The sequence below is a fragment of the Spodoptera frugiperda genome, chromosome 26 (genome assembly GCF_023101765.2).
Source record: "Spodoptera frugiperda isolate SF20-4 chromosome 26, AGI-APGP_CSIRO_Sfru_2.0, whole genome shotgun sequence".
NCBI classification, from domain to species: Eukaryota; Metazoa; Arthropoda; class Insecta; order Lepidoptera; family Noctuidae; genus Spodoptera; species Spodoptera frugiperda.
Genome location: NC_064237.1, coordinates 11,896,918 through 12,037,161, shown reverse-complemented (window position 1 = coordinate 12,037,161; position 140,244 = coordinate 11,896,918). Strand labels below are relative to the sequence as shown.

At 38.1% G+C, this 140,244-nt stretch overlaps 18 protein-coding genes and 1 non-coding gene across 26 annotated transcripts in view; 9 read left to right on the top strand and 10 right to left on the bottom strand.

Moving 5' to 3' along the window:
- LOC118264511 (diphthine methyltransferase) overlaps positions 1-4,650 on the bottom strand; it is a 7,443-nt gene extending 2,793 nt beyond the window's left edge. The window contains exons 1-2 of one of the 3 annotated variants that reach the window (XM_035577039.2): positions 4,410-4,635; positions 4,036-4,229 (exon numbers count right to left, since the gene is read on the bottom strand). In XM_035577039.2, the coding sequence (XP_035432932.2) occupies positions 4,036-4,223 (188 nt within the window). In that variant the 5' untranslated portion in view covers positions 4,224-4,229; positions 4,410-4,635. Of the gene's footprint in view, positions 1-4,035; positions 4,230-4,409 lie in introns of all 3 variants that reach the window. The other 2 variants (XM_035577038.2, XM_035577036.2) reach the window with 2 other exon arrangements.
- Positions 4,651-4,856: 206 nt separating this feature from the next.
- Positions 4,857-19,044, top strand: LOC118264379 (uncharacterized). The gene is made up of 14 exons (XM_050705151.1): positions 4,857-5,389; positions 7,121-7,274; positions 14,061-14,279; positions 14,861-14,966; positions 15,162-15,467; positions 15,540-15,679; positions 15,761-16,406; positions 16,485-16,605; positions 16,961-17,631; positions 17,711-17,857; positions 17,928-18,053; positions 18,144-18,415; positions 18,483-18,586; positions 18,905-19,044. The coding sequence occupies exons 1-14, from the start codon at positions 5,203-5,205 to the stop codon at positions 19,042-19,044; spliced, it is 3,339 nt and encodes a 1,112-aa protein (XP_050561108.1). The 5' UTR covers positions 4,857-5,202.
- Positions 19,045-26,551: 7,507 nt separating this feature from the next.
- LOC118264140 (RING finger protein unkempt) lies at positions 26,552-36,411 on the bottom strand. Of its 3 annotated transcripts, none has more exons than XM_035576541.2 (6): positions 36,078-36,411; positions 35,767-36,003; positions 34,343-34,626; positions 34,144-34,244; positions 33,035-33,272; positions 26,552-32,959 (listed from the first exon to the last, which is right to left on the bottom strand). In XM_035576541.2, the coding sequence occupies exons 1-6, from the start codon at positions 36,134-36,136 to the stop codon at positions 31,896-31,898; spliced, it is 1,983 nt and encodes a 660-aa protein (XP_035432434.1). In that variant the 5' UTR covers positions 36,137-36,411; the 3' UTR covers positions 26,552-31,895. The 3 variants fall into 3 exon arrangements, with proteins under 3 accessions (XP_035432434.1, XP_035432435.1, XP_050560833.1); XM_035576542.2 differs by having other exon boundaries at positions 35,767-35,976; positions 36,078-36,408; XM_050704876.1 differs by lacking the exons at positions 35,767-36,003; positions 36,078-36,411 and adding an exon at positions 35,375-35,720.
- A 1,256-nt stretch (positions 36,412-37,667) lies between these two features.
- Positions 37,668-38,887, top strand: LOC118264139 (histone H3.3A). Its single transcript, XM_035576540.2, has 3 exons — positions 37,668-37,836; positions 37,979-38,266; positions 38,353-38,887. Exons 2-3 carry the CDS (start codon positions 37,985-37,987, stop codon positions 38,479-38,481), a joined length of 411 nt encoding a protein of 136 aa, XP_035432433.1. The 5' UTR covers positions 37,668-37,836; positions 37,979-37,984; the 3' UTR covers positions 38,482-38,887.
- A 1,877-nt stretch (positions 38,888-40,764) lies between these two features.
- On the bottom strand, positions 40,765-41,616 carry LOC118264138 (uncharacterized). Its single transcript, XM_035576539.1, has 2 exons — positions 41,420-41,616; positions 40,765-41,323 (listed from the first exon to the last, which is right to left on the bottom strand). The coding sequence occupies exons 1-2, from the start codon at positions 41,446-41,448 to the stop codon at positions 40,936-40,938; spliced, it is 417 nt and encodes a 138-aa protein (XP_035432432.1). The 5' UTR covers positions 41,449-41,616; the 3' UTR covers positions 40,765-40,935.
- Positions 41,617-42,662: 1,046 nt separating this feature from the next.
- LOC118264137 (uncharacterized) lies at positions 42,663-49,086 on the bottom strand. Its single transcript, XM_035576538.2, has 4 exons — positions 48,809-49,086; positions 46,538-46,740; positions 45,776-46,038; positions 42,663-43,429 (listed from the first exon to the last, which is right to left on the bottom strand). Exons 1-4 carry the CDS (start codon positions 48,891-48,893, stop codon positions 43,348-43,350), a joined length of 633 nt encoding a protein of 210 aa, XP_035432431.2. The 5' UTR covers positions 48,894-49,086; the 3' UTR covers positions 42,663-43,347.
- A 917-nt stretch (positions 49,087-50,003) lies between these two features.
- On the top strand, positions 50,004-60,101 carry LOC118264136 (UPF0193 protein EVG1 homolog). The gene is made up of 5 exons (XM_035576536.2): positions 50,004-50,169; positions 55,421-55,604; positions 56,208-56,368; positions 57,654-57,881; positions 58,451-60,101. Exons 1-5 carry the CDS (start codon positions 50,046-50,048, stop codon positions 58,582-58,584), a joined length of 831 nt encoding a protein of 276 aa, XP_035432429.1. The 5' UTR covers positions 50,004-50,045; the 3' UTR covers positions 58,585-60,101.
- Positions 60,102-64,426: 4,325 nt separating this feature from the next.
- LOC118264133 (sorting nexin-8) lies at positions 64,427-73,989 on the top strand. 3 transcript variants are annotated; one of them, XM_050704893.1, is made up of 7 exons: positions 65,464-65,768; positions 66,365-66,578; positions 66,837-67,062; positions 69,509-69,614; positions 69,924-70,038; positions 70,112-70,328; positions 70,572-73,989. In XM_050704893.1, exons 2-7 carry the CDS (start codon positions 66,373-66,375, stop codon positions 70,701-70,703), a joined length of 1,002 nt encoding a protein of 333 aa, XP_050560850.1. In that variant the 5' UTR covers positions 65,464-65,768; positions 66,365-66,372; the 3' UTR covers positions 70,704-73,989. The 3 variants fall into 3 exon arrangements, with proteins under 3 accessions (XP_050560849.1, XP_050560848.1, XP_050560850.1); XM_050704892.1 differs by lacking the exon at positions 65,464-65,768 and adding an exon at positions 64,427-64,576 and having other exon boundaries at positions 69,924-70,328; XM_050704891.1 differs by having other exon boundaries at positions 65,462-65,768; positions 69,924-70,328.
- Positions 68,565-126,759, top strand: LOC118264207 (uncharacterized). The gene is made up of 5 exons (XM_035576647.2): positions 68,565-68,571; positions 124,556-124,642; positions 125,293-125,416; positions 126,179-126,205; positions 126,611-126,759. Exons 2-5 carry the CDS (start codon positions 124,561-124,563, stop codon positions 126,723-126,725), a joined length of 348 nt encoding a protein of 115 aa, XP_035432540.1. The 5' UTR covers positions 68,565-68,571; positions 124,556-124,560; the 3' UTR covers positions 126,726-126,759.
- LOC118264132 (sucrose-6-phosphate hydrolase) lies at positions 75,242-77,404 on the top strand. Its single transcript, XM_035576531.2, has one exon. The coding sequence runs from the start codon at positions 75,425-75,427 to the stop codon at positions 76,946-76,948; it is 1,524 nt and encodes a 507-aa protein (XP_035432424.1). The 5' UTR covers positions 75,242-75,424; the 3' UTR covers positions 76,949-77,404.
- Positions 83,101-97,011, top strand: LOC118264153 (glutaminyl-peptide cyclotransferase). Its single transcript, XM_035576568.2, has 5 exons — positions 83,101-83,368; positions 83,862-84,192; positions 85,478-85,710; positions 89,870-90,095; positions 92,623-97,011. The coding sequence occupies exons 1-5, from the start codon at positions 83,279-83,281 to the stop codon at positions 92,775-92,777; spliced, it is 1,035 nt and encodes a 344-aa protein (XP_035432461.2). The 5' UTR covers positions 83,101-83,278; the 3' UTR covers positions 92,778-97,011.
- Positions 99,616-106,198, bottom strand: LOC118264047 (uncharacterized). Its single transcript, XM_050704882.1, has 6 exons — positions 105,801-106,198; positions 105,128-105,283; positions 104,283-104,457; positions 101,964-102,160; positions 101,175-101,354; positions 99,616-100,724 (listed from the first exon to the last, which is right to left on the bottom strand). The coding sequence occupies exons 2-6, from the start codon at positions 105,260-105,262 to the stop codon at positions 99,684-99,686; spliced, it is 1,728 nt and encodes a 575-aa protein (XP_050560839.1). The 5' UTR covers positions 105,263-105,283; positions 105,801-106,198; the 3' UTR covers positions 99,616-99,683.
- On the top strand, positions 107,174-114,626 carry LOC126912496 (nucleoside-triphosphatase THEP1). 2 transcript variants are annotated; one of them, XM_050704904.1, is made up of 4 exons: positions 107,174-107,207; positions 113,439-113,695; positions 113,857-114,054; positions 114,314-114,626. In XM_050704904.1, exons 1-4 carry the CDS (start codon positions 107,189-107,191, stop codon positions 114,383-114,385), a joined length of 546 nt encoding a protein of 181 aa, XP_050560861.1. In that variant the 5' UTR covers positions 107,174-107,188; the 3' UTR covers positions 114,386-114,626. The 2 variants fall into 2 exon arrangements, with proteins under 2 accessions (XP_050560861.1, XP_050560860.1); XM_050704903.1 differs by lacking the exon at positions 107,174-107,207 and adding an exon at positions 113,174-113,362.
- Positions 107,328-112,789, bottom strand: LOC126912494 (probable enoyl-CoA hydratase, mitochondrial). The gene is made up of 6 exons (XM_050704900.1): positions 112,547-112,789; positions 111,041-111,217; positions 109,374-109,522; positions 108,842-109,046; positions 108,261-108,448; positions 107,328-107,539 (listed from the first exon to the last, which is right to left on the bottom strand). Exons 1-6 carry the CDS (start codon positions 112,635-112,637, stop codon positions 107,474-107,476), a joined length of 876 nt encoding a protein of 291 aa, XP_050560857.1. The 5' UTR covers positions 112,638-112,789; the 3' UTR covers positions 107,328-107,473.
- LOC126912493 (leucine-rich repeat and death domain-containing protein 1-like) lies at positions 114,380-117,589 on the bottom strand. The gene is made up of 3 exons (XM_050704886.1): positions 116,327-117,589; positions 116,027-116,130; positions 114,380-115,475 (listed from the first exon to the last, which is right to left on the bottom strand). Exons 1-3 carry the CDS (start codon positions 117,397-117,399, stop codon positions 115,219-115,221), a joined length of 1,434 nt encoding a protein of 477 aa, XP_050560843.1. The 5' UTR covers positions 117,400-117,589; the 3' UTR covers positions 114,380-115,218.
- Trnac-gca (transfer RNA cysteine (anticodon GCA)) lies at positions 118,199-118,270 on the bottom strand. Its single transcript has one exon. It is a non-coding gene; the product is annotated as a tRNA-Cys (tRNA).
- Positions 119,272-121,952, top strand: LOC126912495 (uncharacterized). The gene is made up of 4 exons (XM_050704902.1): positions 119,272-119,519; positions 119,965-120,083; positions 120,723-120,877; positions 121,734-121,952. Exons 1-4 carry the CDS (start codon positions 119,372-119,374, stop codon positions 121,903-121,905), a joined length of 594 nt encoding a protein of 197 aa, XP_050560859.1. The 5' UTR covers positions 119,272-119,371; the 3' UTR covers positions 121,906-121,952.
- A 750-nt stretch (positions 126,760-127,509) lies between the features above and the next one.
- LOC118264206 (uncharacterized) lies at positions 127,510-130,057 on the bottom strand. Its single transcript, XM_035576646.2, has 3 exons — positions 129,894-130,057; positions 128,470-128,738; positions 127,510-127,849 (listed from the first exon to the last, which is right to left on the bottom strand). Exons 1-3 carry the CDS (start codon positions 129,974-129,976, stop codon positions 127,584-127,586), a joined length of 618 nt encoding a protein of 205 aa, XP_035432539.1. The 5' UTR covers positions 129,977-130,057; the 3' UTR covers positions 127,510-127,583.
- Positions 130,058-131,226: 1,169 nt separating this feature from the next.
- Positions 131,227-133,033, bottom strand: LOC118264208 (uncharacterized). The gene is made up of 3 exons (XM_035576648.2): positions 132,872-133,033; positions 132,209-132,445; positions 131,227-131,410 (listed from the first exon to the last, which is right to left on the bottom strand). Exons 1-3 carry the CDS (start codon positions 132,951-132,953, stop codon positions 131,256-131,258), a joined length of 474 nt encoding a protein of 157 aa, XP_035432541.2. The 5' UTR covers positions 132,954-133,033; the 3' UTR covers positions 131,227-131,255.
- Between the last annotated feature and the right edge of the window lie 7,211 nt (positions 133,034-140,244).

Below are 140,244 nucleotides of genomic sequence, written 5' to 3'. Positions count from 1 at the left end.
TCCTCATAACTTGTTATATTTTAATGTTGTGATCTTGTAGGTACACAGGCACACAAATAATCACTGCTTGTATTCAAGATAATGTATAAAAAGAATTATTATAAGATGCACGTGCCTGCGCCGCGCGTCCAGTAAGGAATGCAGTGTCGTTAGAAGTAACATCTTTTCGACCACCTCTGTACAATCAAACACCTCGATATGTAAATATACTCTCATGACATAAACACTAGGAATCCATTAATTCAATCGGGGATATATTAAAATATAACTTTTCGTTTAGAAAACTTATAGATCTGCTTATGTTGCCTACGAGGGTATACAGTTAATTACGAATCGTATACTAAGTGATTTCATATTGTCGTTATCATTATAATAAGGATGATGACAATAGTATTCCAGTTACGTGAACCAGGTCAACCTATCATTCTGTCAATATGTTTTATGATATAAACTTGAAAAGTCAATGAAAAATATGATAAATATAGTGACGTCCACATCTATAACTAAATGACGTACTACGCAGCGTATTTTTTTATACATTGTCACCATTCCTATTATGTCTAATTTGTTTAAAATCGTTACAACGTTAGTCTATTTTTTACAACAAATAAATATGCATCACATTATATTTTATATGTTAGAATTTCGCGATGTCGAGACAATTCTATATCGTGAACCGATTATAATAAAGAACATAGGTAATACAAATTGAAGTAAATGACAGTCATGGAAAATATTACACAATTATACGAATTAAAATTAAATCAATGTACATAATTATATGTATTCGCATTTATCTGTAACTAATCATTTGAAAACAGAATTAATTATATGACCATTTCTCCTAAAAATGTATCCTAAGCAAATAAATTTAGACATAAATATAATTATGTAAAAATCAAGATAAATAATACAAAAATATCGTTTGAAATGGACTTTAAGGGTTACAATACAATAACATTTATTTACGTAAGTACATTATTTATTAGTGGTAACTTATTTTATAAGAGTTTAAAATCTACTTCGTAAATTCTTCTTACATCTATCTAGTCTAAGAAGTATACTTGACGGCAGTTGGACCGAAACACCTATAATTTGAATATGGACCGGTACAGACAAGCAAAGAGTTTACTATCCAAGTGTATAGTTTAAAATCGGTGGTACCTTTTGAGTATATTCGTTCTAATACCAATTTGCTACATTTATACTTGTGGACTTTATCTACCGTACATAAACGGTATTTTGTACAGTAACTCTTTGCAACTACAGTTCATTTTGATCGAAAAATTAACAATTGGACGCCGCCTGTACTAAAGTATTGAACTATTGTCGTTGAATGGTAGGCACTACAACTAAATATATACAACTTAACGTCTAACAAACGATAATGATCATAAATCAATGAGCATGTTTCCTTATAAACTATTATGAGGTCACAAATACACAGTGGACAGAGAACCATCAGTTCATCGTCATCGCCAAGTTCCATCTCAGCAACACTGATGTGTATACATGTCAAATATTTTGTTACTTTCTGTTCGGCTGTCCACTGATAGGCTTGATTTTGGGATATACAAATATGACTACAAATAACCAAGCCATTTGCGTAATATCAAGTTAATATCCTCAAAGAGTTAATAGTAACCATTTGTTTCATGTTTACTACACGCAATAGTCAAATATCAACTTTACCGTGCAATATTCTAGATTTGTAACTCTGGGGCGTGGCGCCACTGACGATTTATGGCAAAGATACTTGATATAACTTGAGCAGCATAATAAAAATAAAATGTTCTATGGACAGTAACAGACAATCATTTGTCACTACGCCAACCATATCACAGGCATCATCAAAAATTCCATCTCAGCGGCGCCACCTGTCCGGTATATTAATAAAAAGTATTCCAAAGTTGTGCCACACCACAGCTTAAATATACGACAATGATATTAAACATTTAAAATATTAATATTTTGTTTGTGTATGAGGTAGATGTTCACAATAAATGTTGCGATCACAGCCTGTTTTAATTCAGGACATATTATAACTGTTCATAAACCATTCTGACGCGTTAGCACTAAACTAGAATGGTTTGAAGAGGTAGCTGTTCTATCTGGGAACGTTTAGACAGTCCCATTACAAGTGCGGCTTTGTGTGAAAGCCTTACATTCCAACTACGTCTCCGAACCATTGGACTGACAACTACAGTGTTCTCAACTGCCAAAATTACAATTACCACTTATAGCTATAAAATCAAATTATTTTTAATAAAATTTTAGCTATATTTGTGTGCTTTAGTCATGCATGAAAACCAGAAGTAAGATTGTTTTGATGAGCAAAACAGATAATGTAGGTGTTGCTTAGTACCTTACTTCATTCTACATGCATGACAAGTATAAACATGCAGCCAGATTATCCAATTGTTCTTTGGAGTTTGTAACGGCCTTCGGTACTCAAAACAAAAATAGTGTAAAACCTCACCTGTATCTCTATATTTCCTGTTGCAAGTCTGTAGGAAGACTTCCAACAGGAATATACAGTAAAAATATATGCATATCTAAATATATTTTCCTGTATATGATATAAAAAAATAAAGAAGAAGAAAGATAATATTTAAAAATATATAAGAACATTTAAATACTGTATTGTTATAGGAAAATATTTTAGATTTCAAAGATATACAAAGAACTTTTATGGTATTGTAAAGATACAGCATCATCTTGATGTAGGTTCTGTGAGAATTTGTTCTTTGGTAGAAGAAAGATGTTACCACACCAGCTATTCTATTCAAAACCCAAGCACCTAAGGCCATTACATAAAAATCTTTACATCATTTGTAATAATGAATTCACAATTTTGTTGGGTATCACAAAATTTTAACTAAATTCTCTTATATTTATGTCTAAGTACCCTGAATTATATTTAATTCTAATAAATTAGATGTTTAAAATGTTCTGCTGAATTTAATACTTTTGTGAAATTCAGTTGATAATGTAATTTAATGAAATTATGTTTGCTAATGTACAAGAGACAACAAACAACACCTTATAGGAGAATAACTTAAGAGCCAAACACCGGGCGAACATTCTATATTGCTTAACTCACAATCATAAAGAGAACAATTGTTGTATTATTGCAATTTTCACATCAGATTTATAAATAGACAAACATACTGGATAAATAAAAAGTTTCAAACTCAGCAGTGTTCCTAAACAAGCAGAAAATGTTGTGAACCTTTTTACAATTTAAATCAATCTTTACTTTTCAACAAAATCTTTACTTGTTCGGTAACCATTTTATAACAAATATATTGCCAAACCTTTCAGTAAAACTAATAGGTACATGTATCAATATCATAATTACAGAATATCATTATAACATATTGAATCTGTTTGCATTTACAACCAATGTTATGAAATAGTTATCTAATGTCAAATCAACAATTCAATTTAACAGCTTCATTTTAATTGAAATAGGTAAATATTAATTAGTTTATTGTTATATTAATTAATATTTCAAACATTGGCCGCTAGTCAAATATAATGAATATTAAATAATAACATTCAAATTGTGATTGTAACAGTGACTTGCTCAACCTTCATATTGGAGCATAACTCCATGTTACACTCCATATATGCTGTATAACATGCACATATAAATACCATGCTATCATTTATTTAGAGGTGCTTTCAAACATTTTGTTCTTCGTGTAACTCTAATGTTTGTTTTGTTAAAAATCTCATCAATTATCATGTTCTACCATAACACAATCAACAATACCAAACATGTTGTACAATCTTTCTATTATCATATCATGCTTAACAAAGATTCAAGGTACACTAAAATTGACTGCGAAAATTGTTTCATAAACAAGCTATTGCCTTGCAGATCTCTCGGTTTCAATAAGACATTCCCTCACAAGGATTCTGGCGTGAATAATCCCACGTTTAAGACGTTCAGCAGAGCTTCGGCTACCTGAGTAACTGGGACGTACTTCCTTACCCATCTCCTCGATGACGGCGAGTAATTGAGCGTACTTCGACATGCCGTTGTCTTTATCCTTGCCGATAGAAGACGGAGAAGTCGCGGGCACGGTTGATATGGTTGCTTGGCTGTTACTGCTGTGGCTCAGCTCTTTGTGCATGTTCTTGCCGCTCATGGGGATGGCCGTGACAGTCACGTCACTTAATTTCGATTCTACAGCCTGAATATCCATCGCTTCCATCGTGCACTGAAAAAGTACGGATGACTATAGCAAAACAAAGGAAATCGAAATTATACATCAATGAAACGCAACTTACCTATCCTAAAACTAACATATATACATTTTCACGCAAAAACACGTTTAAACACAGACCGCGGGTGATAAGTGATAAATTCTACAATAAATTATGTGCTATGTAGGACATACCTAATCCGATCAACTTCAGGCTCTCCAAGAAAACGGACGTAATTAGGGTAAAAATATATATATTTTTAGCGGTTCTACTTAAATATTGAGGAATGTACTTTTTTTCTTTAATGCAAATGACTTTCACCAACGAAAAGCGTAATAAATGATTAAATTGTAAATAACAAACAAATCCACAAATTAGTTACCACATTGACAATATGGTATATTTTTTTTTTGTGAAAAACTTGGCTGTCATGGCGTATACATTTTATTCAGCCTATGTAAAATAATAATATTTTTAAATGTTTTTAAATAATAACAAAAATTAATTTGAATTAATGATGTGTGGAAATATAATTACATAATTATATAAAATTTTAGACAGTAAAATTTAATATGAAGCTACGTTTCGGTATACGCAAACACTCACAAGTTTATTTTATGATGCCTGCTTGTCTGTCACTTTTTTCGTAAATCGTATCGTATCAGACAGACACAATTTTAGAATAAAATATTGTCAACTCGGCTCGGTTGCGGCTGAGTCTGATATTTTATTTATTTAATTTCATCTGCAAAAATCTATTTATAAGTGATCATAACAAAATATAAGTCAGTATTAAGTTGCAAAGCCTATATAAAACGTATTAAGCATTTCTTATAGCAATCATGTGCAGTTTTAAATTGATTTAATTAATGTAAATAATAAAACAATAAGAGGTCGGTGCAAAGTGATTTCTCCGCCCACTGCGACCATTATGCGATTAGGGAGTCGGGAATCAAGTGTAGAGTGGATGCAGCGGGATATCTGAAAATGTCTGGAGACGGCGAACGGGCGTCGCGCCCGAACTCGCTGGTACTGGAGGCGCCGTCGCCGGAGCGCGAGCCGCTGCACTTCGACGTGCAGCTGGTCGGCGCTCCGCCTGAAGTCGAGCAGCTTGTCAACAACATCAAGCAAGTCGCCGAAGATTTCCTCTATCACTGGAAAACTTTCCCCATTGGTGAGAACTCTCTTTTTGTTTTTGGTTTGTCATGGTCCTATTGTGTGTCTGTGATTTGGAAATGAAAGAGTAATGTATTATAATTATGCTTAATAATTTAAAATTATATTACAGATAAGTTAAAATGTGTATTTCTAAATATTTTTTTAATAGGGCTTTTAATATTTTACTCAAAACTTAATGACTTAGTTCTTTAATTCGTTTTCAAACTGGAGTTTCTTTAAAGTGAGCACTTGTTATTGAATTCCTTCCTTCTGTTGGATGTCCTTGCTATCCAGTAAGAAAATCATCCAGTGACTATTCCCCCTTAGGCGAGGCAAGAGGAAGTGTCAGACTCTTATTGACTAAAAAAAAAAACACCCCTTTCCTGCTTTCAAGCTGGAGCCCCGGTAACCTGCTAGGCATTCTCCAGCTCTGGGTCGGATTTTGTAAGCCTGGAACTATCTTTAATTCTTTACATTCAATCACTACGGACTGATAACTTCCAATGTATAATGGCTTATAATTATGTTCAATTGAAAATAATTAAGTATTGAAGTTGTTGACAATGTTTCTTGCCCTCAAAAGCCCAGTCATTCTAAAAATAGAGTTTCCATGTTATTATGAAATTGTTCAGCGCAATTATTGCTCATACCGCCTCAATAAATGTTATATGCTTTTTAGAAATCTGCATTCTTCTGATATTTTCTTTTATCGGAATGCTGAGCACTTTAATGTTGGAGATAACAGCTTGTTCTTATTTATGTAGGTATTTCTGTTGTGGTGATTAGCTTTCATAACATTTATTTATGTATTAGATAGAATTTACAAATATTGATTGTAAAAATAAGGCCTCCATCAGCTGTGTGGTGACAGCACAGTAAACTACACCAACCCCTACTCTTAATGTGGGTGTCATATGACCTGACTTAGAGCCTACACAATACTAACTATAAGTACATTTAACATAGACTTGCAGCAACTTTCTTTCATAAACCAAACTGCCTGTACAATGTGGAGATTATTGCACGCAATCTCATGTAAAGAAGGCCCATACACTAGCAGGAGATGGTATTGATATTGATAAAAAGAAAAATAAACATTTCATTTATTTGCTAGTGAACTCATTTTACTATGTATAAGTACATTTTTAAAAACCTTATTCCTGCTTTGTATGTAAAACTTTGTTGACAAACAAATTATCGGACTCCAAGAACTGACGAAAAACATTGTGTTTTGGAGTTGAGATGTAATTGCTAGTCAAGGAGTTTTAACGTATAGTATAGGAGTTTGGTACTTGCGGACAGCAATAAAAAATAGATATCTTTTGTCAGAAATAATACAAGAAGGACTCAAGGATATTGATTGCACCCAGACATTACTGCCCACAGAGACATTACTGCATTACTGCCTACTGCTTACTATAACTTACAAATCTATGAATAAAATGTACCATAATTTTATTGTAACTTTCGTGAGACATACTAAATTAATTATTATGTTATCGGCTTACTCACGTAATGTGCTACTGGCAGTAGCAGCGCGACAATCGCCGTGTCGTGTGTCGCGGAATGCTGCTCATGAATATGAGCCTCTAGCATGGCTTGAAACTAGTCGAGTTCCTCGTCAAAACATTACGTGGGTAAGCCGATAACATAATAATTAAAATGTACCATTATGCAGAATAATTATTATAACGAGAGGTTGTGTGGATTGATAGTAATATATACTAATATAAAGTATGGTTTCCAGTGCTTCCACCATCTCGATTTACGGGTCCGGGTAATCGGCCGTCGGACATAATAATAGCGCCCCCGTGCGACGAGATCGACGCGGCCGCTTTAGATGCGGGCATCGAACCTCAGCCGCTGACTCCGAAGCAACTTCACTCCATTAGAGAGAAGGGGTGAGTCCTTTGCGTCTTCCATCTTGGTGCCTATCAGATATCAGAGAAATGAGTAAGTGCATATAACAACATCACGCCTTGTGCAGAGGTGCACGCATTAAGCCGGGTCCAGACGAGTGTAACGTGTAATGTAATCCACCGTGTAATGTAACACGAATTCTACGTGTGGACGGCAGTACGAGCATTACATGTAACGCTCGCGCGGCGCTCGCAGTTGATCCATCGGCTGTCGGTTTTTCGCGCGAACACAAAGACGCTCGCAGTGCTCGTTTGGACGGCGGCGTTCGTGACGGTTGTGTCGTATGTACGAGTAAAGTTTTTATATTGACCACTAATATGTTGAGATTTTAGTTCCACAAGTAAAGAAGATCTTCTTTTATACAAATTAGTTTTCCACCATCGACGCTTCCGACTTTTGCGGTCTTCAGTTAGTAAATACATGAAAATAAAAGCCGCACCAGTCTACCGACCTTCCTATTCGGCATGTTCGTAGCAACTGAGTGGAAACAGCTTTTGAAATATTTTCGCGTTCACAATTCGTTTTGAGTTCGTGTGCCGTCCACACTGTTGATGCTAAATTACACGTAATCTTACATTACACGTTACACTCGTCTGGACCCGGCTTTAGATGTATAAATGTAGTGTAGGTACAGTCAACACAGCTAACCATCTACTGCAGATTTACTCAGTCCAGAGATCGCCATATCTTCTGTAACCATTGGTCGGTTCAGTAGCCAACCAATGGATGAATCCTGTCTTTGTACTGAATCAATGTATATTTTCTTACCTGCAAAGTAAATAGCTGTGCTGGCTGCACGTACATACTGTTCACACGTACTACACGTTCTGATGGTATACGTAATTTTGAATACTCGAGATTCGGAAACCGACCTCGAGATCGCTTGCTCCGATAGTCACACTTCCACTACTCAATCAAAGTCTTTTAAGAAGAATCATCACTCCTTGACCATAAGAGTGCTTTTCCACCAGTGATGTATTATGTAGCTATGCTACAACGATGCTCGGGACGGCTCGGCCAAATACCAGCTGGATGCGCCCGAACACATTGAAAGGCGTGCCAAGAGGCTCATCAATGACGATGCGCTTGTGGAGGCCCGGCTTCAAAGCCTTGAACACAGGCGCAAGGTCGCAAGCCTTTCCGTTTTTTACCGGATACATTTCGGGGAGTGTGCGGGGGAATTGCACAACTTGATTCCCCCTAGTCCTTTTCATCATCGAACCACAAGACAATCGGCGAGGCGTCACCGCTTCATGGTAGATATCCCACCCACTCGCACGAAGCGCTTCGCTTCAAGCTTCCTTGTGCGAACTGCTAGGGAGTGGAACTCCTTGCCGGAGTCTGTGTTTCCTGATGGGTATAACTTGGGTGTCTTCAAGGCCCGAGTGAATAGGTTGCTTATGGGCAGACGTGCTCCACCGTAGGCCGTATCATCACTTACCATCAGGTGAGATAGCGGCCAAACGTCGACCCATTAAATGTAAAAAAAAAAAAAAAAAAAATGCTACTAGTTAAGCTGTGAAACTATGTAACCGTTTCCAATGATACTCAGTTATGTAGCTGTGCTATGAAGATGCGCAGCTCAAGTATGTAATGTATCGATAGTAGGGAAGCCATTCATAGCACTCATATTTCCCTTTAAAAATTATAGCTCAGCTGAGTGCGTTTCCATCAGTGCTAAACTATGTGTACCAATCAATATGATTGGTTGAAGCCAAACGCATCCACAGCAACGTAGCATAACACATCTCTGGTGGAGAAGAAACCTAAAGATGCAATTTCTTTTAGTCGCTTTCATTTGACACACAATCTGTGGTAATTATATAGACTATGGTACAATGAAGCTAACATTCCGACACGATTCGCGATACACTGAACATCATACACACACGTGGAATTACTAAGACGGTGCAATAATAGCTAAGCTTCTGCCCAAGATTAAAATTACCCAATATGTTATACCAAGCTATTATATTATATATCTCTGTACCAAATCAGCAATGAAGAAAAAAGAATCTGGTACAATATTGTTGATTTAGTTTAGCCGGTCTCGAGATTTGAACTTAACATAGAAATTAACATAACTTAGTAACAAAAACATGAATTTATATTTAAATTGATTGTAATGTGGGATAGCATTTGGTTAAGTGGCGCGCCGACTGGGAAACAAAAGAAAGAGTGAAGCGATCAGTCTGGTGGGAAGTGGGATACAAACGACACACTTGCCCCAAGCACACTGTATGCCACACTCAAATGATTGAGTGAAAACATTAATTGAGCTTGACGAGCAAAGGGCGAGCGGGGATCCAGTGAAGTCACATCTTATGCTACTATGGCTAATGGCGGTTAAACTTCCGGCCGACTACAACGGCACTATTTCGAGAAGTCCCCAAATAGAAGAGTTTACTTTTATTTCAATAAATTAGTGTCTTTATTCTTACCTTTTTATTCGAATATCAAATCTCGGGCTTCGGGTTCGAATGTGGTGCAGTTAGTCAATTAATGTTATTAATGATATGAGATTTATATTCGTCACACCCAGGATACCTCATTACAATAGGCTTAGTAGTAATTCAGTTTTTCCCACCCCTTCTGGTTACTTCGTGTCTGACTTGTTTAAACGCTCAAATATTTTCATATAACACTCAAATATAATGTTTTAGTCTAGAAAAACAACAACATTGATATCGTTTCAGATAAATACTCCCCTTTTCGCCGTAACATCTTATCGTCATTCACTACGCATTAATTGTTGAGCCCCGTGCTTGCAGCATTTTTTCTTAATTTTGCATTTTCTTCCTTGCATGATATGAGACAACGATCCGACCACATATTATGCCTGCTGTGGCAACCTATAATTAAGTCTACAGACTAGTTTAAGTTTTGTTGGTTGTCCTAAATAAATAAATAAAATAGCTGATATAGTTCACTAGACGAACGTATTTATATATCTCCAGTTATTTTGTGTATTAAAATGGAGATAGATTCAACAAAACCAAAGTCATGATAGTGAACAATCGCAGCCGTTGTGGACTCGCAAAGAAACCGGCTTTATCTATACTTTATTGACAGCACTGAATGTAAGTTGTTGTTAGCGATTCATCAGCCCGGTGCCCCACTAGTAAGTCGTCATGGATGGTCCGCACATGCGTCAGAACTTCGCAATAGTACACTCTGCATCATATTTATTTACCTGTGCCAAACGTAAGTTTATTTAAACAATGCCTGCATGTTTCACAACATAGTGATGTTAATCGTGACTACATTGTATTCCTTTAGCATACTTAAATAAAAATAAATTGCCAATATTTTGTACCACTGCGCCCAATTGGATGGCCTGATATGTTTTGTCGTATTCATTTTCGTCTTGACAAAGCTTGTGTGAAAGAATACCTGAGTGAAAGATAAAGCCTGGAAGCCCGCGAAGCAGTTCTGGAAATCTAGCGATCTAGTGAACATTTACTTTCCATCTTGGGGGCACATGTCACCTAAATACCCATTTTACGGGAAGGGATGATGGGAATGAACCAAGGGCAGGAATTCCGTACCATTGTCAATCTTATTTCTATTTGATTTTTGTCGCTACTTTAGCACGGCTGTACCATCCCGAGCTGCGGACAAAGTAAAAGGTTACCTGGGCTCCGGCTCAAAGCAGGATAAGGAACGGGTTGGTTTTTAGTCAGTAAGAGTCTGACACTCCCTCCCGCCTGACACTCCCTCCCGCCTCACCCATCACTTTTTTATTGATTTTGTAACCCAAAAATGGACTACAAACCCAAAAATAATAATACAATTTGAACTAGTAGTTCCGGAGATCGGCGCGTTTAAACAAACCCTTCAGCTTTATTTATAGTATAGATAATTTGCTGTTTCAGTTTTGGATTTTTTACTGTCATCTACGGATTCTGGAATGAAAAATGACTATGTGAAGAGCTCTGATCTATCATTTAACTAAATATTTCGTAATGACGTGTGTATATCTTGAACTACTGTTTTATAGTGACAGGGGCGTGACACAGAACACAGTGTACATTGTCAGGTCGCCCATTGAGTTAATACGGTTAATTATATCCATGTAATTGTATCCGCCGACGCCGTTTCATAGTATCACATTGCGATCCCGGCTTATAGTCGACAAGAGTGCAACGTGCTGCTCACTGTATAATTGTCCAGCTATAACTATTAACCAAACCGTAGTTATACACAAATCGTCACGCCTTTTATCCTCAATGGGGTAGACAGAGGCGCATTTTACGGCACGTAATGCCACTACAATGCACATCCACTTTTCACCATTTATATTGTAAGTCCCATGTAATAGGGGGTGAGTTAGGTAGTTATAGATACATAGTAAAATTAAAATATGGACCAAGTTTGTTGTGTAAAATACTAGCAAACTCCGTTTCGCCACCAATGATTTTGCCTGTTTTCCTGCTTTTCTCTTGATTTTTTTCTGAATTTTCTTTGCTATAAATCTCACGGACGGGCTCCGTGACCTTTCCAACGAATGCAAAACCGTGGAAATCGGTTTGTGGGTTCTGCAGTTCTAGCGTCAGGAAGGAAAAGACGACTTATTTTTATATTATAGACTAGCTACTCCCGCGCGGTTTCATTAACTGATCGGCTCCTATTGATTGTAGCGTCATGTGTCTCTAAAAATCACGTGAATTCCCATTCGCCATAGAAAATGAACAAACAAACAGATACACACATTCCCAATTATATTAATTCACACATTGTTATGTTATTATAATGTTTGTCCTTTCCTTGCACGGGACCGCAGGGTCCCGGACCTTTGGAAGGCGTGCGAGGGGCCGAAGCGAACTGCGAACAGAGGCCCGTTGAACAATTTTGATCTAAATGTAATGGGACATCAGCCGGCGATTATCCCTGTATGCACTATGGAAGTGCACCGAAGGACAATCCCCGGTTGATGTAGGACTATTTTGAGATATGGTAAAAAGAAATGATAGGGATATGGGTGTGGATGGCTATGAAATAGTTAACCGGTTAACTATGGGGTACTATGGCCCCTGCCCCTGACTTATTATAATTATTATGATTAGTACGAAGTATGATTAGTTTTAATCTGAACTCGAATAGAGCTGTACCTCGGTAACTTCACATCACATCCACAGCCTACAAGTGGTGCATTGATCACCACGCTTGCTCAATGCGGGTTGGCGATTTCAAACTAATAATAAGAAATCATAAGCCCAGGTTTCCTTACGATGTTTTCCTTCACCAGTCATTAATCCAGCAACGTAACTGAAACTTATTTGTGCGATAGCAACCAACGAGCCTATTATTTATGAACATGAACAGCTTCATATAGGGATAGGATGCGTCGACCTTTACCAATTAGACCGGGTGACAATGAACCGTAACCCATACTCCACGCTTATTTATAACTTATTAAAATCAGTCTGCCTAACCGTAAACAATGTTCCATTTTATCAAATAAACTGAGATCGATTAAAACGTTTGCATGTCTCTAGCGGACAGTATATTTTGTAACCATAAACTTTAAGTAAGCGTCCACAGGCCTGCATCGCACGCATTCCGTATGACGTCATCCGTACGCATCGCATGTAGGATTTGCCGATGATGCGGTCCGTACGATGCGGATCAGTGAACGCAGTTGTATGAGTTTCTATACAAGACAAACTAAAATCCGTTGCGTGCGATGCGTACGATGCAGACCTGTGGACGCTTAGCTTTTAAAGCCTTTTAGAACTAAACACCATTCCCTTAGAAAAAAGCGTAGGCTGCATACAATATTAGACTTAAAACTTTATAGTATAGATGCCATTTTCGCTTCCATTGGTAATTTGTTGTGTAACGGTCATTCTCATTATCTATACTATACTAATATTATAAAGCTGAAGAGTTTGTTTGTTTGATTGTTTGTTTGTTTGTTTGAACGCGCTAATCTCCGGAACTACTGGTCCGATTTGAATAATTCTTTTTGTGTTGTTTAGTGCATTTATCGAGGCAGTCTATAAGCTTTAAAACATCACGCTACGATCAATAATAGCCGAGTAGAGCGGGTAGAACCGCGCAGAAGTAGCTAGTAGTTGATATTTTTCTCATGAAGCTTGCACAAGGACAAAGTATTTAAGCTGAAGAAGTTAAACTCTAAGCAATTGGAATCGATACGTGAATGGGGGTATGTCGCCCTATCTATTTATTTATGTACCTATATGTAATATGTATTGTAATTTTGTGTATTTATTTTTTACCGTTGGCTCTTATTAGTGGACATAATTATGTTACTCGGAATATGTGAAGGCGTTGTTTAAACTTATTGAAAAGAAAAATAGGTCACTAAACACATTCAGTCAATAATTTTAGTACTGTACCTACGTTACATACTATAGTTTTTAAAAACTATTTTTAACCGACTTCAAAAAAGGAGGTTCTCAGTTTGACCTGTGTGTATGTCATTGCGTATGTATGTTTCTGCGCGATTATCTCGCGTTTGGCTGAACCGATTTTGATGCGGTTTTCAGCATACTATTATACATCTTAGTTAGTCTGCTTATTTTTTGGTTTAGCTCTTTATATATTTATTCAAGCTTTAGCCTATTTCTCGTCCTTTACGCTGAACACTACCTACCTATTAGATATGTGCCGTTTTGATTGTCTGTAAGACACTGAACTATTCTTTGTATTTACTGTAGACATTTCCAAACTTTTGTGGAAAAAAAATCTCGTGTTAGTAGCACAGGACTACAAGTGTAGACATTATGGGTGTCACTCCGCAGAGAGTTCGAGGTTCCGTCTCGCCACTTCCCGGGACAGACGCACGTGTGGCGCGTGGCGAGCTGGTTGCAGCGCGGGCGGGCGCGCGCGCGCGAGGACTTCTACCGGCACGTGGCGCGCGCGCTCGCGCTCATCGTCGTAGTGGCCCGCGACCGACTGCTCCGAGACAAGCCGTTCTCTGTCATCGCCGGCACCAAGTCTTTCCTCCAAGGCTTACACAGGTAAGCTACTACATCCACATTAACGCAACATTTTTACAGCACTTCCTCTCTATTACGGACCATCTACCCTCTCTGAACTTATAAGATTATAGAGGAATATTTGGAATTTAATCTCCCGCTATACATAGCGGTCATAGATTATTCCAAAACTTTCGACAGTCTCACCCATTCATCAATATTCACAGCACCAATATTCCACCCTACCTATATTAACTTGCTTCAGAACATATACCGTGAAAGTACCGCAGCAGTCAAATTACATAAACTCGGCCAATCCTTCCCTATTTCTAAGGGAGTCAAACAAAGTGACCCGCTCTCCGAAATTCTTCACCGCAACCCTTGAAGAGGTTTTCAAAAAGCCACACTGCCACAAACGCCGCGACAGGCCCAAAGGGAGATGGCGGGACGAACTCGACTTCAATGACAAGGATTGGCTGCAAAAAGTTTTACACAGAGATGAGTGTAAGGAGGGTAGGGAGGCCTTTACCCTGCAGTCGGACGATCCTGACTGAAAACTAAAACTTCTTACTTTCCTTACCGTCTACTGTAGGTATGCTGTACTCGTTTATGTGTTGTTACAGACTCCTAGACTTTGCTATTGGCATGCCATCGCTCGAAGCTCGAGACTTAGACAAGAAGATAAGAGAAGAAAGGTCGCGGTACTTAGTAGCAGAACTGATATGTAAGGTACGTAATACGACTTTTCTTGGCACATCTCGAATTTAGATTCTCTCTCAGAACTCTTTGAATTTATTAACTATGTACATGGGAAATGAGGAGTGTTATGTACCTATGACTCCCCAAAACAGAAAGTAGAGCCAGAGCTATAATTGGAAATAAGTGTAAGACGTGACAGTGAGTAGTGACCGAGTATGCGTGCAGCCGGAGCAGCAACAAGACATCGCGGCGCTGGCGGCGTGGGTGACGCGCGCCATGCGCCGCGCCGCGTGCGAGAAGAGCGACGGGCGCTCGCTGCCGCGCGGCGCGCCCGCCGTGCCGTGCGTGTACAGCACGCCGCAGCGCACGCACGTGGACCTGCGCCTGTACCGCCGCGACCTGCTGCGCCGCGCCGCCGCGCCGCTGCAGGCGCTGCTGGAGCGCGAGGCGCGCGGCTGGTTCCTGCACTTCCGCGAGCGCCGCGCCGCGCACCTCGCCAGCCAGAAGATGCCCATGAAGGACATCGAGGAGGTCAGCCTCGGCCCGTGCATTGCCGTGTCGGTGCTCGTTTGTGAGCGCCGAGTGTAACGTGCACGTGTGCAGGAGGTGAGCGAGGCGGCCATGCGCGAGTACGTGTCCCGCGTGTGCACCGCGGTCATGGCGAGCGAGGCGCTGGCCGCGCTGGGGCCCGACGTGCCGGCGCTGCTGGCCGCGCAGCTCAGGGCCTCCGCCATCGTCGCCAGGCAAGTCGCCCGATCTGTCGTTCACGTCGGCCGAAACCGACGACATATTGGTGACATCTCTTGTTTCTTAACTTCTCGCAGAGCCGAGGAAGACGTTCGGAGAAAGTTGGAAGCCGGGCTGGCGACCGCGGAAGCGCGCCTGCGCGCGTCGCACCCCATCCTGTCCCGGGCGGACGCGTGGCGCAAGGAGAAGCTGGCGGCGGCGGCGGCGCGGCTGAAGGACGAGCTGCGCTGGGCCAGCTCGGAGCAGGCGGCGGCGGCCATGGCGGCGGCGCGCCTGGCGCAGCACCGCTACTTCCTGCTGCGCGACCTGGCCTTCCTGCGCGAGCGCCAGCCGCTGCTGGCGGCCGAGCTGCGCGCGGCGGTGGGCGCGACGCGCACGTTCCGCTGGGCGCGGCGCACGTGGCGGCCGGCGCGCTGGCGCGTGGAGCGCCACTTCCGCGGGCGCCGCGAGCGCGTGCCCACGGTGCTGTGCACGCGCGCCACGTCCATCGTGACGCCGCGCTCCGACCCGTCGCAGCCCGTGTTCCTGCTGGCGCGCGACACCACGGCCTGCAGCAGCACGCGCTGGCCCGGCTGGCGCCTGCACAACCTGGCCATGCGCGCCTTCTGCTGGACCTGGAACGTCATGTTCGTGCTGGCCGTGCTCATCCCTTGGAGCTCGCCGATCTCGCTGCGCACGCTGCTCTGCGTCAAGCCCTTCGTGCCCGACTACGAGCTCTCCCAGGTACGGGGTGGAAGCGGCATGGCCTCACCGACACGTAGTATTGCCGGCGAGTATAACATCGCAACTTGTATGTACCAGGTGAACGGCACGCTGTTCCCGAAGCGCAGCAGTGAGACACAGACGATGTGGTCGCGGCTACTGAACCTGTGGCGTTACGTCTCCAAGGAGAGAACGAGGTTCGACACCGAGCCGGACTCTGGTAACTAGCAGCACATCACATACCTCCTTACATTACCAATCAATCACAACACGCTTAATACAACATACGAGTCGCGGTGGGAGGTGGCGTTAGCCCATTCCAAACGTTTTTAAATAATTGGGCAGCGAAGGACAGCGTTTTATTAAGGTGCTATGAAGTCGTAAAGATACGTCGGAATGACACCACGGCCTCGCAGAAAACCGATGTGACTACCCTTACATTCCTAACCCCCTAAAGGCCAGCAACGCACTTGTAATGCCTTTGGTGTTTCGGGTGTCCATGGGCGGTGGCGATGGTTTACATGAAATGATTCGTATGTCCGTTTGCCGGCTTATGGTATACAAACACTCCCCAGGGTTGCTGGGCGCGGGCCCGCGGCGCCTGGCGCACCGCGCGTGGACGTACGGCGTGCTGGGCGGCGGCGGCTCGCTGCTGCTGCTGCTGGCGCTGCCCGTGCTGGTGCTGGCCACGGCGCTGGCCGCCGCGCTGCTGGCGCTGCTGGCGCCGCTCTGGGTGCCGCCGCTGGCGCTGGCCGTGCACGTGGCCAACGCGCTCGTGTACGACATCGACTGCCCCGACCCCGAGCGCCTCAACCGCTGGGCGGGCGTGCTGCAGGCGGCGGCGTGGCGCTGCGGCGCGTGCGGCGCGCTGCAGGCCGGCGCCGCGCTGCTGGCCGCCGCCGCCTGCGTGCCGGGCGCCGCGCTGGCGCTGCTGGCGGCGGCGGCGGCCGCGGCGCTGCGCGGCGCCTGGGAGGCGGCGGCGTGGCGCGGGCTGCTGGCGCGGGGCGCGCGCGTGCCGCTGCACGACTCGGCCTACTGCCGCCGCGTGGCCGGCCCGGGGCTGAGCGCGCCGCCGCCCTACCAGGCGTCGCCGGGCCAGGCGCTGGCCGCCGTGTGCGCGCGCGCCGAGCTGGACGTGCTGGCGGAGCGCGTGGCCGACCTCGAGCGCGCCATCGAGCGCCCGCTGCGGGACTACGAGCACTTCGTGCACGCTTGCTTCGGGCCCTTCTCCGTGCAGATCGCTAAGGTTACGAGTGGATCGAAACGGAATCGTTTCTGAATTGGAGATACGATTATTCGTGCAACGAGAGTGTGTGTGCCCACAGACGGGGGCCTACCGGCAGCTGGAGAAGGAGTGCGCGGCGCTGGCGGCCACGCTGCACGAGGCGGCGGCGGCGCGGCGCCGGGACCTGGCCACGGGCCTGTCGGACGCGGCGCGCGCGCGCGTGCGCCTCACCGCGCACGACCTCAGGGTGTGTGTGTGTGCTGCACTGTCGCACTGTGTGTGTGTGAGTGTCTCGTGACGCAGTGCTCGTGTTGCAGTGCGCGCTGGCGGCCAGTGCGCAGGAGTTGGCGCGCATGTACGGCGCGCGCGGCGACGACTGGTGGGCCGCGCGGGGCCTGGACCGGGACGACTGGCACGCGCTCGCCGCCAACACGCTCGTCGAGGTAACGTATACCTCACTAGTGCGTGGCGCGCGTGTAACGTATACCTCGGGTGCCTTACCTAACAATGTACTAATACGTGTGCGCGGGCAGGCCTTCGACTCGGAGGTGGTGGTGGCGCTGGAGGCGGGCGCGGCGCGCCTGCAGCTGGAGCGGGGCGAGGCGGAGCGGGCGTGGGGGGCGCGCTGCGGGGGCGCGGGCGCGGCGGCGCCGCCCGACGTGGTGGGCGCGTGGCGCGACTGGTGCGGGGCGTGGCTGCCGCGGGTGCGCGCGCCGGTCCTGGAGGTGTCGGCCTTCAGTCCGCGGGCCACGCCCCACCCGCCGCTGCCGCCGCCCGCCGCCGTGGCGCTAGTGCTGCACAACCGGTACGTACTACCGTGGCTTGTCCATGAACGATAGTACAAATGTTATTAATTTTTATATAACTGACAGGGAGTCCGACAACCCGGTTCCTCTGGACTCGGAGCTGTGCGCTGAGATCTTAAGAAGTCTAGAAGATGCGCCCGATTGTGATGATAAAAGAGGAAATGATACAGGTGAGCACTATACGGTCGGCAACTATCTATTTTTCATTTACTTTTCTATCTGTGTACATGATGTTTCTGACAGTATGGAACGAATCAAACAGTGACTTAGAGAAGGTCATTTCCTAACTTTTTGATCTGGGAATAGAGGTCCGATTATTAATAGTTCAATAATTATGACTAACTTTAAGTAGCGTGTATTTTTATTAACCATAACCCTGACCAATATCTTTATTCTTGTTCATAATCCAAAACGTGTGTACGCGAAATCTTTTTAAGTACGTATAGTGCGTTGCCGGGTTGTCAGCGATGGTGTAATGTTGTGTACAGAGGAAGTGGAGCGCTACCGCGGCGGCGGCAGCTCGTCGTGCTCCAGCTCGGGCTCCCCCTCCCCCGCCCCGCCCTCGCCCCTGCCGCGGGGGGGCGACTCCTCACTGACATTATACACTACAGGATGGGCGATACATTGACTCACTGACATTATACACTACAGGATGGGCGATACATTGACTCACTGACATTATACACTACAGGATGGGCGATACATTCACTCACTGACATTATATACTACGGGATGGGCGATACATTGACTCACTGACATTATACACTACAGGATGGGCGATACATTGACTCAGCATTATCCCGGGTAACGTGGCCCGTGTGCGGGGTGGGCGATACATTCACTCACTGACATTATATACTACGGGATGGGCGATACATTGACTCACTGACATTATACACTACAGGATGGGCGATACATTGACTCACTGACATTATATACTACAGGATGGGCGATACATTGACTCACTGACATTATACACTACAGGATGGGCGATACATTGACTCACTGACATTATACACTACAGGATGGGCGATACATTGACTCACTGACATTGTACACAGGATGGGCGATACATTAACCCACTGACAGTGTACACTACAGGATGGGCGATACATTAACCCACTGACATTGTACACAGGATAGGCGATACATTGACTCACTGACATTGTACACTACAAGGCTGGCGATACATTGACTCACTGACATTATACACTACAGGATGGGCGATACATTGACTCACTGACATTGTACACTACAGGATGGGCGATACATTGACTCACTGACATTATATACTACAGGATGGGCGATATATTAACCCACTGACAGTGTACACTACAGGATGGGCGATACATTGACTCACTGACATTGTACACAGGATAGGCGATACATTGACTCACTGACATTGTACACAGGGTGGGCGATACATTAACCTACTGACATTGTACACTACAGGGTGGGCGCGTGTCGCTGGACGCTGACGGGGCGCGGGGTGCGCGCGGACCTGGCGTCGCCCGAGGACGTGTCCCTGGGCCCCGAGCGACACGGCACCTCCGTCTGACCGCTACCACACACAAACCTTTCGTTTTACATCTAACTACGTCATTCATTGATCAGGCCCCCATGCATTTTTTATTCATATTCATAATTTACTTGCCTATACAACATTTACAGCGTGTGTTATAAATAACCGCTTTTTCACGGCACAGGAGTCGAAGAGTCGCAGTAGGAAGTAGCATTTCTCATTAACTCAGTATTTAGCCAATCGCGAATAATATCAGGTGATTGATAAGCGCGGGCCATATCTCTCTCCACCAATACCTCTGTCGCCCGCGCCCTCGGAGTTACGTAACACTGTTGGCTTGTCTTCCAGTTATTTCTTTCACAATCATTAATATTTTTTATTTACATAAAGTTAGTGTGTCATTTTCATTTGATTCTACTGCCAAAACAAAAATTTATTGCGGGATAACATTGATGTGATCACGATGTAATGTTGATATCTCATAGATTTCTTTGTATGAGATTTATTTATTAAAGTTCATATCGCAGAAATCATCTCAGGTTAAATTCGTAATGAAAGCATTTGTTTTAATTGATTCCGTGAAAAAGTTACCAATCATAATATAATGATAATTGAAAAGAATAATTTAATTCTACACATCTTCTCCCTCTATTAATTGCAAATGACGGAATACCTCAACTAAAAAAAAAATATAACAGATTAACATTAATTTAAGAACATGACTGTAAGCTTTATCTAATTTAGGTCGTAATGTTTGGTAGATAGTAATTATTAAAGCTGTAGGTAAATAAGCGAAAACAACGATTCAGCTTGTGACGTGCGCTGCATAACGCTTACATGTCGCCGCGAGAACACGTCCAGATATAGTTATTTACAAGTTTAACGCACCAACTGCATTAGTGGGCAACCGCCATGTGTGCTGAACTACAATCTCTCGAGAGTACTACTATTTGGTAATCGTTCATAATATTGGGCTAAACTTGAAACCATTTAGACAATGTATGCTATTTATTTTCACTTTAAATACCAATATAGAACTGAAATATGGTTAAAGAATATATAAATTGGTATTGTAAAAATATCTATTTGAAATAGAATACGGATATTTAGAATTAGGCCGCCATAATACACATGGCTTAAAATACATTAAAGTTTGCCTTTTAGAGTAATGTTTTCTGAATTAGTCTTAATTGTACACAACGCTAGTGTGCGCATTACTCGTAGCGAGTAGGAGATCCATTCGACTGACAGCTATTTATTTACTTTACTCCTAAATTAAGTCTAATTTTTATCTATTTCAACATTACTTGCACTTGTTTCCCTCTAAAGGTCTTTCACATCACAAAAACGATTGATCCCAAAGTTTCAAGTTTCTATACCTAATGCCTTGTTCGCAGTAAGCTAGCATTTTAGTCGAGTAGCGAGTACGTAGTATCCCTCGCTTCGTTTTTGGGACAAAAGCGAGAGCGAGCTACTAAATACTCGCTACTCAACTAAAATGCTAGTAGTGCGAACAAGGCATAAGGCTTATAACAGAAATAATATAACTTCAGATCGACTGTCGTCAGAAAGGGGGTTAAAATCCAATTGGCGTATTATTTAAAAATGAAGGGGGCAAGCTTAAATAAATCCGTTTAACTAAAAATAAAGGTAAGTGACTCGTACGCATCGCACGCAACGGATTTTAGTTTGTCTTGTATAGAAACTCATACGACTGCGTCCACTGGTCATCGTCCGTCATCAGCAATGCCTCCATGCGATGTGTGCTGATGACATCATACGGAATACGAACAATGCGTGTGATGCGTACGATGCGGGCCTGTGGACGCTTACCTTAAATAAATCCGGTTAGCTAATAATAAAAAGATCGTAATATCACAATTGTTGCGGTATCATCAGTTGAAGAGAAATATAGCTTGCTTTCATTTCTATGTTACAAAATTACATTTTGTACTAACCTGTCACTGTCTTATTACATACAATACGTACACGTAGAATGCTCTCTAAATAGTAATGTATACTCAATATATAAAAGATTTTTGATCGCGTTTGTTCGTTTGTTTGTTTATTTATTTAATCTCCGAACTACTGGTCCCAATTCAATAATTATCGAGGAAGGTCACAGGCTATAAAACATCACGCTACAATCAAAAGGAGCTGACCAGAGCGGGTGAAACCGCGCTGGGGTCGCTAGTTTTATAATTTAAATAAAAATGTCGGCAACGACGTAATTTTGATATTAAGTGTTCGAGGCCTATTGTAAAATATCTTGAAGATATACGTTTGATCTGCAGGCCTGCGAGCTGTGTAGATATTTAGGCATAAGAAATCACTTGGCCTGTTACAATTGTGACGAAATGTCGTTTGCTCATAATCCAAAATGTGTAGGTAAGATGTTCTCACTAGTCGTTAAGATACCTATCTCACATTACGTTATACTTTACGTATGTATTATATGCACACTCTCATAGTACGTATTCTTTCTATTAAAAGTTATATTATAATAGAAGTGACACAAGATAGAATTGATTATAACTATACGAGTACCTAGTTTGTAGTATTGGATGTGTGTACGTATACAGAGTGACTGGTAATTAGTGAACGATATTCAAACACGTGATTGTACTCATGATTACAAACAACTTTCCCAAAGAAACTATCTTTGTATAATACTCTTTAGTATATTATTTTTATCATAACACTGAAACAACTAAATTTCGTGCACGCATGATCAGCTTAGCACGTTATCGGAAGACTATTAGGTGTTTTGGAATATTACGCTCGCGAGCTAATGAATGTTGTTTTGTTATTGTGATAAAAATGGGACTTATTATTATAACGTCACGTCTTTAATCCCCGAAGAGGTATGTAGAGGTACACCATTATGACATATAATGCCAATGTACACCCACATTTCACAATTTATGTTGTTATTCCCATGTAATAGGTGGTGTGCCTATTGCCATATACCGGGCACATTTCCAGACTGAGAATTTTTGAAAAACCGAAAAAAGCCCAGTAATATTTTGCCCGACCCGGGAATCGAACCCCAAGACTCCTTGCCCGGCAGCCGCACTTGCAACCATTCGGCCAACGAGGCAGTTACACAAAATATTTTTCATTAATGACCAGTCATCCTATATTCATACATTACATACAGGTTGAACTTAGAACCTCTTTTTAAGTCCATTAAAAACAATTATATGTAAAGTAGTGACAACATCCCCTTTTTATCGTTGGTGTAAGAAAGCACATCAATTCTATCTTGGTGTATTTCTATCGATACTCTGTTAAATAGTACCAGTATATAGTATAAGTTCATGACACGACTCTCTATGCTAACCTTTGGCAGCTAAATAAACTTTGAAAAAATATTCAAAAGTGGTGTTGTAAACTAGTTTGAACAAGCACGTCGGGAACAAAACTCTAGTAATGGATTGTAAGCTTTCAGATTTTTTTGTTTTATCATCGTATCCGTCCTTTGAATTAACCTTAGTTGCACTTACTACTCATTTTCGAAAATCTTATTTACTTACATAAATATTTCTTTAAATTCGAAGCGAATTTGAATGATTTAAACATTGTTTATTTTATAAAGAAAAATGCATTAGACTAGTTATAATAATAATTATTATTAAATACTTATACCAAAGTTCTCGCAATAATTTAGTGTAAAGTAACGCATTTTTATGTAAGAAGTTATGTAACTTCATGTAAGGGTCAGTTCACATTGGCACGCCACGTGACGCATTGGTATCCATAGATACCAGCAAATAAATGTGATTTTTCGTTTCTACACTTTATTACAATGTTATAAGATTTACTTTCAATTAACTTCTCGTCTGCCGCTATAAGACACACAATAGAAAGTAAATTGTGTCTCTTGTGTCCCACGGGTTATAGAAATTCACTACTTAGCTACAGATATACATAAGTGTCGGGATTACTACCCCACTATAAACTCTTTTGTGTTTGAGTTGTTGGCAATATGTACGTTTTATTTTTACTTTGTACTAAATAAGTAAGATGTGAACTGATCCACCAAGTAACTACCTAATACATAATTTGCGTTGGTACCACCCACCCATTGCATAAGTTATATTATTGATGCATTTCTAAGCTTTACTATGAATAATGTCAACGATTTATTGTTAAATTAAATTCATAAGTTCGTAAATTCTGTAAACAAATGTTGAAGCTTTTTATGACGGCCTGCGCACCGCAGGGTGAACCGACAAAGCAAAACGTGCCCACAATCAGTGTGCATTGCCGATAATAACCGATCTCTAACCAAATTCTTTTATAAAGATCGGTTTTTGGCATTGGTTGTAAATGTAGTTCTGTCAAAATCTGAGATCGAAACAAGATTTCGGATCAAGATCAGTCATTAATTGTCAACACTGAAATTAGTGTCGGTTTCTATTACAAAAGTGATTTCCACATGAGCCATTTATAATATACTTACTAAGTCCCTTTAAGCCTCGTATTCATTAGGCAACATTTGTTAAACACTATATTGTAATTTGTATAAACCAGCTTCTGTGCACGACTTTAAGGCTCAATAGAATTCCAAATTTAGATTTATTTTATAGAGTAGATTCATTTGTTTATTGATGGTTCAATTAACCTTAATAGCATTTTTTTTCAAAATCAAATGGTACATATATCTACATAATTTCGAATCTTTCACCGTTGTCCTTTTTTTTTTCTATGAATTATTATGTAAGCAGCAGAGAGCATCACCACCTCCTCGGTCTCGAGCGACGTTCTAGTCACGACTGACAAGTGTAGACAGCCATGTTCCCGAAACAGGTTAACTGTAAACACAATGATCAAATTCGTAAACAGTTTATCAACAAATGTGGACTAATGAATACTAGGTTTTACGCACTAGCGGTTGACGAGTTAGCTCGTGAGCACACAGCAACGGCACGGCTGCGGCATGCCGTTTTCCGCTTTGGAAAAGCTAACGGCGCGCACGCATTGACCACCCACCGGCTTTTTGTATTTGATGTTATGAAATATATCGTACGACATACGATTTTCTATTTAATTTTAAATGACAAGTTAATATATGGTGTGAAGGGAAGCCGTTACTGTGTGTCGTGGCCTTTAGGCGGTTCGTATTGCCTGAAGGGTATCGTGGTTGTATATTGGAAAAGCGGCAAAGAGGGTGCATAACCGCGCGAATGGCCGCTAGTGTGTAGGGCCAAGTCTGTATTTACCACGCTTTTTTGTTATACCTGTAATGAAAGCTTTTATTTTTAAAATCATACATTTTAACTTTTAATATATTAAACAAAGATAATTGCAATATTGTTGTTTTTCTTACCTTACTTTTAATATTAAGTAAGCACTAAGTTTTATTATATACACAAGCGGAGATCGCTTACGTTCCTTTCCAGTTGGAACTTTCAGAACTAAGCCCGAGCAGAGAATTCTGCTCGGGTATCTTCAATAATACTTTTTTTTTGTCTTTTATTTAAGGGGCTTTTATTTTAAGAACATGCCAGCCCCGTTGATTTCAATAATACTTAATAGTCTAGAAAAAGTCTAAAAGTACTAGATTACTAGACACCTGTAGGGCCTGCGCCCACTGCCGCAAAGGATTTTAATATTGAGTTATTTTTAATCTTAGCTCAATGAGTTTATAAGGGTTGGACCTCATCTGGCAGCACGGAATCGCCTTTTTCCGTCGCCCTTTCTCTTGCTGTCGAGCTGTTAGTACTGCCATTTGCTAGACTGAGACCGAGACGATCGGCATCACGGACAAAATGCAATGGTCGGCAGGGAGACTCCGGAACGCTGAAGCGCGCGATAGCGTGCTAACGCGTCCTTTCACCGCCGATCACTTGGTATCGTATGTTGTCATACTCTATCGTACAATCGCATCGTATCTTTTTATTATTTTGATTTTGCATTTCTTGCAAAATACAGGCTAGAATCACTGCTCTCTTCTCCGTGGTCCTATCCTTCTCGCGCTTGAAACTAAACTAAACGCGGCAGTACGCCACCCATGCTGCAGCATACTGCAGCACGTGGTAGCACAGGCGGAACAAATGCGATTCCGTACTGCCAGGTGAGATCCAACCCTAATTATGTTACTGTATTTGATACCACGATATCGCGACGTGCGGCATGACGCGACACGCCGTAGCATGCGACAGCGTCACATGTCTTGCTGTTTGATTCCACGACGTTCCGAGGCGCGCCCCACAGTAACCCGCGAGACGTATGGGTCACTTTGGGGTCGAGGAATTATGATTGCTAACTAGTTGAAAATAAGATTGAAACTTGTGGAGCGCTTCTTCCTATTTGTTTCTCTTCAGCTAGAAGTGCTTTAATACAAAATCCCAGTCAACCTTAACGTCACATTCAATTGTTCTCTGTGCGACACAACCAACGTATAGCCAATTTCGAATATGCGTGGAGCAAAACTGATGGATGCCAGAGTGGCTGGGCTCTCAGCAAGATGCCAGGGCATGGTGCGGGATGCCACTGCGTAATCTACCGTGGCACGCCGTCAGTGAGCGCCGAATTATCTTTTCTCTCGTTACATCCACACCTCGACAGTATATTATAGCTACATAGGACAATAAATAAAACTCGTATATTATTGAATGGAATTTTAAATTTATTAAACCTACCTATCTAGTAATATTCATAATCTTCACATCTCTGTTACACATTAATTTGTATCACATGGATTTGAAAATTATTTTGTTAAAATATCTACTATGATGATATTAGAAGCTATAATGCATATTTTTAATAAATAAAAAATAAACAATTTGATCTCCAGTATGTGAGTGTGAACGCATGTCTCAATTGGTTATCTACTACAACATACTATTTCTAATTTAACAATAAAAATTTGAAAGAATTTGTTGGGCCTACCTACCTAAAAATTAAATAAAATTAAAAATATGTATAATAATAAATATATAAGTAAAGAGTTGGATGCTGATATTTATTATGCATGTATAAAACCTTCAAAGCTTTTCTTTACACTGCATTGGTCCTTAAATTAAAAACAAAATGCAAACTGTAGTATTGATTAAATTAATTGCTAAAAACAATGAATAAACAATAACCACACCTCGGCCATCGGTCAGCGTCATCATGTCGGTATCGTGGGCTTGTGCGCCTGTCCTGCCCATCCGACAGGTGCAAGCTTCTTGTGACAATACAAACGACACTCATCTTACAACTTTCTAAATATCTTTCAAGTTATGTCAACTAAACATCCAAGGTACATAGGATTGACACCATAAAATATAGGAAATACAAAATTTCATCAACAAAATTACTCTCCATGTGATAAAGATTCTATATAAAAATAAATATCGTCTCTAATACACATCTAAATCTCAAATTATTAGCAAGCTAGACTATATTAACATTCTATGGCCACACAGAACATTTTGTTTCACGCTACTACTTTTTACGTTTCAGACACAATTGATCACGACATTTTAAAAACCCTTACATTCTATCAATAACTAATTCCAAAAGCAATGGTTGGTGTGTATAAATCCAAGGATCGGTACAAAGGTAAATTAATGGAGGCCATAAAATTGGATCTAACACACATGCCATGTTTAGTTTGGTAGAAGATTAACTGAAGCAACAACTGCACACATCTTCCTCTCAATACACAAAAACTATTGACAACATTTTTAGGGAACGTTGCGTCACAAGGAGTGTGCCACAGCTATTCAGTGGCTTACTTGGGAAAAGGTTGATAATGGCTTTTATGCGTTTACTAAAATGCAGGTTTGTAACCGCGATGTAAGGTGTCTCGAATGGACGTGGACAAATGGACATTAGGGTGCTCGAATCAATAACTACTTCAAAACTGGACCAGAACCTGGAAGCTGATGACTGCATTTGCTGATAAATGAGGAAAGGGGAAAAGTTTCTTGGGTCATAAATCATCATTCATACCTACTTAAAAATTTTAGTGTTCGTTGTTCAACAAACAGGCATGGCCCTGAGTAATACAGGTAATATTTAATATCATGACTGGCATGACATGAAGAACAAGACAATAGGAGTATCGAGGATAGGTTTCAGTGTTTTTAAATTGGAATTCCAATGCTCGTCTTTACTTTGGTGGGAGTAGATAACCCTCCGTACCCTATCGAGATCACTTCAATTTAGCCAGTCCATCGACAATCCTAATACCGCTTGCAAACAGAAACGCAATTCGTAGCTTGACGAGTAATAGTGTTTTCTTTTTTTATCAAGTAGCCTAACCATATGATAGCGTAAGATTGCATGAGACTTGGTTAAACCCATCAAGCGCTTCATTTAATTATGGATGCGCCCTCGGGGTCGCAGTCAGACAAGTGCAAATTATCAGAGTTGACAAAGCTAAAGATAACTTTCAACTATGTTGGACTGATAATGTTCATATTATTGATTAGCATCACTAACGGCCGATGGTAAAGCCAAATAACATTTTTATGTGCTTGCAAAAGTCCTGATCAATAGTTATTAACATGATTACTTGTTGTAATACATATATAAAAAAATAAAACCACTCCATGTGATAACAACGCATACAGGATATACATAGAGTATCAATCATCTATCTATCGCCAAAACCACAAGAAACACGCTGCGATAACAACTACAATGAAGAATATTACAAAATGTTTTCAGATCCAACTGAACAAAACGATTGCATACAAAGATTGTCGGCTAGGGTCCCTTGCACACTTTATACATTCCAAACATCTTATTTCATTATTCCAGTATACAAAATGTACCGTGTCGACATACTTATAAAAAGACAACCGAAACACAGCGACTGCGTTTAATGCTACTGTGTAAAGTAGGGCTCACTTGTAATACCACCGAGAAACGCACCCGCTGTGCTCGGCGCCATTCAACATCGTATATATCTGAATATTATAAAGGCGGCTGTGGTCATATTGCTTCTGGTTTACGATACAAAACGCTTCTACACACTTAAATCAATGTCCATTACAATTTGAAAACACTACTTAATTCTAAGTTATATAATCTAAGTTTAATTTGTTATATTACTATTACAATAATTATACCCATACAAAAAACATTAGTGTTATAAATATTTAGAGCTCGGACTGGAGATTATAGATTGTATTATTATACTCGAGCACCTCACGATGGTGCCAACACGATTTTACAACTTATTGCTTATATTTTTGTGCACTTTTCTTTTTTGTAAAACATCTTGGATTGTCTTTTCCATAGATTTGTCGTGGGATAATTGTCTAAAAATGTTAACGGTTTTATTTGTAGATATTTTTAAATGACGTAGCAAAATATATAAAATTAGTCTTTGTATAAAACATGTAATTAGTATTCAATTTACATTATGGTATATTTGAGGCACAAAATGCCAATTAAAATGTGATACTGACAATATTGAAATTAACTCTTTATGTCTATCTAATCAGCAACCAGTTCAATCTCAGGTTCAGTGCCTGAAAGGCCCATTCCATTTGCCAAACACCAATTTGAATCAATCACCTACTAATGCAGTACCATTGCCGTATGGAACATATTGTTTAAATATATAACAAGTAAAATAATATTCTTGAAGTAACATATTTTCCAATATAACATATTTGAATAAAATATATGCTTGTACATAATTTTTAGTTCAGTACAAAAGAAAACAAATTTATTATAAACATAATAAATTCCATCTAAGTATTCTATATAACTAACTATTCAACTATAAATGAGAATTTATTATACCATGCCTGAGAAAAGATTGTTAAACAATGTCAATAATATAATTTATTTACCCCAGTCCGTTTCTCTCGAACTCTGCAAACAATTTATATAGTATTTATATAATATTATTTATTAGATAATGAATATATAAAATTAAATGCGTTAGATGTGCTGTTAAGTGGCACATAACTAACCCATTGATTCATGATAAAACTTTATGATTTAAAAGACACATAACCAACCCATAAAATTTATCATTTCTGAAATCGAAAATTATGCCATGGATAAATTCAAACGAATATGTATTTATAATATCTAGATTATTCGGGAATGTTAACATAAAATAACGCTACGTGTTATAAATCTAAAACGCGGTCTCTAGGGGTGATACTTGCTTTCATTTAGTACAAAAATACATTCTGCCGGCAGACTAGTAGTGTCGATCGAGCCGGGCAGCCGTAACTCAGTCTGGCAGCGTTTAGCAAAAGGCCTCTCAGTTGTACTCTGGGCATTCCTGTACCTATTGAACCGTAGTTCAGTGCATTTTGCGCATATACTTATTAGGTACTCTCGGTCAGATAGGTCTTCGCTCTGTTCAATACAGATAAGCGAAATTATATATAACATTACAAAAACACTTATTATCCTTACAATTTTTTACCTAGAAACTTGAGGAAAGCAATAATATTTCTGCTATTAACTCTTCAATTTAAATGTCATGTTCTCTCTTTATTTGTTAGAGTTAGATCAAATGATGATTGCCAATATCAACGGTATTTGTTAGTGTCGGTCGCACCCATCATCGCTACTAGAGGTGGCAAGTACAACAAACGTCCAGTTAAAACTATGACAAATAACATTCTCAATACAATATGAAACAAAATGCAAATAGAAATCGATTATGATTTATATTATATAGTGTGCTTCTTCATAATATTAATATGAAAAAAGCAATTAACGTCGTCTACAAAAATATATTTTTCGGCTTCACAAATGGGGCAGCTAAGACAGCCAGGAGAGCTAGACAAATATGTAAAGCAATAGTTTCAGTTAGGAGAAGAGACGGCGCGCTTCACTGCCTTCGTACGTGGTTTATGTCTTAGCGCGCCTGCTCATCTACTCACAATCTCAATATTTTTATAGAAAACTTTTGGTCCTTAGATAGCTAGTTTATAGTGAAAATCATGCTATGTGATCACACGCCGAGGAAGCCAATACAAGCTACGCTCTTGATAACCACGTACACCATACCATTATTAATTAACCTAATTTGAATATGTAAAATGATTTGTAGATATCTGTATAAAACTAAATACTACATTATTTTAGTATTCTCAGACACTTACGAGCACTAGTACATTCATGGCCGTGCTTCCATCAATATCAATATACAATATTATAACTTACTATATAAATTGAGTCACAATGAGAATATCCAAATCGATACAAAATTTTCTTAACATCTAAGATAATTGGTGAAAGCATAACCACAAAGTTAAATTTTCAAGATAAAACCTCATAAATACCTATATTTTGTTTGTATGTTTACGAATATAAAAGCAACAGTCCACTAACACGAGAGGCTAATAAAAAATTGTTAACATCAAAGCATATACTATAACATTATGTTATAACTCTAGTATAATGTCACTTGAAAATATTCAATCTGTTTGTATAATTATCTGCAACTTTGGTGAGCTGGTGAACAAGACAAGTCAATGATGAGAAGGTATTTCATAGAGGTACCACAAAATTAAGTAATGATTTGGTAAAATACCGAATATTCGGCTAGTCTATGCTCCGGGCCGAAAGAGAATATCAGACAGACGTGAATGTACGCCTGTTGTCATATGATTGTGTGTGGATTTTAAAAATCGAAAAATAAAATCATCACATCTCACTATTAGTATTAAGGTAAGTAAAATTGAACTTACACAATATTTTAGAATAGTATGCATCTGATTTCCTTGATTTAGCACTCAGTACCTAGCTTCCGAATATTCATGGCATTTCTAGTATCAGGTTATAGCCATAATTTGATACCTGTATATGTGCGGTATAGATAACATTATACATTATGATTTGCAGGCAATCACAATTTACCGGTATTCAAGATGGAGCCTAGTATAGTAACCCTAGACTGAAAGATTATTATATTCTGAACAGATAACATAATCTTGATGAACATCTACTTGCAAATAGAAATCTGATGAAACGTATGGGCGCTACTGGTGGTGCTGCACCGGCGTCTGGCAGTAGGGACACTCCGCGGCCGTGGCGGCGCACGCCTCGCACAGCACGTAGTGGTTGCACGGCGCCAGCGTCACGCTGCGGGGCTGCTCCTCGCAGCCCATGCACTTCGTGGCCGTCTCCAGGTACAGCACCTTCTCGATGTCCTCCAGCTCGGCGCGCGCCTGCGCCTGCAGCGCCTTCAGCGCCGTCAGCGGCAGCCCGCGCAGCTCGCGCCGCGGGGCCAGCGCCGCGCGCGCCGCTTCCAACTCGCGGCGCAGCGCCAGGGCGGCGGCGCGCGCGTCGTCCCGCTGGCGCTCCGCCAGCGCCGCGGCGCGCGCCGCCTCGTCCGCCTCGCGCTGCCACGCCTCGCACGCCGAACGAGCCTGCGCCAAGCGCTCGTCCCAGCGCGCCACGGCTTGGCGCGAAGCCACCACTTCCTCGCGCAGGCGTGACAGCTCGCCCGGGGCCGACGGCGACGCAGCCGCGTACTCGAATGCGCCGCCGCCGCCGCCGAAACTGCCGGCCTTCATAGCGTGGGAATTGAATAGCCGCTCGGTTTCATTGGAATACCTCAGGAAGGACGGCAGCGGTGAGCCTGCGGGCGGTGGGCTGAAGCCGCGCAGTGTGGGTCGCGCTTGCGGAATGTTGACCGGCGCAGAACTCGCCAGTAGGCCTTCGCCGTCCGCCAGATCACGGTCGAGTGCAGCCACCAGATTTAACGGTTCGTCCAGATGCAAGTCGTCGAGTGCGTTGCCGACTACATCGTGCAATACGCCGGCGTCGAAAGGAGCGCGCGCGGGCCAAGCCGGCGGCGGAGCGGGCTTGTGGTCCTCGTGGCGCAGCACTCGGCCGGCCGAGCCGCCCGATGACGTGGACGCGCACTCGGAGCCGTCGCCGCTGCCGTTGCTGACAGGTGCCAGCGCCAAAGGCAGCGCAGGCGCAGGAGAGGCGGCTCGCTCCGCCTTCTTGTCGGGGGGCAGCGCTGAAGACAGCAACTCGGCCAAACTGGTGCCGCAGTCCAACGCTCCAGCTAGCTCGCGAGCCCCTAGCTCCTCGGCTGCAAATAACGATTGATGTAAGTACGGCTGGTCTTTGTCAGCCGGGTCCCGACTTGATGGGCAGTAATACTCACGCTCGACGTGCGCGAAGGCACAGAAGAGACCGCGCGGACAGTAGCCGGCTTGTTGCACGTCGTTGCACTTGGTAGACTTGTATATCTCAGGGTGGAACTGTTGCTCAGTGCGCGTGTGACAGTAGCCGCAAGCGTCGCCTGCCTCGCAGTTGCTGGGCTCGCCCCATTCTTCCCCGTGCTTCACATTAGGACATGGTGTGCTACGATATTTATACTTCCTTGGTGATCTGCGTTTATCCTAAAATGGGTTTATGTAAAAAATATTATAACCTATTACTTTTGTTATTGTTTATCTTATTTATATTATGTGAGCAGTTAGAGACGATAAGTTATTTTTAAATTGTACTATGCGATGGTTTGTCTCTGCCTTGTTCTCACATATACAGGGTGTTCCTGAAGTCCAACTCCAAATGGCACCAGGTGATTGGCGAGGTTCCAAAAAAAAATGTAAGTCATACAGTTTTTTAATTACCATGAATTAATATGTACTATCCACGAAAAAGTACACTCTGTGCCAGTTTTTTGTCTGTTGTTGCTACAAATCTGTATTTTGTTGTCTGTATTTTTGCTGAAGTTATCCTGAATAGTGCTCCAGTAATATGGAATGATCAACTCTAAGACAACTGCATTAGTTTGGAAAAGGATGTAATTTCTGACCTACTAACTATTCTGGATAATTTTTTCACAATGACACCTGTGCATTTTAACAAATAAAATTTCATCTTTTAAATAGTTTATCTTTTTTGCTAATTAATAATAAATAAAAGCACAGAATGTTCATGGTAATACCATTAGGTAGTTTCGATAATATTATTATAATTTCATATTTAAATAGAAAATTATGATTTTGGATATAAATTCTTATGTTATCAAAATATTGACCTGCAGGAAACCTCTCAATTACCTAATATAATTATGTCAATAGTAGATAACAGACAGCAGTATCTATCAGGTTTTGTTTGCTACTATTGGAAAAGCCAGACAAAAGGTTACCAAAAATATATTACTTATGTAGCAGTTGCTCTTTGTCGCTATTTTATTTAACACTAATGACTGCCAACTAACAGCCAATCAGAAAATCTTAATACAGTTTCTTATACAATACTTACTTTACTATTATGGTATTGTGGACAAGCATATCCTTGTCTGCATAGTCTAGGTGGTCTTTTACATGGTTCAGTTTTATAAGATGAAAGAACATAATTTGTATCTGAAATTAGAAATATGAGAGAATGATGTTAGACACGGAAAGTTCATACAACACACTTCACTGTAATACAACAGATTTCATTTTATGTATCTTAGTACCTTGCCACTTGGGATCCTCATTTTGAAGATTTCTTTCTCTATCTAAGGCGTTAGGCGCTGCTGCGTCAGCATCTGTGGAATCGGGGTTGTCGAGCGCTTGCAGCTCGCGCATGTCCAGTACGGGCGGGCGCAGATCGGGTGCGCCATGAGCGAACGCGCAGTGCGCACCATTCTTCGTGCACAAACCCCGAGCGTCCGTGTCATGCACACACATACATGTCTTATAGTACCGCAAGTGGTAACGTCTCTCTGTGTCTCCGGCAGTGCGATGAAGGTATGGACATCTGTGGTATTAAATATATAAAGATTAGCATATGAAATGATAGTTTTTCTACATATAGGTTACAATGTAACACTCTTAAATGTAATTTTTTTTATTATTTGATGAAGCTAAGAATGTTACATAGATAGCAGTACAGATAATGGCGATGGACTTTAGTTTGTCAGTTTTAAAAATAAAATCCCACTTTCTCAATGACTGGTGATGCAACCACCCAAGCAATTGTACTTTGTGAATGCTCTTCTCAATTCCCCAAGGAACATACATGTTATGGCTATTTATTGTCAGTACCCATCAAAAGACGTACAAATAATGATAACCTATATAGATAGTAATTCTCAACCAAAACTTAGGAAATCAGATTAGAGAAAGTGCTTTATTTGGCAGATGACCAAAATTGAAAGTTAAATAGCTAAGTTAAATAATTAACCTCTCAAGTATCTAAGACAACAATAGAAAACATATTGTGTCTTGCGTATATCTGCGTTCCGGCATACAAAGGGTTAATAATTAGTAAAAGTGTTACGAACGTTATTCAGATTATTCCATGTCAGTAAAAATTGTAATGCCCACAAGTTAAAAACAAACCTAAAACATTAATTTGATACTACTGATTACTTTATTTTTAGTAGCTTTATTTAGGGTGGGTACATACTCAATATTATCAAAAAAAATCAATAACTCAAAGTTGTGATACTAATTCATTTAATATTTGTAGTTAAATAAAAATACAATATGTATTGTAAACATACAAAATGCTGCTAGAGTTCACTTTTAGTGGCTGCCTGGTTGCATACGCCCATACGGCAATAACAATAACAAGAATGTAACACGTCTCTACTCACAAACACATAATATTATCTCTTTCAAATCAGAATGAACAATGGGCCAACCCCATTAAAACACAATGTCATGACAATCGTAACCACTTTCAGCGGTGACGTGGACTTAGAATTTAGTCGGATTATACTTGAGATAGCAGTAAACAAATATGAAACTAATAAGATTCCTGTAGCTGATTAACTATCCTGATTTTAAATTGTACAATTAAAGACAATAAGTCTCTAACAACTATTTCGTAGGATACCTACAATTAGAACAAAGAAGGAAAAGTATGCAACAAAACAAAGCAAAATGCACTCACTCGTCCCCATCCTCGCAGATGCCCGATGTCTCGTTGTATTTTGTACAGTAGTTATCAGCGCTATAGTTAAAAGTCCCATCTCTTTTTCTTACGGGCCTTCGTCGTCTTTGATTATTAAAATGCCAATGAAAACAAGTGAAAGGCCTATGTTGTGTACATTTATGTTGTAAGAAAGACGGACACTGCTCTACCCGAAACTCCTTTAGATATCTGGAACATGAAATTGGAAACTCAGAGCTAATACACTGTATTGAACTTCACATGAAACACTACCACTTGATTTATAACACAAATAAAAAACAAGTAATTACTTGTAATGATTTGGTTTTTCTGTTTGAGCAGCTAACAAAGGTTTAGATTCCGACGGCATTTTGGAAAATTATTGCGCCTCTCGCGTCGCGCAGGGCACGCTCACGACGACCAATTAAAATTCAATATACGATCACGTGATACATTTATTTTAGAAAGGGAAAAGGTAAATACTTTTATTCAATTCTTTTATCATAAAAATATTGAAAAAACTAAACAATTTAATTTTAAATGGCCTTGAACTTAAACAGGCGTTATCTTCAAGTCGAATTTAATTTCGGCATCAAAAAAATAGAACGCAATCAATTGACAACACTGTCAACTTAAATGTTTTCTACCTGACTCGCTCTCTTCAGTAAAATCTTTCTTTAGATAGACAAAGACAAAATATAGGACACAAAATATAATAATGATGTACAAAACGCAAATTTGACAATACAACTTTTCAACTTCGTATGAGTAGGAATAGGTATTTCACTAAAATGTTAAAATGTATGTATGTATTTTTTTTTAATTATCATTAATTAAATCACTTACAGTAATTCAAAGTTTTATGAAATACCTACGAAATAAAAACAACGTTTTATTTTGCTGAACTGATGGTAATAATTATTTCCCTTTTTTTTTTTCGGGTAAATTATTTTGTATAATATAATATTATGGTCGTTAAGTGCCCATGGTTGGTTTGAAACATTATTGAAACTATTAAATGGAAAAATGGAACAATTTTAACAATAATATATTTTGGATATCTTGACTTGGCTCACGAGGTTGTCGATATGTGGAATGTGAAATCGGCTATTATTGTACCGATAGTCGTGTCGGCCAATGGGTTGATCCCTAAAAGCCCCGACATCCATCTTAGGAGGCTGGCATTAGGCGGATGGATCAAGGGACTGATGCAGAAGGCAGTACTCCTCGAAACGGCACGTATTATGAGGAGGTTTCTGTCTCTGTAGTCCTAACCAGGCTGACCACCGGTAGCTTGGACCATGCTCCCGCTACTGTTCGGCTCCTATTTTTATATTTTTAAATGTTATTTTGTTTTTTGTATTTTATAAGTAATATTTAAAAATATCATCATCATCATCATCATCAGCCGAGAGACGTCCACTGCTGAACAAAGGGCTCCCCCTTAGTCCTCCACGTTGTTTAAAAATATAAATTAGAGTATTTTAAATAAACATATGGAATATATTTTGGAATCTACATACACATTTACAAATTATTTTAATCTGCACATATATAATTAAGTATAATGTATGATTTTGTTTTTGAGGTTTACTAAATTGGTTGATGTCTTTATGTCATAGTAGGGAAAACATTTTATTATTTCATCTTTATCACTTATAAAATAAACTTAATTCTGAAAACGCTAATCTAAATCTTTCACCAAACTAGAGTAAAAATAATCCTATCAAGGAATATAGTAGAATTTTGCTTTAACTCTATGGCAACATTCAAATAGCTGGTATTTTTTTATTTAAAAAATACCATTTTAAACAATGGCCACACACAACATTTGGACCAATCAGTGATAAGAGTTCGATTCAAGGAGCCAATAACTAAGCTTACATTACTAACCAATCCCAAGTTAGAATTCATCTAACGTTCGACCAATCAGGTAGTGGAAGCATTGGCGTCTGTTTCACCCGCCATTCCCTTCGACGCCATCTTGAGCATATGATCTTTGTTGTGTGTGCTTTCGCTGTTCCATTTTAATTAAAAGTTGTGGTTTATTCGTTAGAAGTGACTTAAAAGGTGTGTAGTTTTTTAGAAAAGAATACAATTAATCAGTGTGAACTATTAATGATTAATTTTTTGCACAATCAATTGCGATATGAGTGTTTGGAGAAATCCTGATGTGGTCATTGGTAATCTCACAGCGTTATCTTTATTTCAGTAAAAAATGGCACGTACTAAGCAGACTGCTCGTAAATCTACCGGAGGTAAAGCTCCTCGTAAACAGCTGGCTACAAAGGCGGCGCGTAAATCAGCCCCGAGTACTGGTGGTGTCAAGAAACCCCATCGTTACCGCCCTGGTACAGTGGCACTTCGTGAAATTCGTCGTTACCAGAAGTCTACGGAATTGCTTATTCGTAAGCTGCCTTTCCAACGTCTGGTGAGAGAAATCGCCCAAGATTTCAAAACTGATTTGCGTTTCCAGTCTGCAGCTATTGGAGCTCTACAGGTAAACAATGTTTCATGTTCCAAAACGATCACATTAACAATAAAATTAATTCAACCTTGATTTAAAACATAATATTTCCATTTCAGGAAGCCAGTGAGGCATACTTGGTGGGCTTGTTTGAAGACACCAACTTGTGTGCTATCCATGCCAAGCGTGTCACAATCATGCCTAAGGACATTCAGCTTGCCCGACGAATCCGTGGCGAGCGTGCTTAAATTAAAATTAGTGTACTAAATTATGGTAATTCAATAGATCTAAATTCCATAACAATTCTTAATGTCTTGTTTACTCTTTATTTACATTATATTCATCCATTGTAATAAATAAGGAAGAAGCAGAACTGAGTTTTTTTAATAAAATACATTTTTATTGTTTAAGTTACTTAAGTTTGTGTAGTTTTTTGTCATGTTTTAATTTTTCAACATATTGGCATTCGCAGTACTCCAGACAGGAGATACTTAATTATAAGTTTTCGTAATTAACACTTTAAAATCATAAGTAGATTAAATAGGTAATGCGAACCATGTGCAGTGTGAGTTATCTGTGTTTGGCATAATTAAGTTGCATCTTTCGATGTTTAATGAGAAAATTGGTGTTAAATAAATTTGATTAGGGTCAAAATTTTTTGTTTTATTTTCTAGAATTACTATCTACCTAATGACATCAGAACTGTATGACTCATTTCATGATATTGCACCATATTGCAATATCAAAAATATTTTCATAGAAAAATAGTAATATGAACAAATCTTGTCGCGTATACAGCTTCTTATAGAATTAAACTAACAAAAGTACAGTACAATCTGATCACTGATCTATGATAAGCAGTTATCACAATTATTTGACATCACTAAGGCTGGTATACCTATTGATTTTTGGCACTCAATATGTAATGAAACCATTATTTCAGATCTAAATAGGATGTTTATAAAACAATCATAATAAGTGTATAATAATGTGATTTTGCAATGCCTACCTATGACATTGATAAAGGTAGCTGGGAGCTACTGGGATGCAGGTCACCTATAAATTGGAAGTTATGAGGGATGCCTGTGTTCAGGCTGTAGAGTTCATACAGCTAGAATGATGATAAGTAGGTATTGTGATTTCAATACCTACCTAGCTCTAGCTATAATTACAGGAATGGTGATCAATCTTGTGAGTACTGCCATAAGTCAGTGACTAATATAGTACTACTAAGACTATATAAGACAGTGATAAATAACTAAATACCAGAGTTTAAAGAATAATTTTTGAGCATTTAAGTTGAATACAGTTCTATACACTATCTTTTTACTTGCTAGACCCATTTTACAAATAATTTTGTTTTATCTACTAATAGGTATTATAAATGCGAAAGTTTGTAAGGATGTTGTCAAATACACTAAAACTATTAAAATGGCTTAACCTATGGACATGTCCTCGGCCGATCCACGCCTCCATGACGGGACTTACCACCGCTATTATGGCATGCACCGCGCTGCGTTGCGCAAGTCTCGTCTTTCCCTCCGTCACGGTTTCGCAAGGTATTTCAGGACGTCATGCACCCAAAACTCGTGGCGGACATCTTTCACCCCAGGCAATAACACATAGGACTACTTTGTATCCCACGGGAATGCGGGTCTAACAGTTGGCAGAAGCTAGTTATTAAATTATGATTATTTCCTTAACCCGCCATTGGTGACCTATATGTCTATGAGACCGGGTAATTTAAAAACTAAGAATAATTTTTAAACTGTTTATCGAATTAGGATGCGATTTCGAGTAGCTGCCTTACTACACGCCCTCTACCATTAGTCCACCCCGCAACAGCAATGCGGGCGTTTTATTTTTATATCCTTTCTATGCCATTTTATCTCTTTTATTTTCTATTTGTATATTTATATCCTTCCAATGTCAATGTCCTATTTTATATCGTTTCTAATTCAAAATATCTATCTTAAAAATCTAATAATAATAAAAAAAATAATACATAAACCACAAAATCACGGTGCAGGTGACCAGAGTCACTGACTATGTAAGACAAATACACATCACCAGTGGCGGGTTAATATTTTTTTTTAATATGGACAGTTTTCTTCTATTATTTATTAATTATGATATAATTATCATTTATTAGGTACTAATTTAATTAATTAATGCAATGTGGTTGTTTGGACTGAATTTAATCATTCAAATTATACTACACCTGGATGACAAAAAAAATTGACTACTTTTTATCTGTGATTTAAAACACTTAGTAAACTTGAAATTTGTGCTATCCAAATTAATTTGTGTGTAATTACCATATTGCATTTTGATTTTCCTAACATTACCTGTGTCCTAACTTTACTTGTTGGATACATTGGATGCATAGAGGTGAAGATCGAGCTCAGTGGTATTGCATTGTAGAGGCTATGACCAGCAGTGAATGAAATGGCTGATGAAGAACTTTACTTGTAACTTAAGAGAGTATGGGAGGTGGGGTCCAGCTGATGATGAAATAATTAAACCATGGCTGATATTTCAGAATTGTTTATTTACCTAGTGGTCTATGTATAGAGCTTCCCTACACAATTAATTAGACACAAAACTACCTATGTTAAATAATAATTTATTGAAATGATAACTACATTTAAATAATCAAGTCAAGTACCATCTATGTAATTTTAATAATATTACAACTTCACTTACACAGCAACTTTGTTTTCTTTTTCTTCTAATTCTTTAAGTCTCCTTTCTATATCATCAACACTTTTGCCATGTTCCTTGTTGAATCTATATGATTGCAAAAGTTGTTCTTTTTCTAGACCCTTTATTCTGTCATAAAGTGTTTTATCAAATTCAAGATCTAAATCATTTTCTTCCCGTAGCACACAGAAGTATATTAAGAATACTGCAACACTACCGACTACAGAAAAAGGCTGGTACCACGGCATGTCTATATCTACCCTTTTAACTAAAGGTCTGGCTGACTTTCGTGAAGCTTGGCTAGTAGAAAATTTGATAGGCTCATTTTCGCTTGCTTCAACTTTATTACTGAATGATCTATTCGCCCTGAAGTTACGGCCGAAGTTTCTGCAAAGACAATTAAACGAACAGTAACTTAGTGTAAGTAGTTAATATTTTCTTGGCCGTTGAATTAGTCAATAATAACTACCAAGCAGCACATACCTTAAAAGCTTTGCCGTATTTCTATACATTGTAATAGAAATACACTTTTACATCATCTTATTTGTAAAATAATGTAATTTATACTCTGCCGTTTTCTAATAGGTTAGGTTATCAAAGTAAAATAAATTCGTAGTGTCATAATACTGTAGACCATTTTGACAAGTTTAACGTATGACATTGACAGTAGAGAGTGGTCAACTAGATAGACAACCATAAACAACACTTATTTTGCAGACTGGTCTTTAAAGGTAGAGTCTGGCCAACGAAAGCTGACCAAAAATAAAGGCGGCAAATTAAAAAAATCAAGAGCTGCTAACACTGACTATAGGCTGCTCAAACGGTCTTGATATTTTATTATTTAAGACTAATAATACGCCATATTTACACTGCCTTGTTGGTCTTGTGATCAAAAGACCTTGCTTAGCAGCAAGAAGTCCTGGGTTTGATTCCCGAGTCGGTTAAAGTGTTCTTAATATGGCAAGTGAATTCATATTAATTAATTATGCTCCATCGTAGTATAAGAATACAGCTACTGGATTCAATCACGTCACTTATAGGTTAGTTTCGGGAATTCTTCTCAGAGTTTTCACACTTACATCTTAAGATAATAAATACGACAAATAATGTAACAATATAATAAAAATAACTAGACTGTAAAATATTTGGTTATTGTACTCAGTCATACAATTCTAAACTATAATGAATAAAATGCAAGGAAAGCATGCTGGTCATTATACCATGTACCTATAAAACTTTTAAACGTGACTAGTGCTAATACTACTTAGTTTTATCCTATCCCAACATGTTTGACAGTGCTAAATTACTGCCATATCAAAAGTTTAGAAATTAACTTGTGGACAGCTTTCGTTGGCCAGACTCTAAATAATTAAGTAACACAAGTTGTAATATAAAACTTGAGCAAAAGGTCTAGGTAACATACTTTACACAGAATGTACTTGAGAAGTAACATTGCCATATTTTGTCAAGCTGTGTGTCACTCGTCGCCTGGATCAGCGGTTGGCAACCTTTAGGTGGGGTAGGGCCACAAAGATCATGATCAGGTATCAGCCCTATTAGGCTTGGTTCTGGTCGGGCGGCCAGCTACCGCTTGCTCGTCGCCCGGTGATCATCTCGCGATCCCCGACGCCCAGAATGTCTCACGCGCCCCGCCTCCTCCTTAGTTAGCATGACTGCTTCGCAGAAGGAGGAGACGGTATCCCAGTCTCCCTCGCTCCGAGCGTGGCTTGAACCAATGCCGGACGTGAAAGGTCACCATCGCCAACCACATACTTGAGTACAAGCCCATGCAGGGCAACGTATGCTCCACCGTGTCCTTCGGGTGGTGTTCGCAGTGCTAGCGAAGGTCCGCGGCTATTTTTTGTATGTTAGCTATCATATTTGTAGTTGTTATTTGTAGAATGGCCTGTGGAATGGCTCTCAAATAGTCAAATGCTCATCGTGAGACAAGAAACGTATTTATCAACGTCACGCCTTTTATCCCCAAAGTGGTAGGTAGAGTTGCACATTACGGTACGTAATGCTGCTATACAACGTACACCCACTTTACACGATGTAATACGGGGTGAGCCTATCTATTGCCATGTACTGGGCACTACTCCAGACTCCGTGCTACTACTGACAAATTTTGAAAAAACCATAAAAGCCTAGTAATTCTTTGCCCGGCCCGGAAATCAAACCCGAGACCCTTTGTCCGGCAGTCGCACTTGTGATCACTCGACCAATGAGGCAGTTATTTTTTCTATGATTCACAACTGAAATTCAGGTTTAAAAGTGTGTGTTATGCTATTATATTTACAAAGCATTCGCGGGCATCGCTTTGCCGACGGCTGGCCTAGACCGAAGTCGTGAACGGGCCGTAAGAATTGCGTAACTAATTTTATTTATCGGAGGAAGAACTTAATAGGTACCTAGTTGAGATGGTTCAATTCCGCACGATGCTCCATTGCGTTAGCAGCTACTTCCATCGAGTATTGTAGAGCATTTTTTATTCTGAAAAGATATTTTAAAACTATTTTATTTCGTAATGCTAATTTTTTTTTTATTATTCATTTACAATTAGGAATAATTAATATGCATGTATTTAGGTATACAATGCTTGTATACTAGTGTTAGTATGTACAATAAGGAACAATCAAACTTTAAAAAATAATTAGGAGTAGGTGTCTGTTTATGAATAGTATACGTTTTAACCAATAAATAAGTATGTACTTGTTATAGTGCATGTTATGCATAATGTAACCATAACACACAATTTTCTAACTTCTTTCTCTTTACTCACACAAATAATCTTTAGTTACTAATAAATAAAGCTGAAGACTTTGTTTGAACGTGCAAATCTCCAGAGTAGTTCTCTCTCTCTTTCTCTTATAAACAAACTCTTCACCATTATATAGAGTGACTGGTAATTAGTGAAGAATATTTTTTACACGTTTAAAATATTACGTGTTTAAATATCATTTACTAATTATGTGATTAAAGATTTATTTATTAATTACATTATAATATTTAATTAACGAATTTAAAATAAAAAGACGAGGGTGAATGCTCTTATAATAATACATGCAGAAATAGACAATAATGTTTCTTAATAACTCTAATGTCTGAAATTACGAAGTAAGTAAAGAAGGAGTTTAATTAATAAATGACACGTGGAATGTGGATTTGGCTATCGTTGTGCCGATAGTCGTGTCGGCCAACGGATTAATACCCAACAGCCTCGACAACCACCTTAGGAGGCTGGGGTTGGGCGGATGGATCAAGGGCTTGATGCAGAAACGGCACGTATTGTGAGGTTTCTGTCTCTGGAGCCCTAACCACCGGTAGCTTGGACCATGCTCCCGCTACCGGTCGGCTCCTATTTTTATATTTTTAAATATTATTTTATTTTGTATGTGTAGTATTTAAAAATGTAAATTTAGAGAATTTTAAATAAATATAGAGTTCATTATGTAAAGGAGGATGCCAGAGTTTCTGTGAAATCTGGTTCCACTTCTGCACTCATCGTCTTCTGTACACTACCAATAGTCCGGTCAATATACGATATTGAAATATCAAAAATTCCGACAGAGCTGAATTTTGGTACAGACCTTTATTTTACTATAAAGATTAAAATATTAAAAGCCCCATCTATCCCATATGTGCTTCAAAAGTTATTCGGGGTCAAAGGTCAAGATTTTAGGTTTTTTGAGTTTTCTCAAAAACCGTAAGTTTTTTGAAAAAATACCTCAGACCAAATTTGTAGATCTCAAAATTCTCTACAAAATGGTCCTTATAAGTTTTTCTATAAGTATTACCGTTTCTAAGATAGATTCGTGTGTCCCCACACACATTTTTCCACTTTGGAAGCGTCTAACTTTCAAACGATTGATTTTGACGAAAAGTGGTTTTAGAAACCTTAATGTCTTTTTTAAAGACCTATCCATAGACACCCATCACGGATATGTAAGCTGAAAAAAAATTTTTTTTAATCAGTTCCATGTATGGAGTGCCCCCTTTACTTTTTAAATTTATAAATTTTTATTCAAAATTCGAATAGCGGTTACCAAAATACACCATCTTACAAAGTTTCAACTATGTAGGCCCAACAGTTTCGTGGCCCAACAGGCTGTGACATACGGACGGACGGACGGACGGACGGACAGACATTTATTTCCGAAACTGTTGGGCCTACATAGTTGAAACTTTGTAAGATGGTGTATTTCGGTAACTGCTATTCGAATTTTGAATAAAAATTTATAAATTTAAAAAGTAAAGGGGGCACTCCATACATGAAACTGATTCAAAAACTTTTTTTTTTTCAGCTTATATATCCGTGATGGGTGTCTATGGATAGGTCTTTAAAAAAGACATTAAGGTTTCTAAAACCACTTTTCGTCAAAATCAATCGTTTGAAAGTTAGACGCTTCCAAAGTGGAAAAATGTGTGTGGGGACACACGAATCTATCTTAGAAACGGTAATACTTATAGAAAAACTTATAAGGACCATTTTGTAGAGAATTTTGAGATCTACAAATTTGGTCTGAGGTATTTTTCAAAAAACTTACGGTTTTTGAGAAAAACTCAAAAAACCTAAAATCTTGACCTTTGACCCCGAATAACTTTTGAAGCACATATGGGATAGATGGGGACTTTTAATATTTTAATCTTTATAGTAAAATAAAGGTCTGTACCAAAATTCAGCTCTGTCGGAATTTTTGTTCTTTCATTACTGTTTTCAGGTCTAAATTGACCGGACTACAAATTACCTATCCAATGATGTAACACACACAACTATTGGAAGGTGGAACCAAGATTTGCATCCTCCTTTATGTAGTACATTGCTAGATTCAGGATTACCTAATAAATTCTTCTCCTAGCTCTGGTTCTGATAACAAGTAGTTACGTTTCTCTTGTGCTTTTCTACGTCTTTCTAAAGCTTTTCTCAATTTGTCTGTATCAAGTAAACTTTTTTCTATATTTTTATGAGGTTTAATGTCTGGAAATATTTCTTTGTGTGAGGGTTTGATGAGCAATGGCCAAATGTCGCATTTGTTTGCAATATCCTCGATCCTCATAAGCAATTCTGAACGATTATTCCAAACAGACCAAACGCCATCATTCTGCAATAAAAATAGTACTTCTTAATTAATTTTAGGTTAAATAGGTTTATTTTACAACATTACGCTGCAATTATACATGCATGCCGACGAGCATGCATTAAAAAGGCTGACGACTGTTGATGAACCGAAAGAGGTGTGTAAAAATCGTAGCAATTGGCGTTCCATTGTCTCTGCCTACCCCCATGGGAGACAGGCGTGAGGTTATGTATGTGTGTGACCCAATGACTTGAAAAGAGACAAAGGTGTAAAAGTAGGTGTAGGTATACTGTAGGTATGGGTGAAGTTGTGGTGTGTGTGGGTGTGAGCGCGGGTGCAAGTGCCAGGTACCCAAATTTTGCCAGAAGTCATAATTTCACACGGACGAAGTCGCGGGCAATAGCTAGTTAAGAATAAAATAGATAGTAAACACTTGTGATTTTCGTAAGTAGTAAAGATGTTTAGCAAAATAATCACCTATGATTAAATTATTATAAATATGATAGTGTAGTCAAAAACTTACAGATATATTATGAAGTTCTTTTAATTCTTTAACATAATTATGTACTTCTGTAGTAAGCGCAGTAAGTCGCAATTTCTCCACAGCCACTTGATGAACAAGCTTATCGGTAGTGGTGATCAGGTACTGATATTCCTTGCACAATTTACCCAAGTGGGCCAAGCTGTCACGTATGCCTCGGTTGGTAGAAACTATCGCATTATTCACTGTTTAAATAATATTATATTATATGTACAGACATTTGCCAGATTAGAATGAAAACAATTCAGTTTATGGGTAGGTACCTACTCCGTGCTGTGAGCTGCGGACTACCTAGCGGGTTTACCGGGGCTCCGGCTCGAAAAGCAGGAGAAGGAACGGGGTGGTTTTTAGTCAGTAAGAGTCTGACACTCCCCTCGCCTCGCCCAAGGCGGGAGAAGTCATTGGATGATTTGAAAAAAAAAAGACTACTGCATAAAGTTTTAAAACTACATTTACTCTCAGCAAAGAAACATGTTTAAGACACCCACTTCTCGTCCATGGTGTATGAGTACAAAGCCTAAAAATTAACATTCGAAAGACCAAAAAACTGGTGTTGAAGAACCCTACACAGTTGCTGATTGGCACAGAGGCCGTGGCACGCGCTAACTCGGGAGCGTTATATCATAGACTGGAGCTATTTAAGAGGACATCACTTCAAGAATCGCCAAAACCCAAGTCACTTTCGCGCAGCTGAGACCTGTTTGGCAGTCACGGAAACTGACCGGATAAGCTCAAAATCTTCGGGTCCAACGTCAAATCAGTTCTGTTCTATGGGTGCGAAACGTGGAAGGTGACCAAGGACATCTGACGTCAACTTCAAGTGTTCGTTAATCTATGCCTGCGTCGCATTTTCGGAATATCAGTATATTCCGAAAATGCGACGTAGGCCAGTGCCCGAGACTACATCTAATGTAGAGCTTTAGGAAACTTGCTATGAAAGCCCGATTAACCGACAGATCCCCAAAAGGAAAAGAAAGCGTAGCCGTCCTTGGCAAACCTAGCGCCGCACCGTACTGGCAGAAGCGGTGAGAAGCGTGAAGACTCAAGACAGATCGCGATGGAGAACTTCAGTGGACACCCTCTGCCCCATCTAGAGGACACAGGACATTAAGGCAAGTAAGTCAAGCTTGGCAAAAAAGAGTTTGGAATAACTGAGGTCTCTAGTATTGCATCAACAACACAAGATGTTCATTTTATAGAAATCTTTAAAAAACGCCTACTACGTAACGTTCTGTTGACACAGAATGTTCTCGTGGTGCTATATTGCCAAAAACATCGATTTTTGGTTCCAGCTGTCATCCCATCAGACCTCTTGTCAAACTGTAGGTTTTTTTAAAGGAGAAAAATCAACCATTTAGGTGAGGCGAGAGGTAGTGTCTGACTCTTACTAACTAAAAACCACGCCGTTCCTACTCCTTCTTTTCAAGCCGGAGCCCCGGTAAACCCGCTAGGTAATCCACAGCTCCGGGTAGTCTGCAGCTCCGGAAGCTGTAGGTATGCATGTTTATTTGTAGGCATTTCCAATCTATCTGCTCCGCTACGATAGGCTTCGCTACGGTAATATATTTTGACCTTTACGTGGGAACAACGTACCGCCAACTATATTATTATGAAGATCAATGCCGGTAACATTACAAATAATTTTATATTTATGGCATAAAACTCATTTACATTCATCCCAAGCCCAACATTATTTGGCATTATTTGGTATGGCCACGGCCATTACATTTCACAATAGATACAGCCACATTAGCACACACGTAATTATAATATTTCCCTTTTAAAAGCACAGTGCCGTCACATTTATTTATTAGTACTAGTGGTCGCCTAGTGGCCGAAATTCGACCATATATGATTTAATTTACAATACCACTTAACGTACGTTGAAGGATAATTTTTATTTAACTCAAACTCTTTTATAAAACTCTTTTCATATGAGACGTGAGAATATCATCGCAATGTCTATCGATTTTGACGTTTTGTCAAATACGATCAGATACTATGCATGTGTGTGTAATGTTTTATTTATTGATTTAGTACTTTATAAGCATTATTTTTGAAAAATATTAGCGCTATGCACTTCTCCTACACATAAACTATAAGTGTACCAAATTTTATGCTCCTACGTCCGCGCAATTTTCGTAAAAAGAATTACAAAGTTTTTGCTTCACGTATTAATATATAGATTATCTACCTATTGTAAAAATACGAACTATTTAACTGTGTTATAAATTAGTAACTGTTCAGACTTACATTCACGCTTTTCCCGTAATTTAATTTCATTATCTTGTTCATGCATTTTAATTCTTTGAATTTGTTTCTCCACAGATGACTCCATTTTAATTTCAGTAGGTACAATCACCTACGGTACGTATGAAATTATGCGTAAATAAAGTTTGTAGGAGTTATATTCTCTTTGAAAGTTTGTTTATTTTTAAAAAAGTCGCGCTAAATTATTGTTTTATAATTATAATTTCTATTGTGTGAAATACGGGCTTTTTATCTCACCCATATGTGGCATGACAACACTATAATTTTTATGTCATGTTAAAATAACAAATAATATATAATAATAAATGATAAAAACATTGAATTGTGCAATGGGGTCGGTAAAAAAAAACGGTAGAATCTAGCAAAATGTATTTTTGTCCAATCATAGGTAGCTGTCAAAAAATCCAGCTAGATAATTCCCTTTTGGCCGAAGAACAAGAGGTAAACGCAAGCGCCATCTGGGGAGCAAAAATATAGAAAGTGAAATAAAGTATATAAAAAGTGTTGCAACCCGCATAGTTTTGGTTTTTCATGTGTGTTTATGCGCATACTTCATGCAATAATATGACTGTGGGTAATTTGAATGCATATTCTTTTTTTTAAAGAACATTTTTGCTCAAATTAATTTAAAAACATTTTTGCATTAGCAACACACCAACTTATTGTCCGTAGAATACGAGATAGACTAGATTTAATTTTATTTTTGGGAATAAATAGGCTATTCGCTTTTTTTACCGGTTACCATCCATAGGGTTTTGGGTTACCAAAAAGAAAAGGGTAGGAAGTGGTATAGATCATATATTTATATTATATTATATACAGTTAATCGTTAATCTATTATCAATAATTATATTATCATCTATCCTTAATAGTGGTGGTAAAAATTCATAGAGAAATTGCATCGTTGCCTTCCTTCAACTACGCGTGCACAGAGTGTTTCTTTTACGTATCGATTTAAAATGTTGAGTGAATATTTTAATATTAAAAAAAAAAAAATTGTTTTGTTTTTGAATGGTAATATTTTTTTTGCATGTATGGATTCTATACTATTGCGGGTTAAGAGGAACGTCTTCTGTTAGTTAACATACAGTATAGTATATATCCCCATACTCTTTGGTGGTTACCAAAGAGTATAATAAGTATAGGTGGTTACCCTGGAAACGTTATAAACGTCGATTGGAAAGAGTTCAAAGTTTTTTTACAATAAGAAAACTTTATAATGTTAAACCCTGATGGGAACGGTTATGTGCATATTACTTGGCCAAGCAAAAATATCCCACATGGAGGAATTTTTCACACTCGCGTGGCGGAACCAACGGACGGTCAGCAGGAGTTGCTTAGGGGTACGAGCATTTGGTTTTTTATATTTTTTTTTTCTTTTTGAGTTTCTTCATTTTAGCTTTATGAAACTCTTTGATTATAAATACATATAATAATATCTTAATGAGGCATCACCATACAAATGAGAACAAAAATGGAGTTTTAAAATTTCTTGTTTATGTGCGTGCGGTTTGTAGCAGTGTAAAATGATACCAGCTATATCGAAAATTATACCAACACATTTATATCTCTCATAAATATTTGATACAATATGTACTAGACCACTTTTTAATAGAGAAAAAAATTGTAACAGTGTCTTTCAATTTGTTTTTAAAATATTTTGTTGGACACGGCCGACGGCGTTGATATTCATATTTTTTATATAGATTCTAAGCAATTTATTTTCCACATGACAACAATAATTAAATATTCACGTTAAGACATTATTAACAATTATTACTATAAAACCAATAATGTAAATATTATTGTAACTTTCCACCAAAAAAATATAACTAACTAAATCGATTTAATAATTTCAAAATAACCTTCGAAAATCGAAACGAACCTTCTCCTTTACTTAAGTTGATTATAAAAAAATAGTACTTACATTAAAACGTATGTAAGTATCATCCAATAATAAAATTATTATTTTATTTTTTAATTTTTATTCATAAGATTATCTTGAGAAAACGGAAAATTGAAAAAAAAATCATTTGGGCAACACTCGTAAAATATGACGACAATATTGGTTAGATAAAAACTCCCACTACTAGTTTAGAAGCCACATGTACCTAAGCATAATTTTAAATTCATATAGACCAGTGTCGAAACCTCAAATAAAGGTTTATTATATATCACATACGTATAAAAAGGGAAATTAAACTTTTTTCCATAGGACTTGTAGTTTCGCCGAAAATTGCGATAAACCGATTTTTTCTCTTAAACCCCCCCTCCTCACTTCCCGCACTCGGATGGAGTGGAATTTATGTTTTCTTCAATTTTTAGCATATTCTCTTCCATTTCCCATAGGTTTCATTCTACTATTTTTTTTTGGTTTAAATGTTATCGACCCTAGCTTAATACTTTGACGTAGGACTTTATAACGTCGTAAGTATACTGTGCACTAAAGTAAAATAAATCATACATCATTGGTTTAAGGTTTATAATTCCAGATGTAAGATATGCGACTAAAGCTGATTTTGACTAAAATTGAAATGACTAATCAAAATATTTACTTATAGGTTCCCATAGTAATTTTGTTGGATGCCACTTCCCCTAGTTTTAAATGACTAGTAAATTCCGCTACCCGGTCATAGATGGCGGTGTTGTCAGTGTTAGCAATTATACATTTTATTTTGTTATTAATAAGGGTGATAATTTAACGCTACTTGTATATATGTCTGGAATTGTAAAAAAGGTGTGCAATAAACTTTATATTATTATGTCTGTTCTTAACATAATCACGGGACCACAGGGTCCCGGACCTTTGGAAGGCGTACGAGGGGCCGAAGCCAACTCACAGAGGCTCGTTGAACAAATTTAATCTAAATGTAATGGGACATCAGCCGGCGATTATCCCTGTATGCACTATGGAAATACACCAAAGGACAATCCCCGGTTGATGCAGGACTATTGTGAGATATGGTAGAAGGAAATGATAGGGTTATGGGTGTGGGTAGCTGTGGAATAGTTAACCGGTTAACTATGGGGACTATGGCCCCTGCCGCCTGCCCCTGACCAATATTGAAAAATACGGATAAACAGGCAGGGGGTGACTCGCAAACTCAATAGTGGGCCCCCAAAGGAAACGGCCGCTAGCATGTAGCGACAAGGGAAGCAACATCCGTTGAGCTGCTTGAGGAAGGGGAGGCATCCCACGGCTATCAGAGCAATCCCGGAAGTACGGTCAAGACCCCTACCAGCATCTTACTGGGATACGTCCTTCCCCCAAGTGGAGCTGAAGGCAACTCCACTCTTGCGAATCTCCACTCAAACCAGCCGATTAAGGCAAGAGTGAGGTAGGAGAGGCCACTCCGGATAGTCACGAGTACCAACCGGAGTTAAAAAGTAGGGTCTCTCCCGGGAGTTTATTATTATGTCTGTTCTTAACATAATCACGGGGCCACAGGGTCCCGGACCTTTGGAAGGCGTACGAGGGGCCGAAGCCAACTCGCAGAGGCCCGTTGAACAATTTTAATCTAAATGTAATGGGACATCAGCCGGCGATTATCCCTGTATGCACTATGGAAGTACACCAAAGGACAATCCCCGGTTGATGCAGGACTATTGTGAGATATGGTAAAAGGAAATGATAGGGATATGGGTGTGGGTGGCTGTGGAATAGTTAACCGGTTAACTATGGGGACTATGGCCCCTGCCCCTGACCAATATTGAAAAATACGGATAAACAGGCAGGGGGTGACTCGCAAACTCAATAGTGGGCCCCCGGAAACGGCCGCTAGCATGTAGCGACAAGGGAAGCAACATCCGTTGAGCTGCTTGAGGAAGGGGAGGCATCCCACGGCTATCAGAGCAATCCCGGAAGTACGGTCAAGACCCCTACCAGCATCTTACTGGGATACGTCCTTCCCCCAAGTGGAGCTGAAGGCAACTCCACTCTTGCGAATCTCCACTCAAACCAGCCGATTAAGGCAAGAGTGAGGTAGGAGAGGCCACTCCGGATAGTCACGAGTACTAACCGGAGTTAAAAAGTAGGGCCTCTCCCGGGAGTCAGGTCCGTGGGGTCGCCACTGCCCAACAGCTCGCCACAAGCTGCCTTGCGGATTTATTATTATTGTTATTGACGGTTCGATGGTTATTCCGACCGAACTTGGTTCGATCCGCACAAAATTCGCTCGTGTGGCCGCACCACCGCACCGTTCGTCCGAGACAAACGTTCCAATGTCGTCCAACGATTTTTTTGCTTTTAAAAAAAAAACGTTGCCCCACATTAGGATTTTCTCCTGTGTCGTGGGTGCGTTTACAAACATACAATTTCACATGCACATGACACCCAGACCCGAACCAACAATCTGTGGATCACACAAAGACTTGTTCCGTGCGGGAATCGAACCCGCGACACGTTGCACGGCAGCCCGTTGCCCAGCCACCGCGCCAACCGTACAGTCAATTGGAGGCATATCGACGTGATCACAGCACGGAAAGCACTGGGCCGTCTGTAGTGCGGTGCGGTGTTGTGGCAAGTCGAGCGCACCGCACAGTGCGATGGTTCGATCGCACAAGTTCGATCGTCTGTTACTGGAGCGGGGCCCACTAAGGCGCAGGGCCCACTAAGGCGCGGGGCCCGTCCGTAATATTTGCTGCCTCCTGCTACATACATAGACATACACACTAATCTTGTACGTGACTAATCCGGCACTGCCTATTATTATTATTATTTTTGCAGTGGACAGCAATTAGTGGGTTAAGAACTAGAGTAGCGTAAGGGCAAAAACTCAAAAATTTTTTTTTTCACCATTCGCTTTTTCAATCCCCATATTTGTATGTGCCGAAAAACTGGAACGATGTAGTGTGTAGATTGCTTAGTACAATAATAACGCATAAGAAAAAAAGAAGTTTGTTTATTGCCAAAAGGAAGTATTTCTACTTACAATAATCTTGACATTATTTAGTCAATAAAATTATGAGCACAACGATCGTAACTCGACTTACGAGCGGATAGGACACCGAATTATGATTTTGTAGCCTTAATTTTTTCGTGCCGAATAAACGTAAGGAGCCGTTACTGCTTATGGGTCCTTGTTTCGTACGGTTCTGTAATTTTTCTCCGTGCCAAAAAAACGTAAGGGTGGGTTACGCTACTATGGCACTAAATAATTAAAGTAATGCAGTCCGTTATTATGACGTATGTCAACCAGTTTTAGAAAAATATATATATATTTTTTAAATTTAACAATTTTTTTACCATAAATTTACAGTATTCTGTAGCCAATAAATAAAGCTTTATTTTAAGTAAAAACCAGATATACAGATACTATAGATTTTGCCATAAAAGACCTACAAGTTGACGGTAGGTAAATTTGAGTTGTTTTTCGGCTCTCCTGAGAAGTTGTCATTTTGCCCTTACGCTACTCTAGTTCTTAACCCACGAATTAGTATTCTGTGGTACAGTGTACAGTCACCGAATAATAAGTTGGTGCAGTCTACAGTGTAATTACTTAATTACTTACGTTCGCATTGTAAAACTCGTGTAAACGTTATAAATCTAACAAAAGTTTATTTTCTTATAATGGAGACTGATGATAGATGGATTTCACAAGATTTAACATTACCGATAACAACTCGAGGAATTGGTTACAATTTGTGTTTATACTATTCTAGGAGTGTATATGATATTAGGAGCAAATGCGTACTTCCTAACATTCATTCTGTTTACCGTGCATTATTAGGTATTGTTGAGGAAAAATTTAGCAGAAACTTTATATTTCCTGTACGTAATCATAAACTTACTTATCCATACAGCAGGAGCTGGAGTGGAGACTATTGTTTGTATCTTCCTAAACCGTTACATAGTATTGTCGACGCGATTGGTGTAATCAAGTATAACCATGTACGTTATTATCCTGCCATGTCTATTAACACCGTAATAGATGGAAAGTTTGTGCCAAGACCGGAGAACATCTTACTTTCTAACCTGCGAGACACAGTTGTGGCATTATCAGATACAAACGATTCGGAAGCTGCACTGTTATATAGAAAGTCTTTTCATCGCTACAATTCGATACCTGCTGCTCGATGGGACTTAACAAACTACACCATATTAAATCCCGATGAAATCATACCGGCCGGGTATGACAGTGTTTCATTTTGTAGAGACTTAGAAGCTCTCATTACCCTAAGACTTATCCAGAGGTCCGACAATGATTTTCACCTCGTAGATTTAAGAAAACCTGATGGTAAATTAGCAAGTCTTATGAGCAATGAAATGAATGTAAGAACATCAGACTTAAAAACAGAAAATCTTAGTAACTACAATAATTTAGTAGAATTTGGCGACACTAGAAACGACTCGTACTATAGCCTAATACCTATGCAGAAATATCATGCTCGCTTGGGAGCTACTTTACTGCTTGGAGAACAGCCAGTTAAAGATACATGTCCTCATCACTCCTTTTACCTACTACGCTCTGAAGACTTAAGTCCATTTTTTTATCCCAGCATCAATAGCTACCGTTTTTTGCATCAGTAATACACTTATTGGAAACAAATTTTTATACACATCTAGTTTTACTTTTTATTATATTATATACACAGTTTTATTAGAAGAATCAAAGCTTACTATCGCTCAGCGTCAAAAAACATCTCTAAGGCTCCGTGAAGATAAGGAAAGAAGGGAAGATTCTGAACAAGTCATCCAAATGCCTGTAGTTCGCCCCAGAACATCCCGTAGAAGATCACTGTCCACTATCAAAGAATCTGGAGTCTTTAACATGGATGGGTGAGTTCTTACTGTATTTTTAACAAAATAACATTGAAACACATGCATCATTATAGTATATTTTCCAGTTTTTACCAACCTATGTATTAATTATGGAGTCTTATGTCAATGGTTGGGACAACCATATATCTGGCACAATTACTGATATTGTAGTATTTTTAAGAAACTTGGTATTGGAGCCTGTACCATGTGCTTAGTAATGCTTAAGTTGCATGAGGCATTTAGTATCCCTTAAAAATATTTTCTGCCTTATTGATCGAGCTCTTGTGAAATGTGGCAGCTGTGTATGCAGTCTTTGTTTCAATTCGGATAAAGTATGACTATTTCTTTTTAAATTTATTAAAAAATATCTCATTAGTGTAGCATGGAACCTGAAATTGTGCTTGATATATGGGAATAGCCAACTCATACATAACATAAATGCTGACAAGTGGGAGACTTTTGAACATGTTACATTATGTGCACCTCTGCCTAACTTCGGGGATAAAAGGTGCTATACATATAAGAATATGTATGTACCAATTGTAATAACAAAAACAAAATATGAATAGCAATAGTACTTATACTTAAAATAAGGTTTTTATTAATTAATTGATTTTTCAGATATCGACCATTGAAACGTGGCGAAGACAGGGAACAGTTAAAAGAGAGGCTGGCTAACGTAATGGCTTTCGGAAATGATCAACAACAGCCACATCCTGTTTTAATAGACAAAAAAAAACAACAACCCAAATTGCCTTCTGCTAAAGAAAAGTGGAATGAATGTAAGTTATAAATTTAGTGTTTTATTATAACTAGCTACTCCCGTGCGGTTTTATTTGCTGCTCGGCTCCTATTGATCATAGCGTGATGTTTCATAGCCTATCGTGACAATTGGAATACCTTATTTTACAAATGGAATTAGTAGTTCCTGAGATTAATACATCCAAACAAACAAACTCTAATACTATGCTAGACTATACTCAGTCAGGACTTGGAACTATGCAAATGTTTTGGACATAGGTATTGGTGGATTGTATCAATCCTTCATTAATATCATAATCATTAGCAGTAGCACTCAACAAAAATCATCACATACAAAAATGTAATTTAAGAATTTTACATAAACTTGGAACTTGCACACAAACAATTGATACAAAAGAGTATTGAATATATAGAATATCACATTTTACCTATACTTATTATCTAAATAATATTATTAAGAATTAATCATTTTTCTAAAGTAAACAAAACTTATTTTGTTATTAATATTTTTTATGTAAAATTAGGAAATCAGGTAGGTACCTACCAACCTAGTTTAACCGAGTATTTCAATCATCTGAGAATGTTGGATGATTAGATGGAGGCAATCAAGCAATGGTAGATATTAGGTTACTGAGTAACATAATGACTGACTTATTTTAGTATATTATGTATTAGTTTAATTACATTTTTAGGTTGTAAATCAAAACCAAGTAACATAGAATTGTGTTATGATAATAAATACTAATACATAAACTACATACAATTGATACATACATATCAATAACTATACTTGTGTAATTAAGATATACATATAATATACTAGCAAACCTGGCGAACTGCGTTCCGCCACCAATAATTTTCCCCTGTAAATTAAAAAAAAAAACCTGAATTTTCTTTGCTATAAACCTTACGGAGCCCGAGACCTTTCCAACGAATGCAAAACCGTGGAAATCGGTTCGTGCGTTCTGGAGTTATAGCGTCAGGAAGGAAAACCCGACTTATTTTTATATAATAGATTAGACCTTAAGCTGTGTCCCTGACAGGACCTTATTGTTATAATGTTAATTATAAGAACTTATTGAATTTGATAATTCATCAATTAGTGTTAAAACAAAGTTTCAAATGTGAACATGTCCATAATATTGTCCATGTTATTATGTAACATAGATACTTAATATACGATTTTAGGTCTGAGAGAAATAAATAAATACTTAGTTTATAGTATTTATTTCAGCCCGTTGGAAATTAGTCAGATTTTTAGATTATTTTATTTATAAAATTCCTACAGCCTAATATGTCTTTCAGTGGTCACTCAAATTCGAGAACGCACCGAGTGGCTTGCTGAAATGGAATATTTGGGCCAAGCGGGCCCGCATCGAGACATTATAAAAGATCAGATTGCTGAAAGAATGCGTGCCTTAGATGCTTTGGGAGTTGACAGCGCGTGCTCAACGCCGAAGTCGACTGCTTCAGGATTTAGTACGAAAGGATCCCAACCGCTAGACTTGAAAAGTCATCGGAGCACCTCGACAGGTGATTTACATTACATACAGCCTAGATTTACATAGTTTACTACTGCTTCTTACGTTGCATCTACATTTTTGCGCAGCATGTCAGCAGGTTCGATTCTCGCACGGAACAACTTTTTGTATGATTCATAGAAATTGTTGTTCCGACTTCCGGGTCTGAGTTTGATGTGTAGGTGAACTTGTAATTTGTATGTTTGTAGACGCACCCATAATACAGGAGTAAATCATAGTGTTCCTCCAGGATCCCAGTTCAAGATAAATCGTGTAGAAGTCACTAGCTAAAGTATTAATACAAAAATAAATTTAAGTAAAAAAAAATATTTACAAAAGAAACGCCCCACACTAGAATTTAGTTCTGTGTCTGGGTTGCGTTTAGGAAATATGAAATATATACTAATTCACATGCACGTGATATCCAGACCAGAAACAACAATTTGTGGATGACACAAAGAGTTGGTACGTGCGGGAATCGAACCCGCTACACGTTGCACGGTAATCAGTTGCATTATGTCAGTCCAGCCACCGCGCCAATGATGTAGTCGAGATTATTGATGTGATTATATTCTGTTGCAGTGGTCTCAAAAATGTCTACTAATGGCAAGAAAATGCAGGTTACCCGGAATTCTAGATCGCGGAACAAAGAGGAAAACGTGTCAGCGTATTCTCAACTTTCGCCACTGCAGTACTCTCCTAGACGTCGCCAATAATACACTTATTGTACAATATTATAGTATATACTAGCGGCCTGCGGCTTCGCTCGCGTGGATCATGGATTAAGCCTGAGTTACTCTTTAGTACATCAGCCTCGTCAAAATCTGTCTGGCCTATTCAGAGATTAGCCACTAATGACATACAAAGCCGATACGTGGACATTATGCGACTGGTCCACCAATTTAAGGTTGCGCAGAGAGAGAGCTATCAAATCCGTAACGAGGTGATCCGACAGAAAACTGTAAGACACACACACACACACACACAACTCAATATTTTATGTATGTATATATGTATATATTTAGTATATTGCTAGTGTTTTTCTTTTGTGCACACATCTACCCCTTATCTGTTTTCTTTTTAATTGTTCCATCCAAAGGTTGTCTGGAAGAAATCACCATTGTGTGATAAGACCGCCCATTGTACGCATATTACTTAAAATGTATGTAACCTAGGCTACTTAAATGTGTACAATAAAGGATATATAAATAAATAAATAAGAACCTATAACCGTTGGGGTAAACGTGTTCTAGAGTGGAAACCGCGTTTAGGCAAGCGTAGTGTAGGGCCAGCTAGCTCGAGTAACGATATCCGCAAGGTGACTGGAACTGGGGCCTTATTCTGCTATTACAATTGTGTCAGAATGGTCGATCACTGAGCAGTGCGAGAGGGACGGAGCTATGTAGGTTGTATTGCTCCGTCCCTCTCGCACTGCTCAGTGATCGAACATTGTGACACAATTGTAATAGCAGAATAAGGCCCCTGGTTGGATGCGTAGTAGAGCTGAAGATCGAGCTCAGTGGCGTGCCGATGGAGAGGCCTATGTCTAGCAGTGGACGAGAATAAGCTAATGATTATGATGATGAAACAGACAGGCAGACAATATGTACCGTACGTATATTCATATGCATGTCGATATTACAAACAGAAACTGGCACTCTGATTTTATTTATTAGTCTTGGGTGATATAATAGGTACATTTTATCAACAGGGACACAGGCAAAGCCGCTAGCAGAAGCTAGTATATAGAATAATTATTTTAATTAACCATAGTAAGCTTTGATTTCTTTTTTTTATATTTAGATTTTCTTTTTTGTTTAAATTACTTAAGATTATTATGTTTTTCACTCATTGTCATTTATGTTATAGGTACGTAGGTACATTATTTTTATTCCAATGTTGTAATTAATGTTTTAGTTTATACATAATAACCCCTGGTACCCTGTCTACTACTTAAATGACAACTACCTAACAAATAAATTAACCTCTAGATTGATCAAGTAGTAATAAAATAAAATTATTAAAAAATTACTCGTTGTCACATTTCGGGATAAGGTGATTCAGTTTTATGTTATTTAAATCAAAATCGATTGAGGACAAGGATAAGTTTGGATTCAAAATTCATTATGTTATGTAGATATTAATTTCGCCTGTTATACAAACCTACGTTTGTAGATTTTATTGATTTTAATTCATGTAAAAATGTATCAAAATATAAATTCCATTACTAACACATTTGTATTTTTATTTCATTTTTTGTTTTTTTTCTTGTTTGTTTTTTCTGTAGGATAAGCCGCCAAACGAACAGAGATAGTCGGTAAGTAATCGGCGCCGCTCATAGTCTTCCGAATTACGGAATTACGTCAGAGCTGAGCTTTCCTGGCTTTTGGGGGTTAGGGGTTTGAAGATCATGGGGATCTGTCACCTTGGTATACACGGGTAAAGTGAACGGCATTAGGAACGGTCCAGTACCTGCTTAGGTACCAACCTACGTATGGTTGAGTACTTACGATACAGTGCCGGCGTTTGGGCGCCCAGGGCGACAAATTCTGTGGGGGGCGCCAATGTCTGAAGTTGGAGTCTCTTGCCTCTCCTGGTGCAAACCCTCAGAACTGTGTTCTACGCTCTGCGCTTATGCATATTTTTTTATTGAGAACAAAACTTTCTACGTCCGCGTCGTTAGCTCTGGGTAACGTTAAAGGAAAGATGAAATTATTAATATAATTTTACTTGGGATGAGCAAAAAACGAACACTTGATATTGCTTCCCTCAAGTGGAGGAGTGGAGTGAGGGACGTCATCCGTACGCGTGAAGTTTTAGTAATAAAAAAATTGCACTAAGCGACAATTATTGCCATTTTTTTCGCCGGGTTTGCTAATTCATCATAAAAATCTAGTTCAGAGGGATAAAAAGTAGGTTACAATGTGTTGTTCCAGACCATGTCGACCTATCCGTGTCCCAAATTTCATCACGATGCCTTCAGCCGTTATGATGTGATGAAGAACACACTACTTTACTGCCATACTCAGAGTCATTTAATGGTTACTTAACCCAGTCCTTAGCAATTGTTTTCGATACAAAATCGTTACTAAGGAATAGTTTAAGTAATCATTAAATGTCTCATATGAGAAATATGATAATAATAATATACAACGTGTAACAAAATACCCATATACATCAAGAAGCGCTGATGAATACAAGTTGAATAGAGTCTCTAAACGAAGTTTCAGTTTAAAATACGTTTAAAAAAAATTGTAACAATTACATGGTATCGCATGGTTCTTGATTTTAAATCATACAAACATGTCACAACACTACAGGGATCACTCACTAATATTACGAAACATTTCTTCTGTCAATCTGATCGCCTAGTTCCTGTCTACCTAATTTTGAATCACGCGGCGGCGCGATTTGAAAAATTCATAACTTGGTACCATGAAAACATGAGTTTAAAAAACCCTTCCCGTATCGTTTGTTATGTTGTATAATCATTATAAGTGCGGCAGTTAGAATTTATAATATTAATTAGCAGCACATCCCGGCTTCGCACGGGCATAATATATTTTGTAGTAGGTATAATAAAAAGAAGAAAATACACAATGTTTTACAACGACTTTCTAAAAAAATTATATAAATTGAAAACAAAAAATTAAGATATTAATTTTGTTTTTGTGAATATATTTTCTTAACTTTTTTTTTTTTTGTATTTACATTGATTATGTTTACCTTTCCCCTCCCGTATCTCTTCAACGCATAGCTAGCTGAGCGGAGTATTTTCTATTATTTAAACTCGTGATATCTTTGGTGTGATATCAGAATCGAATCATTTAAATGGTAATATGACGGTATTGAAAATTAGTCTTAAATAATGATTTATTTATTTTTATGAGGATTAATACCTAGGTACGTATAAAGAGCCTTTTCTAGAGGTGGTATTTTTTTAAAGGATGCTTATTGTGACGTAACTATAAAAGATAGAGACATGCTGTCGCAACATTTTTTATAGATAGTGACGTGTCCTTAAGCATTGTAATAATTTTATCATTTTATTCTATCATTAATAGTTTTCGCAGCGCACGCGATTGTAGGAAGATTATTCAAGGTTTAGTTAGCATCCCTATTTTTTTTAAATGAAGCATAGCCTATGGCACTCGGGAATAGTGTTGCTTATCAACGGTGAAAAATTGTTTAAATCGGTCTAGTAGAAGCCTATTCAATTCAAACAAACAATAAAAGCAAACCGCTCCTCTTTATAATATTAGTATAGAGTAGGTATAGATATATAGGTCTATACATAAGAAGTAAGGAATGTCTGGTGTATGGCCATAGGACAATATGTATTGTTAGATGAGGATTAGAGTTCAAAATATTGGTGAAAAGCTATGTTCTACATAAACGTGACCGAGTGAACAAAACAACCACGAGCCATTGCGTTGCGTAGCTAGGCGCGCTGGTGATTGGTCAGATATACCTAATTGGAAACTTCCTTAGCTTATCTCACAATTTGTCAGACATATCAAAGGTTAGCTACAACTCTCTACTAAGAGGACTTACTTTTAAAATGTTATTGCTTTCGTTGTACCTAAACATGATGGTCTATGTCTGAGGACAAACGTGATACCTAATCAATACTTTGTGTGTTAAAAATGTGGATTAAAGTGTTCATTATAACAACAATGTGAGTATTAAAGAAGTAAGAATTTTGTTTATGTTAGTAGGTAGGTAGGCCCCTAAGATAATTATAAATATTATTTATACCTACCTACTTAGCATTGTTTTTCAAATTGTCCGTCGGAGGCTTTAGGAGTAGGTAAGTTGCGAAGAATTAATAAATTTTAAAACATTTAAGATCGGTCGATAGTGGGTAGTCCAAGTCTCAGTTAATTGGTAATGTACTTACGTAGATTGTGCTAAAATCATCAATTATGAGTTAGAAACTATCGGTGTTAACAGTGTATCAATATTTGTCGACTGAATAGGGAATATGCAGACAATTTTCTTATTTTTTTTTACTCAATTTTCACTTCATTTTGATGTAGAAAAAAAAAATAAACCATAGCTGTAAGAGTAGTAATTACTTTTTTTATAAATACTTAAAAAATATTGGTTTAATTTGACGAGTTCAAACGCTCCTAATTCTCGTGCGCTTGAGGCGTGACGTCAAAGGGCACATAAACTTTTTTGGAAGCTTTTTGTTTGAATATCCCTATTATAGTCGTCTGTAATCGATGATAACGGGGTATGAAATTAAAAATCTATTTAGACCGTCAGTTAGATAATGAAAAAAGATTAGTAACGTATTTTTTTTTATTTCATCATATAAAATAACAATTCTTAGATAAAACTAATAAAACAAAAATAAAACAAACTTTAGAAGTGAGAGCAAATACGTCATTTCTACTTATAAAATGTGCCTAGAAGTTACGTCACGTTTAAAATCGATATATCTTCAAGTATTTGTTACGGTAAGAAAATAAAAAATACATGTCAAATGTTTTAAAATAATCGACAGGACGGACATTAAAATAAAAATTATTGCCATGTAATTCGTTGTTAAATTGATGAATTAAGATTTTTTTAAAGCGTTCTTATAAATATTATTGTTGTTTTTTTATTTTCATTCATATTATGGATTCCGGTGATTTTCAGCATGCAGGCGAAATAAAAAAAAAATTACAACGTAATGTGTATAAAGTGTAACTATATAACTAGCTACCTACCCACCAATTGTTTTTAGTCTACAATACTACAGTGCCGAAATAGCAGTTCTTATTCTCGCCAGAGGTGGATCGAAAGGCGTGCGTCTAAAAAATCTGCAAAAAGTGGGTGACAAAAGTTTGTTGAGTCGGTCCATACACACTGCTAAAGCCGCTGGATTCTACGACATAACAGTTTCCACTGACAACCCAATTATTGCTCTTGAAAGTATTAGAGGTTGGTACATTGCATCTCGTTTATTAGAGTACCTACTAGCGACCCACCCCAGCTTCGCATGGGTGCAGTGGTGACACATTATGCATGTATTATACATATAAAACTTGCTCTTGCATAACTATCTATTAAAAAACCCGCATCAAAATCCGTTGTGTAGTTTTAAAGATTTAAGCATACAAAGGGACATAGGGAAAAAGAAAGCGACTTTGTTTTATAAATACCTACTATGTAGTCATTTTGATGCATTGGATGGAAACATGATCACTATATATTATAATTCTCTATATTTGTTTCAGACAATGTCACAGTATTTCGTCGGAGTTTTGTAACTGCTACTGATTGGGCACCATCGATCTGGGGTGCTCGCGAATTTTTGTTGTCCCGACCTAAAGTGACCATATTAATATTGCTGCAAGTAACTTCACCTTTTACTCAACCAATACACCTAAAAAGAGGTTTCGAAATAATTTCACGCCCGGTTCCTTTCGATTGTGTATTCTCTGTAACAAGGTAGGTGATGCGTAAACTATCCAGAGAGCCAGTAGATACCTAATATAGGCCATTAAGTACCTAATATGTAACAATAATTTATTTCTCTATTTTTAGAAGTTATAAACTTCGTTGGCAATTTCAAAATGGAAAATTAAATCCTATAAACTTTAATGTTGATGCGCGAATGCGCAGACAAGATTGGAGTGGTGAATTGTTGGAATCAGGAGCTTTTTACATTACAAGGAGGAGACTTTTAGAATCGGGAAAATTCCAAAATAATAAGTAGGTACCCTAGGCTCAATTACTGTAGTATGATTAATATGACAGAATGTTTGTTTGTATGTTGGTCGTGCGCGGGCACGCGAGCGAAGCCGCCTGGCAGAAGCTAGTGTAAAATAAAAGTATCTGTTTCTTGCTGTAGCATAAAAAATAGCATGTAGGTACAGCTTGGCATACAGAGAATAAAATAATTGAGGACTCTAGTATCGCATTTACAACTTGTGTTGTTTTATTTTAATTTAGTGGTTAATTTTATTAAGCATCACAAGTTGTTAATTTTAAACTGTAAAAATTTGAAGTCTGTAAAAAATGCCTACGTACCGTACCTACTGTTGACACAGAACGTACTACTAAACTAAAAATCGATGTCTTTGGCAATTAGTTCACGAAACTGGACGAACAGGTAATCGTCAAAGTTCCCAAGATATCAAAAAACATAAAAAAAGTGTGTGTGTGTTCCGTATCCGTAAAAAAAACACACCGGTGAAACAGTCTTTTGACTCTAGTCGCTACTGTTACAAATTAGTACTTTTTAGTGTGCAGTTTTGCTCACGTTCTCTTGAATGAAGATTTGTTGCAACTACATCATTATATCCGATATCGAGCTGTTAATCGCAAAAATATTTACGAAAATTTAAATATCGCGGGCTACCCTGAAACATTCCCTTATGCAAAACCAAAGAGTATAATAAGTAGGTATAGGGCATAGGGCAACACAAAACAACAAAATAAACTCGTACTAGGCCCTCTGACACTAATGACATGTTTATTGTCATTCATGTAGAAACAACATGAAGAATAGATTGACATTATTGACAATCTTGATTGTTGCTTCTGCGCCTTCTGCGTGACATTTGACAAGTTTGACATGTAAAAATTGTAAAATAGTGATAATCTGTGGTTATGGAATCGCAATGAACGTCATCTCATACATATTATTAAAAAACTTTACCTAACTTTATTGTTTTAATGTGATGCGTTTGTTAATAGACCAAGTTGCATCTATGATGTGTATGAAATACAAGATTTCTAATTATTGTATAACATTTTTAGTTGTACGGTGATAGAAGTTAGTGCTACAGAAAGTTTAGAGATTGATACACCGGATGACCTGTTGCTTGCAAACACTTTACTAAAAAATAATTTGGTACCTCGTCTGAGATAAAAGATTTTCCAACAAGCTATCATACAAAAGGTAAGTATTTAGAACTATACTATTTGATAATTATGTTTCCTTTTTCTTTTAAAACAACCCAGGAGAAAAAAACGACCCAGGAGAAAATCCTAGTAAATAGTGTAATTTTCACTTAAGCTTATTTATATTATTGAAGATAAAATATCTGTCAAGGACAAAATAATGAGAATTTTCAGAAATAAATATCTTTTTCCTTTTCATCCTAGAACCTTTGTAAGATCAATAAGAGCAATCGGGTCATATTTACTGCATTAATTCTTCCAAATATTTTGATGCAGGAATCACAATAAAGAAACCTATATTATTACATATACAATGAATATTATATATGTATTACCTATTTTTATTATACCAGGATGAGTAAATTTTCATGAAATCATTGGGTATTTTTTTTTTGTTTTTTTTTTTGAGGTGGGAAAATCATCCTATGTCTTCTCCCGCCCTGGGTGAGGCGGGAGGGAGTGTCAGACTCTTACTGACTAAAAACCACCCCCACCCCTTCTCCTGTTTTGAGCCGGTTTTACGTTGTTCGCAGCTCTGGAAATCATTGGGTATATCGTATGAACTTTTTTTATGGTGTAATTTTAACATTACAGGGTGTATTATGTCCGTGGTGATGGAGGAGGTGACGTTTGCAGAGTTGGAAGCAACAGATGTTATAAGCGTAGAGCTTGTACCAGAACGTAAAGGTCTCATACTGAAGCATTGTGAGTACTATGTCAGTTCTAGAAGACATGGTACTACAGTATCACGGAGATACAATGATTTCGTTCAGCTATATGACATCTTATATGCGAAATATCCTTATCGGTGAGTAATTACAAATGACATTTATACACCCACATTTGTTATTCAGTAAAAAAATTAACCTAGACCTTTTTATACTTTTATTACAATAATATAAATATTATTATGTTTCTAAAAAATTTGTATGAGGTAGTGTTTTGTGATTTTGAAAAGTATGAAAATTCTACAATGCTGATCCAATCCAGATTAAAGTGTGATTATTTTTAATACTATTTAGCTGCTTCTGGGCATGTAGTAATATTGTTTAATTAAAATTTGTAGTGCCATATGTCGATTGCCACCGAAGCGTGTGGTGGTTGGGGGAGGCAGCTCAAACTTCCTGTTGCGGCGCCGCGCCGCCCTGCAGCGCTGGCTGACGCTGGTCGCACGGCACCCAGTTCTGGCGCACGATGCCGACCTCAGGGTGTTTCTTTGCGAAAGCACATTGCGACTGGAGAAGCCCAAACATGATGAATTTGTTCTAGCCGGCACACAGGAAGATAATCTGGTAAAGTATTTCCACATTACCAACAACATATTATCATAATTTAGGTACATTGACCCCATATTGAAAACAAACCAGAATTACTCTCAGCCTGGGTTACCAGTTGGACCATAATAGTGACCAATATCAGTTACTTAGTAATGAAAATGACTTTACTTAACCCTTTAAACGCCGCAGTTGTATATAAGCAACTATAAAATATTAAGTTGCTTATATACAACTGCGGCGGTTAAAGGGTTAATAAATCAAATTAATCCTGTAAGTAAAAATTTGAGACAATTCGTTACATTTTATGCTATTTACCTACAATGGCGAGTGACAGTTAGCCAAAACAGTTCCATTTCCATCAGTCTTTCTGTTTTCCTAAATTCACACGTAGTAGGTATCATATTATTGATTTTGCCCTGTATATTTTTAATCAAGTACCTAATATGTAACTGCAATAAATATTGTATCATAATAATTTGAATACAACATATTTTTCAACTTACATTCTCGGGGCATATGGTACAATATTAACATACAGCAAAATTAGAAGGTCACAAACCTAATAAAATTGTAGCATCAGTCACTTAAATGCTTGTTTATGTTGTTATTTATTTTAATGGTGCACATTGTTTCATGCATACAAGCACAGGATCATATCTCTCTAATCGTAAGTAGTAATCTATATAATTTATAATTATAAATAAAATAAAATTGTTTGTTTGTTTGTTTGAATGTTTGTCCATAACGTGAAGACTACTGAATGCATTGTGATTAAAGGTATACAGACAGTATTACTTATAGGAAACTTTTTGTCCTACGGAATCGCGGATGAATCCACTGATAGAAGTTAGGTATTTATAATAAAATACATAGGTACCTACCTATATAAAGATTTTCGATACGTCAAATTCATCAACGTATTTTTTTTCTGAGATATAATTGTGTTCTGTCAAAGAATGTTAAGACATTGAGGTCATGCTTCCAAATGTGTATTAAAAATAAATACAGTTGAAGTCGAACAAACACGTTACATATATCAATAATAATGAATCGTAAAATGTGTTGCTTTTGCAGAACGACAAAGCTGTGGAGTGCTTTTGTTTGTTAAAAAATGAAAAAAAGAAAGGATCTAAAACTAAACACTTGAATGTACCTATAGAAAAAAAATGAACAGAAACGCTTACATATTGTTTTTGTTTTGAAGCACTCGTTCATAATAATATGTCCAAGGACTATGCTTTTTGAAGAGATAAGCTGGAAACAGATATATTAATAATTGTGTGTCGTAATCAGTTATCGTCGGCCTGCTGTTGTACCTACTGCTGATAAGCCAGGATGAAAGATCGAGTATGCTCTGCGATCAAACATCAACCACGCTAGTAGGGAAGCGAACAAATTATTTAGTAAAACTTAACTAAACATGTGTATGTGAACTTGTATGTTTGTAAACGCACCCACGACACAGGAGAAAATCCTAATGTGGGGCAACGTTTTCATTAAAAAAAAATAAATAAAAAAAACAATGTCACGACTTTTATCCCCGAAGGGGTAGGAAGAGGTGCACATTACGGCATGTATGCCGCTATACAATGTACACCCACTTTTCATCATTTGTTTATAAGTCCCATGTAATAGGGGGTAAGACTATTGCTATATACCGGACACAATTCAATGATTTAGTACTTTGTACGAAATACCATTTGTTACCACTAGTAGATCGATACAGATTGCTTATTCATGCTGAAAGTTCTCAGTGGCAATATGTATATGATAGTCCTGATCTACTGAATCTAAAATCAATTTCAATGTGCCTAGTAAAGTATTTCGATATAATCCACCCTTATATAAATCCCAATCCTCATCTAACTATAGGCAATCGAGTAGAACGCTACAAAATACCAATTTCAGTACTCAATCCATTATGAAAATTAAAATAGAGAAAATAAAACAATATAACGATTAATATTAGTTTATTCATCTCTTTCGCAAAACTTCAAGCATTCCAACAAAAATAAACTTCTTTCACTGGAAAACACATCACACTCTGGCTTTATATCCAGGAATCGGTTAAAGTTTCATAGTGCGCGGTAATGGAGACAGCTCTACTGACTGTTCTACATGATGGTAATATGGTATAGCAAATAACTGGTGCTTTTTATTGCGACAGTAACTGACGCAATAAAATTATCTAATGATATCATGTTTCAGTTTTGATGTACGATGCCAAATAGCGGTGGAAAACCACCCCGACAGTTTTCTAGAGTCACCTTAAGCCTCAATTTTTAAGCAGTAATAGATAATATTATGTTGTCATGTAATTTAATGATACCTACGCTAATTTATTTATTTAGGACAACCTTCAGATCTAACACTTGTTACAATGTTCTTATGATATATTAAATCTTATGTTTAGTGTAGAATGATTATGCTTATTGTATGTATACGAGTAATATTGTTGCAGACCGAGGTGACGACACAAGAGTTGCAGGCAGCGTTCGAGAGCGAGCAGGAACCCCTGCAGCTGGCGCAGCTCGCCCTCGCCAGACTCACGCAGATATTTGAAAAAGGTGCCTTTCTAATTACACTGTATATCGCAGCATCGTTTCCACTGTTCTTTGTTGGGTCTTTGTTGCATATTATCAAGATTCTAAACGAATTAGGTACATTTCTTTAAAATACAATGTAATTGGTACCCACTTTTCAGATTTTTTCGGTTATGTTATGAGTGGGTACAATTTCCAACACCGTAATATTACTGTTTTTTTTTTAACCGAAAAACCAAGGCCCATCTCTTTAGATCACGTCTATAGTAATATTGTATTTTTTTATGAAACGATTACTTTCAGGTATTGTAGCAAGTTTGTGTTTTGTTTTAGTGCAAGACAGATGTGAAGCCGAGAGGAGTGACATGCGGGAGCTGGGCGCGGCGCTGAGCGGGCTGGGCGCGGCCGCCGGCGTCGGCGCCGACCCGCAGCTGGCCGCCGCCGCGCAGTACGTGCCGCGCAGTAGTGCCGCGCACCGCGCCCTGGGCGCCGAGCGCGCACGTACAGAGTGTTGTGTGCAGGGCGGCGGGCGCCGCGGGCCGCGAGCCCGAGCCGGCGTGGGACGACGACGGCGCGGCCGCGCTGCTGCTGGGCGCCGACGCGTGCGGCGCCTACACGGCGCTGTGCGCGCGCCTGTCGCGCGGCCTGCACGGGGAGCGCGCCGCCGCCGCCGCCGCGCCCGCCGCGCCGCGCGCGCTGCACCTGCGACACCGCTACGCCTTGCGCGCTGCGCTGCAGGTCACTCTTGTTGCTTAGCGGTAGAAATCACAATCAGTGGAAAGTGGTAAAAGTTCAAAATAACCGATGATCGAAAAATCGTTTTGGTATTTGGTAGTCTACCAAACCAACTTTCCACCCAGTTGCGATTTCTTGGTTTTACTGTAAAATCTTACAATTTACTTATAAATACATCGTACTATAATCGTCCACGACGTTGACTCGAAGGATGAACTAGAAGTTGGTAAGTGTGGTGTGTTGCAGGAGGGGCGCGTGGCGCGCGCGTACGTGTGCGCGGCGCGGGGCTCGCTGGGCGCGCTGGCGGGGCGCCGCGCCGCCGCGCACGCCGCGCGGGCCGCGCTCTGGACCGACCTCGCGCGCGCGCTCGCGCTCTAGCCGCCTTCTACTGCTAAGTAGTGACATGCTACTTACATCTGATGATGGCTACAGGTTCTCGATACATATCGGTCCAAGGTTAATTATCATTCAGAAATAATCGGTTCTTCACAGGTGAGAGCATAAGATAATGATAAATTTCTTTTATAAGGCAAGTATCTTCACACTAGCGATATTTGAGCGGGGCACACGATGCCTCGCGGCGGCGGTGCGGCGTCGGAGCAGTGTCGCTGCCGTCTTACAGAGAAAAATCGTACGACGTAACAACGTTGCGGCGCCGCACCGCTCGTGTGCCCACTGACAAGGTGAAATGTTTGCGGAGCGGCGACGCAACGCATCTTGTGCCCCGCTCTTATACCTACTGATGTTATGTAACGACGGTGACTGCGTACTCGGTCATGATAATCTGTGATTCCGACAGCAGGCACACGATGTACACTGTACAAACTAAAGATAAAATAAAAATAAGTATTATTATACTTGTATAATTCTATCTAATAATACATATGTATAATTTTACATATTATTTTACTAGTTTAAGAAAGATGATAGTCGTCTGCAAGAATTCGTAATGAGTGTTAAACCTCGCATTGCGTTTCGTGTGTTATTCTCGTTTAATGGTTATTGCCATAATGTATGCCCACTAAGATCGTTACTTTTTACTACATAGTTAAACTTACCAAGGTAAAAGTCAGGGTATACTTCGTGACACGAACCAAGTTCTATCTCCATATTATGTCTTACTTTAACTTTTACCACAGATTGCTTTTCGTATTCTTACGTAAACTTACTTCCAAGTAGACGTGATGAAATAGTTTGAAGTATAATTTCCAAGTTGCGATGGATCGAAATGTTTTGTGTTAACTTTGTAATAGATCTAAGTAATTATGCCCTAAAATATTTTAGTACTTTTAGTATTGTGCTTTTTCTACACAATATCTTTTCAACATATTGTTGTATGTAATACATAATTAGTTGCAACTTGCTAAGAACATAATGTGGGATGACTACCGCCAGATCTTACGTAGCAATAAGCTAAACCATTACTTTTAAGTTTTATTTTCGAATACATTCCTGAATCTAATCTATGGAAGTCAAATTTGCTCAAGACAATGATATCATCCTGTTAACGTCGTGGGGCCTTAGTCTGCTATTACAATTGTGTCACAATGGTCGATCACTGAGCAGTGCAAGAGGGACGGAGCTATGTAGGTTGTATAGCTCCGTCCCTCTTGCACTGCTCAGTGATCGACCATTCTGACACAATTGTAATAGCAGACTAAGGCCCCTGTAGTTGGACAAAGACATCTTCCTTCGCCAAGCTTGTTCAAGGCGGACTGGATATTTCAAACTTAATATTTTACCTACAAATCAAGTTTTCCTCGCGATGCTTAGCCACATATTTTGAAAAAAATTCTATTGTTGTATTACACTAACATAATACAACAATCGAAATTTTTTTTTTAGTGTAAATTTGCAAACTTTCCTACGTAAAGGAAAGGCATAGTTCAGTGGATTGTTACTGGATGGTGATCATGTTATGCTCATTATTGTTAATGTTTCGATTAAAATATGTTGAAGCTATTGTATATGTGTATAAAATATTTTAATAAGACGTTTATTGACGTCGATGATTTACCGTAATCTCATTTAAGTGAAATAATACAAACATGTAGGGAAAGTGGTACAAAATGTTCCCTTGAGGTAAAATTTAAACGGTATTGACAAAGTTTCGCATGCTAGTCTCCTTATTGCCTCGTCCGCATACAGATGGTACGCACACTGAAGTTCAGGAGTAACGAGGTTGATAAAAATGGAGAATAGAAGTGGGGAAAGAATGCCGCCCTGAAGAACGCCAGCAGTCAAATCACACTAGCCAGAGAAATTATCACCATACTGTACCGACTACTGACGCTCTCAAAGATACGAAGAGAACCATTTCAGAGATTTGTAGGTGATCGTAAAATGGGACAGGATTGCCAAAAGGATGTCGTGATTGACCGTGTTAAAAGCATTGGAAAAATCAACTAACACTAATACTTTAGTATCCTCCGTCCCTGACGTCGCCAGTCACTTTAAAGATGGATCGTACCTACAGTGCTGTGGCCACGACGAACACCTGGGGCCTTAGTCTGCTATTACAATTGTGTCAGAATGATCGATCACTGAGCAGTGCGAGAGGGACGGAGCTATGTAGGTTGTACAGCTTCATCCCTCTCGCACTGCTCAATGATCGACCATTCTGACTCAATTGTAATAGCAGACTAAGGACCCTGATTGTAATAGGCTTATTAAAAACTTGGGGACTTTCGACACTTTATTCTCAATGGTGAACCCAAGGATTCCGCCAAAATTTGCCATCGTTCATTCTCTAATTTTTATTATGTCTCTTTTGACTGAACTTTTCCGACTTCGAGCATAGTAAAGTAGAAATATTTTATGTTAAAGTTCATATTTGGGTGGCACGATAATACGATACAGCGATGCGAAGTTCGTGCGCATTGAATTATCGAATGAACGAAATAACCCGAGTAATTCCGATCGTTGCCGAAACGAAGCACATCAGCGTACTGGGCCAGCCATTATCTAATAATCTAACGAACGAGTGAATGACTAACAGTATAACAACCAACAAGTTGTTGTTTTTAACAACTGTCAATATTTATAACAGCGAATGCGAATAATCGTTACATCACAATTGTGTATATGATGTCGATCTTTCAAAAACTTTTGGACTTTTATGTCATTGATTCGTCAGCGCTAGAGCACTGAGCTGCGTAGACGCAGTCTCACGGTCTTTCGGAAGTTCTTGAGATATTATAATATTTTCTAATCAAGTGCTTACAAAGTAGTTATTTTTACTCGATAAGACTTAGGAATCGGTCATGATTTACTAGATTGTGTGGACTATAATATAACTATGTAAGAAAGATTTCTCTGTAGAACTGGAATGACATTGCATGAATTTTCTATTGAATATATAAGGATCCTGCAGGCGGTAGTTTTGTATACCGGGGTGTACACAATACTTAATCCTTTGCTAAAAACAGAAAAACAAATATACCGTCTATGGTTTATATAAATCTGAGTTAAGTTATATGTAGGGCATTAAACTTGCTAACGAATAAATATCAGAAGTTAACGATATGTGTGATATTTACTTAGAGGTATTGTTATGTACCACTTTCCCTATAAATAAACCATTAGAAAATAGCTAGGTAATACCTTTGTTACTTTTATGTTATTGTATTCGTTATTGTTTGACAAATATACTTCTATACACCGATTCTATTGTTTGGTATTTTTATCCTTTATGTGCCTACTTATTGGTTTGGATTAAACAACAATCCGTAAGACTGTATTATAACTGTTAATAATTTAATAATAATTCATGATGTTTTAAGAATTCAAATCATAGAAAAATAAAAGTAAGAGCCTGCTCACACTGCGAGGGTACTTTTTTGTAATTCTGTAACACATGTATGTAATGGAAGTATCGTATGGTATCGGTACAGTCATTTGATATTTCGAAAGTTAATTTGCAAAGTCACTTCTGAAATCGCAGCGAGGTAAGATTAAAGTTTCGTTTTTTGAAAATAACTGCATTTGACACTAGCGCCACCAGAGCAAATTACGTAAGTTAACGTAAAAAAATGTCACTAGGCCCTCGGTGAAGACTAGTCTAGGCTTACTTTGTCTAGTTTGTTTTGACCGTCGCGTCGTCAAATGCCGTTTGAAGGTGTGGGAACTTGAGTTGTTGAACTAGTTTGTTGTAGGTAGATAATAATAATAATCTTCAATAGTCGTATTAAACAATCGAGCCTACTGATCATTCCTATAGCTATCAATATGAGATATAACACAGTATGAGATCAGAAATGACAACAATCTGGGAAATACTAGAGATAGGTAAACCAGAAAACAATAGAAACAGTAATTTTATAATGACATGTTTAAGATTCCAGTACGATGGGTTTCTTGAGATCGCAAGCTATGCTATATTAGGTGCTTAGATTAGGTAGGTACTAAATATAAGCTTAAATATCAATATAGGTTAGTACCTATATTCAGTAGGCCGGCCATTGGGTGGCATAGGACTCGTAACGTAACTGGCAAATAGTGGGTGCTTTTCATACTCCCCGGCTCGACCGACACTAGGTAATATCTCACAAAAACCGGCGACCAATCACTCTTGCGTTTTCCCGTGTGGGTTAGAGGGGGCCCTTTCGCCTCTGTCAATCCCCAATCCCTAAAAAGCCAACAAAGCGGTTGTAAATCTTCTCCCCTGGTGTTGCCCAATTGGTTACCATCAGGTGTTACCTCAACTTATACTTTAAAATCTCCCTGATACATTATTTTAATCTCATATTGTAACATAAGTATGTGAGGAAAATGTAGCGACAGTGCGACGCCCCCGTGCGTCGATCGTCGTATAAGTCCTGAGACGAATTCATCAAGGAAAACGAATAGGTAGGTGTTATATCATAACTTGTAATAAAGTAAGCAGACAGTTATAATTATGTATCATTTATTAAAGATGATCTAAATTGAAATAACGTAATTGTTTACAATTTGTCCTTTACTAGAATAAGTGGTTGTGTAATCTCAGCATTATTGAACTATCGGTTTACAAACATTATACTATTGTGACTTTCGTCTTTGAGTCATCACGGCCGGATACTTTTATTTAGTCTTTAGTATCTGAGCCGCTGCCTTCTGAGATGGAAGTGTTCGTACTGGCAGTGTGGCTTTGCGTCGTCACTGCCGAGCTCGCCCAGGACTTAGCGCACATTGAGGACTTTATCCAGCAGAAAAGATATCTGCTGAAGAAGAAGTACCGGCCCATGTACCACATCTCGGCACCCGTGGGTTGGCTCAACGATCCAAACGGATTTATATTCTTCAAGCGACAGTACCACATATTCTACCAGTACCACCCGTACAACGGCGCGTGGGGCCCGATCCACTGGGGCCATGTGATCAGTGATAACCTCGTCGACTGGGCGTTTTACCCACCCGCGCTGGTGCCCAAGGACCACTACGACAAGCATGGCTGCCTCTCCGGGTCGGCAGTCATTCACAACAGTTATTTAACACTATTCTACACGGGCCACGTGCTATCCAATAACAAGACTTTTCAAACGCAAAATGTCGCAATAAGTGCTGACGGCATCATCTTTCAGAAGTATTTATACAACCCTATAATACGAGACGGCCCGTTTGGTAACGCAGACTTTCGAAATCCTAAAGTGTGGAGGTTTAGAAACTCATGGTACATGCTGATTGGAACTTCAAGGTTGCAAGAGGCATACTTACTATTGTACACGTCGGCTGATTTGTTTAACTGGAAGCTCAACGGGACCATAGCAAAATCGTATGGAGACATGGGGTACATGTGGGAGAGCCCCGACTTTTTTGAAATTGATGGATTCACTGTCCTTATACTGTCAGTGCAAGGTATTCAGGGCGATGGCCATCGGTTTCGGAACCTCTATCAGACGGGGTACGTCATTGGAAATTTCAACTATCAAAGCGGGCAATTTGAAGACCTTGAAATATCTACAGCGACATTTAATGAGCTTGACTACGGACACGACTTTTATGCAGCCAAGACGATGCAATCTGTCGATGGACGCCGACTGCTCGTCGCCTGGTTGGGCATGTGGGAGAGTGAGTTCGAAGAATCGAATGACGGCTGGGCAAGCATGCTGACCTTGGTAAGAGAACTGAAACTGACATTTCAAGGTAAACTTCTGATGACTCCGGTTAGAGAAATAGTGGAATTGCGTGCCGAGGTGTTGGAGGACGCTTGGTACAGTCCAGGGGAAGCATTCTACGCCGGATCCAGAGCCTTCGAAATGCTTGTGAACTCTAGTACAGTGATGTACGACGCTGCCATCATACTGGAGTGGAGCGGGGAGCGGCAGTACACCATCGCATTCTCATCAGAGCGAGGCTACGTGAGCGTGGACCGCGGCGGAGTGGACGGCGTCAGGCGAGCAGACTGGTTACCCGTCACGCATATACACTGGCGTATTTTTGTCGATTATAGTTCCATTGAGGTTTTCTGTGGTACGGGTGAGGTTGTGTTTTCTAGTCGCATTTATCCGCGGAAGTCCATGCGTATAAGGATTGCAGGAGACACACAATTGCACGTGACTCAGTATCGACTCAGACGCAGTGTCGGATATGACAACAAACTCCGCAAGCAATTGAAAAATCATGTTATTAATAGGTACCATTAAAATTGGCATCAATACGGACTAAGCAATAAGTAAAAGACAGGAACACTGATAATGGAGCTTTGTAGGCGGCTGTCCCTACGAAGCTGCACGTGAACATTTGTATTGTTCTTCCGACATAGTGGCCAACTAAACATGTCTGTCAGCCTTCTGGAGTAACCCTGCATTAGTTACCTCACAGTATACGAGTTCCATTCAAATTCTTGGTTTAAATGTCGCGGTAGAAGTTTGAAACAGAAAAACTACTAATAAAGTGGATGGCTGCAGTTTTGTTCTGTAAACTTTGTTTCCATTGCAGAGGGCTGATATTATTTGGCACGACAATCGACATCATTTAATAGGAAGTTACCGAGTTAATAACAACAAAAGAAATTGCTATTTACATTGTAATATTTAACTATTGTTGTAGCTCATGAATTGTACTTATTAAGTTGTAAGTGTGTGAATAAAATTTATTAAGAAATGCGTCTGTCCCTACATAATCCAGTTCCCACTAGTCTCAGTAACCTATTAGTCAGTAGATGCAAATTTAGCTAATGCGATACCATTTCAATATAATGTGGAAGCTCAGTATGAAGATACATTATTATGGGGAAATTCTCTATTAGGCTTGGTAGGTAGATTTGAGAATCTACCGACAGATAGATGAACGAGAAACGCCTGTTAGTCGGTTCTGGGTTTGTGTGGACAAATTGATGCATGCAAACTTGGACCGAAACTGCATGAAACTATGTTATATTTTCAAATGTAAGTATAGTTCCAACATTTCAGTGACTCTCTCATTGGTTGTGGTAGTTTGATACTGGTTTCAGATATTTTAAGTACATACTTAGTGTTTGATTTTATTCAAAAGGTTATTGGCAATTTGTGTTTGAAATTCTTTTTATTGTCACTGTTTCTGGTATTGTTTGCTGAGATTGCTGAAAAACTACACGCATTTAAAATGTTAGTCACTTGTAATAAACTAAGAGAGTGCAAATATTATATCAATCGGGAGTCAACAATAGTAGTAGTATAAAAATTCCTATTGTTTCAATCTATTCACTGGTAAATTATCGGTAACAATACATCGAACAAAGAATGGTATAGTCGCGAACTCAGCTCAGTCACACTGCAAGCAGAAATATAAACTTTGATAATATTTATGTTTAGGGCCCATCCATCCATCCTACCGCGAGGCTCACATCCGCCCTTTGAATCGCGGCGATACACGGCAACTTATTCTCATCAATCAATAGGATATTTTAATAAAATAATGGATACTTCGTCAGGCGCTTCCCGTCTTTGAAATTAAATGAGTGAAATAATTATACATAATTATCTATATCTCTCATAGTCTCACAGTTTATATACTCTCAGTTTTCAAAAGAGTTCTATTAACATAGTCCCAATACAGTGTAGATACCTAATATCCGGAGCTGCAGACAACGTAATAGGTTACCGGGGCTTCGGCTCAAAGCAGGAGAAGTAACGGGGTGGATTTTAGTCAGTAACAGACAGGGAGAAGTCATTGTATGATGTTCGCCCCTCAAAAAAGTACCCACCTAATTCCACTTTATGTATCCGAATTTAAAATGAAACAATTATCATGGGTTATGTAGTGTTTGAAGGCTGCTATAGATTGAAGCTTATTCTTATTCGCATAGACATCAGATTTCGAAAAGACCTAACTGTGTCAAATCGCAATCTCGGTGACCACTGACTAGTTCAAATTGACAGTTACCTACAGAATAGCCTAGCTGCAGCTCACATCACCTGGACAGTATGAATGTGATGGTCAGACAAATCGGTCCTGTAAAGTCTATCACTACCTACTATTTAGTACACACACAGGTCTGAGAACACCTAGAGATTTTAATTAAGTATAACCGTAGGTAGGTAATTAGGTAAGTAGTAGTTATAGGTACCGGTATCACAAAACAAAATAGAAACCTTTTACCTAAAGTTAACTCTGTGCCTTTGAACCTAATAACACAATCTTGTCACGAATTCCACTGAGTAAAAGGGCATTACCATTTACCACCCACAGAGGGTAACATTAGTTCTCCATTCCATTTCATATCCATTAGATTACGCATTATTTTGCGTTGTGCCTCTGACCCTTTGCAGATTGGAAATAAAAATGGCCCCATATTTACGATTTTATTGTAATTAACCTGTTGTAATTTGAATACATTGTGTCTCGCGTAGATCTGCGTTCCGGCTAGGGTTGCAAGATCCAGAATTATCATTTCCTGGACATTTCTAGGGCCACGAACGGAATCTGAGTTTTGGTGTCCCATCCGAGACTAAATTGTAAAAGTAGGAATTAAGTAGGTACCTAGAACTCATCCTTTCCTCCCCTCATCTCACGCAGCGCGACTTGCGAGCACGTTACAAATTACAATGTTTGGTTCGACTTTTGCAGACATAGTAGGTATTGTATTTTTGTGAAAATGAAAACTACTACTTTTCATTCTGGGACAGCAAAGTGAAATTACTGTTTTTTATGGAACGCGCCGGTAAACGAGTAGACGTTAAACCTTATGGTATATAAGCAATCTCCGGCGCCCATGGACACTTGAAACACCAGAGACGTTACAAGTGCGTTGCCGGCCTTTTGGGGGTTAAGGATTTAAAGGTTGTTGGGGAATCGGGGATTGGGAAGGGGGAAATTGGGCCTCCGGTAATCTCACTCACACAACGAAACACAACGCAAGCGTTGTTTCACGTCGGTTTTCGGTGAGGTCGTGGTATCACTCCGGTCGAGCCGGCCCATTCGTGCCGAAGCATGGCTCTCCCACACTTAATAGAAGACTTCTTTTTAGCATGCCATTTTTAAGCATTGTGTAACAATATCTTAATGCGGCGAAGGCATTAATGTCTTCAACACCCTCCAGCACAGTAGGGGCCAGGCTGGACGGCAGGTGTGTCACCTCACCTAACGTCACCTAGCAACAGGCTCATGTTGGCGCAAGCCGCGCAAGTCGGCGCGCCATGCGACATAGCATGCGCAGCCCCAATACCTAACTGCTTCTTTGGAACATCCAAGTACCTACGTCTGGACAACGAAGATTGCAGCTTAGTATTATTAGGGACAAACAGGGGAAAGCAACTTTGTATTATGCACAGAAATATTAATATTAGGTATACCATCTATAATACTTTATTATGTAGGTAATGTACTATGAGCTTGTGTCAGTGATTGCATACACAAATGGGTGATTCCCGATTTTCTCGTTCCCTCTTAGTGCTCCCCTACCCTCCCAAGAAACGTAAATACCTACAGGCTAGCTAAGTTTCAGCTTCCAGTAACTTCGGATGTGCGTTGTTTGTCAGTCACTCAGTTACTCAGTAATTTAACGGTATACGCATACAATTTTTTTTTGTAAAAATACCAACTTCCATAAACTAAAAATGAATATTACCTACTATTTTTTTTAAGGGTGGAAAATCATTCAATAGATAGATAGATAGATAGATAAAACATTTATTCAGTACAAACAATAACAGACACAAAGAATTTGATGACTTCTCCCGCCGGGCGAGGCGAGAGGGAGTGTCACTCTTACTGACTTAAAACCACCCCGTTCCTACTTTTGCCATTCGAGCCGAATCCCTGGTAAACCCGCTAGGTAGTCCGCAGCTCCGGATCAGGCATCAGCCCTACTGTGCCCCATCTGTATAGGTATCCTACTAATCCTACGAATTCTAAACTATCAGTGGGTAGACACAGGCAGTACAATGATAATAATATTTTTTTGGTTTTTAGTTAAAGGTGGTCGGTTTTTTTAAACGTAGTACGTATATGTAAATAGTGAAGGTAACGCAAAGGAATAAAAATTAGCCTCATCTACACATTTAAACCTCAATCTAAACCTAATGAAACCTACCTTCTATAAGGACTATAAGCTGATCTACCTAATAGCCTCAAAGAATACTATTCTGGATCCATAATATGTAAGTATATTCTTAATTTTTTTTTGGATATCCTATTTTAGGTAGGTGACGAGACAAAATGTTTGAAATGATCCTTATATTATGAGATTATGCTCTGATAACGACTTAAGGAGTCAACACCACCATATGTATAGTGGAAACTGCCTGGTCTATCTGTCGCGTCACTAGTGTTTTATTATAGTAGAGAAATCACATTTTCCCTTTGATTGAATTGCTACTGACATCACAGCGTTCTGAGTGACGTCACTGACTTACGTCAAAGATTAAAAATAGAAAATATAGAGTAGGGTCTTTCACACTCGTTTTGAGGCGTGGGTAGGTACCAAGAACGTTGAAAAAAGGGTAGGAACTTTTTTACAACTACAAAATAATAACCTTTGAGATTATAACAGATCTAAATCAAAAATATTTGAATCTGATTAAAATATGTTTGATTCATGTTAATTTTTGACATTAGATTTTAGATCTGTTGGGCTTTGTCGAAAATCTAAATTCATTTAGATTTTCAAATTTTTAACTTGAAATTCGTGAAATAAAAATTTCACAAAGGTAAGGTGCGTTGGGGTAAGATCGGCGGAGGGGTAAGAACGTACAAATCAAATATCTCACTTATTTGGCTATATTTTTTAATGCTGATCACATTGCGTGGCACGTCATTAAGTCCCGCCCCACCCCGCGGTGCCCACCACTCGCTCCGGTCAACACAGACGTGTACCCGCGCCGTTTTAGAAAAAAGGCAAATTTTATAAAATATTTGTTTATCCGGTCTTTCACCTACATTTTTATTTGCATATTTTAGCAAAAGTATAGCTTATTTTGACATGTTTTTGCCTAAATACTAAGTTTTGAGCAATGATAATATGATAAAACTAATCCAGATTTGTCTACTACCTCTGTAGGCTGAAATCCGGTGTTACCCATGTCGGGTAAAGATCAGACAAAAATATCCCTATTCGAAAATGGGCAGTGATTGTCAAACTTTTGTTACAAATGATTTTAATTTAATTTTAAATAATTACTTAGGGCTGATTTTCCAACCATCAGTTGCCACGTAAATACTCCCGAACCTCTTCGCGGGCCACTTCTTATACAAAAGAAGCGCTGGAATTAGCCATGCAGCAAATAAATAATAAAGAACTCACGTATGCAGCCACTTCAAAAATGCTTGTGGATAAATCTAAACTTTGAGAAACTCAATTTCTTTGAAATTTGGTATGCGGGGTAAGATCGGACAAATTAAACGAAAAAAAAATAGAATCATTTGGAACATCTATATTTGTTGTATTAGGTAATTTTTTGTGATTTCATGTTAAAGTACAGGAAAGATAGGATACGTTCCTTTCATACACCTTGTGCTCCAAGCACTAGAAGTTATTTTAAATTGTTGTTCGAACTTACCCCAAGATGGCCAAATCGTCATTACATAAAAAAAAAATGTGTCCTGGTTTTATAGGCTTGCAGAGCAAAAAGTATTGAGTATTTATAAATAAATTAAATTTTAAATAATACTGTGTTTAATCATTATTCGTTTCCACTATTTTTCATTAATCTACTGTGTACCAAAATTGAGATAATAAAGTTTTTGCAACAGCCTTGCAACTATTCGAAAATCCGTCCGATGTTACCCCAACGCACCCTATACGTTTTTATTGTACCTACCATTTAGACGTGCTATTCTAATCTCCGAAACTACCAGACCAAATTGAATCATTATTTTTGTGTTAGACTGGTTGGACAGCGTATTTACCTAGGACTGCTATTGGCTATAAAACATCACGCTGCGGTCAATAGGAGCAATGGGTAAAACCGCGCGGCATAATAAATTATAATTATTTCGTTAGAGTCCTTAACTTCATAGCCATTGCAAGTTGAATACCTATACCTACGTACGTACTTAATTTTGTTTATATTACCTACGCATACGACCACGGACCATAAAATACGTAGTACGTACGTACCTACTCATTGTCATTTGGGGATTCTATTGTAAAAAATCTTTAATATATTATAGGAAACAACTTTAGAACAATGAACCGCTAACAACATTTTTACTAACTTATTTTCATTTTTATTTAAAGCTTAAAATATTTTGTAAGCAGTAAACCATGAAGAAAGTGTTAAAAATTTGCGCGTTAATTTATTTCCTAGGTGCAAAAGAAAAAAAAGGAGGGACTTCCTTTTTTTGTTATTGCAACTCTGAAACGAACTGTCAAAATCAGTTGTTGGGTTGAGTGAGGTGAAAGGTTGACGAAACTCCCAACAAGTTTCGTAAAATCTAGTTTATCAGTGATAGTGTGTGAACTGACTGGGCGCACGGAATAATAGTAAAGTGTATTAACACATATGTTATAAATATAAAAAAAAATTGCTTAAATCTTATAAGAGTCATAAAACATGTCTAAATCTGTGTTATGTTTCGTGATCGCAGTACTTTGTTTTGCATCTGTAAACACAAAAAAAAAGTTAAAATTTTACGAGGAGAAGGTCAGTGACTAAAATATTGTTTTTAAGTACCTAACCTTTTATGATTCATAGGTCCATGTCTACAAGTTTCGTGGAACTTTTAAACAGACTTTCAACACATTCAAAAACTACGTGTTTTATATTTAAAGATTAACTATTTTCATTGTAATACATTAGTAATGGAATAATATTTTACCCTTCCCTTTATAAAGTCGGAATAACTCTTCATACTAAGGCTAACTAGACTTTTTTTTTCATGTCCTTGTTGTAAGGGTCTATAGTATTAGTAATATCTGTATCTAGTAGTATTTTTATTTGTTACTATTTAATTTTTAATTTAATCTTTAGTTTAATATTAAATCTTAGTTGCATTGTAATCAACAATTCAACTAAGATTTAATATTAAACTTAAATCATAAAAATATAAAGGAGGGAACAAGTTACATCTGCTACGAAGTGGGCAACCTATTTATAGGTATTTAATTTATAAGAATCATTATTATTTTATTTCCAGAATTTCCATGAAGCTCAAGAGTTGACAGATCAAAATGTGAGAGATATAGCGGCAATGTCCGACATGAATCATTTCAAATCAGTTTTGAATGAGATCCTGATTCCAAGAGTTGTTGGTACTCCTAATCACGATAAGGTCAGCAACTACATATCCCAACAGATGCGGGACTTAGGGTGGGAGGTCACGGAGAATGTTTTCTCCGACACTACACCTGTGTTTGGCTCATTGAATTTTAAAAATATTATAGCCAAATTAAACCCTAATGCTGACAGATTTTTAGTGCTAGCGTGCCACTACGACAGCAAATATATGAGGGAGCATGTTTTTGTAGGCAAGTATTTTTGTTTTAATACATCCCATACATGAGTTTTCTACTCTCTCTGTGGACAAGTGCTAAAATGGCAATTGGCTAGACGCTGATGCTAGAGGCTCAGGTATTAATGTGACTTTTTCCATGTTATATGTACTTTCTAAGTTAAAAATGATGATGATGTATGGTATGATTGACTGGTACTGTTTGGGTTCGGATCTGTATTTGTAAATACACAATAATTGAGGGTGGTTGCTGACTATTTAAAAATGATTAATCTAAAAAACTCCAACCAAATTCGGTTGGTTGTCCGATGCTTACGCACTAGTCCAGAGCCATATTATATGTATCAGAGCCGTAGTACATCAGTACATTTACATCCACATCCACAGAGTGAAGACGCCGCCAAAAAATTAAGGGCGTCTTTGACGTGGTTGCCTGAGGCGTTCTCTGGATTTAATCCGCCTCCGCACTAGTCGGAATTTTGTCTCAAAATAAGTAACTAAAACCCAAGAGGCTTTACAGGTCAGCGGTAATAGAGGTCCATTTGTCCAATCACTGTTTGAATCTAACCAATACTCTAGTAACAGATCTCACGCTACTTATGCACTACTTGGTGACCAAAAAAGAAAATGAAAGCTTACATTCGTCATACAACGCCATTAGACCATATTTTCAACAATTCGGGTCGGATGTAGTGTAACCGCCCTAAAAAGCAAATAGGCAACATAAAAAAATGGCAAGGAGAAATAATCTTATATTGCTACATTCATTACGGGTTTACAAATACGAAGAGATCGTGTCGGACTTATTTCTTTGTAATACCTAAAATCTGGAATTTGACACGTATGGCCAAGTCGTAATACCTACTAATTATGGTGAAAAGTCAAGTACTAATTATTATTATTATGAAAAGTAAAGAAACGAAGAAGTAGTATAAAATATGTATGTACAATGTGCCTACATTGTAAAATACACTTCAACCAAAGCTAAGCCCTCCTTGCTCTTATCTTCGAAAATTAAAAGGCAATACGTGATTATGGTATTGCTATAGATAATATCTGTGGATATTGGTTCTGCTCTCTAAAATTCGCTGTTTACTAAGTATACAATGGGATCCACATTCTTCACCCGCGCTGTATGTATAGGTACCTAAAACACGACGTGCTTTAGGTATATGTGGTATGTCCATGTTTACTCATTACATTAGTTTTTTCGCTTGCGGCTTTACCCATAACCAGTACTAGGAATTTTCCGCCAGTCAATCAGATTCTGAGAATCTAATAATTTATGTTATCTGTTTTAGGCGCAACGGACTCTGCAGTACCATGTACTATGATGATAAACCTGGCCAAAGTAATGGCGGGACAATTGGAGCCGTTTAAAAACAATCGTTTAAGCGTCATGTTCATTTTCTTCGATGGTGAAGAGGCATTTAGACAATGGGGTCCCAATGACTCGATCTATGGAGCCCGACATTTAGCCAAGCAATGGCAAGGCACTGAATACAAGGATGGGGCCAATGAACTTCAGAGAATGGTAAGTGGACTTACTTTGTTTTGCATAAAAAAACTACTGCTACTGAGTGAACAACCTACAGACAGACAGACAAAACTACAGAACGCATGAAACTGGAATTCGGCAAGTTGTGAGTTCGTTTAGGTAAATATTATGCAATGTAGGATATGAGCACACAATACGTATTGGGTTAGTGGCCGATATGTTTATTCTATTAGCGGCTCTAAAATCAAATAAAATGTTTTAAAATGGGTATAATAGGAAGGCGTATACCATTGTTCTATAATTCAATATGTTCAATTAACTCCACTACCCATTCGAAACAGTCAATTAACACGTGCATGTTTTACCAAATAATGTGCGACTGTGAGTAGGAACGAAGGATCCGCTTTAGTTGAGAATTAGATTTATGGAAGGACATAAAAAAAATTAAAGTTAGAAAATGAAATACGTTTTTTTACAATATATCTCTACGAAACGAGTCACAATCCCTGCACAAGACTTGCAAAGTGTATAATTATTGTATGGATTAGGTACTAGCAAATCCGTCACAAATGACTTTCCCTGTTTTCCTGCTTTTCTCGACCGGCCGACTCGCTAGTTACGTCCACGGTTTGCACGCCTACAAACTTGGCTCCACACTAGATCTGATTACTTTTTGACAGTGCGAGCTATATGGTCTCGTCCTGGCAACATTTAACATGAAATGTTGTTGTGGGATTATAGATTATAAGATTATATCAAAATTACATTGCTAGCTAAATTAACCGGCAGGTAGGTTATTAGACTGACTGATTTTTATTTACAAATATGTACCGTATAACAATTGTCATTCTACCTCGGTTTAGAATCAAACAAACCAATAATAATTATCTGTCCATAACTTTTGAATTTCCTAAATTCTATAGTAATTTCTATAGTGATAATAGCACAGAAAACCGAATTGAAACAACGCTCGCGTTGCGTTTCGATGCGTGAGTGGGGTTACTGAAGGCCCAATTACCCCCTCCCCAATCTTCCCAATCCCCGATACCACAACAACCCTTAAATTGCTAATCCTCAAAAGGTTGGAAACACATTTCTAACGCCTCTAGTGTTTTGGGTGTCCATGGGCTGTGACGATTGCTTACCATCAGGTGAACAGTCTGCCCGTTGACCGGTTTATATCATAAAAAACCTTTAAGTCAGTAAAATAAAACATCGTAAAAAATTTTGAAATTGTATTTATATGTATGTACTAGCGGACCCGACAGACGTTGTCCTGTCTACACGTCCGATTAATTAAAAAAACATTGTCCAGCGGACAAAATTGTGAATCTAAACCATTCTCAGATCCCCTTGAACACACACAAAAAATTTCATCAAAATCGGTCCAGTCGTTTAAGAGAAGTTCAGTGACATACACACTTACAGAAGAATTATATATATAAAGATAGGTAGGTATACTGACATTGTCTAGTTACGAAATACATCTGTTATCATTAGTTTCATAATGATTCAGAATTTGAATGCGTGTCCTATCAATTCAATGTTTCTACCTACAAGCTGCAGAGCTGATACCCTATTTGACCTCCTTGTTTCAACATTAGTTCGCTTAATCTTTCGTAGTATTTGTGAATGAAAACGCAATCTAGAAGAAAACTTGGTAGTCTTGCGCTTTCTAAATGCGTTCGTACGCACTGAAAAGCCGTCGCGGCGCATTAATTGTATGAGAGTGAGGGGAAGATAGGACTATGGGACTTCTCTACAGTAGTGGGGATTCCCATAATCTCCACGCTTAGCAAGCGGGTTGGAGATTGCAGTTCGTCAGCACATTTTTTTTATTAAATACCTATCATTGGGTTCAGCTAGGCTATTCTGTAACTTTCAATTCGAATTTTCGATCGATTCGATCGCGGTCTCTCATGTCATTGGTTGTGAGAATTACTCATGGGCAGACCTGCTCCATCGCCCGCATCATCACTTACCACCAGGCGAGATAGCGGCCAAACGTCGACCCACCTTTTTTTTATAAACCTGCATACGTGTCATCTGGTAAGGAATCGCTGCCGCCCATAGATACTTGAAACACCAGAGGCGTTACAAGTGCATTGCCGGCTGCATTGTCGGGGATTGGGAAGGGAGGAATTGTACCTCCGGTAACCTCACTCACACGACGAAACAACGCAAGCGTTGTTTCACGTCGGTTTTCGGTGAGGCCGATCACTCCGGTCGAACCATATATAAAAAAATTAAAATCTCGACCAATGACGGGCGAGAATGCGATCGAGCCATCGAGTTTACTTCGAAAATTCGTATCCGACAATCTCGTACACGGTGGAACAATAAATTCTCCATGACTGAAAATGTCATGGTGAGGAGATTGACAATCAATTTTATTACGGTACTTATTTTCCGATGAACCGATTCGTCTCGTAGGTATTTTTATGGGGTAGGTGGCCAACGAGCAGCTGGATCACCTGACGGTACCTAAGTGATTAGCGCCACCCATGGACACCCGCAACACCAGAGGAGTCACAGGCGCGTTGCCGCCCTAACCCTGTAACCATAAAATTTGCAAAATGTACTAGTATTATAAATGCGACAATTTGTAATTGTAAGTTTTTTACCCGACTGCGCCAGAAGGAGGGTTATATTTTTCGAGAGTATGTATGTATAATTGTTTGGCGCTCACAGCCTTGATGGATTTTAGCTTGAGAGGTGTCGTTAGATACCTATTTACTCTGAGAGTGACACTGGATATATAAAAATAATAAAATAAAACAAAATGGCGGATTTTTGGAGCCAAATTCGAATATTGCTCACTCTCTAGCCAGAACGACTCGATGGATTTCAGCTTTATAGGTGTCGTTTGATTCGTATTTTCTGTGAGACTGACACTAGATATATTAAAATATAAATATAAAATAATAAAACTAAAAGAAAATAAAATAAAAAAAGTAATTTAAAAAACTAAAAAACCCGACTGCGTTTCTTTATTTTATAATATGAAAATGAAAAATCCCTAAAACAAGAAAGTCATCGTAAATTTTTTTTTTTGTTATTTTGTTACTCCTTCACGTCATACGGCTGAAGAGATCGAGATGACATCTGGCTCGAGCCAGTGTTCTGGTAAACCCGCTAGGTAGTTCGCAGCTCCGGTGTATATAGGACTAATCTGTAATTTATTTTAAACAGCCTAATGTACACGTTAACCGTCAACGTCATTACCGAACAGAACGTTATTTCCTTAAGTTTTGAAGAATGTTTTTATCAACCCCCATTTCTTACTGTACTTTAAGTCATTCGAAACTAATTACAAAGTACCTAAGTACTAAGAAGGTCGGGTAGGTACCTACTCGTTTGAAATTTAACGCGCGTAGGTACTCTACGTAATGAAAGAGGAAAACTCGGGAGCAACGACGTAATTATAATTAAGCATTTAGGTACCTTTTTTCTAGAAACGACATAATTATCTACTCTACGCCAACCATTTTACCTCTACCTACACGTCCAAATTAGGAACAATTCATATTTTTATTTACATCTAGGTTAGAGTTGGTAGATGGCCGAGATTTCCGGGATTGTCCCGGAATATTGTGTGCTGTCCCGTGTCTAGAAATTTTACTTCGCTGTCCCGGAAAAGCAAAATACTATTTTTTTTTTCACATAAATACAATACTATGCCTGCAAAAGTCTAACCAAACGTTGTACCGTGCTCATAAGTCGCGCTGCGTTAGTTGAAGGGCGGGAAAGGTGAGCTACTCGCTTCGCTTCGCTTTTTTCATCAACCGATAGTTCTAGGTACCTACTTAATTCCTACTTTTACAGTTTTATCTCGGATGGGACGCCAAAACTCAGATTCCGTTCGTGGTGCCCTAACAATATACAGGAAGTGATCAGTCTGGCATCCCTATTTTAAGTACTAAAGACTGCCTAGCCGGAGCCCCGGTAACCCACCGGGGCTCCGGCTCGAAAAGCAGGAGTAGGAACGGGTTGGTTTTAAGTCAGAAGGCGGGAGAATTCATTGGATTATATTCACCCCTCAAACAAAAAAGAATGTTTGGTGCCACTAATGTATTTATTATTGGTGTTTGTCGGAACACAGACCGTTACCAAATGTATCTAAATAAAACAATTAACTTTACAACACTAATATTATTGTGCGTGTACAATTGAGACGCTTGTATTGTCTGTGCAGGACGTGATGGTGCTGCTGGACCTCCTTGGCTGTCCAGACCCAGTGTTCTACAGTTACTTCCAGTCGACAGAGAAGTGGTACGTCCGTATGGCTGTGGCTGAGCAGAGGCTGGCTGAACTCGATCAGTTCCAGTCCTACTCCAAGGGCCAGGCAGAACAGACCTACTTCAGGCTCAGGAGCTCTGGAGCCGTCATAGAAGACGACCACATACCTTTCATGAGGAGAAGTAAGTTGCCATTCTTTACGAATTAACGAGTTTTTTTACAAGGACATTGAAGTGATGATTGTAATATTTGTAACCTGTGGTTAAATAGAAAAGTAATTCTATTGCCGAAATGCAATATCTTTTTAATGAACCAGAAAGTCGTAATGTTGTTTTGTAATTAACGTTGTTGATGTTTGAAAGTTTATTACGAAAATTAACTAAATTTCAAATGACCGCGTGGTGAAGTTTAATAACGGGGCAGAGTTTTAGAACCCGTAACTCTTACTACTCACAATATCAAAAAAAAATTACACTGACAATATCTATACTTATACTTACTTATAATATTATAAAGCTGAAGAGTTTGTTTGTTTGTTTGTTTGAACGCGCTAAATTGAATAATTCTTTTTGTGTTGAATAGTGCATTTATCGAGGAGGCTATAGGCTATAAAATATTACGCTATGACCAATAGGAGCCAAGCAGAGCGGGTGAAACCGCGCGAAAGTCGCTAGTAATGTATACGTTGCATAGCACGAGATTCCAACCTTAGATCTCACGCTCGGCACTCACGTTCATCTATCACTTGTCTCATTCGATTTGGTCCAACGAGGTGGTCATCTGGACAATCCCAATATTTTTTTTATATCCATCGTATGCTTGGATAAGGTACTTACTGCAAATATATATCAGTGCTTATCATTAATTTAATATCTTATCAATTTTGAGAATTTCACTTGACATGTAAAATCCATTCATCGATATGATAAAATAATTGTACATGCATGCAAAATGTGGCGTGAATGACGTAGGTACGTAAGTGCGGATGTTAGAAGGGCCCCCTTCGTAAACGGCTTAGTAACCTTAGTACGAGTTTGATTTACGTTCAAGGAAAACGAATCGACATCGCGTTCGATTGGGTTCGTGCGCTCTGATTGGCCGGCACGAATGAACCAACCAATAAGAACATTTAACGCGCTCTCGTTTCCATCTCGTTCGACGTTAAGCAAACTCGTACTAAAGGCATAGTATTCTAAGGTCTCAAGCTCTACATAATTTGAATTAGCCTGTCTTTACTTGCTGTCCTCACTCAATGACCTCGCTGAGCTAGATTCGAACCTCGGCTCAACATATCGAACCCTGTGGAGTTGAAACTCTACTGGGTCCACAGGGTTTTTGGAGCATGTTGTATTTTGACCCATTTATAAAGATTTTTTTTAGTAGTTTATAGCTTTATGAGCCTGGCACTGAACTGCCCTATATCCTATTTATATAGGTATACCTATATTTCTTTCTGGGCGGTGTACTTTCCTCAGTCAAAAATAAGTTATTTCGACTTTTCAATATTATGGAATACCTATTAAAAAAATATTACACTTTTATTCATAGTTTTGACGATCTATTTAATTTTTGAATTGTTCTAGCTCATTTTCTAGAAATAAGTTTGCTATTTGACGTAAAAATCTGATGACGTCATAACGCACTATTTCATACAAAATAATAGAAAATATCGTTTTTGACGTTAGGAAAAAAAGTATTGAAATTGATTAGTAGGAAACTAGCCTATTTACTAGGTTCTTTACTTCAAAATACTATAGGTAGCTAATATACACGTAATGTTATTCTATTGTGGTATTTATAGGTATAATTTGTTAGCCTTGAAAGTAACTCGTGGACCAGAAGTAAATGGCACAGCTGATTGTACCTCGGAGCAACGAGGCCGAAACTAATGAATATTTAGTAAAAACACCAACATAATGCCTCGTGTCTCGAGTACTAAGTGGTCTTGGATTCTATTCCCGGGTGGGACTAAAGCTATCATTTGGTTGCGTAACTATAGATTTTTCTATTCGTGTAAATAAAAACAGGTCGTGTTTATATCTTAAACAGTAGGAAACATTTCATTGATTCGTGTCCGCTTACAACAGAATAGTAGATTAAAGATTAAACTTCAAAGCACCATCAGCCCATAGGTAGCCGGGGCTGGTCTTCAATAGCACGCCATCGCCACTGAGCTCGATTTAGCTGTTTATAACCAACCACTGGTAGCCACACAGCTGATATAGTCACTCCACTAAGGAAGTAGTCTGGTGACTGCGGCAACAGTATATTTAGGGATTCGTACCCAAGAGGGAACCGGGAACCCTATTACTAAGACTTCGCGGTGCAGCCGTCCGTCTATTACGGACGTCACCATACTATCACATGATCCGTGATAGCTAGCTGGATTAAACCTAGAGAGGGCCTTAAAGGCGCCGCAGCCTTTCTATAGGAACGTGCGCCTCGCAGTAACGCGGTGCCCCTCTGGCCTAGGCGCTAGTTGGCGTTGGGGATTACGAAAATTTCTCAGTAATAGCACGGAGTCTGGAAATGTGCCCGGTTTATGGCAATAGGCTCACCACCTATTACATGGGACTTACAGCATAAATTGTGAAAAGTGGGTGTAAATTGTACTGGTATTACATGCCATAATGTGCACCTCTGCCTACCCCTTCGGGGATTAAAGGCGTGAAGATATGTATGTGTATGTATGTATTTGTTTTGTTGTAGATGTGGATATTCTGCACGTGATCCCGTCTCCGTTCCCCAGCGTGTGGCACACCCCTGCCGACAACTTGGCCGCTCTAGACTTCAACACTATAGAAAACTTGAACAAAATATTCAGAGTATTTGTTGCGGAGTACCTCCACATCCAACCTAAGTAGCGACGGTACCCAACAACTCATTCCTAATATTGACAATGCGAAATCGATGTACCTAAAACGAAATTATATATTTATGCCATATATTTACATATGTATACCTATGTACATTTATTATTTGTTTCTAAATAGTATTATTACCGTAACTAGCGCTCAGTGTTTGGAAAAAATAATGTTTCATATCTGCCTTCGTTCAATTTTAAGCAAAAAATAATTGTTCAGAACTTCAGAGTTCAGACTGATCTTCTGTCACAGTATAAGTTTGTTATATAATAATTATAATTAAGTAAGTACTTATATGATTTTCAATGCATTTTGTTTTGTTATATAGCTACCTACTTTTTCTAATCAGTGAATAAGTATTGTTATAATTATGTGTTTAGTATTTTGCGATTGAAACTTTCAGTTTGGCAACGGTAATGAGATTATAGAAATATGAAAAGCGATATCAGAACTTGGTTAGCGCGAAATCGATTTTATAAATTCAGCATTTATAAAATGCATATCATAATTCCTTAGACCATAAGTCTTCCACCGTGAAATTTATATCGATTTAGTCTCGGTAATTTGTAACAATAAAATAACCGATGAACCATTGTGAAAAACAAACAATGGTATCGCTTGAAATGCCTTTGTAATTTGGTACCTACATATCGGTGTCCAATTTTATTTCCATTGACAAATTATTCACCGAACATTAATATTTATTTAGAAAATTATTATTTTTATGCAATGACGTTTTTTATTAGTTTATCTATAGATTTTATCAGTTTTTTTTTCTACATTCCATTCTTTCAAAACGACTTGTTATTTTTAAGAATATAATTGTGTATACAGATCATGTTATATTTATTATCTCTAATTGTATTCATGTACAGTTAAATGGCAATATTATTTATTTGTTAGTAACCCTTATTAAGTAATTGATTGTTCTCAACAGTTGCTTCTACACAGTTGTATAGAAATGACGTCAGAGAAAGGTTTTTTTTAATCCGTTATGTGATAAAAATATTAGATGGTACATTAAAATTTTTGTTTTATCGAAAAAATATTTGATGAAACGAATTAAAGTTTAGGTCGATAGGGCGATCCTTACGCTAAGACGTCACTGTACGCGATATTCCAAAGTATTAATAATATAATCGGGGGCCGTTTATGTATTACGTAAGCTCTATGGGTCGTACATAACATCGTTTCTTGGTTTTGCTTATTTTGGATGACATAGGGCTTATTTAGGATGAAGGGGGAGTCTAGATCATGATTACGTCATTGATTGATTGATTTGCTTTTTTACACGAATGGCAAGCCTAATACTGTCTATTTGCATGCGTTTATTAGGAAATCCCTATGTTATATAGTTCGTTTAGGGGAAATAAAAAAAAAAATGACAAAGTTGGGGGGAGTGGATAAGAGTTTTGCCTTTTTTTTGTGACGGGGGAAAACCTTCAAAAGGTGCCTAGCTTTTTGGGGATAAAGGACTAGGGAGTGTGGGATTTTTACCTCACTAAAACCACCCCGGTGGCCATCCTCTACACCTATAAGGAGCACCGAGACCTTTTGGATTGGGGACACCCCCGTAAATAAATGTAATAAATCTGCTTACGTAATATATGAGCGGCCCCTTGCCTAAAAAAGACAAAAACCGTGTCCAATATTTTTAACAAAATACCAGACGGCCATATCACTTATTTATTTATTAATCATTCCTATTATATAAGTTTAATATTAATTAGTACCTGTTTATGCTTTGAGGTAATATTTAAAAATTTAATTTTTATTACATTTTATATTTATAGCGCACAAAAATATACGATGTACCTTTTCCATTGTTTATGGCTCTCTATGTCGTTAAAAAGTGCAATAAATGGCGCGCATTTAATTTTGCTGTTATGCTTGACAAATAAAGTTTACAGTTTACAAAAATCACTATTTCTTGGTGAAATATTCGCATTCGAATAATGAGTGAGTTAATTCATCCAACTATTCTTACTCAATAATAAAAAACATATAAAAATGAATCGCTAAATTTGTTGCTAAGCTCAAATCTCGAGAACTGCTGAACAGTTTTCGCTAATTATTTTTTGTTGATATTGTTACAAACTACTTATATATTATGTATAAAAAAAAATATGCGCAAAAATATTTCTTAGGCGGACCAAAGATCGCGAGGTCCGCTAGTTTTATATAAAAGGAACGATGGTCCTAACAGTGACGGTGCAATCCGTCTCAATATTCCTAATTAATCGAATGCTATTTTAGAACATTCCATAAGTACGCTTGTATAATTATAGAACCAGGAAAAAATACAATGTAATTCACTGCGTTCCTAATACGGTTGTGCAAACATTATTGTATGTAAAATTGTGTATACAAAAATGGTATTTTGTTTTGAGTATTTTATTATAAATAGCTAGATCTGTATAAAATTATATTATATAAGACTATATTTGTATAAAATCGTTTACTAAAAGAAAATTCAAGTAAATAAAATAAATCAATTGTATGTAATAGCCTATCTATGAATTTAACGATAATTGTGACTAATGTTCAGATTTAATACAGATATTATTATTCTTTAAACTTTTTTATTATATGCAAGTTGTACAGAATATTTTCTGATCGTATTCACTGTTCATGTACATTAAAATTAACTTGTTAAGCGCATTTGTAATAAAAAGAGCTTCGTAATTTAAATATGTACTTAAATAATAATAATTTGTTTATTACTGTACCAACATTAAACGACGATTACGTGTCGTAATGAGCACCTCTGCCTACCCCTTTGGGGAGAAAAGGCGAGACGTTGCTTCTAAAAATTTGCTCTCCTCTCCAACCGGTCTGTGTGAACGGACCCTATTGTCTTTCTCCAAAGGTCGATGTAAAATATTTATCGACAAGTAATGTATGTATATTTATTTTTTCTAAATAATAATTAATAATATTTATGTAGATTATAAAGTTTGTTCGATTAAAATAAAAATGAAGTGGATGTTCCTTTCAGATTAGCATCTATTGATTTAATCAAATCTTGGAGATTGAAAGATATACATTACGTGTTAGTGATATCTTTACCTAGTTTAATAAATCGTCGGAATATCATCCTTATGTATACCGTTACTGGTGCTGCCTAATCATAGAATTTTATGTTTTGCTGTGCCCGACAGGGTCCATAATTGTGACTAAATACTGTATTTTCTAACACTTGTGAACATTATGGATGCAAAAAATACTTGAATACATATTACATAGACATAATAATACAGGTTAGCACGTACAAAAGGCTCACTGGTGCTCATACAGGCAAAACTGTAACATAAGTATGCTAATATAACAGCTTTTACAGAAGTACTCGCAAGTTATCTCATTATAACCATTCAATTGAGTGTTTTATCAAAACTATCTGGCCTAATCTTAAACTACCTTTTATAAGTTTGCCAATAAAATAATATTAAATGTTTATTTAGTTAAAAAAAAATATTTTGGCTGTCAAAAAAATTTAGGCCTAAATAATGTGCCTAGTCTCCAAAGGTAGTTTATTTAAAAATGTAGCGGCTTATTCGTATAATACTGGCCTAGCTGGGGCCTTAACTTCTGGTTAGTGGCCACCATAGGAATAGTCCGTTTGAGTAGTTAACAGCCTTAGCGTGACGAAATACGAGTGGTCCTCCAAAAAAAAAAGGTACAGGTAATACATACTAACCCAATTTTAAAATTCACCAAATTTTATATATTGATATAACTTCCGTTATTCTTTGTAATCGGTTAGAATTTAAAATGTAAACTGCAGTTACACATTTTGTTTGAAATGAACACGCCTAAAGAAAGATATGACAGATCGACAATTGCCCGCGCTTTTGTATACTCCATCGCCACTGTAATCTTATAAGTATCAATAAAGGCACATACATTATATTCTTGCTACTAAAAAAACACTTATTGTATTTTAATAATAAGACAATTTACCGTTCATTCAATCATTCAAAAATGAGTTTGGATTTGTATCGATGACATTAGTTTTTCTGAATTTCTATCAGAAACTGAAATCGATCCAATGATTTTGGATAAGATCGGTTTCTAGTTTCTGTCATTAAAGGTATATGTATAAACGGTGATCCTATAATAATTATACTTACTTATTGTGAATTGTTGTTGTGCATCCCATATAACTACTATATTTACATTTACAAATACAAAAGATATTATATTATTATAAGAAATAAATACGTTGATGTTTTGATACGCTTGTTTTACTTTTTAACCCACTTGCTCTTTATAAAAGTTCATTTGTTGCCAACTACATACATACCTACACCTCAATAAAGATGTGACATCTATAATATAGAGGCATGCCTATTTCATATATTATCTTACCTAGCGGCCTTTTTTTAGAGGGGGGAAAATCATCCAATGACTTCTCGATTGGCGTAGGCCTACTGGGCCCCATCTGTGGTGGTCTGATGGCTCTTTGACGCGCGCGGAACGCGATGGGCCGCGCCGGGTCTGGTTCTGGTCGGGCGGTCTACCCTTGCTCGCCGTCCGCAGACCCGCACTTACTGTGGTCGGAGATCGTTACGCGATCCCCGACGCCCGGAGTGTCTCCCACGTCGTCTGGGGCGTGAGGAGGTTCGTTCCCGCATCCTCCTTAGCTAGTAAGACTGCTTCGCAGAAGGAGGAGACGGCATACCAATCCCCCTCGCTCCGCACCATGGTCTGAACCAGTGCCGGACGCGAGCGGTCGCCGACGTCTACCACATCCCTGAGGACACGGCGGTGCTCAGCCCACGCAGGGTAGACCGCCACCGTATATTCCACCGTGTCCTCCGGGCGGTCTTCGCATTGATGACATCCGGGCGTTTCCTCCCGCCCAATCAGAAACAGGAACCTACCGAAACTCCCGTATCCGGTAAGCGCCTGCGTGAGGATACCGTGGCGCGAGCCCATACCTAACGGCCTGTACCCATAGTATGAGTTTGCGTTATCGAAACGAGAGCGCGGGCGCTTTGATTGGTTAGTTTATTCGAGCCGTCCAATCAGAGCGCCGAACGCATTCTCGTTTCGATTACTTTAAACGTATAGCAAACTCACACTCCAACAACTTTGCTTGAGTTTCTATTACAATCTACCAGGATGGCATGCAACACAGAATGTCATTTAAGAATATTTCCTACCCACTTTTATTATACCCTGTGCGCTATAACAAGGTGCGGCTGACAAATTCAGTAACGTTTCGTATCACTCTTGAAAGTTGCTGCGATTTAAAAATTATGCCTTAGTATTTTAACTGTATACAGAAGAGGGGCGAATCATTCGTATTATGTTATATCATTCGGAAATGTAGTTAATTAAATTAAATCCAACCGGAATGTTCTAGTCTTTAAATAAAATCTAATGAAATCAAAAATAAAGTGTTATGCGTATAACGTAAATCCATAGTCGTGTTTAGTGATGGGATGTACTGCTACGATGGATAGGTAGTTGATGTTTTTTTAGAATATAAAACGAAAATCATACGTCGTTCAATTATCACTCTTAAAAAACCTTTAATTATGTGGGTAAATCTACTGTAGACGCGGCTCTCTCTGCCCGAACCACAGTGACTTTATTTGAGCCCAAATATACAACGTGTAACAAAATACCCATATACATCAAGAAGCGCTGATGAATACAGGTTGAATAGAGTCTCTACACGAAGTTTCAGCTGAAAATACGATTAAAAAATTTTTTGTACCAAATACTTGGTATCGCATGTTTCTTCATTTTAAATCATACAAACATGTCACAACACTACAGGGATCACTCGCGAGTATTACGAAACATTTCTTCTGTCAATCTGATCGCCTAGTACCTGTCTACCTAATTTTGAATCACGCGGCGGCGCGATTTGAAAAATTCATAACTTGGTACCATGAAAACATGAGTTTAAAAAACCTTCCCGTATCGTTTGTTATGTTATCTAGAAGCCGTGCAATTGATATGTATACTCCCTTTTTGTTACACGTTGTATAGTAGACATTTCCGGCGCCTTTGATAATTCGTGGTGGTACTTAATCTGAAAGATCGTGGTTGCTTTAGTAACTAATATACACTTGTTTTCTTCACGGTTCTGTAAAACTGAAACTCTGAAACACCTCATCTGGGCTCGGTCATAAAATATTTATTTTGACAAGTACATACACGTAGTTACACTGCACAACTAAATAACACACACATTTAATAAAAAAATTAAAGAGAATTAAATGTATGCTGCGAGTATCGATAGCGATAAAAAAAGATTTTTCTAATGTCCATCCCTAAAGAGAGACGTCAACGTCATACAGACATCTGTCAGCCGCACCTTGTTATAGCGCACAGGGTATAGCAGCTTACATATAGCGAATCTTAATGCTTCTTTGTAGAACACTCGATACAGATAGTTGATACATATAATAATATCTCCCGATATAAGGTCCTTTGGTAAATCGATTTCTGAAGATAATTTTCGATAAACCTGTGGGCTGTCTAAAAGCAGGTTTCGATGCGAAAACGATTAAATGAAGGAGGCTGACTTAGGTCCTACTTACTGATACTTTGAAAATCAGAGGTTCATTCTAAGCTTATTATAAACTGCAATAGTTACGTGCAGATGTAGATTATTTTGTCCTAATTTGAACCCACATCTACTCTGTATTACACTTTAGTTTATAGTATTCAGAAATTAGAACCAAACAGGAACTGCGTTGACAGCGATTGTGCTTCTATCAGACCGACGAAGTAACACAAAAAGCAATAGACTTTAATATTATTATTATAATGATTTAAAAGATACGTTAAGTATAGGATAGGCAGAATGAGACAAGGAACATACAGGCTCTTAAAAACATTTATTGTTACGACCTAACACAAACTTACTTAGCTTAGCCTCACACACATTCAAAACAGACTATCTAAAAACGATCCCTTGAATTTCTTAGAGACCTTTTCCTCGCATTCTTTCAACTTATCATCTATATTATTACGTTTAAGACTATTTGTGACTTGTTCTGTGCCCTTAGTGCCAGAACCACTGGCTTGTTTGTTTGATAAACTTGATTTCGCTTTATATTGTTCAAATGTTATAACAGTTTTGGGCGCACTATCTATTTTTTGTCTTTTAACAACTTTGTCGGGATTGTCTCTAGTGCCGAGATCCCTCATCTCTTTGTTCAGCTCCTCGAGGTTCACTCTGGCGGTGTCTACGTCCCGTGCCGACAAACTCGTTCTATCATTCTTTTTATCTCTCTCAGGGTCACTGTGCGATGCTTCATAAACTTTCCTAGAGCTCGAAGTGACTGTACTGCTACATATTTTGTTGTCTGTATATAACTTGTGTGTACTGGGCTCTCCTACCGGCTTGCACGTGAGAATGGTGTGTGGTTCCGTCTCCTTTTTGTCTGAAGACGTGTGGCCGGGCTTGTAGTGGTCCGACACCTTGCTAATGAAAGTGTCGTGTCCAAATACAAGCGTGTCCATTTCCTCCAACTTGTCCGTAGATTTCGACTCGGCACGCATGTCGCAACGATTGTCAATCTCTATTATTTGAATTGGTTTATCTTTGTTTACGTCTGCACTGTCCTTAGTTTTTCTTTTATAATTTTCAATGCTGAAGTCTTCATTGCAGTCGAACGCGTCATAGTTTTTGGATGATTCAGCGATAACTTTGGTGATGCTGGTAGTGATGGGCAGTACAGGCTCGTACGGTTTGTTAGTGGCTTCTGCGTCGATTCTAGTTTTGGATCGTTTTATCTTAGTCCCGGTGGCGTCTTTGTTCTTCTTGGTAATGGTGACTGTGGGAGCGGGGGCGGGGGGCGGCGGCGGCGGCGCCGGGCCTAGCACCGGCGTGATGGTAGTGTTCGGGGTGTTGAAGGTAGGCAGTATCGAGGGCATTAGCGATGTAGTCTTTGGTGGTGGCATCATAATCTCTCTTTGGTATTTCTGAAATGATGACACATTTACTATTAATAAAATTAAACAAATCTCAAATTATAAAAAAAAAAAACATACGACACTGAACATGGCACATAACAGTACCTACTAACACGACTACGACTGATACGACGGTGTAAGTTTCAATGTTTTTCAAGGTTGGAAGTGATTTCGATGCCTTGATTAATGTTGGTTTTTGATGCGTCGACGTTTGGCCGCTATCTCGCCTGGTGGTAAATGATATGATATGAACCTATTTACTCGGGCCTTGAATATATCCCGGCTAAGCATTCCACTCTTTAGTAGTTCAGACAAGGAAGCTTGAAGCGAAGCGCTTCATGCGAGTGGGTGGGATATCTACCATGAAGCGGTGGCGCTTTGCCGATTGTCTTGGGGTTCGATGATGGAAAGGACATTGTACATAACTGACATACATTAAGATATGCTGTCTGAAATTACCTCGAAAGAAGAATTCAGATCTTCCCGTCGAAGAAGAATATCTTCTAGAAAGGAATCCAGAAGAATAGACTTCTCTATCACATCCACAGCGCTGTCGGGGTTAGCAATGAAATAATTCTTGTCAAATATTTCCTGTGGATACATCCATTTGTATACTTCTTCAAACCTGTCCAGATTTTCCTGAAAAGAAAAAAAACATAAATTACTTACATTCAAATAAGTCGTAGTCTACAATCGGATTTTCTCCTGTGTCGTGGATGCGTTTACAAACAATAATTTTATAACGTGTCACACCTCTGTCTGCCTCGTTGTAACGAGTGGTCGCATGTCATGGGTTCGATTCCCAGGTCGGGCAAAGTATTACTGGGTATATTTCAGTTTTAAAAAAAAATCCTTAGTAGTAGCACAGAGTCTGGACATTGTATGGCGGCATTAAGTGCCGTAATGTGCACCTCTGCCTACCCCTTACGGGATAAAAGGCGTGATCTGGTATTGTCACACAACACTGCTTTTATCAGTAGTAGGACATTTATAGGCTAATGGTGAAACGAAGTACTAAGTAGCAGCAATTTGTCTAGCACTGGACGTTGTCGTGGAGTATTGATAATTTATTTTTTATTTATTTTTTACAAATTTGCATATATAACATTACAGCTTACGCCAATACGTTATACAGCCAAAAGAAGAAATTAAAAACTAATACAATTCTCAACAAAAGAGATACAATTAAAAACAAAAATCAAAAAAAAAAAAACCTAAATAATAATAATGAAATGATGATAGGTATACCTTGAGATTAACTTGAGTGTTCCATATCTTGAAGCTGGATCTCAATGGCAGCTTGAGTAGAGGGTTGGTGGAGGTAACCTTGTCTCCGTCCACGATGATGATGCTCCAGTCGCGGTTGCAGAACAGGTGCAGGTTCACCATGGTGTTGATGATCACCGCCTTCTTCAACATCGGATTCTTCGTCTCTATAACCACATCTGAAAAGATATTTTTATTAAATGAATTATATGTACTAATATTGAAGAGTTTGTTTGTCTGAACGCGCTAATCTCCGGAACTACTGGTCCGATTTGAATAATTATTTTTATGTTGAATAGTGCATTTATCGAGGAAGATTATAGGCTATAAAACATCACGCTATGACCATTAGGAGCCAAGCAGAGCGGGTGAAACCGCGCGGAAGTAGCTAGTTAATTATAAGTCACAGGCGTCAACGTCACCTTTCCTCAATGAAATAGAGTTTGCACTTGAACATGCCTTAGGCAACGCTAATAGCTGTTGACTAAAGATTTAAGGTAAGCGTCCGCAGGCCCGCATCGTACGCATCGCCCGCATCGTACGCATTCCGTATGACGTCATCAGCACGCATCGCATGTAGGCATTGCCGATGCGGTTCAGTGGACGTAGTTGTATAAGTTTCTATACAAGACAATCTAAAAGCCGTTGCTTGAGATGCGTACGATGCGGGCCTGTGGACGCGTACCTTTAACAGCCGATTAGTAGATTTTTGCGTTGATAAGCCTTTCAGAAATCTAGTGTCAAAATCACGCCATTTATCTATCGAGTGCAAGAGAGATGCACATAATGACACCTACTTATCGCCAGATATATACAATACATTATGAGTCTTATGTAATAAGGTGCGAGTCTCATCGGTCACCAGGTCAAACTTTGTGTTTTACATAACTAACTGGGAATTTTCAAAAACCGAAAATCTCACTAATCACCCGAAAACAGACCTTACTCAGGCGTTGCTTCACAGAATCACCACGATCCACGTAGTATATAACACACATATAATAATACAAAATAAAATTGAACTCTCAGTGTTGAACACAAGATTGAAATCTGCTCGGCTGACGCGGACTTGCATTCATTGCATAAAATTGCCGACAATTGTGCACAGGGTCATAGTGTCGCGTCGCCAAGTCGACGACTTCATTGTGTAATAAATATATTATTTATATTTATATAACTAGCTTATGCCAGCGGCTTCGCCCACGTACCCTTGGGATAAAAAGTATCCTGTGTTATTTCGGCCCATAATCTACCCCTGTTATAAATATCATCCTGATCCCTTCAGCCGTTTTTATGTGATTAAGTAACAAACATACAGACAAACACATAAACTCACAAGCTTTCGCTTTGATAATATCATATACAATGTGAAAGGGGCGAGACTTCTAACCCGTTAAGGCTGAGTTCTACACCTAATTTTATCGACAAAAGTCGGGGGTCGAAATGGTCGAATCCCCTCCCCCTAAAAGTTATGGCTATTTTAATATTTTTTTTACTTTTTTTGATATCAAAGGTTGTATGCGTCGTAGAAACAAAAAAAAACAACAAACGGTAGCTAATAACCTTGGCTAACTAATTCATTACTTTTTTCATATGTTTGATAATGTTTTGACGTGAGAAAAAAAATCATTTGTGAATTATTTTTACCGAAAAAATCACTATTTTTCAATATTTTCAATTAGGGGTTCAATTCCCCATATTATTTTTTTTGTCGATAAAATTAGATGTAGTACTCAGTGTTAAGAAAAGAAATACTTGGGCTGTATAATAGGTACTGGTATATTTATACAACGGATTATAAAAATATGAGGAAAAGAAAACAAAAGAATAATTTTTATGCGCGCGACGCGCATGTGATGCTTGTACACTCAGCCTTAACGGGTTAGAAGTCTCGCCCCTATCACATTGTATATAGTAAGGTAACTAGTTATGTCCCCATCTTCGTCTGAATGGGTCATAGATAATAATTGAAGTTAATTTCATAAGCAGTCCTTTTTTAAATTAACAGAACAATAAAACCATACCATTTCAAATACACAAGTAACCAACAGAAAGAAAAAGCCAGTACTATGCTGAAGTTCATTTGAAAACAGTATCTACTGTGACTTTTCGTATTTGAAGTTACTAGAGTAATGTAGTAATGATAATATTGTGTTAAAAATGTTGTATGTGAGCTCTATTGTTTGCATTCACATAAGTATAAAAATAATTAAGTATAAAAGATTTTATCTCCACTTTAATTTAATTACTTCAAATACCAAATGTCACAGTACCATTCCCAAATGGTATTGTTAAACTCACCGTCAGATAAATCTGTCCATGTAAAGAACCGTTCATACCAGTCATTTTCACTGCCCTCCTCGCACAAGATCAGTATCGGTCTGCTGAGCAACGGGTGCACAGCCTTCAGGAACAAAGTTATTTGGATATTTCGCCCAAAGCCCAACGGATCATTTATAATCACTCCATTCCTTTTCTGGAAAACAAAGTTTTAAAAACATAACATGATGGCCTTTTTTCCATAGAGTGAATTGCCTTATCTAATGAGAGCAGACTGTATATCTTTATATATGGTTTCAGGTAACCCAAGGATCCATGAGCCACCTTCTAATTCTTTATTCTATAAACAAGACAGCTTGACGGTACCATAATACTGGAATCTACTCTACATACAATTGACAAGTTTCAAGATGAAGGAGAATAAGATATGTGTGTAGTTCAGGAATTTAGATTTAGTAGATAGACTCAATTCTATTCAATTCAAATCCTTTAATTGCCTTCCTTAATATATACATAAGCTCCTTAATACTTAAATTGGTAACAATTATGGACCCTGACGGGCATGTAACTTAGGTCTAATATATTTTTTTTATGGAATAGTTGGCAAACGATTCACCTGATGGTAAGCGATCAGCGCCGCCCATAGAATAATAATATGTTACATATCTTAATTACACAAATAGGTTTTATAAAGACTGCATGGTTGGTGCATGGTCCTGGGTCTGCGTGTCACGTGTAAGTGAAAATGTATGTTTGTAAACGCACCCACAACACACAATCCTAGTGTGGCACAAAATTAAAAAAAAGTTAAATCCCAGTTACATAGTTCATTACAGACCTAAAGGAAGTGTACAAAAGCTACTTACCCTTTTAAATTGTTTGTAGAGGAAGCGAATGCCTTCAATATGATGTTGTGGCACCCTGCAATTGTCAAGGTAGATGGTGTCTTCTTCATTTTGAGAGAGGTAAAATCTGCCCTGGATATTGGGTTTGCGGATCATCTTGGTTTATTGAAACTAAAACTGAAAATTATTTTTCCATTGAATTATCACACTTATTACTTCTATTATATATTTAAATTCACTGCAACAGTTGTATGAATACTGAATCAACTTAGTATCTATTGTCTGGGAATATTATCTCCTCACAATGCTCACTGTGGGTGGCTACTAAGAATACATGTACAATTTATTGATCTTTCTCCTATTTTAAGATGAAGAAAGTGGGATTGTTTAGCCATAGCAACAGATTTCATTCTTATAAGGAATTTTATCATATTATTACTTGTATTAGGTACTCCATGATCATTTACATATTGTGTATAAAATTAGATTTATGTATTATAAATTATGTTGAGTTCCTTTTTTATTTATTTCAATAAGTAATAGTTTGTGTAATGTGTAAATCAAATATTTGTTTTGTTTGAGACATTTTTCTTAAATTTTTAAGAAATACCTAGCAATATAAATGTGTTTTCCATATTTTTTGGAGGTAAACAAACTAAATAAAATCCTAAATGCTAATAAATATGGTACTTACGGCTAATGTAAATATAGGTACGTTTACGATGGTAAGTTTTGATTCAATCTATTTAGAATAGACAGCGTCATGATTAAAATGTAAAGCATTTCCAAATAAAATAGGGCCACAAACACTGATACACTGGTTTTGTGTACCTCTATGTCTTCAAACTCTTGCATGATGTGCCTGTTACGGTATACATGATCCCAAAACATGGACACAGATTCTTAAAATAAAAACGTGAATCACTTGTCTACACAACAAAACTACACATGTGACTAGATATGTTCTTTTCGCATTATCAACAAATAGGCTAGAAATGCAAATTAATTCATTAAAACACAAGAAAATTCATGCGTACACAACAAACTAGCAGGATTATCATTTTATACTGGCAAATTAAGATGCTGATATTTTTTGCAAACCACGTACATATTTTGACAGCTCATGGACTCCTTAATTTTGATGTATTATATTTTGACAGATTCCAATTAGAACCAATGACGCCATTATTGACAAGCAAAGGTTGCAAAACGAAACAGCCTAATAGATTTTTTAAACGTTATAAATAATAAAAACTACTTTACTTCTCTCATCAAAATAATTACTATTATAGGAAATGTAAATAATGTTATCTAATTATACACGAGCTTAAAATCGCAATTGCAATCTAAAGTTTGACATTCTACCTACCTATTTACAAAACATTGGCACGTATCGTTTCAAAATAGAGTTATTTCACCAAATAATTTGAATAACATAATAAAGTAGTAATATAATTATGTAGCATTACATCAAATCTTACTTAATTATTTCGAAGTGGTTGGTAGAGACGTACTTTCAATATATTTGCTTTTCGGCGATTAGTCCAACGCCGGGGTGCCCGGGAATGAGTCAAAGCGCACCAAATGGTATTTTGAAATAAAGAAACAAGTGCTTTGAACATCCCGGGATTTTATTTGTACATATAAAAGATTACGTATCATAGTGAGTAATTGGCTATCTGTACCTAATAATCATGACTCATGTAAACAAGTCAGAACTTGCTAGACCCACATGAATATGGCATTCGTAGGTAGCGTAACTGCGTAACCCAAATAACTGCTATTAAAACTAACTTTACCTTTAATTTATCATACAGTTAATGAAATTCAAAATTAATCGTACGTACCACGCATCGGCAAACGCGTAGTAGCGCAGGACCTCCAATCCGAGTTAGACAAACGACTGCTTGAAGGTAGCAAGGGAGCCACTGGTGTCTGGGATTGAAATGTAAAAAATATACCTTGGCTAACCTACCGGAAGACGACCGGTGAGTCGGCCGAGGTACCGCTGGAAAGATATGGTGAAGGTGAAGGAGTTTCGAACTGGTAATTGGCAAGAAACTGTCTCTAGATCCACGAGAAATGTCGCTAAACCAGCGAAGTACCTACTTATCAGTAAGTTAAGATTTTTCAGGCTAAAACAGAATTTCCTTTTAAAAATAAATATTGACACATTTTGATGTTTAGGAAACTTGAGGGCACAGTTAGTAAAATTAAATAATGATCAAAAATAAATTCATTTATTATAAACAAAATGCAAATTGGATAACAGGTGACGTGAGTCTACAGTGTATATATAGCACCTTATCTTACAATATACGGGATATAAAAACTGCAGTGTATATAATTATAACAAATGTAACAAGGTTATTCATTCTTGAAGTTTGGTGGTCTCTTCTCGACGAATGCCGTCATGCCTTCTTTGCGGTCCTCCTGTAAAATAATTTGAACTCATTTTAGTATACTTCATCAACAGCCTATAAGTGGCCACTGCTGACCAAAGGCCTCTTTTCACATGGAGAAGCTTTGAGCATTAAACCACGCTTGCTCAATGCGGGTTGGCGATTTTAAACTTTTAATTAGAAATTATAAGTCCAGGTTTCCTCACGATGTTTTTTTTCACCATTTGTCAGTGGTGTCTGAATAATCTTAGAAAGTACATATAACTCGGAAAAAGTCACATTGGTACTTGCCGTTGGTAGGTTTCGAACCCGCACTCTCATGCATGAGAAGCGGGCGTCTTAAACCTCCGGGCCACTGTGACCAGTGACCACACTTTGTATACTTGTTAAACGTTAAACAAAACTAATAAGCTTTGCACTAAAAACACCGTTTATAGATCGACTGCTTCGTATTGCGGTTCGAATTCATTTTCCACGACCAAATTGCCGACAAAAAACGAGCTATTCTCGATTAAGTTCGGAATAGTTGCGGAGTACTCATTTAGCGGCGTACTTGTATGACATATGATCAGGTACGAGGATACGATAGATATTCAAGCAATATGAAGTATTATGTAAGGAGTGTACTAAGTACGGCTGTTTATATTTATATCCTGATATTTCCTTACTTCAGCAGACAGGCAAAAAGCTTGAGCTAATATATGTATTAACGCTATTTGGCGGTTTCAAGGACATCTGGAGAGTTTACTCACAGTAGCAAAAGTTCCATAGAAGTACGCCTTCTCGAACTGTAGGCCGGACTTTAGGGTAGTCTCGTAAGCCTGGTTGACGGCTGCCTTGGCCATTTTCACGATCAGCGGGGAATGGGTGCCGATCCTCTCAGCCAGTTTGATGGTCTCCTCCAACAGTTTGTCAACTGGGAACACACGGCTCACGAGACCTGGAAACAAAATAACATAATGATCACCATATCAAGACATCCACTGGTGATCATTTCTAACTGCAAGGTTGGTGCGGTGGCTGGTCAACTGGCTGCCGCGCAACGGTAATAGCGAGGTTCGATTCCCGCACGGAGCAACTCTTTATGTGATCCACAAATTGTAATGTTTCGGGTCTGGGTCCGTCATGTGTTATGTGGACTTGTACACTATGTTTGTAAACGCACCCAGCCGAGCACGAGTTGAGTAAATCGCTGCTGATACGCTTTCGTTACGTGCATACGTTTTGACGCCTTTGACAGCGAAAAAAAAGGCATAGATGCCTCATCCCATATGTCGTCCAGACCGGCCGCTTAGAAGCAATTTTAAATTTATTGATTTTTTTATCTACTTACCCATCCTTTCGGCTTCGGTAGCATCAATGAAGTTGCCGGTGAGGACAATTTCCATTGCCTTAGACTTGCCGACGTATCTGGGCAAACGTTGGGTGCCACCAGCCCCGGGAATGGTCCCAATGTTGATCTCTGGCTGCCCGAATTTGGCCTTCTCGCCAGCGTAAATGATATCGCAGAGCATTGCCAATTCGCATCCACCGCCCAACTGGAAGGCACAAAAATAAATGTAAATTTTATATACCTAGAATATACATAAATCGAATTGTTTTATGCAAGAGTTGAGTTGCCATTTAGAGTTGATCGAAGGGTGAACATATAAGTTAAATTATAAGAAAGAAAACGACTTCGAAGATTCAACTGATACAATCACAAGACTGAAAAAACAGGATACACCTGTATCCTCACTCATTTGGTAGCGAGTCGGGGTTAGTTCGTGACCCGGTTACCATTTGTTTTCGAAACTTATTTGTTTCATAACCATGGAAAGATAACTTGGAGTAGTACAGATCGGTTCGGTTATTATTTTACTTACAGCGAATCCGTTGACGGCCGCGATGATGGGTTTGCCGCAGTTGGAAACATCTTCCCAGTCCTTGAGGAATCCCTTCTTCGTGTTGTGACTGAAAGTGTTGTTCTGCATCTCCTTGATGTCAGCACCGGCCGCGAAAGCTTTCTCATTGCCTGGAAGCAAAAAAATTTCACCACCATTTCACCATATATTCCGATATAAATTATTCTAATTAAGGATCAGAGCTTGGGACAAACCCTTGACAATATGTGAAAAGTAAGTGAATACATACAATACAATAAGGGAATACGTGTAATATAAGTGAAAAGTAAAAAAATCTCACTTATTCAGCCCAAAGAGCCAATGAGCCAGCCAAAAGCTAACGAGTAGGTACTTTTGAACGTCAATCACTCGAAAGTACATCTGACGATGTCGGTTCCTTGGTAAGAAACGTCCGTAGAGAATAGTTTCTCGTGGATTACCCAAAATACTTTAACTGACAATATCTTTATATAGATTTTCGGCTTTATATCAAAGCAATAAAGTTGAAAATCATCAATTTGATTGATGATTTTCAACTTCGATTTTGGCAGAGACGGGTAGGTTGACCCACAGGGTTGACCTAACGCCGGCTGTACTCATAGTTCCGTGACTCGTAAATACAGGATTGGCATAGTGGCTAGGTGACCAGCAGCTGTGCAACATATCGCGGGTTCGACTCCTAAGCATCCTAGCAAAGAGCCATCAGACCACCACAGATGGGGCCCAGTAGGGCTGATACCTAATCCGGAGCTGCGGACTACCTAGCGGGTTTATAGGGATCCGGCTCGACGAGCAGGAGTAGGAGCGGGGTGGTTTTTAGGCAGTAAGAGTCTGACACTCCTTCTCGCCTTACCAAATAGTTCTACACGGGAATTGGAACCTGAGAACACTTGATCGGCGCACTAACGATTGCTCGATCGATGAGGCAGTTTATTATCATTTCTGTTGTTAAGGCTTAAGTCGATTGATGATTCGGTTGTTTTTTTATCGAGTTATCTGATAATATGGGCCACACTACTGAATCTACAAGATTAGGTTACTGGGCGTGTTATTACGTAAACATGTGATTATTATAAAAAAGATATTACCAAATACTTATGAAGCAAGGTATTGTAGAAACTATAAAGCAATTAAAAAGCTTAAGTACAAATAAATAAGTAAACAAGTACAAATGCGAGGTGTTGACTCGGCGGATGCTCCGTGGAGGAGCGAAACATATGTCGAGTGGTATATTGCAAGTTGTATGTGTGTTTTTATGTTGCATCTTTGCTGCATGAGCATTTAATTGCGGGCGGGAGGGTGGTGTTAGCAACCGCAATAAAGTAAACAATTAAAATACATACATAAGCTCTCACTGAATGAAAAGGGCCTAAAAATCTATTCTTTTTTTTTTAAATGTTTTCGTACTTTGCCTCACATTAGGATTTTCTCCTGTGTCGTGGTTGCGTTTACAAACATACAAGTTCATATACACATGACACCCAGACCCGAAACAACAATTTGTGGATCACACAAAGAGTTACTCCGTGCGGGAATCGAACCCGCTACCCGTTGCGCGGCAGCCAGTTGCTCAGCCACCGCACCAACCGTGCAGTTTTTTTTATTTTATTGTATTGTTAGTCTTAACAGTTAATAAAGTAAACAATTACCAGTAATGATGATAGCGGCGATCTTTTCATCAGCGTCGAAGTCTCTCACTGCCTGACCGAGCTCCACGAAGAGTGGGCCGCAAAGGGCATTCAGGGCCTTAGGCCTGTTCAGCTGGATCAGACCAACATTCTTCTTGCTGCCAACTACTTCTACTTTGATGTTTTCATATGCTGGCGCTGCAAACAGATTTTTGTCATTTAATTCTTTTTCTCTCCTTTGTGTGATTTGCATACTGGTCTCTCATAATGTTAGAATAAATGAATAAACAAATAATTTATGGTAACCAATACTAAGTAGTGGTTACAAGGATATTATACCTATTTATTATTTTTTAAAGAACAGACATTTCTCTAGTATTTGATTACCTATTTTTAACAGAGAAAGAAAATTATTGTCATTAAAACAAAATTATTGTTCAGGTACTTTATTTATTACTTAGTGGTTTTATCAATACAGTCTTTACCTAATAATAATATTAGGTAAATTATGTTAGTTAAGTAATAAAACTACAGATAAAACTAGCAATACATAATTTTTATTAAATAATAAATTTAATTGTGACAGTGTAATCTGCCTTCAATTTAACTCAGTGGTAATGATAAGATAAAAAATAGTATTGTCAAGGTCACATATTAATTTATCTTGTAGTTTGTATGTAATACAGCGGCCATCTTTGATCTTAGTTTATGGATTTGGCCACATATTTTTAAATTTTAAATTTGGAATAGGTAATAGTATTCCTGGCTATCATTTCAGAAAAGCTTGGATTATTGGTATTTTATACCATGGAAGAGTTTTACCTATTCTATTGTTTTATTAATTTTTAATGAAAGTTTAGTGATAAATTATTACTCTCTTTAAATGTTCTGTGATTATTACTATAGATAGAATAGAGTAATATAGAATATTTGGGTAGTGCATGTAAGTTTATTAAACTTCATGAAAGGATTATTTACATTTACACATCAGTTATTTAAATTATTAATATTTAATACAATATAAACTCATTTGCTAACACATTGTACCTAAATATTATTTATTCATTCTTATGTGTTAAGTACTGAATACTTAGACAGGCTTATGTTAATATTAGTTGTCTGAGCAAGCCTCGGTGATAATGTTACTTAATACTTACATATTATGGTATATTGTTAACATTGGTATTGGCTATTTGCGTATTTTTTTTAATATTATGTAGGTACTTAGGTACTTGTAATAAATAGACTTTTCTATATAGAGAATAGAGAATTCTTAAGTTTAGTGTGTTTAGTGTAATGTACATTGCTAAACTAGTTTATTATAAGTATTAATGTAAGATATTTTGTTTCAGATTATGTAGTACTGTACGGACTGTACCTCTACACAGCTAACTACAAGTAGAAACTGTTACCTTTTACATATTTAGTTTCGTGATCTTAGTTTTGTTAACGCTTACATCACACAGTTTACAAAGCATGGTTAACCAGTATCTTAATCAAAGTTATTCCAGAAAGTTTGATGCTTACCAGTGCTATAGAATTTAATAGAACCGGAATTGGTGGCTGCCACTCTGCTCACCACATGTTTCCCCAACAAAATACGGGTTACGGAGGCCATTTTCTGTGATTAGTATTATTTAACGACTATAACGCCGCCTTTCTTATCCAATACTGAACGATGTAACGCTAGATAAAACTTAAACACCGGCGAAAATAACTTCGGAAGAATGAACTTTGATACTGCGATAAGTTTTGATAAGAATATTGAAAACGAGAACAAAAGAAACAGAAATATAAATATGTCTGAAGTGTGAAAGAGAAGAAAACTAGTTATAATCTTCACTGCTCTATAATACGATTAAAAAAAGGACGCTGATTTTATAAAGCGTTGCCGAGAAATGTATGACATTTTAATTTGCTTGTATTATCAATAGGTGTAAATGTCAATTGCGTTTTGTTTCTTATAATCTTAACTTTTCATAAACCAATAACATGGGTAATTGTTTTCTGGTGTATTTTACTGGTAAATCAAAGTAATATTGCATTGTATTTGAATTAGGTAGGTATTTGTAAATATATAAATGTTTTTATTCCTACAGAAGATTGGATATTTTGCAAACCAGATGATCATGAAATTCTTGAAGACACAAAACGTTTTTTTGACGTTTGTAAGATTCGAAAATAAACAAATACATAACCAAAATATTTTACTTGAATTCTAATTGGAACTTATTTTCATCGATTGTGTTGCGATAGTAACTTAACCAAATATTAAATATTACCGCTTATTATCTAAAATGGCTGCAAACACTTATAAATATTTTATTTTGACCGGAGAACCTGGTTAGCCAATGAATGATGATAAAATGAGGATTAAAAACATTACTTCCTCGAGATGATTATAATTTTATTGTTGCAGGAGTCGGCAAGACTACGCTGACAAAGAAATTGGTAGCGGATATTGCAGGCAAAGGTGTTAAAACTTCAGGATTCTATACTGAAGAAGTCAGATACGATCGGACTAGAGAGGGGTTTGATGTAGTGGGTTTGGATGGTGCTAGAGGCAGATTGGCAAGAGATCAGAGCCTATTGGATATTCCCGTCAAGTATAAAGTAGGGAAATATGGGGTTCTAGTCGAAGAATTTGAAATTATTGCTTTGCCCTCTCTTGTGAAGGTGATTACTTCATTTTTTCATTTAAGTGTTTAAAAAAATGGTCGCTATTTAAATTGTAGTGTTGAATACATGCTTTTATTTCCAGAGTCTGTAGATTAAACACATAAATATGGAACATTTTTTAGCATTCTTTGTAAAATAACTTTTTTATTTGTCCACAGCCAAATAACGCTCAAGCTCACTTACTGGTCATAGATGAAATAGGAAAAATGGAGTTCTTTAGTGAAAAGTTCAAGAAAGTTATACAAACAATTTTTAGTCCTTCATCAGAATACACAGTACTGGCCACTATCCCTATTAGAAAAAGTGACAAATTAATTGAGTCTATAAGAAACCATAGCCAAGCTAGAGTTTGGACGGTAAATATAAATATTTTACGCATTTTCTAGCATGCTGGAAAAAACACATCCATTTCACTCATGCTTCCTGTGTTCTTCTCGCATCTGAGCTGAAATCTAGATAGATTTTTTTTTAAGGAGGGAAAATCGTCTAGTTTCTTCTTTCGCCAGGGCAAGGCGAGAGGGAGTGTCAGACTCTTTCTGGAAATCTAGATAGATGCCCTCTTAACTAGACAAAGCCATGTCACAGCTACTTGTAATTTTCTTTCTTTCTTTTCAGGTGACAAGAGAGAATAGAAACAGTATCCAAGATGAAATTCTAAATGAAATAAATAAAACAATTAAATTCTAATCCAGTATTATTTATTATAACAATACATGCAATAATTGTTATTGTAATAATAGCTACATGCAATAATAATTATTAAAGCTTATTTACCAATTTAGAATTGGTTGTATGTAACCATTTGAGCACCAAGAATCTTTAGTCATTCTTTGACATTAGGTATACAAATATTTGAACATAGCTGCGATTAATATGGAAGTACAAATTGAATAGAAATCAAGAAATAAACTAATAAATAAAATGTTAATCTTGCGTTTTGATTCAGCTTCGATCTAAATTATATATTGGAAAACCAGAGTCTAGAGTACAAATATCTAATAAGTCGGTTAGGAAGTTGTCTGTAAACTCACTATGGCACTTTAGTAGAAATACAAAATATGGTAAATATCAAACTTAAACACTACATAACGCAATATTAATAAGTATATTATAACAATACTCATGCAGAGTGTACTAAGAAAATATAATATCTAAGTAATATATGAATACCAAGTTGTATAATAATTTACTAATAAAATCATTCCAATAATTGAGATCTATAACAAAAAATACTTCTCCTCAAAAGAAAACAAAAACAAAGATAGATACTCAAAATATAGCTTCTCGTGAGTTACATACAAGGTGGATTTATTCTCATATATTCATAAATAATACTTTAATTGCATTATAACTTGTTGCAATATCCAATTTATTATTTCAACATTTTCATTCAGAATGAATTCAGAATAGGTCACACTTGAAATATTATAGATAGAAAAAGAAAATCAAAAGGTGTCCAAAAAGGTTTGATATTTGATATGTAGGTACCTACAACAAATTGCATTGCGGGAAAATTATAATCAGCTATCATCATCAGTAGAATAATTGTCAGAATTACCTTCTAAACTATGTACAAGATGGGGATTGTATATTCGGTCGTATTTTACTAAATCTCCTATTGAAGTAGCATGTGCATCCATTGGGCAAAAATTCCCTTCTTTCATTTTCTTCTTGACGAAATAGAGCCAGGGTGATTGTGGTGGAGTAGCTGGCTTGTAGCTATGAGGAATCCAATGGTCATCAGAGTCCCAATCTTCAGGAGAACTTGCTCGGTCATCTGGAAATTGTTATATTCAATGATAAATACCTACTCATGTAAACACACACTTGATCTTGGAAAATATCTCAAGTTGTCATGATTCACGATTTGGGTAAACCCGAACATGAAACGTCATCTTATCCCGATGCGTTGCGTTCTGCGCGCGCCTCAAAGAGCCATCAGACCACCACAGATGGGGCGCAGTAGGGTCTGATCCGGCTCGGAAGGGCAGAAGTAGAAACAGGCTGGTTTTTAGTAAGTAAGAGTCTCATTCCCTCTCGCCTCGCCCAAGGCGGGAAAAGTCATTGGATGACTTTAACCCATTAAAAAAATTACGATTATGATGTTCCAGCTCACCAATTTGGCTTCCGAAAATCTTACTCAACAATGGAACAGGTACATTGTGTATACCAAACAGGCAGACAAGCTCTTGAATGCAAAAAGTGTTGCTTAGAGCCATTCCTTGATGGGTGATGGAAACCCATTTCTTTATGCTAGTTCTCTTACATGTGTACATGTTTTGTGGTGTTGCCATTGCACATAAATAAATAGACACTCTTGTAACCTACCTTTTTGGTCATCAAGTGTCATTTTATCTGTAGCCAAGTCACAAAGCTCTTCCTCTTCACTGATTGATCGGCTGTGCTCACTTTGTTCAGCCACTTCTACTTTTCTGAAATTAAATATAGATATTGAATAGTATTTTATCAAAATTTATAGAATGTTATTTGGTTCTTTAATGTTTTAACCCATTGTATGTTGGAACACAGATCTGCACACAATATATTTTCTATTGTGTATCATATTATACCAACAGACATGAGGTTCAACAAAAAATCACAATAATGATGTTTGTTTTATATACTAACCTTCCATTTTCCCTATTAAGGTAACTTATTCGTAACTTTTCTTTCTTCAACAGATAGTCTTCACTGTCAGGCTCATCAAAGTAATTTTGGGCCAGATCAACCTCTTCCAAATTCAGGTTGCTTGGTCCGTCATACAAGTTGTTATTGTACAAATCTAAGATCTTGAGATTGGGTACTTCATGCAAGTTTTCCGGAAGCATACAGAGTTTGTTATTATCTAACCGCAGTGTGACTAGACTGGTCAACTCACTCATATTGTCAGGGAGGTAAAGTAGATTGTTGTATGACATTATAAAAGTCTCCAACTTTACCAATTTGCAGAATTCATTTGGTAAACTATCTAAATTGTTCTGTGAGAGATTCAGTATTTTCAAATTAGTGTAAATATCAATATTAGGGTAAATGTGGAACAGTTGTGTATTTGTTAGATCCAGGACTTCTACTTCCGTACATTCTTCCAGTCCCACACATGGCAAGTGACTCAAGTTGTTCACAAGACGGTGCTCATACTCTTCATGGCCCAGAGTAATAACTTTAGTATTACAAAATGAGGCGAGCAGTTTCACATACTTACTTAATCTACAATTGTGTATGTCTATTTCTTTGACTAGAGCTTTGTACTGAGATAATTCATTTAAATAACTATCTGTAAAAGTGGAACACAAGTCCTTGTTGTTACTTATGTTCAAATATATTAAGTTTGTGGGTACTTCGGTCCACACCCACAGTGGTGGTCCATTTAGAGAGTTATTTGACAAGTTAAGCTTTTCAATACTATGGCAGAAACTTGGTATATCATCGAAAGCGACGATCGAGTTGAAAGAAAAATCCAATGATTTCAAATTGTCCAGTTTGAGCACGTTACTTGGCACCTCCGTCAACTTATTGTTAGACAAGTTGAGATGGAGTAAACAAGCAGGGAATTCAATGTTTTCATCGAGGTTTTGTAGCTTACCACTGCTCAAGTCCAGTTCCGTAAGATTGGAAGCTATTGAATTTATCAATGTGGTCTTAACTATACCGTTCGCAAAACTATTATTTTTGCTGATGTTCTTTTCTTCGTTATCAGTCATTATAACTTGAATTATCAATTTTCTTGAATAACTAACTATATTTTGTTGAACATTTGAGATAGTTAATCTTATTTTCAATATAATATGATAATTGTATTTTTACCGAACTTTAGAAAATTGCCGGTACACCTAACCAATTCAACCAAATAAATGTAAACAGTACTATTTTGAGTTTGACACTATGATTTGACATTTGACAGTATTATTTTGACTTACTAAGTTTTTTAATTTGACTCTTGACCTTTTGTGTATTTTTTTTATGGGATTGGAGGCAAACGAATAGATGGATCATCTGATGGTAAGCAACCAGCGCCGCCCATGGACATTCGCAACATCAGAGGAAACATAAGTGCGTTGTCGACCTTTTAAATAGGAATACCCTCATTTCTTGAAAGTTTGACGTTCGTATCGGTTCGGAAATACCGCTGACGACATCATCTACAGTTTGCATGTGCGAGGTAGAAAGTTTCGAGAGAAACGTATTACCTTTTTATTTAATTTTAGCTATACCGTCAATACAGCGCAGCCGCGCAATTTTACCCGCTTCTCAGCTTATATCCTATTGGTCGCAGCGTGATGTTTTGTAGCCTATAATCTGTGCTATAATCCTTTACGACAAAATATGTGGTATCTTAGAGGACAAAAGTAGTTTTTACGTAATATTAAAATAAATATTTCTTAGATAATATTTTTGACACCCCGAGTATCCATTGTCTAAAAATTGAAAGATAAAAAGAAAAGAAATAAAATTTTGAACATATATTTTATTTTAAAACCTAAAACACTTTAAAAAATGAGTAGGGGACACCCGGATTTGAACCGGGGACCTATCGATCTGCAGTCGATTGCTCTGCCACTGAGCTATATCCCCGATGGTAAGAACAATGCTATTTTTAGACTGAATTGAGATTTCATTAAAAGATGAATGTCCGTTTTCACTAACCACCCCTCTTAAATAAAGCTTGCTTAGCGTGACGTAGCACTTAAATCCTTATCTACTTGTACTGTAAGGTCAAATGGCAGTAACCACTACAATATAATATTAACAATAAGGAACCTCTTCAGACTTAATTTACTAAACCACATATGTATTTGTTATCATCTTGGCAGACGATATACGAAAAATCAGCGAAATAGGCCCAGTAGATAAGCCAATAAGTGCATTATTCTCTTTACAAATACGGCATTGTAACAACCGCGTCACATGTCCGTAACATTTCTAGATAACTTAGAACATTACAGCTCTACTGTGGTTGGACCATGAAGCTGTTCATACACAATTTAATACTTGATTTATTTAATTATTTATTTTGTTACATTTTTTTTATTTTCGGTTTTTGTTGAAATTTTTTTTTTTGTATTATGCTTCTGTGGACGAGTGATATGAGTGATCTTCATACTGTATAGGTAATAAGTACCTAGGTATGGACAGAGTAGCTATGGACTACCTAGCGGGCTACCGGGGCTTCGGCTCGACAAGCAGGAGTAGGAACGGGGTGCTTTTTAGTCAGTAAGAGTCTGACACTCCCTCTCGCCTTGCACTGATGCACTCGAGAGAAGTCATTGGATGATTTTCCCCCCTGAAAAAAAAGGTATGGACAAGGTAGTTGTATTGTATCCACATCAATTTTAACATTTTTGAAAATGCATTAATTGTTGCCTAGTAACAATAAGATTTCTTCGTAATACACCGTAATAAGTGGTACTGAAATAAATAATCAGTCGTCGTTCGTTATACAAAATGTACCTAAGTACCGATTACGGAACTTACAAATCTTATTTCTTTCCTAATTTACAAACACGCAGTATGTAACAATTTATATTGTTGTTTGGGCCAACCATAAAACATTGTGAAGTTTGCCCTCTAGCGGTAATGTTTTGTAAATATACTAAGTACGGTGTAATTTCACATATTTTTACTTCCTTTACACGAGACGCAAGCTCAACTAGTCGTCTTTAGGACACACGTAGAATGATTTTTAACAAGTATTTTTCATTAAATGTGTTTTTTACACTATTGTTCGTTAGCGTAGTTAATTGTGGCAAAAATTCTGAAGAATACAATGGCCAGAATAAACCAGATGTGGCCAGAACGGGTAAAACGAAAAAGGCATTGATGGGTAAGTTAGAAAAAGGGTAAATCAGTGATTTCAGGTTCTCGTGAATTTTGGCTCTATTTTACATTTTTTAAATATTGGTTTTGGCCTTGATATTAGCAGAGAGGGATTGGACTTTCACGAATAAGAATTTTTATGTGTAACTGCCACACTCAGAGACATTTAATGATCACTTAAACTATTCCTTGGTAACGATTTTGTATCGAAAACAATCGCTAAGGACTGGGTTAAGTAACCATTAAACGACTCTGAGTACGGCGGTAAGTGAGGATTGCTTTTCTTGAATCCTCGGATATTGTTAAGAGCACCTATTATCAGCATTATTATCTATCTGGTCTATGCCAGTTATAGAAAACTCCTTAAAAAGATAAAAGATCAACCATTCTCGAGTTGCCAAATTTTTTATACGTGGAAGAGATCTTAAAATGTCTTCGTATGTCTGTTTTAGCCCAGAAAACAGCTACAGGAACGTTTTCAAATGTGATCACTCAGATACAGAACCTACCGACTATGGACCTTGGAAGGAAGTTCCGGACTCCGTGTAAAACTGGTAATCGATGTGGAAAGGTATATAAGAGCTTTTAAATTTTGTTCCTAACGTGTAATACTCGTAGCAAACTGTATAGAGATAAGAGTATAGAGAATAGAGATAAAGATTGCTTCAGTACAGAAACTTATATTTTATTAGCTACTAGCAAACCAGGCGAACTCTGTTTCGCCACCAATGATTTTCCCTGTTTTCTTACTTTTTCCAAATTTTTTTTTGCTATAAACCTAATGGAGCCCGAGACCTTTCCAACGAATCCAAAACCTTGGAAATCGGTTCGTGCGTTCGGGAGTTATATCGTCAGGAAGGAAAACCCGACTTATTTTTATATAATAGACTAACTATTCTATTCTCAATGTGAATAGAGCCTCGTCCCCACTAGGAACATTTGTCGAGCGACATGTGTCCCAAGAGACATCGGGTGATATCGGACGATGTCGGGCAACGTCGGACGACATCGCCGCGACATTGTTGACCGTGCGACAAGGAACGGTTTCAACCATGTCGCGGCGATGTCGTCTGACGTCTCCGGGGACAGGCTTTAAATCTTAATTTTTTGCCTGAATACCAAATGATTTGGCCGACTGAATGTAAATTCACCGTGTACACTTGATATCTAGTACTATAAAAGAATAATGAACCTATCCCTTATTTTTAAGGTGATCAAAAGGTTGATGGTGCCAAAATTAGCGCAGTTGGAGAACACGATCATGGGCATCATGAAGGAACTCGCCAAACTGCCACCAGGCTCCCGACTTCCTGATAAATTTACCAAGACGGAGCCCATAAAGTTGCTACTGGATCAAAATTACAAGTGAGTGGGAGTAAATTAAGAGTACTTGGTTACCTTGAACCGTGCATGCATCATATTCATTAAATATTTACAGTCGGTAGATGAAAAATTGGGGTGGCAAGTTATCTTTTTATTGTTGTCGATTTGTTATCTTTTTGCTCGTTTTTTTCTTTCGGTAGTGTTCTAATTCGATTTAATGATAACTGCGTTCTCCCAACTGCAAAGATTAATCATCAATCCTAAATCATGTGATGGCAATCCATGATAGGCAGATAATTTTATTTAGCAGTTATTGTCCTGATGATATTCTTCATATATTCAGAGCCGGATTAGCCATGTAGGAGAAGGCAGCAAATACTACGGGTCCCGCGTCTGTGCCCAAATCAACTAAAACCGACTTAAAAAACCATAAACTAAAAATCTACTAATGACAAAAAATTTAACTACATATAACCAAAATTTTTGGATTATTTACATCTTAATATTATGTTTACGTTTACTACCCGTAGCTAATGCAGCTTTTTTTCAGCACTGCAAATATTAACTTAATTATTATGTTATCGGCTTACTCACGTAACTGTTTGACGAGGAACTCGACTAGTTTCAAGCCATGCTAGAGGCTCATGTTCATGAGCAGTACTGGCACTAACACTACTGGCACAGTAGCAGCGCGACAATCGCCGCATCGTGTGTCGCGGAATGCTGCTCATGAATATGAGCCTCTAGCATAGCTTGAAACTAGTCGAGTTCCTCGTCAAACAGTTACGTGAGTAAGCCGATAACATAATAATTAATTTAGTATGTTTCACGAAAGTTACAATAAAATATTAACTTATTTATAAAAAGATACCTTTATTTAACGACTGACTTTTTTCAGAGAGGACGTGTGCATGGACAAGCTCGAGTCGTGCTTAAAAGAGGACAAACGTAGGAAGCGTATACTGAAGAAATTGTTCTTCAAGAAATACAACTCGGTCCGGCAAGATTTAATAGGTTACGGTGGAAGACGGCTCTGGGGCGGCGAAGGCAACCTTTTCTATAGGAAATAATGTTAATTGTAAACTTATAAAATATAAAACTAGCTAATTAAGTAATATGTGTGGCTGTTTTATTTTGTGTTTGTTCTATTTGCCACGTCAACGTCACGCCTTTTAGCCTCGAAGGGGTAGGCAGAGGTGCACATTACGGCACGAAATCCCGCTATACAATGTACACCCACTTTTCACTAATTGTGTAACTCCCATGTAAGAGGGGGTGATCCTATTGTCATATACTGGGCACAATTCCAGACTCCGTGCTATAACTGAGAAATATCGAAAAACCGAAAAAGCCCAGTAATAGTTTGCCGGACTCGGAAATCGAACCCGAGACCCCTTGTCCGGCAGTTGTCGTCTGGATTACTTTAAACGTAAACCAAACTCATACTAAGGTTACTGGAGTATAATCGCTAATTACAGTTGGGCACTACGACTTTTCTGTTCCCGGAAAATGTATCGAATAGGGTAGATGACTAATTTTTATTTAAACTACCGTCTTGATGAAAAACATTAGCGTACCTATTTTTTATTTTCATACGGAAGCAAATACTTTCGAAGATAATATATCGATTTGAAATATCGTATAATTACTTCTAGATACTAGATACGTTTTATACGTTGAAATGAAATTATATTTGCTCCCACTCTGATTAGTTTTATCTAAATATTGTTATGTTATATGACAAAATAAAAAAATACGTGTCCAATATATTTATTTTCATTACCTTACTAAATAGAAACGCCGCCCATGGACACCCGAAACACTACGGACATCACAAGTGCGTTGCCGGCCTTTTGGGCGTTGGAATTTAAGAATTGTTGGGGAATCATGACTTGGGAAGATTGGGAAGGGGGTAATTGGGCTTAAAGTAGTCTCAATCACATAATGAATAGATGTTGGTTACGCGGAGCTACATTTTGCCAAATGCTAGGTACCGACGTGATGATGAAGTATAACAGCTCACGCATAGGACCCATTTAGTATTTTAGTTTTAAGTAAAATTTCCGTGGTGCTTGGCGACTGGGCTTCTCCCAGTTGTGCAGTCTCTTTTGTGCCTTTAGGCTTAAGTCATCCTGTCTCCTGCCTTAAATTCACCGAGAGAAGTGGAAACTATCGTTTTCTTTTTCTTCTCCTCTAATAACATCTTCTGATTTGTTTCGTTGCGGGATCCAAGACAGTCATTCATTTCTCTGGGAAGCGCCCGACTTCAGTGTTCCGGTGTTTTCATGGTTGTATCTACTAGATCCTGGCTTACAAGAGTTTTTTTGAAATTTAATGGGTCGACGTTGTCGACGATGACGAGTTGCAGCGGTATGGGAGGTTGTGGCAGGCTTATCTACCATCATGCGTAAAAGATGCGCATCTATGCTTCGCCGGTTTCGCGATAGCCCCAACACCATTCTCAGAGCGCTGGCTGAAAGGTGGGACTCTCCGATCTTGGGGCGGTGGATACGACTGCATGCAGTCAAGTAGACATTCCCGGGGTCGGCGAGCCTAATAAATAATGCTACTAACAATAGTTCATAAGTTGCCTACTGTTACTAACAATAATAACACTAGCTTATAAGTTTGCACTGTTACTAACAAATATGGAATTTATTCTGAAATAAATGTTTATAGCATTAAAAATTATCCCATAAAAATAAAAATACCAACGTGATTAATCCAGCACTACTTAGTTATAATAGTCTTGCTCACATTTCGTGATACAAAGTTATGCAGGTTACCATAATATATATTTTCCTTCAGAAAGGTCGATATATTGATGATACTCGTATGTTCAAGACTGATAAAGATGATCATAAACTAAAACATGCCTACATCCAGTTTGTTCTGTGTATATTAATACTAAATAATTACTTAAACTATTCCTTAGTAACGATTTTGTATCGAAAACAATTGCGAAGGACTGGGTTAAGTAACCAGTAAATGAATCTGAGTACGGCGGTGGTAAATCACATGCATTGTGATGGTATAAAGAATTTTAGCTAAAATAGGGTAGATGACTAATTTTTATTTTAATGTCCGTCTAGTAGTTTATTTTAAAACTTTAGACACGTATTTTTTATTTTCTTACGAGAACAAATACTTTTGAAGATATATTGATTTGAAATAACGCGTGCCGTCACTTCTAGGTAGGTACGTTTTATATCTAGAAATGACGTATTTGCTTCCACTCCTAAACTTTGATTCGTTTTATCTAAGTATTGTTATCTTATATGACTAAATGAAAATATAGGTGTCTAATATGTTTTCTTTACCTAACTGACGGACTAAATAGATTTTTAATTTCCATACCCCGTCGTCATCCCTATTCGGTTTCCTACAAAAAAGGAACAAAAAGAACAGCGCAAGTAAATGGTCACGTGCAGAACCTCGGTTACGTAACCCATTGTTCGTAATGTCTATGACAAAACTGCCAAAACATGAATGTGGATTTGTTAAACACTTTCGTGTTTTCCAAACTCTTTACCGTAAAACCAAACAAGAACTCCAAACTGAATTCGAAATTAGAACGTTACATTTTACTTACTGGCTAACCGCCTTGTAGCCTTTTTTTTTAAATAATTATGACAATAGTGTGAAAAGAGTTTTATTCTGTGACCAATTATTTCATAATTGCATTGAGTTTAGCGAGAGACTGTTGCCTTTAAAAAACAATAAAAATGTGTGAAACAAAATTAAAGTTACAAGTAGTTTTAATAGTATTATGCGTGGCGTTAAAAGGGCTTCAGGCTGTTGATGACTGTAAGTTGAATAATTTGATTATACCCAAACATGTGCCAAGTATTATGTATCAAGTTACGGCAGAGGATTACCACCGCTACTCTTTCCACGGGTGTAGTAAAAGTAAATTGCAGGACTACATATTTGACAGAGACCATTACCCTTATTATGAGAAACGAGAGCGCGTTCGGCGCTCTGATTGGCCGGCTCAAATAAACTAACCAATCAGAGCACCGAACGCGTTCTCGTTTCGATTACTTTAAACGTAAAGCAAACTCGTACTAAGGATCTGATGATTCTGTAACTCGCGTGCTAAGTGTAGAGATTATGACAAACCCCATAGTGTAGAGAGGAAGTCCATAGTCAACCAATGGATTGCCACGGGCTGTCGATATGTTTAAATTGTGTGTGAAACCATTATTAGTTCGTATCATTATACTAATCCGGAGCTGCGAACGACCTAGCGGGTTTACCGGGGCTCCGGCTCGACAAGCAGGAGCAGGAACGGGGTGGTTTTTAGTCAGTAAGAGTCTGACACTCCCACTCGCCTCGCCTAAGGCGGGAGAAGCCATTGGATGATTTTCCCCCCTCAAAAAAAAGGGATCCAAATTAGACGTATTTGACCGATTTAAAAGTGGGGAGGTACATTAATTGCTGTATTTGTGTTTAAGCTCTACTATACACGGTGACGCGGGCACCTCGGTACTTCGGCATTCTGCAGGACCACAGGGGGCAGCCTCTCTCCGTCGAAGTATCTGAAGAATATATGGACCAAGATTACATTGCTACCAATAGGTAAGATTTTTAAGAAAGAGTATATGGACCAAGATTACATTGCTACCAATAGGTAAGATTTTTAAGAAAGGTTTTAGGTAAGACTGCCTCGTTGGTCGAGTGGTCGCTAGTGCGACTGTCGGACAAGGGGTCTCGGGTTCGATTCCCGGGTCGGCAAAGTATTACTGGGCTTTTTTCGGTTTTTCGAAAATTTCTCAGTAGTAGAGTCTGGAATTGTAATAATTTGTGCAGCAGTATGTAATTATCATAATTATAAATATAATTAAGTAACTTTAATATTGTATAGATAGTTCTGTTGGCATGGTTTTGTATTTTCTACTGCTATTCGTGAAAACCTATAATTGGCTTTTTGTCACATACTACGTTATTTATTCAAATTGTACAGTTGTTGGTTTTCCAAGCGTTTATTAATAAATAAAAAAATACGAAGTATTTAATGTATAAAACAAATATGAATATGTGTTTAAAAGCATACGATTTTAGTGACCAAAGGACTTTGCTGAGGAATAATTTTATTTATTGTATCAGATTTTTTTTTATTTCTTTTTTTTGAGGTTTATGCATATATTTTCGGAATTACTGGTTGGAAAGAAAATAGTATTTTGTATGTTGGATAGTCCATTTATTGATGAAAGCTTACAGATCAAATACATCAAACTACGCCAAATTTAAGCCGAGCTGTGCGGAAGTAAATAGATAAATCTGAATAAATGTTAAATACCTACGTACGTATAAACTTAATCCAATTGTTTTTTGTTTCAGAAAACGACACAAAATCGACTGGAACAAGTAAGTGTTCTAATCACTCATTTTATCATACGACTGGCTGTTGCCCGCGACATCGTCCGTGTAGAAAATCACTCTTGACAGAATTTGGGCATTTGATATTTTTCTAAAATATTTTTATGATCACAATAACAAAACAACAAAATTTCGATTAGCTATTAGCAACGAGGCTCCCGCGTCTGCGTTATCGGAAGACTAGTAGGTATTTTGGAACTTTACACGCGCGTGCTAATGAAATTTTGTTGTTTTGTTATAGAGATAAAAATAAAAGTAACGAGTATACAAATAAAGTTTCTTTGGGAAACTAGTTTTTAATTATGAGTACAATCACGTGTGTAAATGTCGGCCACTAATTGCCAGTCACCCTGTATGCAGGGCTAATATGTATGTTCATGGATATTTTTCCAGGAATCCGCTGGACATGGATGATTTCGATGACGACGATACGGAAGAAATATTGGATGATAAGGACAAAGACGTGAAAGTACCAAACAAATACAACCTACAAGCGGGCCCCGTATAACAAATACAACCTACAAGCGGGCCCCGTATAACAAATACAACCTCTAACCGGGGCCCATTTAAGAAATACAACATACAAGCGGGCCCCGTATAACAAATACAACCTACAAGCGGGGCCCGTATAACAAATACAACCTACAAGCGGGCCCCGTATAACAAATACAACCTACAAGCGGGCCCCGTATAACAAATACAACCTACAAGCGGGCCCCGTATAACAAATACAACCTACAAGCGGGCCCCGTATAACAACACAAGTACTACATTAGTAATTAGGTATCTAAGGAAACATTGTTTGTAATATAAGTAATAAATAAGTCCAATCAATCATAAAGGTGTTTTAATTCCTCTACATAAAAACCTTTTTAGCACGGCTGTGAAATGTATATACAATTTGAAAGCTTTTTGTGTTAGCGCCTGTTTCACCACCTTCATATAAATGCCCGATAAACTTATGTGACAGATAGTTCATACAAATTACGTTCTTAATTCATATTTGGGACATAGCGCCTATCCAAATATCGTGAAACAGCCCCTTAAGATCATATTATCGGCAGCCATCGGCTCTCTGGGACTTTTACCTATCTTTTTGTGCTATGCAGGTAGCTGTTTTATAATATTTCTTTAGATAGTCCTTTGTGCTAACAAGTCCCTTTTGATCTAATTACTTGTTTTTTTTTTAAGTCGAACATCAATCGTTTCTGTCTCCAAATCTCCAAGCAATAATGTAAAATTCGGTTATTGATTGAATAAAAAAAGGGAGTACATTAAATGTAAGAGAGAAATCTTGAAAAAACAATTTAATCATTGCAAGTATAAAAAATATACAATTAAATACATAATAATTATGAAGTTAATGCTAAACATCTATGTCGCTGTACAATTTGTCCAGTTTGTCGTCTGCTGATCCGTCGTTGGCAGGGAAGAGTGGAAGTCGGGCCATTTCCAGAGATTCCTCGGAGTAGTCCTTGGACTCTTCAGAATATTGCTCATCAAGATGGTCCTGGTATATTTTCTCACACTCGCTGGGATGCTCACTCTTTATCGTACTGGGGTGGTAGCCTATCGCGTCGATCGGACCAACTGTCAAATATGGCACCTGAGTAGTCACTTCAAAGTGCTTATCTGTAAAATAAATCGATGTTATAGATAATTGTAAGGACTAACTTTTACTAGGGAATAGCACGTACAAAGTTCCATAAATCGGATTATATGCATAACGTACCTACTTATAAACCTTTAAAAAATTAAAAGATTTTGTCCCAGGAAAGTGGTATCGTAAAAAAGTAGTATATCTGCTATAAAATGAGTGTAACCAGGAAAAGTGTGACGACTATAATGTAATATATCAATATCTATGCCTTCCCCTGGATGCCGCAAGAGCCGACTAAAAAACTACACATTTACGAGAGGCTGGACATTTTGTATTAGGTAACTAAACCTAAACCTTTTAAATGGTGATCTTCAAGCCACTTGTTGAGTATGGTGATTATAGCAAATACCTCTTTCGTAGACTAGTATTCTATCTCGGACTATTAAGGTAAGCGTCTACAGGCCTGCATCGTACGCATTCCGTATGACGTCATCAGCACGCATCGCATGTAGGCATTGCTGATGATGCGGTTCGTACGATGCGGATCAGTGGACGAAGTTGTATGAGTTTCTACACAGGACAAACTAAAATGCGGTGCGGTACGTGGGACGCGTAGGTACCTTTAATGTGTATGAATAAAAATTGCACTTACGGTCAATATGATCTGGAAATATGACGGTGGCGACAGTCTTGGCGACTTTGTCGTCGTAATATTCTGGGAAAATATCGACTCTGGGGCCGTCGATTGTATCCTCGCCCTGCTTCTTCGGATTACAGTTGTCATTTAAATGTCTTCTGCCAGACCCGTCTGGATGTCCCTCTGGTCCGTGGTCTGAATGCGGTACATGAGGAGGAGGAATCTCTGTGAGTGGGACGAAGCTTTTCCCAACGTGGGCACCTACAGGTCTCACCTTGGCAAGTCTGAAAAGTAAAGAGGCACTCAAGATAAGTAACAAGTAATAAAAGACAATATTCGCAAAATATGTGAGTAAAGAAATAAAAAAAACTGTGTTTAAAAAACTGACTTCAAAAAACAAAAAACCAACAAAAATTAATTATTATGTTATCGGCTTACTCACGTAATTGTTTGACGAGGAACTCAACTAGTTTCAAGCCATGCTAGAGGCTCATATTCATGAGCAGCCGATAACATAATAATTAATTTAGTATGTCTCACGAAAGTTATAATAAAACCAACAAAAAGTCATAACTAAAAAGCAAAACATGACTATTATACGTATTAATAGGTTATTCACCCACTGATAGGTTTTAAAGTTTATTTAATTTTTTTCTCCACGGACTCTTGGTCCGTGCCCTTGTCATACAATTTGTTCCCACTGATAGGTTAGAAGCCGTGAGGAGTTCCCTTAATAATTACGCTTCTTCATCAGACCCCTCACCATCAGTGTTACTCCATCAAGGTGTAAAGTTCTTATCAACACAAATTAATCAACCCAGTAATTACTGTAAACTGTTGAGGAGTTTCCTTAACTGTCTGTCAGCTCCATCATCAGGTCGACTCCAGACCCTTATTAAATGGTTTATAAATCGTTATTGGAATTGAAAAATATAATTGATGCAATTGCTTTTCGAAAGTTCCCCTCAGTTGTATTAGGATCATTAGATCCTGGCTTGGTGGAAATGGGACCCTGCCGGGAGTATAACATTTCGAAAAAAAAATGAAAACCTATCCACAATTGGCGGAGTAATCAATGAAAAAACAAAAATACAATCCGAACATTACAGATCCTCCTTCTTTTTGTGAAGTCGGTGAAAAATTACGAAGTTTTATTCCCATTGCGTCATCTATTGAAAGTGTTAGCATGCATTACTTCGGGATGGTGAAATAATCTTACGGATACTTTTTTTTTGAGAAGGGATAATCATCCGATGACTTCTCCCGCCTTGGGTGAGGCGGGAGTTAGTGTCAGAGTCTTCCTGACTACCACCACCATGTTCCTTCTCCTACTTTGAGCCGGAGCCCCAGTAACCTGTTACGTACGATTTTTGATGATTTTTAGATACGATTTTACACTTGATTTTAACACGAACTTATTAGAAAAATATTTCACTTACTTGTTTACTAATACATTTGTCCTGATTTCAGACGCTACGTTGTAAATGTGCAAAAAAACTGTAAGTAGATATAAAAACTCCATCGCGTTGTGTGATGACCACTATAGCATTTTAACGGATCGACTGAACATCTGTAAAGGTCTTTTAAAGCCTCCTTGGTTATAGTAAAACAATGAATGAAACTTGCATTGTTACTGCACAATGCAACAGGTGGTAGGAATCTTTTTATTTTTGAATTTTCTTTTATTTTTCTTCAGCTTGGCATCCAAATGGTCGGGTGTTATATCAGTGGAACTTTTTGGTTGCATACGTGAAGTGTGGTTTGGTTATATTTGTGCGTTCTGATTATTATCTTTTTTTATGGAATAGGTTGCAAACGAGCAGACGAGTCACCTGATGGTAAGCGATCAGCGCCGCCCATGGACAACACCAGATGAGTCACAGGTGCGTTGCCGGCCTTTTAAAAAGGAGTATGCTCTTGTCTTGAAGGTTTGAAGGTCGTATCGGTTTGGAAATACCGCCGACGACAGCTCATTTCACAGTTTTGCTGTGCGAGGCAGAAAGTTTCGCGAGAAGCGTACAGTTGTGGCCTGCCAATCTTTAAATTAGTTAAATGTTAGTTAAGGTTTATTTAATTGATATAGGATTGATAGTATTGTGTTACCGTTCGGAGATATCATTGGAAGAGTAGACCATTTACTTAATTTCTTGGCAATTAGCTAAGGTGTTGTTATAATATTATTATCTGTAAATTGTTTCTGTACTTTCTTCATAGCAACTAGTTTCACCTAGACAAATTGCTCTTCAGTTAACGGGATGATGATTAGAACTTCTGAGCATTAATTACTACGCTTTTAAGGCCATTAAACTATGAAATTTGAAATGTTTGAACTTATAGCCTCGTCTCCGCTAGAAACATTTGTCGAGCGACATATTGTGTCTCCGGAGACATCGGGCGATGTCAAGCGACGTCGGACGACATTGTTGAAACTGTTCCTAGTCGAGAGAATCTGAAGTTGAGAATCAATCGCACATACGAACCAAATCTAGGACAAATATATAAAATATAGTTACTTCCGCGCGGTTTCACCCGCTCTGCTTGGCTCCTATTGGTCATAGCGTGATGTTTTATAGCCTATAGCCTTCCTCGATAAATGCACTATTCAACACAAAAATAATTATTCAAATCGGACCAGTAGTTCTGGAGATTAGCGCGTTCAAACAAACAAACAAACAAACAAACTCTTCAGCTTTATAATATTATAGTATAGATTCAGTACGTAACCAGCAAAATGTGGGTATTAACATTAATAGGAGATTGAAATAAAAATAGTACAATAATATAATTTATTATATGTATGTCTACATGAATCGTCCTTTTTTCTTTTTGTACACGATGGGGTCCAAGTGCCAGGTCTGGTTGCCTCCGCAGGAGACCAGGGTGAAGCAGCCTCCAAACACGATGGGTGGGTCGGTGTCAGGAACGCAGATATTGTCTTGACAGAACGTTGCAGTGCCTTGGAGAAAATGGGACTAAGGTTAAAATGCTGAACACAAGACCGGTCTATTTTTAAAACTGTAACGCTGTCAAACAGTAAAATACAGACACAATAGTGTTTGATATTCAGTAGCCAGTGCATAACTACAGGGGGGCAAGTCTGATCCGGAGCTGCGGACTACCTAGCGGGTTTATCGGGGTTCCGGCTCGAAAAGCAGGAGAAGGAACGGGGTGGTTTTTAGTCAGTAAGAGTCTGACACTCCCTGTCGTCTCGCCCAAGGCGGGAGAAGTCATAGGATGATTTTCCCCCCTCAAAAAAAGGGGGGCAAGTCGGCGAAATGTCACGGGCCCCCAGCTGGAAGGAGTCCCTGTTCAGAGGTTCTCATCTCTCATTTTATAGGGAAAGGAAATTGCCATTCGATGAAATTGCCACGGTATAGTGATACCAAATTACTGGCCCTTTAATTCTGTATTTTTTTTAAGGGTGGAAAATCATCCAATAGTTTCTCCCGCCTTGGGCGATTTTCGCCTCGCCCCACTAGAAATATTTGTCGAGCGATATATTGTGTCTCCGGAGACATCATGCGATGTCAAGCGACGTTGGACGACATTGTTGAAACTGGGAAAAACATGGGGGAAAATCATCCAATGGCTTCTCCCGCCTTGGGCGAGGCGAAAGGGAGTATCAGACTCTTATCTACTGACTAAAAACCACCCCGTTCCTACTCCTGCTTTTGAGCCGGAGCCCCGGTAAACCTGCAGCTCAGCCCTTTAATTCTGGTTGAATGCAAATTTAGGACTAATAAAAATGACTTACCGACGTATCCTGTGGGTCTGGCTTGACGTTTATTCTTCACGTAGTCAACAACGGCCTTCGACAGCGCGTAGAAATGTTTGCTAGCTTTGTACCTCATTTTTGCTAGTGCGGCATCGCAGTCGCTCTTGTCGGCTCTGCAGTGGTACACCAGGTTCCTGGTGTTGGCCTTCACCATCTCCTCACGAAGAACTTGGTACTTACTGTCCGTGTACAGCATTTGGCCGAAACGCACGTTCACTGGGAAGTTAGGAAAGGATTAGGAAACGATTCTGTGGTGTTCAAGAAGATAGTTATGTAGGTACTGTTAATGCGGATGATTTTAGTATGCTGAGGAATATTAATGAAACTGGTCCGATTTAAGCCGGCAAACGAGCAGACGGATGACCTGATGGTAAGCAATCGCCGCCGCCCATGGACACTTGAAACACCAGAGGTTGCAAGTGCGTTGCCGGCCTTTTGGTGGTTAGGAATTTAAAGGTTATTGGGGAATCGGAGATTTTGAAGATGTTAAAGCCAATACCTACTTCAATATTTGATATCGCTAACTTTTCATCGTAAATCATCATCATCATCAGACGGAACACTGTACAAAGGCCTTCTTCATCTTAAATAGGTACTGAATATAATATTTTTTGGCAAACCAAGTAGTATTTTGGAACTCACAGCCAGCCCCTACGACATATCCGTCCAACACGCCAACATTGTTGGCCAAATACAAGACGGTGGCCAACACGAGTCCTCTCATCTTTGTGGGATACTGAACTGGCTACACTCCACAATCAACAGCCAATCAGCCAATATTACACAGACCAATTTAGGTGCACTAACAATCTCCTAATTGGCTGCCTAAGATTAGAAATTTAATTGGAAATAGTTTAGAGTTAAACGCAATCTCAACAAATGTAAAATAATAAAAACATAATAGCGACCAAATTCGAAGTTCCTATTGACGTACCTAATCTATTGTTGTTTTAACCATAATCCGTTTTTTTATAAGACAGCCGAAGATCAGTTGAAGAATTTGTTATTTTTAAGGATTGTGTGCTTCGGAGAGCACTTGAGACGGATTAGTTCGGAGCTGCGGACTACCTAGCGGGTTTACCGGGGCTCCGGCTCGAAAAGCAGGATAAGGAACGGGGTGGTTTTTAGTTATTAAGAGTTTGACACTCCCTCTCGCCTCGCTCAAGACAGGAAAAGACATTGAATGATTTCCCCCCCCCCCCCAAAAAAAAAAACAAAATAAAAAATAATAACCAATGCAGTGGCAACGTCAATATTTATTCCATTGTTTCCCAAAAATGGTGATTAACGACTTGAAAACAATTATACAGCCTCCTTGCTCCAATGTATGATGTACTTATGGCAATAGGTTGCTATTTCATTGATCGGGATACATTAACATAAGAGATGAAAATTGAAAATGAAACTTAATTTTTGTTTTTGTATTTTTTTTTCTTATGCATGTAGGTACACCTAGTTCTTTTTTTTATTATTTTTTTTTGTAATGTTTTGTGTTTTGCGGCCTGTGCCAAATAAAAGTATTTTCTTTCTTTTTTCCTTTCTTTCAAAATTTTGTGTCGCATGGGACCTCTAGAATACTATTAGCTTGTTAGAACCGTTGATCTAATACACACTGCTATTCCAAAGAAACAAACTTCATACTTTTGTCTGTTAAATTTATAAAAAATAAACATCATTAATCTGTCACAAAAATCCATAGACAATCCCGCCAAAACACGCGTACCACAAACAAACAGGAGTACAAAGGAGGTAAGACCAGAAACAATTAACAATAGCTTACACAATCGTGCGCCGGCCAGCAGTTAATTGACCCCCCCACCCCCACCTCCCACCTGACAGCTGATAGCACCGAATTATACCGGGCATTTCACGCTTCACTGTAATCTAAGCTCCATTTAAGGTGGCATGAACTAATTTGTGGAACTAAGACTATCGTAGAATGATTTCCAATTTATTAAAGCAAGGATTGCTAATGAAATAGTAATAGAAATTGTGTTCTTTGATGAACTGTTCATTCGTGATCATGGCGATTGGAACAGTGCCGAAACATCGGAAACTCAGATATAAATAAACATGGTGCTTCTCGTCAAAGTGCTATTGATAGTGTTAGTCATATATATTAAAAACATGGTAAATTCAGCCTACGTGGATTTATTATTTAAGCTAATCTTAGTTTCATGAACACAGGTAACGGAAACTTGTCATTTTAAATCCTAATGTGTATTTTTTTTCGATAAATAGCACGAATAGCATATTTTTCTACCATGACTTAATAACGACGTGGTATCCTTTATTTCTAATATAGTTACCCAAAATTGCTAAAGTTGAAAGTTTATTAATTTTGTCTAGGACTGAGGGTCAAGTTCTTTTCATGTTAAGCATATAGACTGGCAAACTGTTGTGTCAGATTGAGTCTTTGGACCATGACATGGCAACGATCAGCGCACCTGTATGACTGTGTATTATTTACCCAAAATAACAAAGTTGAAAGTTTATTAATTTTGTCTAGTTGAGGGCCTTTTTTTAAAGAATAGTATGCAAACGAGCAAGAGTTTGAAGGTCGTATCGGTTCGGAAATACCGCCGACGACAGCACTAATTGAGGCACAGCGGCCTTCTAAAAAGGAGTATGCTCTTTTCTTGAATTTTGAAGGTCGTATCGAAGACAGCTCATTCCTCAGTTTAGCCGTGTTTTGTTGCTGCTGCCGTTTGTAGGGATTCGTAAGTCTACGAGTAGCAGCTCTGTTAGTGTCCCACCAAGTACGGAGAGTGCACGCGTGCTATCGTTGCTGTCCATCGCCTGTAATATTGCATGGCGTCATGCACTGTTCGATTGTTTCTCTTTAATACACTTCTCCTTACATTTCTGCTGTTTAATCTAGAGGTTTTATTTATTGGATTATTTTCTGTTCATCAGTTACCTGATCTATATTCATACTTTAAAATAATGGACTAACATGAAAATACAATTTCACAACTATCATCATACGACTGCTTATCTTAATCATTATTATCAACAGCCGGAAGACTTCCACTGCTGGACAAAGGCTTCCTCTTTAGTCCTTCACGCCTAACAACTTATTTTGATACTGCCAAGTAATCGTACTATCATCCTTTTTAGGCTTCCGTAGCCAAATGGCAAAAAACGAAACCCTTATAGATTCGCCATGTCTGTCTATCCGTCCGTCCGTCCGTAAGTCACAGCCATTTATATTATATTTTTATCAACAGACGTGGCTTCTGAATATGAGATCATGTTGAATTTCTAAATTACGTACATAATCGAAAAGTTTCAGAATTTGTGCAAAGTTATTGTAATAAACTAAGGTAGGTATTAATATCTCCTATTACTCAAACTATTATCACAATCAGCGTAAAGTGGGTATACCAGTCATTTCTGTCATAGTTAGGGGCGGGGAAGCCAGAACTACGCTTTTATCTTTCACACCTACTAAAAATATTTATTCTTTAACGAGCAATGTACTATTGGTTTGCCAATAAAACCAGCGAGCTATTTGCTGAACAAATTGCGTCCGTAACAGACGCACTAATTGTCTAACAAAATAATGCATCAACTTTATCTGTGCCCGATACAGCGGCGCCGGCCACAATATAATTAGACGATTGTATCCATTGTCTATGGACTCCGTGATATATTGGCGCGGAACTCTATGGTTTACTCGTTTGGTGATATTTCAAAACTTATTGGTTTCTACCTCTGTAGTGCGGTTGTGAATTAAATTGGCGCACAGATTCTGTTTTCGTGTTGTGCCTACTTGTGTTTTATTTGTTGACATTCTTATTATATTATTATTATGGCATATCTAGACAGCTTCTCAAAAAAGAGCATGGAATTTGAGGTCGCTAGTATCGTATTAACATCTTGTGTTGGTTTATTTTAAATGGTTAATTAAGCCACACAAGATCCCAATCCCCAATTACCCTCCAATAACCCTTAAATTCCTAACCCGAAAAATGCCGGCAACACAATTGTAACGCCTCTGGTGTTTCAAGTATCCATGGGCGGTGGCAATTGCTTACCATCAGGTGACCGGCTTATACTAGGTATAAAAAAAGAAAATAGATAAATTGATACAGAATTCCGTTTAAAGACAGCCTGTATAAAGTATTTCTATTAACAATAAATAATTCAGTCTCGATGATCGCTAACATCATGTTGTTTGAGAAAACCTGGAGAACTAAACTAGTTCCATCAGTAATTGCTGGTGACACTTGCGCTACAATTATGGGAATGTGAACCAATCATGGTACAGGTATCCTGTGGGCCTCTCTAAGAGTTATGACAGACAGACTGACAGACTGTAGTTGTCCTATACAATTTATATCCCTGATACCTATTAACCATGTACTAAATATGAATTATCGACCAACTTAGCTGTTCAGTTGCTAACTCGCTTGCTTTTGCAGAAATGATCCTTATTTTGTTGGACATTAGGTCGTGGTTCGGATTTTAGCGACGGTTTGTTTTAAATTTGTAATTTGTAACGTTTATCTGGGGTGGTCAAGTCGATAAAATGATTTTATTGGTGCGTACTGTGCGGAGACTACAAGTATGTGCGGCTGGTACGATGATAAAAGTAATTATTTATCAAAACATAATCACCTTAAACTGCTTACGTACTTAGAAAATATCATCTGAATGAAATAATAGAAAAATACTTTGAGAACTCCTCACTTTCCTTCAGTTATTTTAAAATTATTTAATACAAAACATTTCCGCTAACTAAAATGGCAAACTGAATATCATAGAAACAACATAGCCATGGTAAGAGTAACCCACGGATGAATGATACACACAGCAGTCCCATAAATCAAGCAGAAACAAGTAAACTAAGGGCTCCTAATAGATTACCAACGTTACAATTTTGTTACACCCATAATTCGTATTTAACGGTTTATCAAAGCTGAAGCGGCTAATATCACAATACTAAAACTAACTAGACTTATAATAAATCTCTGGTTGAATAATAACAATCTAAATGCTTTCAAAACTAGTACATTATTCTGAATCCGTGCGGAATAATGGTGGTAGACGGTTATCTCGCCTATTGTTGCCATTAGCAACCATCTTATAACAGCATTGTTTCCACCAATCCGAAGCACGAGCGCCGTAGATTGCCGGAGATGCACGAAGTTCAAATTTAAATGTGGAATTGTTCTTTTCGTTTTTATTCGTTGCGTTTGTTCTGCTTCTGACGTTATAATTTAATGGAGATGCCATTTGGTGCTAAATACATTATTGTTTACGACAAAATTCTTAGTAGGTATAAGTTTGCTTTACGTTTAAAGTAATCGAAATGAGAGCGCGTTCGGTGCTCTGATTGGTTGGTTTATTCGAGCTGGCCAATCAGAGTTCCGAATGCGCTCTCGTCGTTTTCGTTGAACGTAAAGTAAATTCATACTAATTGTACAATACTCTCTTTAATCATATTGACTGCTTTGAACTTATAAATGACGTTAATATTTATTATAATTAATTCGACGATTCCTCGGTTAAAAATAGCAAAGGGGATATGACTGTGTGCGAGATGAGTGTACTTCAGTAGGTACTAAACAGTCTACAAGTTCAATAAAATTAAATAATAAAAGTATGTACAAGGGTAATTTCTATGTAGAGTATGAAATTAATTAGCAAACTACATATAGTTAATTAGTTGTTTATATCGAACAAACCGAACCTATAAACAAATATGATTTGTAGATAATAAAGGGCAAATTATTAATTTTGTAGTTTCCTGACCAATTAAACATACTTAAACAGTAACATAAATAATGATATTTACATTCAGTTATGAAATAGGGTCCTACGAATGTATTATTTGGTTGGCTGGCATTGGTCGCAATAGCAATAAGCTCGCTCCTAATGAAATAAAACATCATCATCATCATATCACCCGTATGACGTAAACTGCTAAATATAGAGGCCTCCCCCAATGACTTCCAAATAGAACGGTTGGGAACAACTTGCATCCAGCGGCTCCCTGCGAACTTAATCATGTTGTCTGTCATCGGTTATATAGTTATATAAGTACGTCTGCACACAGCTCCACGCTGCTTCTGGGAATGAATGACTTGATAAACCCTAAAATAGAAGACTTTGGGTAGAAGTTAGCTTGCGTTTTATATCCCCAAAATGTGGTTTCCTTGCGATTAATGCAGTTCCAGGCACCATGACAAGCATGGTAACATGGCTTTACCTACTTGCAAAAAGCATACCAAATACCTATTTGTCTGTACGTGTACTGGCCACCATATTTAGGCAATCATAGTATAGGACGTCAGAAACGCGGATAAAGTGACGATATTTATACGGTGACAGTTATCCTCTTTTAGTTGGGTTGACTTTTAGTATACGAAGAAAATCAACGTCAGTATCACGCTATTGGAAAGATCTTTTAACAAAGGCATAATAAAACGCACTATTGTAGTCTCTCTCTCAGTCTCTGAGTCCTGCAATAAAAAGAAACAGAGTGATGGATGTTGATGGTAGCCACTTTGTCCGGAATTAATTTGCTACCAACGAGCTGCATATATCACCAATTCCACTGATTCGTAGTTCCTTACAATTCGGCACGGCAAAGCGACTCGTGTACCTGTATTGTTCACTCGACATTGTGCTGTAACTCTTTGTGCAGCGTTTATGGACAATAAATACCGTGTATTGAACAGTGGGCCCAAATTAATTAGTACTATGTACCGATCCAATCACTAACGATTGTTTCAAGCGATTTGTTATTGTTACAGAGCCTTTGCTTTGAGTTTAAAGGTCACAGTCGGTTGTATTAATTGTTTGTAGTCCGGAATGCCTTGTATAGTTCCGATGGCTTATCTCAGACTATATTTGTGGATGGTAAATACTGTAACGGTTATTCTCAATAACCTATGTGTCAGTAGATTGCGCTGCGAAAGGCTGGATGTTGATATAAGTTCCTTATAATGTGTCAAAATGATATCTCTGGCCAAATCTGCGAAGGGACTATTTCATATTGGTCTTAAGTAAAGTTTAGACAAAGTTGGTAATGGATGGCTGATTCATGTTGTCTTCGGAATGCTAGCCAAAGAGTATAATAAGTATGTTATAAGGAATGGAAATGCTGCCAATAATCTGGGAACGTTTTCCGATGACAGCGATGTGTAGTAACATTTTAACGTCTAAACTGTTTCTAATTGAAAAAGTATTTTTTGCCATTTGAACTTGTACAGCACTTAGCAAACGGGATGCACGGAGTATTTAAATATATTTGGTTGAATGTTATCGCAGTGTGGATCTACGCAGTAGTATCGGGGCCGTCCGCGCGCGCGTCGTGTACAAATGGCGCGCACGCGCGTAAGCCTCCGACATATTTTACGTTCGTGCACCGTATACGCTGCTGTTCAAATGCTGAGAAGTTGCGGTCGAAGTATTACATATTATTTAACTTTTTTTATATAAGATATTGTATAATAAGACTGCCTCGTTGGTCGAGTGGTCGCAAGTGCGGCTGTCGAACAAGAGGTCTCGGGTTTGATTCCCGGGTCGGGCAAAGTATTACTGGGCTTTTTTTCGGCTTTTCGAAAATATCTCAGTACTAGCACGGAGTCTAGAAATGTGTCCAGTATATGGCAATAGGCTCCCCACCTATTACATGGGACTTATAAAATAAATGGTGAAAAGTGGGTGTACATTTTATAGTGGCATTAAGTGCCGTAATGTGCCTACCCCTTCGGGGATAAAAGGCTTGACGTTGCATAAATTGTATAATAGGTAGATTATGATTGGGTGACAAACGAGCAAAGGGATCACCTGATGGTTTGTAATTAACCAGCGCCACTCTTAAACATCCGCAACATAAGTGTGTAGTAGGCCATTTGAGGGCTACAGATTTGAGGGAATGAGGATGGGCAACGTAAGCCTTGTTTCACACAAGTTTTCAGTGAGACCGTATTATCATCCCGAAGCATGGTTTGTGTTTAATTATACTAGTTTATGGCAAATAGCTTAATTAAACTTTAGGA

What these genes read in the sequence shown, in the direction of transcription:
- LOC118264379 (XM_050705151.1), top strand. Translation starts at nt 5,203, where the DNA reads ATGTCTGGAGACGGCGAACGGGCGTCGCGCCCGAACTCGCTGGTACTG. An exon ending in CGACACCGAGCCGGACTCTG is followed by an intron (nt 16,606 to 16,960) that starts GTAACTAGCAGC and finishes AACACTCCCCAG; the next exon opens with GGTTGCTGGGCGCGGGCCCG. An exon ending in TAAAAGAGGAAATGATACAG is followed by an intron (nt 18,587 to 18,904) that starts GTGAGCACTATA and finishes TGTTGTGTACAG; the next exon opens with AGGAAGTGGAGCGCTACCGC.
- LOC118264140 (XM_035576541.2), bottom strand. Translation starts at nt 36,136, where the DNA reads ATGCCGTCGGAATCTAAACCTTTGTTAGCTGCTCAAACAGAAAAACCA. An exon ending in ATCTGCGAGGATGGGGACGA is followed by an intron (nt 34,627 to 35,766) that starts GTGAGTGCATTT and finishes TTAATACCACAG; the next exon opens with ATGTCCATACCTTCATCGCA. An exon ending in TGCCTTCGCGCACGTCGAGC is followed by an intron (nt 32,960 to 33,034) that starts GTGAGTATTACT and finishes CGTTATTTGCAG; the next exon opens with CCGAGGAGCTAGGGGCTCGC.
- LOC118264139 (XM_035576540.2), top strand. Translation starts at nt 37,985, where the DNA reads ATGGCACGTACTAAGCAGACTGCTCGTAAATCTACCGGAGGTAAAGCT. An exon ending in CAGCTATTGGAGCTCTACAG is followed by an intron (nt 38,267 to 38,352) that starts GTAAACAATGTT and finishes TTTCCATTTCAG; the next exon opens with GAAGCCAGTGAGGCATACTT.
- LOC118264138 (XM_035576539.1), bottom strand. Translation starts at nt 41,448, where the DNA reads ATGTATAGAAATACGGCAAAGCTTTTAAG. An exon ending in AATACGGCAAAGCTTTTAAG is followed by an intron (nt 41,324 to 41,419) that starts GTATGTGCTGCT and finishes TTGTCTTTGCAG; the next exon opens with AAACTTCGGCCGTAACTTCA.
- LOC118264137 (XM_035576538.2), bottom strand. Translation starts at nt 48,893, where the DNA reads ATGGAGTCATCTGTGGAGAAACAAATTCAAAGAATTAAAATGCATGAA. An exon ending in ATTACGGGAAAAGCGTGAAT is followed by an intron (nt 46,741 to 48,808) that starts GTAAGTCTGAAC and finishes TTATTTAAACAG; the next exon opens with TGAATAATGCGATAGTTTCT. An exon ending in AAGAACTTCATAATATATCT is followed by an intron (nt 46,039 to 46,537) that starts GTAAGTTTTTGA and finishes TTTTTATTGCAG; the next exon opens with AATGATGGCGTTTGGTCTGT.
- LOC118264136 (XM_035576536.2), top strand. Translation starts at nt 50,046, where the DNA reads ATGTTAAACCCTGATGGGAACGGTTATGTGCATATTACTTGGCCAAGC. An exon ending in TAAAGAAAAGTGGAATGAAT is followed by an intron (nt 56,369 to 57,653) that starts GTAAGTTATAAA and finishes TATGTCTTTCAG; the next exon opens with TGGTCACTCAAATTCGAGAA. An exon ending in TCATCGGAGCACCTCGACAG is followed by an intron (nt 57,882 to 58,450) that starts GTGATTTACATT and finishes ATTCTGTTGCAG; the next exon opens with TGGTCTCAAAAATGTCTACT.
- LOC118264133 (XM_050704892.1), top strand. Translation starts at nt 66,373, where the DNA reads ATGTCCGTGGTGATGGAGGAGGTGACGTTTGCAGAGTTGGAAGCAACA. An exon ending in GCACACAGGAAGATAATCTG is followed by an intron (nt 67,063 to 69,508) that starts GTAAAGTATTTC and finishes ATATTGTTGCAG; the next exon opens with ACCGAGGTGACGACACAAGA. An exon ending in CCTTGCGCGCTGCGCTGCAG is followed by an intron (nt 70,329 to 70,571) that starts GTCACTCTTGTT and finishes GGTGTGTTGCAG; the next exon opens with GAGGGGCGCGTGGCGCGCGC.
- LOC118264132 (XM_035576531.2), top strand. Translation starts at nt 75,425, where the DNA reads ATGGAAGTGTTCGTACTGGCAGTGTGGCTTTGCGTCGTCACTGCCGAG.
- LOC118264153 (XM_035576568.2), top strand. Translation starts at nt 83,279, where the DNA reads ATGTCTAAATCTGTGTTATGTTTCGTGATCGCAGTACTTTGTTTTGCA. An exon ending in TAAAATTTTACGAGGAGAAG is followed by an intron (nt 83,369 to 83,861) that starts GTCAGTGACTAA and finishes TTTTATTTCCAG; the next exon opens with AATTTCCATGAAGCTCAAGA. An exon ending in CATACCTTTCATGAGGAGAA is followed by an intron (nt 90,096 to 92,622) that starts GTAAGTTGCCAT and finishes GTTTTGTTGTAG; the next exon opens with ATGTGGATATTCTGCACGTG.
- LOC118264047 (XM_050704882.1), bottom strand. Translation starts at nt 105,262, where the DNA reads ATGATCCGCAAACCCAATATCCAGGGCAGATTTTACCTCTCTCAAAAT. An exon ending in TCTACAAACAATTTAAAAGG is followed by an intron (nt 104,458 to 105,127) that starts GTAAGTAGCTTT and finishes TTTGTTTTCCAG; the next exon opens with AAAAGGAATGGAGTGATTAT. An exon ending in ATGGACAGATTTATCTGACG is followed by an intron (nt 102,161 to 104,282) that starts GTGAGTTTAACA and finishes ATATCTTTTCAG; the next exon opens with ATGTGGTTATAGAGACGAAG.
- LOC126912494 (XM_050704900.1), bottom strand. Translation starts at nt 112,637, where the DNA reads ATGGCCTCCGTAACCCGTATTTTGTTGGGGAAACATGTGGTGAGCAGA. An exon ending in TACCGAAGCCGAAAGGATGG is followed by an intron (nt 108,449 to 108,841) that starts GTAAGTAGATAA and finishes TTTTGTTTCCAG; the next exon opens with GTCTCGTGAGCCGTGTGTTC. An exon ending in TCTATGGAACTTTTGCTACT is followed by an intron (nt 107,540 to 108,260) that starts GTGAGTAAACTC and finishes ATTATTTTACAG; the next exon opens with GAGGACCGCAAAGAAGGCAT.
- LOC126912496 (XM_050704903.1), top strand. Translation starts at nt 113,317, where the DNA reads ATGGCTGCAAACACTTATAAATATTTTATTTTGACCGGAGAACCTG. An exon ending in CTTTGCCCTCTCTTGTGAAG is followed by an intron (nt 113,696 to 113,856) that starts GTGATTACTTCA and finishes ATTTGTCCACAG; the next exon opens with CCAAATAACGCTCAAGCTCA. An exon ending in GCCAAGCTAGAGTTTGGACG is followed by an intron (nt 114,055 to 114,313) that starts GTAAATATAAAT and finishes CTTTCTTTTCAG; the next exon opens with GTGACAAGAGAGAATAGAAA.
- LOC126912493 (XM_050704886.1), bottom strand. Translation starts at nt 117,399, where the DNA reads ATGACTGATAACGAAGAAAAGAACATCAGCAAAAATAATAGTTTTGCG. An exon ending in CTTAATAGGGAAAATGGAAG is followed by an intron (nt 116,131 to 116,326) that starts GTTAGTATATAA and finishes ATTTAATTTCAG; the next exon opens with AAAAGTAGAAGTGGCTGAAC. An exon ending in GACACTTGATGACCAAAAAG is followed by an intron (nt 115,476 to 116,026) that starts GTAGGTTACAAG and finishes AACAATTTCCAG; the next exon opens with ATGACCGAGCAAGTTCTCCT.
- LOC126912495 (XM_050704902.1), top strand. Translation starts at nt 119,372, where the DNA reads ATGATTTTTAACAAGTATTTTTCATTAAATGTGTTTTTTACACTATTG. An exon ending in AACGAAAAAGGCATTGATGG is followed by an intron (nt 119,520 to 119,964) that starts GTAAGTTAGAAA and finishes TGTCTGTTTTAG; the next exon opens with CCCAGAAAACAGCTACAGGA. An exon ending in CTGGTAATCGATGTGGAAAG is followed by an intron (nt 120,084 to 120,722) that starts GTATATAAGAGC and finishes CTTATTTTTAAG; the next exon opens with GTGATCAAAAGGTTGATGGT.
- LOC118264207 (XM_035576647.2), top strand. Translation starts at nt 124,561, where the DNA reads ATGTGTGAAACAAAATTAAAGTTACAAGTAGTTTTAATAGTATTATGC. An exon ending in GATTACATTGCTACCAATAG is followed by an intron (nt 125,417 to 126,178) that starts GTAAGATTTTTA and finishes TTTTTGTTTCAG; the next exon opens with AAAACGACACAAAATCGACT. An exon ending in CACAAAATCGACTGGAACAA is followed by an intron (nt 126,206 to 126,610) that starts GTAAGTGTTCTA and finishes ATATTTTTCCAG; the next exon opens with GAATCCGCTGGACATGGATG.
- LOC118264206 (XM_035576646.2), bottom strand. Translation starts at nt 129,976, where the DNA reads ATGGAGTTTTTATATCTACTTACAGTTTTTTTGCACATTTACAACGTA. An exon ending in ACAAATGTATTAGTAAACAA is followed by an intron (nt 128,739 to 129,893) that starts GTAAGTGAAATA and finishes TTTACTTTTCAG; the next exon opens with ACTTGCCAAGGTGAGACCTG. An exon ending in ATTTCCAGATCATATTGACC is followed by an intron (nt 127,850 to 128,469) that starts GTAAGTGCAATT and finishes TTTATTTTACAG; the next exon opens with ATAAGCACTTTGAAGTGACT.
- LOC118264208 (XM_035576648.2), bottom strand. Translation starts at nt 132,953, where the DNA reads ATGAGAGGACTCGTGTTGGCCACCGTCTTGTATTTGGCCAACAATGTT. An exon ending in ATATGTCGTAGGGGCTGGCT is followed by an intron (nt 132,446 to 132,871) that starts GTGAGTTCCAAA and finishes CTAACTTCCCAG; the next exon opens with TGAACGTGCGTTTCGGCCAA. An exon ending in CAGACCCACAGGATACGTCG is followed by an intron (nt 131,411 to 132,208) that starts GTAAGTCATTTT and finishes ATTTTCTCCAAG; the next exon opens with GCACTGCAACGTTCTGTCAA.